This window comes from Sarcophilus harrisii, chromosome 4 (genome assembly GCF_902635505.1).
Source record: "Sarcophilus harrisii chromosome 4, mSarHar1.11, whole genome shotgun sequence".
NCBI classification, from domain to species: Eukaryota; Metazoa; Chordata; class Mammalia; order Dasyuromorphia; family Dasyuridae; genus Sarcophilus; species Sarcophilus harrisii.
The window spans coordinates 306,866,406-307,010,584 of record NC_045429.1 but is presented as its reverse complement, the minus strand read 5'-3'; the positions used below and the strand labels follow the sequence as shown (position 1 = coordinate 307,010,584).

General features: G+C 37.1%; 1 protein-coding gene across 5 annotated transcripts; it reads left to right on the top strand.

The window, feature by feature from the left end:
- The first annotated feature begins 74,091 nt into the window (after positions 1-74,091).
- On the top strand, positions 74,092-143,951 carry SLC38A10 (solute carrier family 38 member 10). Of its 5 annotated transcripts, XM_031965623.1 has the most exons (18): positions 74,692-74,773; positions 80,115-80,222; positions 81,133-81,250; positions 87,657-87,702; positions 88,617-88,710; positions 91,263-91,406; positions 93,365-93,489; positions 101,760-101,862; positions 104,810-104,992; positions 109,226-109,337; positions 110,977-111,083; positions 120,652-120,808; positions 132,449-132,616; positions 132,990-133,445; positions 134,063-134,182; positions 137,251-137,274; positions 139,443-139,619; positions 139,979-143,951. In XM_031965623.1, exons 2-18 carry the CDS (start codon positions 80,220-80,222, stop codon positions 141,064-141,066), a joined length of 3,225 nt encoding a protein of 1,074 aa, XP_031821483.1. In that variant the 5' UTR covers positions 74,692-74,773; positions 80,115-80,219; the 3' UTR covers positions 141,067-143,951. The 5 variants fall into 5 exon arrangements, with proteins under 5 accessions (XP_031821482.1, XP_012404055.2, XP_031821483.1 ...); XM_031965622.1 differs by lacking the exon at positions 80,115-80,222 and having other exon boundaries at positions 74,092-74,773; XM_031965621.1 differs by lacking the exons at positions 74,692-74,773; positions 80,115-80,222 and adding an exon at positions 79,694-79,801.
- The last annotated feature ends 228 nt before the right edge of the window (positions 143,952-144,179 follow it).

Sequence of the window (144,179 nt, the reverse complement as noted above, 5' to 3'; positions counted from 1 at the left end):
AAAAAGAATTATGAGTAGCAATATCATCAATATCATACATTTTAAGAATAAGCATCCTGATTACATCAATAATATTGTGGTTATTATTTTTATAAATGAAAAATATGGAAATAAAGATTTTTCAGTAAAAACCTGTTGTTTTCAAATGTTAAAATGTGTGCTGTAAAATTGTAATAAAGCATTAATTTTCTTTGGATACATTTGAGCTAGGAAAATTGTTTGCTTAAATTATTTTGTGAAGTATAAAAAGGGGAGGCATTACTTCATAAAATTTGGAAACCAGTGCTCGGAGTCCTTGTCAAGGTACTGGATCTATTCATTCTTCCTTTTTTTTTTTTTTACCAATAAGAAATTTAATTAACTTTAGGGAAAATTTATTTTAAAGATTATTTCCAAATCATGAACACCAAATTATCTACAATTTTTAAAAATGTATCTTTTAGTTTTAACAAAATAATAACAAAACCCCTTTCGATTCCTCTGTTTCCTCTTGATCTCTTTCTCCTCCTCTTTTCTTTGTACTTTTTTGGTGCTTTGTGCCTTTTCCGTTGTGATTTTGTTGGCTGTCGTCTGTTTTACCAGTTGAATTAGGTATGCACATTGACATTCTGTTCCTTTCTTCGGACTGTATTACTTTATATAAGTCAGGGAAAAAAAAAAAAAAAACTTTTTCATGAGGTTTCACAAAGGACAATGTACAATTTTGTCTGATGGTGTGTCCTGATCTGGGGTTCAAAATACTGGGTTCCTGTGGCGATCTGGGTGAAAAGAAGCCCTGTTTTAGAAGCAGATCTTGTCCAGTTCTAACAGCACTTTAGACCTCATGGATTAAGGAGACAATTCTGCCTGAAGTTCAAGGACTGCCCTTGGCTCCCTGCTCTCCCGGCCTGCCGAAGGAGGGTAGGATGGGACAGACACATAGCAAAAGCAGCCTCGGCCCTGGGGAGCAGCTGCCAAACTGCAGAGCTGAAGGCTGAAGCCAACAGCTTCTGTCTGCTGTTCTCCCTCCCTGGGGCGGGCGAGCTGCAGCTGCTCAGACCTTGGCTGGGTCAGGACAACCCCTGAGGCTCCGAGAAGCCTTCAAGCGGACCCCCTCCCCCAGGCTGTTGGCAGGACTCACTGAGCAGCATTCAAGGCCAAACCTCCCGAGTACCTAAAGCTGGATGCCTGACGAGGCTGGCCAATTAAAGTTAAGATATATAAACGCATTTAAGATTTACAAAGGAAACCTCAAGGTGGACACCTCTCCCACCTTTACGCTAACCCCTACTCGGGGATCACCCACGTGCAGCTCTGCAGATATTTAAACGGGCTCACAGGACAGAGAGCCGGTTCTTCAAAGGTTTTTCCTAGATTCATAGGATGGAAGGGACCTTGGAGATGAGTCAGTTTACAGAGGAGACAGTTTCAGGCTGCAAGGAGACCCAGCTGGTGAGTCACAGATGTAGAATCACAACTCTAGGTTTCCTGACACAGTTATGGCTTTTCCCATTTCTGTTTGTTTCAACACAGTTATCCTTTCCACATCCAAAGGCCCCTTTCCCTTCTTTGCCATGATCTCCAGAGCTTCGAGTCAATTTTTTGGGTCCTCCCTTCATACCAGAGAAAAAGTCTGAATTATTATAATATTAAAAGATCAAATATTTCAATATTGTACAATACTGTGCATATATTTTATGCATTTCTGTTGGTCTTCCAGTGTCATCTCTGGCTTCTGGAAAATCTCCTCTCAAATTCCCATTCAATTTCTTATGTCTGACCTGGATGGGGAAATGAGCGATGTGTACTTAAGAGACTTGACACCAGGGTGACTAAATTGGCAAAAAGGAGTAAAGAGTCTTTGCTGTCCTAAAATGCATTTGGGGATGCTGGGTAAAAGCCTCTGGTGATGGGGTTATTGCTGCTCTAAACAGGGCATATCTGCCAAACCTCTCCTTTTCCCCTTTTTCCCAGCATAAAGAAGACTATTTAAAAGGCACAGTAAGCGCCTCTCCCTCCCCTTCCTAGTCCAGCTGGTCTTGGTCACAGTCCTGGTGACCAATAGAAAATGCAGGAGTTTGGCTGGTGCTGGACAAGAATAAAGTCATAGGATTTACAGCTCAAAGGAACCTCAGAAACCATCAAGGACAAATGCTTGTTGACTTGAATTGAATTGAACCCCCTTTATTTTTCAGACCCGTTACACTGAAGCTCTCTCTTTGAAATAGCGGTTCAGTGTTTGAGAAGCTCCCTGTGGGAGGACTTTTACCAATGGGGCCAATCTACCAGGGCTCAGCGTTTCCAGGGTCTTGGGGCTTCCTCTCTTCTGCTTGACTGTGGGAAAGCACAAAAAGTAACTAAACCAGGAAAAGTAAAGTAAAGGTTGTTGTCGATTTGTTGTCCATTTTCTCCATCAACACATACCCTAAGATATCCTTTGAGAAAATCCCTGCTTACTTAGCTTCAAGAAGCCTTCCCTGAATTCTTCCTCCTTTCCATTCCTGACTCAGAGCACACGTAGCACTCTTGAGGTTTGCCCTTTGGAAGCAACAGAATTTGACACTGAAAAGATCCACACTTAAGGAACTGATAATGATAAGGGTTTTAAACACTAAGTTTACTTAAGGCTATAACAAATATAGAAAAATGTGATTCCTTGGCAAAGCAAATGGGAAAGTCCCATTAAGGGAGCTCTGTTCACCACCTACCTGGAAGTTCTGTCCCCACAAACCTATATACTGATTACTGAAGTGCCTACATTGTAAGAGAAAGTTGTAAAAAAGAAAATGAATTGTTGCTCATTCATTCATTCTTTCAGTTATGTTTAACCCATTTCTCAGAAATGAAGTTCTGGAAGTTCAGTCTTGGCTGCATCTTTACCTAATGAAATGATACTTGTAATGTGTTTTATGAACTTTAAAGCATAAATACATGTTGTTATTATTATTTACCAAAGGGGCAGCTAGATGGTACAGTGGCTAGAGCACCAGCCCTGGAGTTAGGAGGACCTGAGTTCAAATTCAGCCTCAGTTAATACTAGCTGTGTGACCCTAGTCAAGTCATTTAACCCAATTGCCTGCAAAAAAATTTGTTATTTACCAGAATTTGTTTTACTTCTAGTTCTCTGTACAAAGACACACACACACACACACACACACACACAAAGGAAAAGAGCCCTCAGTTCTTATCTAAACATTCAGGCTAACAAAATATTAAATATAGGATTGTCTTGATTTAGCCCAACCAAAAAAAATAAAGGTTTGACATCTGAGCCCCTAAATAATCACAAAAAATTTTCTTTCTCTCTCCAGTACCTGCCCAAGGACTTATACTGTCTCATAATCTTCAAGACCTATAGTCTTATGCTTGGTTTGAGGACCTTCATTTTATGAAAGCACTCAGGATAGCTAAGTTCAAGGGTGTATCACAAGGTATATGAACTGACCATGAATCAGTGAATAATCTTCAATGTGTAGTTGAGGGAGAAACTCAGGACAGGTTGTCAATTCCTATTAAGCTAAAGGAAATTCACACCTTGTCAAGGGGACATCATCAATACACTTGCAGGGTATGCTATAGTGGGGAAACTTTTCTTGTTTTTCATGGATGGATTAGATGGATGGTCACTGAGGTCCTTCTAACTCTCACATTTTGTGATGTTGTAATTCTATTATTCCATGCCAAAAGAAGGAACTCATTAATAGGGGCAAAGAGGACCTGGGACAATACTTGGGTATTCTCACTGCACGTGCATGTAACCAACATTTAATTTATATATCGTGTGTATAGAGAGGCCAAGGGAGGAAGGGGGGAGAATAAGAAGGGAATTAAAAATTTTGGAAAAGATGCTTATAGAGCTTGCAATGTAAAAGTGAGGGATTGCACATATATGAATAAGTATAATACAAAATAAAATACCATTTGTTGTAGTAGGCATGTGCCCATAGAGGTCAAGACAAATTCTTCCCCCTGCTTTGAACAAAGAAGTGAAGGGATGTATAAACAAGAGCAAGAGTTTCTTAGTCAGTAACCATTCAGGAGCATATAAAGGAAGGAAACAGGCTCCCAGTGCTATGCCAAGAAAATGGCAAAAATAAGGCTTCAGTCTGCCAATGCCATGGAAAAAACCTAGGGAATAGCTAAAGTTTGCAGTCCCCATGCCTAGAATGCTCTCCTCTCTCTATCTCTGTTTGTCTCTGTGTTTCTCTCTCTCTCTCTCTGTATCTCTCTGTCCTTGTCTCTCTCTCTGTATGTGTGTGTCTCTCTGTCTCTGTCTCTTCCCCCCTTTTCTCTCTACCATTCTTTCTCTCAAAAAAACTGTTTATTTAATAGTCAGATAGGTAATACAATAAATTGATGTTCTGGCCCTGGAGTTAGGAAGCCCTGAGTTCAAATCTGGCCTTACATACTTACTGTGTGACTGTGGACATCACCTAACTTCTGTCTGCCTCAGTTTATCCATTTTTGAAATGGGGTTAATGATAGCACCTACCTCTCCAGGTCAATCTCTTTTGAGGATAAAATGAAAGAATATTTGTAAAGAGCTTTGCAAACCTTGAAGTGCTATATAAATTATAGTTATTATAATTTATTTCATACCTGGTCACTGTTGAGGTAAGGGTTAAGCTCTCTACTTTCTTCAGGATGAACACCCTTTATGAAAATCCTCCTTTTCAAATTTTAGATAGAACTCTGTTTACTTTGCACTGGAGCAGTGCAAAATAGCAGTGGGAATTATGGAAATGGTTGTATTTTCTTTTTTTTTTTTTTTTTTTATTTAATAGCCTTTAATTTACAGGATATATACATGGGTAACTTTACAGCATTAACAATTGCCAAACCTCTTGTTCCAATTTTTCACCTCTTACTCCACCCTCCCTAAATGGCAGGATGACCTAGTAGATGTTAAATATATTAAATATAACTTAGATACACAATAAGTATACATGACCAAAACATTATTTTGCTGTACAAAAAGAATCAGACTCTGAATTATTGTACAATTAGCTTGTGAAGGAAATCAAAGATGCAGGTGTGCATAAATATAGGGACTGGGAATTCAATGTAATGGTTTTTAGTCATCTCCCAGAGTTCTTTTTCTGGGTATAGCTAGTTCAGTTCATTACTGCTCCATTAGAAATGATTTGGTTGATCTCGTTGCTGAGGATGGCCTGATCCATCAGGACTGGTCATCATCTAGTATTGTTGTTGAAGTATATAATGATCTCCTGGTCCTGCTCATTTCACTTAGCATCAGTTCGTGTAAGTCTCTCCAGGCCTTTCTGAAATCATCCTGTTGGTCATTTCTTACAGAACAGTAATATTCCATAATTTCATATACCACAATTTATTCAGCCATTCTCCAACTGATGGACATCCATTCAGTTTCCAGTTTCTAGCCACTACAAAAAGGGCTGCCACAAACATTCGTGCACATACAGGTCCCTTTCCCTTCTTTATAATCTCTTTGGGATATAATCCCAGTAGTAACACTGCTGGATCAAAGGGTATGCACAGTTTGATAACTTTTTGAGCATAGTTCCAAACTACTCTCCAAAATGGTTGGATTCGTTCACAACTCCACCAACAATGAATCAATGTCCCAGTTTTCCCACATCCCCTCCAACAATCATCATTATTTTTTCCTGTCATCTTAGCCAATCTGACAGGTGTGTAGTGGTATCTTAGAGTTGTCTTAATTTGCATTTCTCTGATTAATAATGACTTGGAGCATCTTTTCATATGACTAGAAATAGTTTCAATTTCTTCATCTGAGAATTTTCTGTTCATATCCTTTGAGAAATGGTTGTATTTTCAAAGAGAAAAAGAAACCAGGAGCAGAAAGCAAAATTATTTGTTAAAATTTGCTAAAATTATTTTTGCACAAATTTATTTGATGCAGGTTGGAGAAACTATAGGATTTGCGAGAAAGGACCAGATGACCAGAATCAAGTAAGTTTGAAAGAGAGGTTTAATTATGGGAAAACTATCAGAAGGCTATCACTCAGGAAATAGAGTTCAGGGAGAGTTTAAGTGTAAGAGAGAGAAGGGGGGCATTATTGTTCAGAACCCAAGATAGGGACTTAAAACTTGGGTGGTTTTGCTGACAAAGTAGGCTCTGGCTTGAATTCGGGGCAAAAACAAGGGTGGAATTAGACAAAGTAGCTAATACCAGTTGATAAAGCCTCTTCAGTGTGTAGAGACTATAAAATGTTTATAATTTATCTTTACCTATTGTGTCCTGAGAATTCCTCATACCATATTGGTTGGTTGTTGTCCTTTGTTTTCCAAAAGGACTAAAATGCCATCACTATGTCAGGGTCAAAGTATAATGTACTTTGAGCACTCTGGTGCAAAGCCCCATTTGTCCCATCCCAGTTACAACATGGGCTGATCAGACCAATATGAACTCAGAAGGTTCTGCCTACAGCTTGGGGAAAAATAGTCCATGTGAACATTTAGAATGGAGATATCTCTAAATTTGCACATTTTATACCAACACCATAGTAAACAAATGAGAGTCTCTCTAGTGTGGTGGACTTTAGTTTAGGACACTGGGCTCAAATCAAATTAAATCAAATTTGTGTGATCTTGGACAAATGGAGAATTTGCACATCTTCTGGAAGTGGTAGGTGAAAAGCTTTTATTAAGTATCAAGCACTTTGTTACATTCTTTATAAACATTATCTTTTTTGATCCTCCCAACAACCCTATGAGGTGGATGCTATTGTTATTCCCATTTTACAGTTGAGGAAACTGAGGGAAATGGAGAATGACTTGCCCAACATCATACTGTTTGTAAGTGTCTGAAGCCAAATTTGAATTTCCTGACTGCAGGATTGAAGATCTCTTCACTCCACCATCTAGTTAGGTTGCCTCTTTGGTAGGAGTTTCCATACTAAGAGAGCACAAGTCTTAGTAAAGAACTAGACAGCTGGATAATAAAGTATGCACTAATCTTAAAACCCACTCTGAAAGAATTTGAGGGAGAAAAAGACATAACAAGGGTCCTCAAACTACAGCCGCGGGCCAGATGCAGCAGCTGAGGACATTTATCCCCCTCATCCAAGGCTATGAAGTTTTTGTTTTTACTATAGTCCGGCCCTCCAACAGTCTGAGGGACAGTGAACTGGCCCCCTATTTAAAAAGTTTGAGGACCCCTGGGACTGTGCTCCCTACAGTTTATTATAGGAAAGAGGAGAAACCCTTGATACTTTGAATTGGTGGTAGCAGCAGAACACTGAACAACTTCTGTTTAGGGGTGCTCTGGGCTTATTTCATTATAAACTCATTCAATTTCCTTTCCCTTGTAGGTAAGTGCAGTTTATGCTTAAGCTCACACCAAAAATAAAGATCTTTCTGTCTCTGTTTCTCTTATTCTCTTTCTTTCCTTCATCTCACTTTCTCTTCTCTACCTTGTCTTCTTCTTTCTCTCCCCCTTCTTTCCTTTCTCCTTCTTTTCCTTCTGTCTTCCCCTGTGCTCTCTCCTCCTCTCCCCTTTATCTCACCTTCTCCCTGTCTCTTTGATTCTCCCTCTTTGTCCCTTTCTGGTTTTTCATTCTCCTCTTCCCATTCCTGGGTCACCTCTTTTGAACCAGAAAGAAATAGTAGACCAGTTGCCTAGTCTTAACTAAAATAAAGCCTGCCTGGGATTTTTAAGCAAATTGAGTGGTTGAAAACAGTGTGCCTCACTAATTTTCTGTCTTAATGAGAGTGAAAATGGCATTTTATTCATCATTGGGGCTTTAAAAATTGCTTTAAAGTGGCCCATTTTATAAAGAAAAATCAATAACAAAAAGAAAACAGAACTATGTAAATGGACAGAGTGACAAAAAGCACACCAATTACAAAAAAAAAAAAAAAAAAAAAAAGAGCAGTTATGGCTCCATTAACTCAATTATATTTTCAAAAGGTTTTCTTTCCCACCCACCCCCAAAACCTACTACTGCCACCACACTAACTTATGTAATTTTTACATCAACTTCATGCCATTAATTTGCATAAAATTATTTTGGGGGAGGAGAGAGATGAAGTTTGAGGATAGAGAGAAATAGCTGGGCCTGTGCTAGGTTTGGTGGGAAAGGTGGGTCAGGCATGTAAGTAGAAGGGAAAGGAAGATTTGGGTCAGTTTGTGAAAGGCTCATTTTGGTCTCTCTTTTTCAATGGTTGAAGAGGTTTTTTTCTTTCAGAAATCTTTGTGTATTGATTGGGAATTTGTCATCTTTTCTGACATCGATAGGGCAGCTAGGTGGTACAGTAGATAGAGTTCCAGGCCTGGACTCAGGAAGACTCATTTTTGTCAATTCAAATATGGCCTCAGATCACTAGCTTTGTGATCCTGGGCAAGTCACTTAACCCTCCTTGCCTCAGTTTCCTCACATGTAAAATGAGCTGAAGAAGGAAATGGCAAACCACTCCAGTATCTTTGCAAAGAAAAACACCAAATGGAGCAACAAAGAATCATAAATCACTGAAACGACTCAACAACAGACCACATCAAAATTTCCATTTAAATATTCTACATTTATCATAGCTCCCCCACAAAAATACACTTAGATATTTCTCCTTGACATGATGAAGTTACTCTGTAGCTTAACATAATTTTTTAAATTTTCCACAGTGTAGTGAAGTACAAGGTAAAGAGTGCTAGACTTAGGACCTCAGACTGGGGTTTCTAATCCTAGTTTGCAAACTTAATAATAAGTAACACTAGGGAAATCACTTAGCTTTTCTGAGCTTCCATTTCAATATTGTAACTGGGATGGGACAAATAGGGCTTTGCACCAGAGTGCTCAAATTTAAAACGTACTGACAGTACTTAGAGTCCTCTAGCAGCATAGAAAGAACACCTTAACAACTAATAAGAAAAATAATTAGTGAAAATAGAAAAGTGCTAGATAATGATGTTTCTTCTTCATTAACACTCTTTTCTCCCCTTGCCTACCTCATTAAGGTTCTTCCCAGACTTTTTTTTAAAAATGACCCACTGAAATTTGATAGAAAATTAAAATGCAAGTGATACAACTCTTTTTGAAGAAATCCCTTTATATACCGTTAGCTTAGGGACATTGACATATATTATGCATATGTTAATAAAATTATTATGTGAGATATACTTCAGGAAGTGAAGGCCTGGGAAAAACCAGTAAAGGTTTAATGAAAATCCCCCTTTCCCCCACGTATATCCACTCTCACCCTTATTTTTGGATTACATAAAGAAGCTAAAAAAATCTTCCAAAATAAATTTTTCCCTATATGTTTTTCTAATCTCTTTCTCCCCAGTGCCTTCCATCCCTAAAGGTCTTTACTGCATCTCACAATGCTTTACCTAATTTCCCATGTCACTGAATCCCTAGAGAGCAGTGACTTGTTCTATATATTTCTCTTTGTGTAGTGTTCAGCATGGCACCACACATGATTAAACTCACAATAATCATGGATTTCAGATGATGATGAGGAGAGAGGTTTATTCCCAAAGCTGGGAATGAATGAGCCATGCAAAATACCTCATTATCTGGCTTTCCTTGCCATAGATGTAGGCAGAAGGAAGATGGGTAGGCAGAACTTTAACTAAGACAGGGCTATCTGGGCTTTGACCCAGGTTGGAAATTAAAAGATAACCTCTCTCTGCCTGCTTCTAAACAACAGTGATCTCATTCTGGAGTACTTCTCTAAAAGGGATTTGAAATGCTGTCCCAGAATACCTTATTGCCTGAGATAAAGGGTACTGAACTTTTTTTTCAAATTATTTTAAAATTTTTAACCTTGAGCCATAAACACAGAGATATAATTATAAATTTTTTGTGCCTGAGGCAAGATTTGTTGGGGGGTGGGGAGAGAGAGATTTTAATATGATGCTGTAGCTGGGGAGGCTAATTAAAGATCTTGCCCAGTGGAATGAAGCTCACACCAGGATACCATAAGGTTTCTGGGCTGTTGGGTTGGGGAGCAGGCAGAGAAAGTAAAAACAGGTCCCAGAAGGTAGTCATTCTTTGAAGGAAGTATGCCCTGGACACTATAAAAGGCTAAGGATAGAATAATGAGTTAAAATTTTAGCTATGTTTTAAAGGCAGACAGGGTCTTTCTTAGTGAACAGGAAGACTGAGGAAGGAAGTAAGGGTGATATTTGTGCATTCTAACTCATTCTCCAAGCAATTCAAATTATTGTACTGCTCACAGCCCATCATAACATATCTAATATTGGAAATAGGCAAGGGCATATCACTATTTCATAGATTGAGAGACTGAGACACAGGGACAGGAGAAGTATTCAACTAGGAAAAATTCATAGGTGAGTTGGGGGAAAAGGAAAACATTGGTGTTAGGGATAGGAAATATTTGAAAGAAAAAGAGAGAGACTGAGAGAATTAAAGAGAGAAATATGGGCTGGATGTGGCAAAGAAAGAGAAGGTAAAAGAATCAGGTTGGGATAGTGTCTAAGCAAGGAGTCATCAGTCTTGGAGACCCACTGCAGCTTAAGTTCAAACATCATGAAGTAGCTAGTTATACCAATGAGTTTGCTTAATACCTCCCTTCTGATGTATACTTAATTCTTCGTCCTTGGGCCCTGAGATCTAAATGAGTCCTTTTAGCCATTCACTGGGTAAGCAGAACTCACTGCCCAATGGACCTAAAATGATCGAAATTGTCTTTGTTGTAAAATAAGTCCCCAAAAGATTTTCACACAAAACATTTTTAGTCCTCTCTTCCTCTGAACTGCTTGTTTTGGTGTCTGGAAGTTTCTGTTCCTAACTCAAATCAGAGAGTTCCTTGACCTTAAAATGTGATGGGAAATAATCAATATTATAATAAAACTCAACAATAATTGACTCCTACTCTTTGCAAAGCCTTATGTTAAGCATCAGGGATTCAAAGAGAAAAATGAAAGTTCTTTTTCTAAGGGACCTAAAATTCTAAGGGAAAGATAAAACATATCCATGTATTTGGCATAATCTGGGATGACCCCCCCCATCTGTTTTGGCTAGGACACTTGTCATGCAGCTATGTGCCCAGATCCTTTCCTGTCTCACATGTATTTTGGTCAGGAGATTTCCCAAGGAGTGCTGAGCTTGTGTCCTGAAGAGTTTCAGAGTTTGATGTCTTATGGCCATATTTACCAGGTGGTAACTGGGAGGTTGAAAGTTTGTATTCTTCCCCAGAGCCCCAAATTTTGGAGTTGATTGCAAAAATCATCAAGAGTATGTTGGAAATTTGCAAGCACACAGCACAGTCTTGGTAGGAGTAATATCTCCTGGAGTCTCTGCCATAAAAGTTAGTCTATTATTTGACTTTCACTGCCCTAGATGTAAGCAAAAAGAAGATGGATAGAAAAAACTATGGTTTTTCCTCAATAGTCAGGAAAGCCGTTGCTCATACATAATTGCTTCAAGGGACAAGAATTTAACACATCAAAGTGGCTTGCCAGTTGCTAAGGCTCTGCTATATAGATTGGGCTAGTTTCCCTGCTAAAATCCAGAGAAGTTGTACTAGGGCTCAGGCTTCCCAGTTGTCAAGAACATAAAAAGGGCCTCCCACCGGGAGTCAGTGCCCCTCAGACTTAACAGATTTCCTACTGCTGTGTAAGTCATCATACTCATCTGACCCACCATGGCATGCTGACAAGTTTCATTTCCATATGGCGACAAGGGGACTACATCTACTGAAACCAGTTGTGTCCTTGCTGAGTAGTCTTTCTACAGTTAAGTAAACTTTTTAAAGTATTGGATTGTCTACAAAAGTCTCGTTTTGTTCCACTCCCAAGCCTGAGTCAGGCCTGGCTCTCAAAAGACATCAAAAGAAACATCAGTATTTTAAAATAATAGGGATGGTTATCCTAGCAACCCAGGTAATCATTCTCCAGTGTCATTCACAGCAAATACACATTGACAAATGCCTAAGCCATGACAGTAGCCCATCACATATTACCCTCTTTTTGGATGTTGTTACTTCAAACATTAGAACACAAAACATTCTGTGAGGCTGCTAATCAGGTATTTCACCTTCACCTTTGTTCAATACTAACTGAGAAACTCATTCACAGTTGATGTCTTCTGAAAAGATGGCTTGGGCTTCTCCTAGCAATGGTTATTTTCAGAAGTCACTCCCTGCCCTTAGGAGGACCTGGTCTCTTGCATTCATAAAGTTGCCGGCAAAAACAGAAATCACCCATTTCAGGATTGCTATTTTTCTTAAGTAAAGAAATACACAGTAGAAATGGCAGCTAATGATTGGAGGTTCCATTTCAGGATTGCCAACGTAGTCTTGCTTTCCTGTATGAGCAGCTCCCATAGCTGCTCAGAAAAGGGAAGAAATATCCTTTCTTCCTACCTTCATGGAAATCCAAGGGAGAGTCCTGAAAAATCCTAACATGCTTGAAAAAGGGGAAAGAAAAAGTGGATACTTTTCAACATCCACTAAGTAGGAGGATCTTCCTACTAAATAGTCGATTCTTTCTGGCATGGTTATATAATAATGGAAGAGAAGAAGAGCACATAGGGACCAATCAGAAGCCTCTGATGCACATCAATCAATAAAAAAGTCAAAAAGTATTTATTCAACCCTTACTATGTGTTAGGCACTATGCTAAGGTTTGTGGTTACAAAAGAAAGGCAAAAACATAAAAACAGCTCTTTTCCTCAAGGAGCTTACATAGTGATAGGGGAGACAATATATAAATATTAGTTATGTAAAAAAAACACATAGAATTGTTAGAAGGAGGAGCTGGAGGAATTCTGCATCTTCTGCAGAAGGTGAAGTTTGAGTTGAATCTTGAAATAAGCCAAGAATGAAAAGAGGGACCAGTGAGGAGGAAATGGTCATGGTGAATGGCCGGTAGAAAAGGCACAGAGACAGGAGATGGAGGGTTCATGTGTGAGAAACAGTATGTAGGCCAGTATCACTATATTGTAGAGTATGTGAAGGGGAGAAAAGCATGAGAAGGTAGGAAAGGGCCAAATTGTGAAGAGACTTAAATGCCAAATGAAGAACTTTTAATATTTGATCCACGAGGTACGGGACAACCAATGGAATTTATTTGAGTTTGGAGGGAGCGGGGATTAATAGGATAACATGATAGGAAAATCATTTTGGCAGCTTTGTGAAAGGGAAGAGGAGTGAAGAAGAGAAAGAATAGAAGGAATATGCAAGAGATGATAGGGCTGAATTATAGTGCTTGCTGTGTGGGTGGAAAGACTTATTATACATACGAGGGTGTGGTGAAGGTAGATATGACAAGATTTGGCAACTGATTGGGTATATTGGGTGAATGAGAGTGAAAAGTCTGGGAGGATGCCAGTATTGCAAATCTGAGAGACTAGAAGGTGAGTAGAATCCTCAACAGCTCAGAGAAATTTGGTAGAAGGGAAGGTTTCAGGGTGTTCTGTTTTAGATGTGTCGAGTTTGAGATATCTTCAGAAGATCTAGTTCAAAATGGAGCTGTGGGATTGGAGCTCAGAAAAGAGATTATGGTTGGACATAGACCTAGGAATTATCTGCATAAAAATAAAAACAAATCATCTCAAAACTGATAAAATCAAGGGAGAGAATATGGAGAGAAGACATCAAAGCATGTGTTTTGTGGAAGTGAAGAGGGTGTAGATTCCATGTTTCTGGGAAGTGTCCCAGACAGAAAATACGAGTAACTGGAAATAGCCATTAACATTTCTCTGTAGGAAATGCCCCAAACAGAGAAGATCAGTGGTGGCTCCATAGATTTCCTTCATTACATAGGAAAGTAAGTAAATGCAAAGTGTATTCAACTATTCGATGGATCTGTGAACCCAACAATGTTGTGTTCCTTCTTCCTCCAGTGATGTATATCTCAACTCATCATTCTTCACTACTTTTTATTATCATAATTTCTTATAAGTTCATCACAAAGTAGAATAAATACTATTGTGCTTTAAGAAATGATGAGCAGGATGCTTTTAGAAAAACTTGCAAAGACTTAGAACTGATGCAAAATGAATTGAACAGAATCAGGACATTGTACAAAGTAACACCCATGAATGATTTAGCTATTCTCAGCAATACAATGATCCAATCATTGTACACAGCAGTCAGGTCAAATTCCTGTGAGTGATTCTGGACCTCACTCAGGAGGCTCTGCAGTGTTCCAAGTCTTGACACAACCAATATAATATCATTTACCAACAACAATCTCTAAAGAACTTCACTATCCATATAAGTCCCTGTTAGATGCCCTTTATGACATGAATACCTTTGGCAAGCCAATGTCTCCCTATTTGATGCTTCTTGTAACACAAAGAGAAAGTGTTAATTGCTGGGGAAACCAGGTAATCTGGAGCAGTGGAAAGAATGTTGAATTGGGAGCTGGAGAACCTTTCCCTTTCACTCACTAGTTGTGTGATTGTGGGAAAGTCATTTTGTCCCTATTGGAAGAGAGGGATGGAATATATGTTTTTTAAGGTTCCTTCTGATTCTAATTTTATGATCCTATGAAATGGGTTCAAACCTGAGTTCTGCAATTTACTACCTGTGCAATCTTAAGCATATGAGAGACTAGTAAGTGGACTTACCCTAAGGCACTCATTAATCTTTCAAGAATCAGTTGAAATGACAAATAAGATATGAGGCTGCTAGATGGCTTATTAGATAGAATATTGGGCTTAGAGTCAGGATAGACCTGAGTTCAAATCCAGCCTCATACTTACTTAGCTGTATGATCTCAGACAAAATGTTTAACTTTGGTGTGCCTCAGTTTCCTCAACAGTAAAAGAGGGATAATAATACCTACCTTGCATAATTGTTGTGAGGATCAAATGAAATAATATTTGTAAAGTACATAGTAAGTGCTCTGTAAATACTTATTTATTTCTTCTTCTTCCTCTTCCCCTAGAAGAATCACAACCTTTCTGGGCCTCTTTGTAAAATGAAGAGGTTAGACTAGATGATATCTCTAGTTCCTTCCAACTCCTATGAGAGGCCATATAAAGAAGGGGGTATGTTTTAAAGGAAACTAAGCATTCTAGGAGGCACATAGTACATTTTATTTATGTTGTTGTTCAATCATTTTTCAGTTGTGTCTTACTTTTCATGCCCCCCTTGGAGTTTTCTTGACAAAGATACTGGAGTAATTTGCCATTTCCTTCTCCAGATCATTTTACAGATGAGGAAATGGAACTAAGTGACTTCTCCTGGGATACACAGATAGTTAAGTGTCTGAGGCTGGATTTGAACTTGGGAAGATGAGTCTTCTTGACTTTAGTCTGGACATTCTACCTACTGCACTATGAGCTACTATCCCAATTGTGAGGGTCCATCTATTCAAAGACCTGAAGGCAGGATATAGAACATCATATGTAGATAACAGTTATCAGGTCAATCTGATGGGAATGGAAAGTATAAGGAGAATAATATGAAATAAGATTGAAAAGGAGCAAAATGGTAGAGGGCTTTAAATACCAGGGTGAGAAGTTTGTATATTCTCCTCGAGGCCATTATTACCAGGTAGAAGATATACAATTCAGTCTATTCTGATAAATAAAACCATACCTTAGCCTAGTATTTTACAACTTATGGAACATTTACCCATATATGAAAAATGAAATGAGAATAATCAGATAAAAAGTGAACAATTCACTCTTTTCTGATGACTGCTTTCAAAGGAGGAGTATAGCTAGGAGTTTGCTAGAGACTCAAGTAAGCATTCATACTTTGGAAATCAGTAAATGCAATTAAGTCAGGCCTTGATATATTGTTTTGTCAATTGTCTAGACTTAAGGAAATGATGCAGAAAATATTCAGATTAAATTTAAGAGTATGTGTATATACTCGAGTGTTTTTCCTGGAAAACTGATTGTAAAACATTTACCAAACTACCTCTGAGCATAGTTGATGTAACAAGAGACTAGAATTGGCCAATGAAAGCTTATCCTTATGAAATTTTATGTAGCATTCTTTGCTTAAATATGATAGGAGCAATATTCTAATTCCTCCCCACATGCAAGTTGGGCTAATGTTTCCTTTTGCTGTTGTTCACTTGTGTCTGGCTCTTTGTGATCCCATTTCTTTTCCTAGATCATTTTACAGATGAAGAAACCAAGGTAAACAGGGTTAAGTGATATGCCCTGGAACACACAGCTAGTAAGTGTTTTAGATCACATTTGAACTCAAGTCCTCCTGACTCCAGGACTGATGCTTTATCTACTGTGCCACCTGCTTGCTCTGATGTTTTATTAAAAGGCATTAAAATCATCCTTGAAACCTGTTGGCTCATGAGATACAAGTCTTCGATGGGGCTGTTGCCATTACTTTCTGGTCACCTGACTACAAAATAGCCACCAAGAGATCCAAGTACACTCAAATATTTTTCAGGTGGAAAATGATGGATAAATCAGGTTGATGTATCCTCAATGTCTATCCTTATTGAATATCCAGTTGGATAAGTAAATTGTCTTTTGTTAATCATTTAATTCTCTCCCAGTATTACCATTTTTTTTGCAATACTGAACAATATTGAAGTTACTAAGGGGTTGCCCTATCAAGCCCAGACTAGAACCCCTGAAATCCTCAAGGGAGCTTCAGATTACACACAAGTATTGTTTCTGATCCATTTACCATGCAAAGAAAAGGAGGCTTTCAGTTGGTTGCTGAGCTGGAATTGAGAATTTTTTTTCAACGGCACAAATCAGATGATTCAGTGTTTGCATCCTGGTTGCATTTGATTGAATAATAATGCAAGCCTCTAGGTTGAAAGAGGGAACTAGAGACAGAAACACAGAGAAAAAGCCAGACAGACAGACAGACACAGATATAGAAACAGAGAGAGAGTCAGAGAGAGAAAAAGGGAGGGAGGAAAAAGAGAGGATGAGGTGCCTTGAACCTTTAGTACTAGGGCTAAATACCTCCCTGTAGCCATGAACATGGTACATTTTTTTTAGGGGAGGGTGTTTTGTCTATGTTGTATCTTATCCTTTATACTCTTTAGTATATATATATATATATATATATATATATATATATATATATATATATATATATGTGTGTGTGTGTGTGTGTGTATAAATAAAGCTATAGATATAGGATATAGAAAAACTAGTTTGCAACCTTCTTCGGCTCAAAAAGTCGCAGAACTGGAGTCTCCAGAGAAGATGTAGCATAGCTCAGGGGGACCCAATTTGTCTTGTCAGCGTTAGTGCAAATTGAGACAAGGACCCTTAGGGTTCATATGGGCGCCATCAAAATTTTGGGATGCCTCCTGAGCAAACAACTCAGACAAAACCCCCCCAATAGTCTTGTGAGATAGGATAGGACAAACATCATCATCCCCATTTTATAGGTAAGAAAACTGCGTAGTTTTTCCAGTGATCATACAGCTCAAGCTTGGATCTTTTGAAAGATGAGGATTTATCTTGATTTGATGGCAAGGAAAATGCTAGAGTAGGGCTTCTTAAATTTTTTCTAACTAAGTAACTAACTAACTAATAACTAAATAACTAAGTTATTAGTGACTCCTTTTATCCAAGAAATTTTTACATGACCCTGGGTATATAGGGATATAAAATAGGTATACAAATCAACCATTTACTGATAATAAATCATAATTTTTTGACTTCCACATTCAGTTTCAAGATCCCATAATGGGTCAGGAACCATATTTAAGAAGCTGGGAAGAAGCCATAGACTAATAATTTAATGAAAGGCTGTTGCACCTAATCCTGACTCTGCTCTTGTCTTTCTCTGTCACCCTGGATAAGTATCTTAACTTCTCTGTGTCTCATAAGCAAAGTCAAATATTTTAGCTGTCTTTGGAATATTAGTTTGGATCAGAGAAAGAAGGAAACCTGGGAGATAGCTGTACCTGGGAACAAAATTACATCTTCCTTCCCCCAGACTTCATCCCTGAACCCAGGAAGCCACTCACTTAAACAAGGAGTATGTCATTCCCAGGTATTCATCAAAGTCCAAGGTTGCCATCTCCTCTGCACAGCTAGCAAGAAGCAATGAACTGTAATATAGATTGGGGGTTCAAACTCTCTCTCTCTCTCTCTCTGTGTTCATCCTCTGCTCCCCAGGCCATCAGTACGACATGCTGGCTGGCTGGCTTCACTGCTCCCGTTCCATTCATCTTCGATGAAGAGGCGGGAAGAATGGACAATAGCTCATTTATCACGTGGGCAGAAGGCCATGCAGCTGGCATGATCTGTGGCTGGACATCAGCCCTGCCCAGACACAGCACTGACACTAAGCAGGCAGATGACTGATAGGATGGGGGCCAGGAATAAGGAGAGACCTGGGTTGGGAGGCTTCCAGTACTTGAGAGGGTGGAGGATAGATGGGATGATTGGTAGAAAACTACTTCCCACTGGGCTTCAATTGCCAAATATATGCTTTTTAAAATGAATATGTGGCTGGGTATCTGCAATGTTGGAGGAACATCTTGGTTAGATTATGATCAGGTAGGTCTTTACCCATTTGGCAAGCCACAGGCAGGGTGGTATCTAGAATTTAGAAGATGTGTGAGAGAAATAAGGAATTCAGGGAAATATGGAAAAGACTTATATGATCTGATATAAAGTGAATTGAGCAGAACTAGGAAAACGAGGAACACAATGACTACAATTCTTTCAGGGAAAATAATATTAAAACACAGTTGAACTTATTGATTATAATGATTAATCTTGGTCGTGGCGAATTAATAACAAAATTATATCTATGTATTTATGTATACACACATATGTAATGATTAATCTTGGTCATAGTGAATTAATGATGAAATAAATATACCTCGCTCCTTTCACCAGAGAGGTGAGGGCTGCTGATTCAGAATGTTGTATACCTTGTCAGACTCATTGCCGTATCTGTTGTTTTGGCTTAATCATTCAGGGCTGGTAAATTTAGAGCTAGAAAGGGCCAATAGTTTCATTTTACAGATGAAGAAGTCAAAGCTGAAGTTGAAGATGAAGAGTGAGTGATTTGCCTAAGATTACACAGCTAGTTAGTGCCTGAGATGAGATTCAAGCCCAGGTTTTGCTGACTCCAAATCAAGTGCTTGATTAGGATGGTGCTCACTGGTGGGAGAAAGGCTATAGTAGGGAGGCATTTACCCATTTACCAATAGGATAATATCTATGCTTAGCCTGGCATTCAAAGTTAATTAACAATGCAATCTCATCCCCAACTGACTCAATTTCTCTATTAAAACCTTTGCTTTAAGTCATCCTGTTCTATTCATTTTCCTGAATAAATTTTGTGCCTACCTGAGTCCATCTTCCCATTCATGGTATCACAGAATTTTAGAGTTGCAAAGACCTTAGAGAACATTGAGTAATGGCTTTATCTTCATTTTCATTTATTCAAATCCTATTCTTTAAACTCCACTTCAAGTCTACCCTTTCTTTTACCATTCCAACCTCCCTTTACTCCTTTCTCCTCTGAACTAAAAGCACTTCTGAACCTATTTATTCAGCAGCTCATCTTGTAATATTTCTTGGGTTGTTATTTCATTTTTCATTGTCATTTAGACAGGACCATGATTTGTATTTCTTAGATATATAGAGCTGTATGATCCTGAGCAAGTCATTTAATCCTGTTTGCCTCAGTTTCCACATCTTATAAATGAATTGGAGAAGGAAATGACAAACCACTCCAGTAACTTTGCCAAGAAAACCTCAAATGGAATCACAAGTCAGACATGACTGAACAACCACAACCACCACAACAATGTCAGTATAGTATACATGGGGCAGTGGCATCAAATTTAAATAGACACAGATCCCTTCTGGCAACATATTGACTTAGAAATTCACAAATTTGTGGTATTGCATTTTTATTTATTTTGTTAAAACATTTCCCAATAACATTTTACTCTGATTGGAGCTGCACAGGGGTTTTGGGGGAAGACTTGAGGCCATTGGATGTGAGTTTGACATCTCTGGTAGACTGGAAAGAGCATTAGATCTGTAATGGGAAGACCTGGACATGAGTCTTATCCATGTAACCTGTAGCTGTGAGCTTTAATTTCCCAAACTACAAAATGTGAATAAGAGCATCTTTCCTGCATATCTCACAGGGGATTATACATATCAAATGGAACAGTATGAAAGTGCTTTTAAACTCTAAAGCAATGCATAAGTTCACTCTTTCTGTTTATTTTTTTTTTTTAATTCTAGTCCATTTCTTGTGACTCCATTTGGGATTTTTTTTGGCAAAGATACTGGAGTAATTTACCTTTTCTTTCTCCAATTTATCATATATATAGATGAGGAAACTGAGGCAAACAGGATGAAATGATTTTCCCAGAGTCACACAGCTAGGAAATGTCTGACACTGGATATGAATTCAGTGAGGCTTCCTGACTCCAGGCCCAGCTCTGTAGTGGCTTTGCTACCTAGAAGCATCAGTATCAGCTAGTATCACTGCAGTCGGCCTCAGTGCCAAGTGTACCACAAAGGCTGCATTGAGTAAGTCTCTGTTGAATGAATGTGGGACAAGAGTGACCTGTGAGTGTTTGTGTTTTGGGGAGGGAAGGGATGAAGGGGACTGGGGCAGGATGCTGAGCCTCTGCCTACTCTGCCAAGCCAGGAATCTGGCTCTTGGAGATGCGCTTGCCCACTTAGCGGAAGTCATCCCGTCCTGTTCTCAGTCCTAATCAGTATCTCTAGACAAAAGCTGCTGGTGTGGCAGGGAGGGGGGGCAGATGTCACCTCCATCCTAATGAGAACAGCCTTCAAGGACTGTAGCCTCCAAGGAAGCACACAGCCAGGCTTATTTCCCTCTTCCCTCCCCCTTCCTCCAGTCATTGTCCTTCTCTCTCTCCAGAAGCCAAGAGCTATTCAAGGTGAAGGTTAATGCCCTTGAAAGCTCCATGCTGCACCAGGCCAAGTTTCTGAGCTCCAAGGCCTCAGATCACCCAGAGCCCATTTTATAAGAAGAAGGGAAGGGGTTATGGGGAGGTTAGTTATTTGGGAGGGGGAGGAAGGGAAAGAAAGGAAAATAAAAAGAGATTAAATTTTTTTTTAAAAGGTACTCTGTCTGCTGACACCATCACTGGTCTCCATCCATTTTATTGCCTGATTTGTTCAGGCAGCTGTGCCCCCCGGCAGTGGGGAGGAGGGGGACAAAGGGGGTGGGGCCAGAGCCCAGATCCTTCATAGGCAGAGGCCTGTTAAATGCATCACCACCTTCACTGCCTAACCCTCCTCCTTCTTTTCCTCCTCCTCCTTCTCCTCTTCCTTTTTCTCTTCCTTTATCTCTTCCTTTTTCTCTTTCTGCTTCCCCATTCTGAGAAACAAGGCAGGTCACTGGCGGAGGAGGGCCTTGAGAATAGCAGTGGCTTTTTGCTGGTGGCAGTGAGGCAGGGCTGGAGGACGTGGCCCACGGCGGGGGCCAGGTCGGAAAGGGGGCTAGTTTGCTATCACTGCCTATCTATTTCCTTGACAGGTCAATTTTCTCTTGTGTTTTACAGGGCCTTTCTGAGCACAGGAAATTTGATGGGGAAGCTGATTTATCTCCTTACCTGGTCTTTGTTTAAGAGTCTTCAGTATGATCCCCTTCCTCAGCACATGTGCCTTATCACATGTCTTGTACTGGGTGTCCCCAGGACTAGAAGAAGGTTTCAGGGAGCGTTTGATTTCCCTCAGACCAGTTCACTTTCTGAAGCCTGGAATCCTCATCACTTTTCTTTCTGCCTTTTTTTTTTTTTTTTTTTTTTTTTTTTTTGCTAGGGTCAATATCCCTACACCTCTAGGATCAATCGGCATTCACGGAATCATAGGACTTAGAGCAAGACAAGACTATAGATGTGATCTAGACCAACCCTTTTGTTTTATAATTGGGCCTCAGAAGGCTTAAATGATTTGCTTAAGATCAAATAAATAGGTGCCAAAATCAAAACTTGAACCCTGCACCTGGGATTCCAAATAAATTCTTCTTTCTGATATCCCTTAAATGGCATAATACAGTGGTAAGGGCACTGCTCTGTAATCAGAAGAATCTTGATTTGTTCAAGGTCACATAAATAGAAGGTGCTAAAATCAAGATTTAAACACTTCCCCTCTGTCTTCTTTCTATTATTCCCTAAATGGAATGATACAATGGAAAGGGAACTGCCTCCAGAATCAGAGGACTTGAGTTCAAATCTCTTCTCTGATACTATGTGACCCTGACCAAGTCATATGAATGCGCAAGTTCTCAAATTCCTCATATATAGAGTGTGATTACTGGATGAGATAGTCTCTGAAATCTTTCCAGCCCAAGGTCTAAATTCTCTTATAGATCTCTATTTCCATAAGGGAGATAACCTAAAGAAAGCCCTTGTCTTATGTTTAATCTGTGACATCATGATTAAAATTAAGAGTGATAGCATGATTAAAATTAACAGTATTCTGTGCTCATATAATACTTTAAAGTTTCCTCAGTGCTTTTTTCAAGGTAGCCTCTGAAGTATAACATTTTTCTTTTTTCTTTTTTTGCAGGCAATTGGGGTTAAGCGATTTGACTAGAGTCACCTAGCTAGTGTTAAGTGTCTGAGGCCACATGTGAACCCATGTTCTTCTGGGTTCTTTTGATTCCTTCTGATTCCAGGGCCAGCTCTCTACCACTGTCTCTATCTAGCTGTCTCATGAGGTGTAACATTTATTTCAAGGATAACATGAGGAATCACTGCTGAGGCTTTAGAGGCTGAGCTACTGAGCCTTCTCAGTCTCTCCCTAAGGGGTCCCTCTGCTCTGGAACCAAGCATGCAGTCAGCCTGAGTTAAGTCCTGGGGGAATATTGCCTCTAATGAGAGGAATTGGACTCTCTTTTCTCACATTCTTTAAACCCCAACCCTGTCTTGTCAACCCTGGGATGACTTACCAGTTCCTTGGTTTTTTTTGTTTTGTTTTGTTTTGTTTTGTTTTGTTTTGTTTTGTTTTGTTTTGTTTTTTTCACATCTAAGTTACCAAGGAACTGCCTAAGTTATCTCTAAAAAACTGGAATAGTAAGAAATACTCAATACACAATCTGAATAAGTATAGGACAGGTATTTATTTCCTACACACAGAAGAAATGCTAAAACACAAAAGACTCTCCGAAGAGCACATTGACAACAGCACTTAAACAAGTGAATGTGCCTGGAGGTGGTTAATTAAAACCATCTGTAATGGAAGATTGGCCACTGAGCCCATTTCTTAGGAGCATGTGCAAAATGCAGCTGAGGCAGTTCCCCATGTGGCCATGACAAGGGAGCCTGCTTCTTCAAGATGTATAACAGAGAAAGTGTCTTGGATAGATTTGGAACACGAGCCTACCTTCTTTAACTAGTTCTGGTCTGCTGACCATGTAGCAGTGGTTCTCAAACTTTTGTTTTCAGTATCTTTATCCTATTAAAAATTATTGAGGATCTCTCCAAAGCGTTTTTGTTTATCTGGATTATATATAGATATTTACCATATTGGAAATAAAAACTATTTTTGAATTTGTAGAAATCTAAAAGAGTTTCAGAGATCCCCAGGATTCTCTAGATCATACTTTAAGAACTGAGAGGCATTTTTAAAGGTACCTTTCAGCCTCATCCTTTGTTTTTTTGCTGCCTCTTGGTTCAACTTTTCATTTGGTTTAACTCTTTTCTGGCTGATGGCATATGCTGGAGGAAAATGCTATGAGGTTCTCCCTTTACTTCTTCCTTCAGTGATGACTTGTGACCCGAAAATAGGGGCTTGTGTTCTTTACCTCTGCATTTACTCTCATTTTAGGTGAAGAAGATTGAAGGTTGGAGCCCTTGACCTCATGAGATTTGAAAGGTCACTTGAATGAAGCACCCAAGGTCCAGGAGTCCTACTGGGTTTGGAAGCCAGCCCATCATTGATGGATGCCTCAAGGAACAAGAAACCTTTTTGACCCAGCCTGGGTAGTAGCTAAGACAAGAACTCAGATGGTAGTGATGTCACATTGGAATATGATCTTGGCAGGACCAATGCTGTATAGAAAACACATTAAATCTGAGCCTCCTTTCTCTAGAGAGCATGGTGGTAAAAGGGAGAATGTGTCCAGAGGTGTTGGGAGGGAGATGTTTTTATTCCTGTGCTTGCTATATCTTTGAAGTAAAGAGCTCTTTGACAAAGATAATTGATGTTATACCCATTATAAGATCCCCATTTTCCTTTATAGAAAGAATAACTCTCTCCCTTAGGAATGTTTAGTAATGGTACCTCCTCCCACTACTGAAACAAAATCTCTCTCCCTCTCTCTCCTTCCTTCCCTCTCTTCTTTCTTTTCCTCCCTTCTTTCTTTCCCTCCCTCCCTTCCTTATTTTCTCCCTCCTTCCTTCCTTCCTTCCTTCCTTCCTTCCTTCCTTCCTTCCTTCCTTCCTTCCTTCCTTCCTTCCTTCCTTCTTTCCTTCCTTCCTTTCTTCCTTCCTTTCTTCCTTTTTTCTTCCTTTATTTCCCAATCCCTCCTTTAGTCTCCTTACATAGGAGCTGTAGGTTCTCTTGTTCCTAAAAAAAAATAATAAACAAACAAAACTATAGGAGTTTTTTCTTTCACTGTTAGCCTTTGACTTGATTAGGGGGTATTATATATTCCCTTCTATCTTCTTCCTCTTCTCCCATGTATGTAATTTCTTTCCTGTAATTTAGTGCCACCAAAAAATTATTGATTCATCTATAGGTCAGTATTATGAGGTTTAGTTCATGATGTTTCAGGACTGTTTCTCTACCACCACTTTTTTTTGTTTCCTACTTTCACCCTTGTCTTCTTTTATGCTTTTAGAAAGAAATCTCTCAGTGCTTTCTCTGTTGTTTATTACTGTTATCTTTGGTTGCCATATTTGTTTACCTTTCTTGTACATCATTATCTGAGATATTTGAGAAGAAAAATTATTTCTTCCATTCTTTTCTTTTTATGAACACTTCAAATGAATTCTTTTAATTGAATAAACATCTTTTTTATTAAAGCTTTTAATTTTCAAAATATATGCATGGATAATTTTTCAACACTGACCCTTGCAAAATGGTGCATTTCAATTCCCTCCCTTCTCCTTACCCACTCCCCTAGATGGCAAGTAATTCAATACATGTTAAACATGGTAAAAATATATGTTAAATCCAGTATATGCATATATATTTATACAATTAACTTGGTTAAAGAAATAAGAAAAATCAGATCAAAAAGAAAAAAATTAGAAAGACAATAAAATACAAGCAACAACAAAAAGCGTGAGAAAGTTATGTTGTGATCCATACTCAGTTCCCATAGTCCTCTCTCTGGATGTAGATGGCTCCCTTCATCACAAGATCATTGGAATTGGCCTAAATCATTTCATTATTGAAGAGAAACATGTCCATCAGAATTGATCATCATATAATCTTGTTGTTTTCTTGCATAATAATCTCGTGGTTCTGTTCATTTCACTTAGCATCACTTCATGTAAGTCTCTAGACTTTTCTGAAATCATCCTGCTGATTATTTCTTAAAGAGCAATAATATTCTATAACATTCATATACCATAACTTATTCGGCCGTTCTCCAACTGATGGGCATCCATTCAGTTTCCAGTTTCTTGCCACTACAAAGAGGGCTGCCACAAACATTTTTGCACATGTGGGTCCCTTCCCCTCCTTTAAGATCTCTTTGAGATATAAGCCCAGTAGAAACACTGCTGGATCAAAGGATCTGCACATTTTGATAGCCCTTTGGGCATAGTTCCAAATTGCTCTCCAGAAGGGTTGGATCAGTTCATAACTTCATCAACAATGTATTTTTGTCTCATTTTTCCCACATCTCCTCCAACATTCATCATTATCTTTTCCTGTCATCTTAGATAAACTAAGAGACGTATAGTGGAATACCCATCTTTCTTAAAATTGATGGCTAGGTTCAGGTTTATAGAGCATGTCACCTTGGGTGTATCTTGAATTACTTTGTTCCTTGGAATACATTATTCCATTTCCTTTTATAGTTTCTTAGGGGTACAGAATAGTTTTATCATTTAAATTTCCTCTCCTTTATATTGGATGATCTTTTTCCTGGTTGCTTACAGAATTTGTTATTGGTGGAATTGTTAAATTTAATCAGTATGTATCTTGGAGTTTCTTCCGGAAACAATCTGTAGATTCTCTTAGGTACTTTAGTTTTTTTGTGTTCGGAAGTTCTGAGCAGTCTTTTTGCATTATTTCTGGCATTATGATGTTCAGGTTTTCTTGACTTGTATTCTTGGAGATCTATAATCCATAAATTGTCTCTATATAATCTGTCTTTGAGATCAATATATTTTATTGGAGACCGTGTTTTCTTTTAATGTTATTGCTTTTTGTTTTTCTTCGTCCAGATTGTTCTTCACTTTCTATGTACTTAACTTCCCATTCAGTTACTTTCTTTTTTTTTTTTTTTTTTTTTTTTTTGGTAAGACTTGTCAACATGAATTCAGGATTTCCTATTATATAAAGTATTTCTGCTTGCTTAATTCTTAATTTCTCTTTTAAGCTATTCAGGAACATCTATACTCTCTTGGTAATCTACAAAATCTTTTAGGCCTCACCAGGTCTTGATCAATTTTTCTTCATATTTATTTATAGATTGCTGGAATCTTTTATTTAATCTGTATGCTATATTAATTTCTGTTATTAATGTTTACACTTTTAGTTTATATACTCACATACAAGGTTTTTAATTGAGTTTTCTTCCTTGTGAGATCTTTGGTAGTTCCAGTCTTTTTCCTCTTGTATTCCCGTATTGATCACGTTCAAACTCCCCCTTCTTTAATGGCAGCTTCCCTGGGAACTGGACCTCAAAGTCCTCCCAGCCTCCTTCAATGTTGAGTAATTAATATTTCATTGCCCTCAATCTCTGCTCCAAGTGATTTATGGGAGGACATATTTAATCCCAGTTGGATGCTAAGCTTTTCCCCTCAGGCTTAGTGTAATGCCATACAACCACCATACAAATGCCATACAACTGAGTTCCCTATTTCTCAGTTCTTTGGTGGGGCTCTTACATGAACACTGACATGCTATTGCCCTAGCCTGAGCAAGTTTCTGACTTTTAGTTTTCCCTGTCACTGGGAAGAAGGGACAAGGGATAGAGTTGAGTTCTGTTGCTAGTTTGTGAATCAGTTTGTGCAGTCCTAGTACATGGAGCATAGTGAGTGATGGAGGAAGGGGGTACTGCATATTAGGGGTTAGAAATTAGTCTTTTCTGCTGTTAGTTCATTGCATTGTAATTTGGTTTAGATTTTTGGTGTCTTAAATCATAAATACAACTTAAATTGATTTATCTCATACATAATTTCTGTTTGGGAGAACTTTGAGAAGTTGTAAGGATCAAAGAAAATGTCTAGTCCTCCATCTTATTGGATTTGTGACCAAGGTGTCTGCTAATTGATGTCAACTGGTTAAATGGAATTTTTTGGAGTTAATATAGAAGGGAGACAAATCCAGAATGGGGATTTAAGCTGATAACCTTAGAGAAAAGATACTTCATCCCCCTTAAAGAATATAAGTAGATTCCTGGTCAGCTTCTCTCTGAGAGATACTCATAACAGATTGAAACATAAAGCAGTTTGTGGGATCATTAATTAAGTATTTTTCATTTTACCACAACTTTGAATTGTTCAAACAACTCCTAGTTCTTGTCTTTTGGTAAAATGAGATAGGCTTCATTCCTGACTTCTTGACATACTGAAATGTGAATTCATTGGGTAGCATAACAGGAAATCCCATATTTGGGACTCTACATTCTACCCATAAACATGTGCTAACAAATATAGCTGGATCTTAGAGTCATGAGATTACATAGGCAGCAATGACCAGGGTTTGAATCTTATAGAATCACAGAATATTAAAGATTAAAAGGGATATTGGAACTCATTTAGTGCAACTCTTCCCCCTCTCCCATTTTACAAAGGGAAAATTTGAGATCTAGCTTTGCAATAATATGAATTATATGCTCGGGAATCTACAGATAAGTGATACTTGGGTTAGCTTAGAGAAACTAGTATCTGAAATTTTTCCCTTCCCCCAACTACCTCTCTTGAATTTGAAATCCAAATTCTAAAATAGCTCATTCATCTGCCCAGCTGCAATATCACTAGTGGCCTTGTGACTCTCAGGGGGAAGGCTGTTCTTAGCTACTGGAGGAGGAGCTATCAATCACAAAGGTCCCTTTTCAAGGCAAGAGCATCAGACAAAGAGAGAGAGATACAGAGAGATACCCCCCAAGTGGGGGATAACACCAGATGACTTGTTCCAAGGAGTCTGTCCAAGATTCCTTCTTAGATATGAGGAATTTAGATGGGCAAGACAGGGATATCTTCCTCAAATGCCCTCTTTCTTTGGCCATTCCCCTTGCCATTTCCCCCCTATTTTTCTTATTCTAATCTTGCCCTGACTAAGAGCTCTCAGGGAGCTCTGATTCTACCTCTTTTCTAAGATGCTGAGCTAATGTTCATCTCTCTTGAATTCTGGGATGGACAAAGGTTGGGGAAGAGGGAGAAGGGATGGAGGCAGGACTTGAAGGGAGAGAAGAAGCAAAACATGGAAGAGTTGGTGAAACATTTTAGTGAGAGAAAAGAGGGAAGAGAACAAGCATTTATTAAGTACCTACCACATGCCAGGCTAAGTGCTTTATAAGTAATATCTAATTTGATGAAAAGAATATGGAAGTAGCACAGTAGATTTGTAGTCTCTACCTGTTTAAATGTGGCTGTCTCCTAGCCCACTGTTTTGCAATTGGCAAAGGAAAAAGGCACTCTCACTTCCTATCTGTCCTTTGTTGCCAATGATGTAAATGGAGCAACCTTGAGACTTCCATGACTGTTTAACAAGAAGAGAGGAGCAGGATGGATGGTGTCCTCAGAGACCCCTTGTTTGTCAGTATTGTGTTCTTCATTTCCTGTCAGTTATTTCCCTCCTTAGCTCCAGTTTTCAGATTGTCCCTCTCTTAGGTATTTTAATAACTCTTATCATTACCTTATTTCCAGAGTTCTTTATCCAGTCCTTATTCCTTTGCCAAGCTCTCTGCTAAGGTGGAATAACCTTTCCAAAGCAGGGCAGGCAATACCCAGAATGATAGTTCACTAGGAATGATTTTTAGGAGGGAGAGCTGAAACTAATGAGTGGGCAGCTGGCACTTTACCCAAGATACCAACAATCAGAGTACTCTTACTTTCTTTTCTTCAAATAGAAATGTGCCTCCCAGCTCGGAGGCTACAAACATCCCCCTAAAATCTAGTATTTTGGTACACTGAGGTTTACAAAGTGTTTCACATATTGTATCATATGATTCTCACAACAGCCCTATAAGTTTAGTGCTATATCTATTTTACAGATGAGAAAACTGAGGCTAAATGAGGTTAAAGCAATCATTATTGTTTGTTTTGTTTTGGAAGAGGACCAGTGATGTTACAGGGTGATGTCCTGACTCGTCTGTGAATTGGGTAAGTGGGGCAAAGTTGCACAAAGTCAGCACTCTCACTGACTTTCTTCAAGAATTCTCAAAGCCCATTGGCCAGAAAAATATCCACTATACTATCTAGCTGTATCTCATGAATATTAAGCACTGAATAAATGTATTTCCATTCCATTCCATTTTATTTGATGATATCTCTATATAGTAACAGTTGTATTATAGTTATTTATTGGTTATTTGCAAGTAAATAACTCATACCCTCACCATCCCTCCCTGCATATAGCTTATAGTCATATATATGATCACATATACACATATACATACAATACCTATGTATATATTTATGCTTAATTCACATATCTATCCTTATAGTTCAGACTTTCATTACCTCTTGTCTCTACTATTCCAGTAAATTTCTAACAGGTCTCTGCACCTAGTTTTCCTTACTACAATCTTCTCCACACAACTGCCATAGTGATTTTTGTAAAGCTGATTTGACCATGTCACTCCCCTGTACAGCAGATTCCACTGGCTCCCTATTATCTCTAGGACCGACTATAAATGACCTTGTTTGACTTTTAAACTTTTCACAATATTGTGCCTTTTTTCTCTTCAAGTCTTCTCAATCATACTTTCCTTCACTCACTCTACGGTCTAGCCATGTGATGACAATCTGTCTTCCACATTCCATCTTTATACGTTTGTTTGCCCGTGTTTTCTCCCATTCATTTAATCCTCTTCTTCTTCAACTCTGCTTCTTAGAATCCCCCGTTTCCTTTGAGACATAGAGCAAACACTACTTTTTTTAGGAGCCCTTTCCTAATCCTCCCCCACTGCTACTGCTTTCTCTTATAAGGTTATTCTATCTACACTGTATCTCTCTTGTATGTACCTGCTTATTATGTTTATATGTTGTCGAATCCAGTCATTTCTGGATGTGTTATGTCGTGATCACAAGGTCTGGATGCATTAGTCAGGATCAGGATTTCATGAGTATGATGGGATATCCAAAGTGGGGGATCTCTTGTTTCTGCTACCAAGAAGCCCAAACTCAAGTCTCTCTCTGGCAGTCAACAACAAGATTGTCACCCCAGCTTTCAGTCTCTCCTCTCTCCAGCCTATCCTCCACACAGCTACCAAAATAATCTGCCTAAGGCACCGGTCTGATTATGTTACTTCCTTGCTCAGGAGTGATCTGTCATCCCCTCCTGCCTCTGGGATGAAATATACTCACTTCAGCTGGACGTTGAAAGTTTTCTGTAATCTTCGGTGCCTTATATAGTACTCTTCACACAGTAGGTGCTTAATGCCTGACTTCAGTTAAAATTTACTTACCTGACATAGTAACTAAGGCTGTTCTGGGTTCCAGTCTGGTTTCTGATATACATACTGATTATGTGATCATGATCACAATCATTTAACTTGCTAAAATGTCAGTTTCCCAAACAGTAGCCTATCTACATTAGTGAGAAGTTTCCTGACACTCCTAAACTCACAGCTCCAGACAAAAATAAAAAGTACTTATTTGTTTAATTGAGTATTTTATTTCCCCCAATTACATGTAAAACAATTTTAAAAGTACTTATTTTCAAAAATATTTAAAATGATAATGAGGTGCCAGATGCCACACAAATGGACAAATATGCTATAAGATAACTGTTTGATAGGGTTAAAAGAGACATCCAGAAGACAAAGCATCTTAGGAAAATGTTAAGAGCTGGGCTGAGGAAATTTCCTTATGGGAAATAGGGAGCCACTGATGGTTTCTGAGCCAGGGAGTGAGGTGGTCAAGGGAGAAACATTTTTTGAACAGAATTGAATCCCGAGGAGTTTCTAGAGGGAGGGCATCTCTCTTTTGGGGGTTTTCAGTCTCCCACACCACCTTGTTCTTGCTCCTTAAGCAGAGCGTGGCTGGTGCAGCCACAGAACTTGGCAGACTTTTCTTCCCTGCCCTGAGGATAAATGGTTTCCTCCCCATTGGCTGAGCCCTCCTAGACTCCGTCACTGTCATTTGTCAGCATTTCTGTTATCTTGGCTCCATCTGCCTCTGTCCGCTTGGTATCTGGGTAATCTCACAGGAGCTCCTGTCTCTGTGTCTCATCCCCTCCCAGCACAATGTCAAGGCATGTCCAGCACTTGTTCTTGTGGGCCTCCCTCTGCCCCGGCTGCAGGGCCTGAGAGGGGCCAACACGCTGGTACCCAAAGGGAGAGCCGAAGCAGCCCCAGAGTGGTAACTGGGCGCCAGGGCCCTGGGGGGCTCTGGCCACTCTCGGGGGCAGCTTTTCCTTCCCTCCCCCATCCAGCAATCACGGCGCAGTGTCTCTGCTTAATTTAATAAAAAGCAATAGGTACTTCCTCACTGTGGGACACAGGCCGCCCTGTGTGGGCCCACATGCCCCTGGCTTAATTGCATTGTGTGTGCTTCTGGGTAGATGGACGTTTGAGTCTGGAGCAGTGGAATCGTGTTTCAGGGCTTTACTATGGATGTGGGTTGCAGGGATTACCTGGGGCAGATAGAGGCTTTCCACTAGTGCACCTATCCCTCACTGTGGAAGGTGTATGCACACACATATACACACAAATACGTATACATAGAGACACCTCATTGTGTAAGATGTGTGTATATATACACACATACCTGCATGTACATATATATATATATACTCCTCTGTGTGTGTGTGTGTCTCACACACATATACAGACACACACACACACACACACACACACACACACATATATATATATATACAGACACACACACATATATATGTACATATCTCATTGTGTAAGATATATATATATATGTACATACACACACACACACACACACACACACACTTTGGCAATAAGTTGAGAAAGAGATTAGAGGAATTAGCGTAGGGAATGAGGAAACCAAATTATCACTCTTTGCAGATGATATGATGGCATACTTAGAGAACTCCAGAAATTCTACTAAAAAGCTATTAGAAATAATTCATAACTTTAGCAAAGTTGCAGGATACAAAATTAATCCACATAAGTCATCAGCATTCTTATACATCACCAACAAAATCCAACAGCAAGAGCTACAAAGAGAAATTCCACTTAAAATAACTGTCAATAGCATAAACTATTTGGGAATCTATCTACCAAGGAAAAGTCAGGAATTATATGAGCCAAATTACAAAACACTTTCCACACAAATAAAGTCAGATCTAAACAACTGGAAAAATATTAAGTGCTCTTTGATAGGCCGAGCGAATATAATAAAGATGACAATACTCCCTAAACTAGTCTATTTATTTAGTGCTATACCAATCAGACTCCTAAGAAACTATTTTAATAACCTAGAAAAAATAACAACAAAATTCATCTGGAAGAACAAAAGGTCAAGAATTTCAAGGGAACTAATGAAAAAAAATCAAATGAAGGTGGCCTAGCTGTACCTGATCTAAAACTATAAAGCAGTGGTCATCAAAACCATTTGGTACTGACTAAGAAAAAGACTAGTTGATGGGACACTGATGCATTGTTGGTGGAGTTGTGAACGAATCCAACCATTCTGGAGAGTAGTTTGGAACTATGCTCAAAAAGTTATCAAACTGTACATACCCTTTGATCTAGCAGTGTTACTACTGGGCTTATATCCCAAAGAGATCATAAAGAAGGGAAAGGGACCTGTATGTGCACGAATGTTTGTGGCAGCCCTTTTTGTAGTGGCTAGAAACTGGAAACTGAATGGATGCCCATCAACTGGTGAATAGCTGAATAAATTATGGTATATGAATATTATGGAATATTATTGTTCTAAGAAATGACCACAGATGATTTCAGAAAGGACTGAGAGACTTACATGACTGAGTGATAATGAGCAGGACCAGGAGATCATTATATACTTCAACAACAATACTATATGATGACCAGTTCTGATGGACCTGGCCATTCTCAGCAATGAGATCAACCAAATCATTTCCAATGGAGCAGTAATGAACTGAACCAGCTACGCCCAGAGAAAGAATTCTGGGTGATGACTAAAAACCATTACATTGAATTCCCAATCCTTATATTTATGCCCACCTGCATTTTTGATTTCCTTCACAAGCTAATTGTACAATATTTCAGAGTCTGATTCTTTTTGTACAGCAAAATAACGGTTTGGTCATGTATACTTATTGTGTATCTAATTTATATTTTAATATATTTAACATCTACTGGTCATCCTGCCATCTGGGGGAGGGAGTGGGGGGTAAGAGGTGAAAAATTGGAACAAGAAGTTTGGCAATTGTTAATGCTGTACTGTAATTACAGTTACAATTACATTAATGCTGTAATGTAATTACATTACATGGGTAATGTAAAGTTACCCATACATATAACCTGTAAATAAAAGGCTATTAAATAAAGAAAAAAGAAAAAAAGAAAAAGACTAGTTGATCAGTGGAATAGGTTAGGTTCACAGGACAAAATAGCTAAAAACTATAGAAATCTAGTGTTTGACAAACCCAAATACCTCAACTTTTGGGATAAGAATTCATTATTTGACAAAAACTGCTGGGAAAATTGCAAATTATTATGGCAGAAACTAGGCATTGACCCACACTTAACACTGTACACCAAGATAAGATCAAAATGGGTTCATGATTTAGACATAAAGAATGAGATTATAAATAAATTAGAAGAACATATGATAGTTTAACTCTTAGAGCTATGGAGTGGGAAGGAATTTGTGACCAAAGAAGAACTAGAGATTATTATTGATCACAAAATAGAAAATGTTGATTATATAAAGTTAAAAAGCTTTTGTACAAACAAAACTAATGCAGACAAGATCAGAAGGGAAGCAATAAATTGGGAAAACCTTTTTACAGTTAAAGGTTTTGATAAAGGCCTCATTTCCAAAATATATAGAGAATTGACTCTAATTTATAAGAAATCAAGCCATTCTCCAATTGATAAATGGTCAAAGGATATGAACAGACAATTTTAGAATGATGAAATTGAAACTATTTCTACTCATATGAAAGTGTTCTAAATCACTCTTGATCAGAGAAATGCAAATTAAGACAACTCTGAGATACCACTACACACCTGTCAGATTGGCTAAGATGACAGGAAAAGATAATGACAAATTTTTTTTATTATTATAATAACTTTTTATTGACAGAACCCATGCCAGGATAATTTTTTACAACATTATCCCTTGCACTCACTTCTGTTCCGATTTTTCTTCTCTCTCCCTCCACCCCCTCCCCTAGATGGCAAGCAGTCCTATACATGTTGAATATGTAGCAGTATATCCTAGATACAATGTATGTGTGCAGAACCAAATGGTTTTCTTGTTGCACGGAGAGAATTGGATTCAGAAGGTAAAAATAACCCGGGAAGAAAAACAAAAATGCAAACAGTTCACACTCAATTTCCAGTGTTCCTTCTCTGGGTATAGCTGCTTCTGTCCATCATTGATCAATTGAAACTGAATTAGGTCTCTTTGTGAAAGAAATCCACTTCCATCAGAATACATCTGCATACAGTATCTTTGTTGAAGTATGTAATGATCTCCTGGTTCTGCTCATTTCACTCAGCATCAGTTCATGTAAGTCTTTCCAGGCCTCTCTGTATTCATCCTGCTGGTCATTTCTTTTTTTTTTTTTTAATTTATTTAATAGCCTTTTATTTACAGGATATATACATGGGTAACTTTACAGCATTAATAATTGCCATACCTCTTGTTCCAATTTTTCACCTCTTACCCCCACCCTACCCCTCCCTAGATGGCAGGATGACTAGTAGATGTTAAATATATTAAAATATAAATTAGATACACAATAAGTATACCTGACTAAAAGTTATTTTGCTGTACAAAAGAATCAGACTTGAAATATTGTACAATTAGCTTGTGAAGGAAATCAAAATGCAGGTGGGCATAAATATAGGGATTGGGAATTCAATGTAATGGTTTTTAGTCATCTCCCAGAGTTCTTTTTCTGGGCATAGCTAGTTCAGTTCATTACTGCTCCATTAGAAATGATTTGGTTGATCTCGTTGCTGAGGATGACCTGGTCCATCAGAACTGGTCATCATATAGTATTGTTGTTGAAGTATATAATGATCTCCTGGTCCTGCTCATTTCACTCAGCATCAGTTCGTGTAAGTCTCTCCAGGCCTTTCTGAAATTATCCTGTTGGTCATTTCTTACAGAACAGTAATATTCCATAATTTTCATATACCACAATTTACCCAATCATTCTCCAATTGATGGGCAGCCATGCATTTTCCAGTTTCTAGCCACCACAAAAAGGGCTGCCACAAACATCTTGCCACATACAGGTCCCTTTCCCTTCTTTAAGATCTCTTTGGGATATAAACACAGTAGAAACATTGCTGAATCTGATGCTGAGTGAAATGAGCAGGACCAAGAGATCATTATACACTTCAACAACAACACTATATGAGGATCAATTCTGATGGAAGTGTCTATCTTCAACAATGAGAGGATCCAAATTAGTTCCAATTGATCAGTGATGAATAGAACCAGCTACACTGAGCAAAGAACACTGGGAAATGAGTCTGGACCATAATATAGCATTTACATTCTTTCCGTTGTTGTTTGCTTGCATTTTTGTTTTTCTTCCCAGGTTATTTTTACCTTCTTTCTAAATCTGATTTTTCTTATGCAACAAGATAACTATATAAATATGTATACATATATTGTATTTAATATATACTTTAATATGTTTAACATGTATGGCACTGCCTGCCATCTAAGGGAAGGGATAGAGGGAAGGAGGGGAAAAGTTGGAACAGAAATTTTTACAAGGGTCAAAGTTGAAAAATTACCCATGCCTATGTTTTGTCAATAAAAAGCTATAATAATAAAAAGATATATATATATATAAACATATACATATATATATATATACACTTCATTATGTAAGATGTGCAAATGTATCTATATATACCTGTGTGTATATGTGTAATTATGTGTGTATATATTTAGAGGAAGAAAGAGAGAGAAAAAGAAAGCGACAGAGGTAGGGAGAGAAAGAGAGAAAGGGAGAGAGAGAAAAGAGAGGGGGGAAAAGAGAGATCGAAAGAAGAAGAGAGAGACAGAGACAGAGAGATGTGTATATTTCTCTATATATATACTTTTTGTTGTTGTTGTTGTTCAGTCATTTCAGTCCGTCTGACTGTTTGTAGACTTTCTTCAGCAGATACAGGAGTGGCTCATTTGTCAGATGATAAAACTGAGGCAAACAGGGTTAAATGCCTTGCCCAGGGTCATATAGCTAATAACTGTCTGAGGCTAGATTTGAACTCAATTCTTCCTGACTCCAGGTCTAATGCTCTATCCACTAAACCACCTAGCTGCAGGAGGTGTGTGTGTGTGTGTGTGTGTATGAAAGAGAGAAATATAGAAATCTCTCCTCCTGTCCATATTTTTTAAAGTGAAAAAAAAGATGATGAAAAGAGGTTTTCATTTTGTCTTATTTCTTCTCCTCCCTTCTTACTTAGTAGTATTTTTATTTTTTCCTCAATTACACATAAAGATAATTTTCAACATACATCTCTGCAAGATTCTGAGTTCTCCCTTCCTCCCACTTCAAGACAGCATACAATCTGATATACTCATGCAATCATGCTAAACATATTTCTGCATTAACTATGTTGTGAAAGAAGAATCAGAACAAAAGGGAAAAACTACAAGAAAGAAAAAACAAACCAAACAATTTTAAGTGAAAATAGTATGCTTCAGTCTCCATACTTCTTTCTCTGGATGTGGATGATATTTTCCATTACAAGTCTTTTGGAATGTTCTTCGATCACTGTATTGCTAAATCCATGTCAGAGGATCATCACAGAATATTACTGTTACTGTGTACAATGTTCTCCTGGTTCTGCTCACTTCACTCGGCAAAAGTTCATGTAAGTCTTTTTGGGTTTTTCTGAAATCTGCCTGCTCATATCTTAAAGAATAATAGTATTTCATTGCTTCATATGTCACAATTTATTCAGCCATTCCCCAATCAATAGTCATCTTCTTAAATTCCAATTCTTTGCCACCACACAAAGAGGTATTATGAATATTTTTGCACAAGTAGGTCCTTTTCCCTTTTTTTATGATCTCTTTGGGATACATAGCTAGTAGTAGTATTGCTGGATCAAAAGTATGCATAATTTTATAGTCTTTGGGGCATAGTTCCAAATTGCTCTCCAGAATGGTTGGATCAGTTCACAATTCCACCAACAGTGCATTAATGTCAAGTTTTCCCACATCCCTTCCAACACTTCTCATTATCTTTTCCTGTCTTCTTAGCCAATCTTTTAGGTGTGAAATGAATTTAGAGTGATTTAATTTGCATTTCTCCAAACAATAGTGATTGAGAACATTTTTATATGACTATAAGATTGCTTTAATTTCTTCATCTGAAAACTGCCTGTTCATACCCTTTGACCATTTTAGACTTTGTATTCTTATAAATTTACATCTTATTTAATTGTCAATCAGCCCTCTTAATTATGAGACTTATAGTAATTGATTTAGAATAAGTTTTGTCTTTGTATTCCCTCCAAGGCAGTAGATATCTAGCTCATAGTGAGAGATAAATAAATGCTTGTAGATTGATTGATCTATTGACTGATGGCTGAGATTAAAAACTGCTACTCTGGTCTGAGCCCTTAGGCTTCTTGTAGAAGTTTGCCTGTCTTTCCAGTTTGACTATTTTAGAAACCCCATAGGGAAAGGAGCTTCTGCTTTGTTGTCTAGGGTTGGACAGGGAAATATAAGAGCAGCAAATTGGAGTCTTATCCGGACCACTGGGGCAGCTAAGTGGCATTGTAGAGAGAGTGATGGAACTGGGATTCAAATCCAACCTCAGACTGGAGAGTAACTTGACTTCTGAGAGCGCCTCAGTTTCCTCATCTGCAAAATGGAGATTCATAATAGTACCTACCTCCCAGGGTTGTAGGAAGAACCAAGTGAAATGGCCTATGTGAAGTGCTTTATGGACCATAAAGCCCTATATAAATGCTAGCTATTATTATTATTCAGTTTGAGCATACCATGTGGGCCAGTGTATGTCCATTATTAAAGGAGGATAGAAAGAAGGCCTCAAGACTGAAAGCAGAGTCTGGATTTTTTTTTCACTGTCATGTAAAAGAAATTTAATTTTTTCTTCTTTTTTCTTTTCATTTTCTATTTATTCGGAATTTTAACAAATACCAAATAAAATTTTCATTTTTGTATGTTAAAGAGACTGCCGATATTATCAAATAGCATCCATGGAAATGTGGATTTATGACTAGAAGGAACCTTAGAGATCATCTATTCCTCTACCTTCTTATTACATATGAGGAAACTAAGTCCCAGAGGAAGGAAAGTGATTTGCTCAAGGTCATACAGCTAGCAAGTAGTAAAATTGACTTGAATTGATTCACCCATTCTAGAAAGTAATTTGGAATTATGCTTTTAAATAGTGACTTAAATGCCCTATTCCCAGGGATCCCACTGTCAGATATGACAGACACTATTGGACAAGGAAGTTGAAGTTAGACATATTCATGGCAGCACTTTTTGTGGGAGGAAAGAACTGGAAACAAAGTGGATAACCATTGAGTGAAAAATAATGAAGTAAATTGTGGTACATAAATGTAACAGAATATTTCTGTGCTGTAAGAGATGACTATGAAGAATTCATAAAAGCATGGAAAGACAAACTGCTATAGAATGAAAGAAGAAGAACCATAAAATAATATAAAACAACGATTACAACAAAGGAATTGGAAAGGAAAAGAAAAGAATTGCATGTAATTGCAATAAACAAACTTATTCAGACAAGAGATGAGAAACTTTTCCTTCCTCTCTTCTTTGCAGAAGTAGGGCCCTCAGAATATGGAACACAGCATATACTGACTGACTCGGTTAATATAGTAACATTACTACATTAATGTATTAGTTTTACTGAAGTGCTTTTATTATTCCTTTATTTTTTTACATGTTTTGTTATAAGGAATGATTACCAGGAAAGTAATAGGAAAGGGAGAAATATTTAGAAATGAGGGTGATATAAAAAAGAAAAGATTTCAGGAAAGATTTATTTTAGAAATGCAGGAGAGGGCATTAAAATCTGAGAAAGAACTGACTTTTGGAATCTAAGATCTCTGATTCCAGATCCTTAGCCTAATTTCACTGGTACTCTTCTAACATCATTCAGACCATGAGGATGATCATGAGACTTCAAAGATAATTTAATTTAAGCCCTTGCATTTCACAGATGAGATCATAGAGATCAAATGACTTAACCAAATTCATTCAGCTAGGAAGTGGGTGACTCAGGATTAGAACCAAGGGCCTCTACCTCCACATCAAGCACTCATTATTTCTACAATCCCAAATTGTCTCCCATTAGAATGACTCGAGTGTGTTTCTTTTTCCAACCCTTTGTGGCTACTGCCCCTTAGAGACAGGATAAGGAAATCTAAGAATCAAGTGTGTAATACAATTTTTTTAAAGCTTCTTTTTTGATTCTTCTTTTAAAATTATTTGCTAAATCACATAGATGTAGGTATCACACTTCATGAAGGTATGCACCTAGGGAATTTTATATTTTATTTTTTAAAGGTGAATATTTATTACATTCTTAATCTTAAAGGACATTGCTTTTGTTCTTCATACTAAAGTGAATTTTAAAATAAATTTTAACTAAAATAAATTTAAAGTAAACATTAACAACTAAATTTGGCTTTTAAAATACTAACAAAAAATAAGATATACCTTTATATAAATAGTCCATTCCATAGACCTCTATATAAAGTGAATTTTCCCCATTATTTAATATTTCATTTTTCCAGTTACATGTAAAACATTTTCTAACAATTGTGCTTTTAAAAAAACAAAAAAGACATAAAATGTATTGAGTTTTTTGAGACTGTGATATCTTCTATATTGATTAATGTGTTGGTTAAAATTGCTGAATTACTGTTTTCGTGAATTCTCAGTTTATAAAAGTTGGCTTTCTGTAAAGAAAGAGAAAGAGGTAAATTGATAGTTGAAGGTAATGTTAAAAATACTCCAATGCTCATTTTGAATCAAAAATAATTCTTAATAAAATATTAAATACACTCCCAAATAGTAGCAATATGCTTCCTTTAACTTTTTAAAAAATAAGATACAGGTGTCTTTCAAAATGCATTATATGACTTATTGTACTTTTTTCAGAGAACTCAATGTAGCCTCCTAATTTTGTTGTCCATATTGCATCAGGAGAGAAAGTTTATTTGTCCTAATGAATTCATGGGTCCAAATCAAAATAAATCAAATATAAATCAAATAAATAAATAAAATCAGAATCAAAAGGTAAAAATTTACATTAAATGAGTTTGTATTCTCAGAGACCACATTTTGAAAATGATTTTAGAGGGTAAAGAACATGGAGAATCATGAAAAATAATTGGAGAAAATTGTTTGACTAAAACATTGCTACTTCTGTTTCCAGTCCTAAACTGTAGCTCTGCCAAATCCTTATCCCTTTTTTAAAAATACCATCCTTATTGTCTTTATAGTTCCTTGTCAGGAACTGGGGGTCAGGGTATGGATGAAGAGGAGGCAAATAGTCCCCAGATTTGTCAGTCCTCAGGGAAATACAATGATTTATCCTATAGTGTGGACATTAGAGTGGCACAGTTTCCTCACAGAAGGCTGGTCACATTTCTGTGACACCAGATCATTAAAGGCTCAAACTACGGCTATCCCCCAGTGCTCTCTCCCTTCCTGTCAATATTTATGTACAGAGATCAGTTGTGAATTGTGTTAGGGAGGGAATGTAACAAAGGTCACCAGCATTTCAGTCTTTTCCAACTACTATAATCCTTATGATTTGTATGGAATAAAAGATCATGTAGGAAGGGAAGTTGAAATCATTTTTCTCACCAATTTCATTCATCTCTTTTTCCATTCTACAAAGTAGAGTAGTGGAGATCATTGTTTCTACATGGGGAGGTATAATAAGAACTAAGAAATAAAATCCATGAATCAATGAACAGGTATTTTATAAGAGCATTTATTCTTTGTCAAGTTCTGTGCTAGGCACTGGGTATATCAAGAAAAATCGAAAAAAGCTCCTACCCTCAAGGAACTTACATCTTAAGATGGAGACAGATGCAATTGAAAGCAACATTTAAGATAAAATAGAGAGAAGAGTAGATGATACTCTCAGATGAGGGAAAGAGAAGATGAAGACTAAGAAAGGGCTATTGCTGAAGGTGAAAGGAGGGAGTGGTGAGTGTGTGTGAGCGGACTGAAGACCTAGAAGTCAGGGTAATTGAAAGAACATCAACATGTATGTAGAAGTCATGATGGAGAGGGAGAGGGGTGAGCAAGGTACTAAATTCATTGAGTAAGGAGAGACAGCATCTTCAGGGTTGATCAATAATGACCATTACGATCTAGATTTGGATATTTGATTCTCTGTAGAGCGGTTATGGCAGAGGAAGAAATTAATTATGATACTGGGGAGAGAACAAGAATATTCTGGTTATTCACGCTTGACCAGTGAGTGTGGGAATGGAAGAACTAGAGAAAGTAAAGTCAATATTGGAAAGAGTGATTGATCAGGGGAACAGTGCCTTCCCTGCTAGAGAAGTCAGGTCTCAGAGAGTGCCAGTAGACAGAAGTGAAAGAAAGAAGTTTAAGATGAAATGTTTGTGAATCATTGAGTAAGCATTCTAGTGAGAGCAGAGGGAGATAGGATGATGTAGTCTGGGACATTGAAAGGAGAATAGGGTTAAAGTGGGAGCCGACGTCTGGGACTTAGTTGGGCAAGAGGGTTATTTCTTCACCAGTTGTGGGTTAAATATCACTGGCACAGGAAGAGCAAAAGAAAGAGGGAGGATGTTGACCAATGTGAAATGAGTTCTGGAAGAATTTCAGCTGTTAGGGAGAGGTCCACTGAGGAACACAGGAGGTTAGAAGGTTCAAGGTCAGTGCTCAAGCTTGAAACCATGTCTCAGACGGTATGGGACCGAGGAGGAAGGGGTATGTTCCAGGGAGTCTGGGACCCCTAGGAGAAAGCAGGAGACAGTGCTTCCCAGGCAGTGTTGGAGAGAAGGGGTGATCCCCTGAAAGCCCAGTCAGGAAGGATGAGAGTCTCTGAGCACAAGGGAGAAGAATGGAGAGCTGAGGAAGTCAGGGGAACAGTAGTGTGGTCTGAGCCAAGGCATCTCCTATCCCTCGGTATAGTCTCAGTAATCACAGCGTCCCCAGTGGAGAGTGGGCAGAGTATTATGAGGGCTATATATTCATGGGACTCATGTAGGGACAAATCCCTCTTGCCTCCAATGATACAGACTTCCAGTGGGCTGCTCCCTGCCAGACAGCAAGTCTTGGTCCCCAGTTATCTCGATATCTTTCTAACAGTTTTGTTCACCACTCACTGGTATATGCTGTGGTTCACTCACCATCCAGCTGTAACTGATCTCTGAAGCTGCCAGTTAAAAAACTACTAAACCCAATGGCCTTTTCTCTGTCTTCATTCTACCTGATAGCTTTTGACACAGCCAGTCACCCCCTTCTGGATAATCTCTCCTCCCTTGGCTTCCGAAACACTGCTTTCTTTTGGTTCTCTTCTTACCTGTCTGGTTGCTCTTTTTTTGGCCTTTTTTGTCAATTCTTTCAGTCTCCCGAGTCTCTGCTTCAACCTTCAGCTGTTGAAGCTGATGTTCTATTCAGGACCATATAATACTTTTGTCTACCATCCTCCAGTTTATGCTGTAGTCAGTAAGACTCCCCCCCCCCCCGTCACCTCCAGTGGGGGAGGAGATCTCTACCCACATTTATTCTCCCCACTGCAGTATGTATTTATGGGAGAGAGTGAGGTCAAAGTTTATGGGGAAATATTCTGTTATTGTTTTATTACTATGTTATTTCATTAAATGCCTTTGCTTTGAACTAAGTATGTCCTCTGGCTGACTAGTAAAAGTAAACACCTCAGTGTGTACTTGTGAGCTATGATTTGGAAAGGATTCTGATCCCCAAAGTATGTAGAACCTGGAATAATGTTCTGGGGATTCATGGGAGGAAAAAAAGTGGGAGCCTGGGTGCTATGTTTATTAAAAGCCTGTTATTATATGCAAGAGGATATGCTTAGAAATGAGGTACTCTCCTGTCATTCACAGACACATGCACCTACACAGCTGTCATATTTCCTAATACAGCTATAAAGGTGTTTGACAGAGGCTGGGGAGTGGTGGGGATAAAAAGACGGCAACATCTGGGGAAAAACTATGCCCCTCATGGTACCAGCTGTTGAAACCAGATCCAGGAGACAAGCATGAATGCACTGGTGCAGTGGAAGGGAGAAGTTGCTTAAGTTATGCCTTTGAAAAGATTCCTAAGAAGTTAAAGGTTCCTTTCTCTTTCTCAAGTCAGTAAACCATAACTAGCAAACACCTGGAAATAAAATAGATGCCCATCAATTGGAGAAAGGCTAAACAAATTGTGGTACATGAATACAATGAAATATTTAAGAAATGATTTGTATGATGAATACAGAAAAGCATGTTTAGACATATAAGAACTGATGACAAGTAAAATAATCAAAGTCAGGAAAACAATATATTTAGTGACTATAGCAACATTAATGGAAAGGACAACCAAAAGAGAAATGAAAAGACTCCTTTGCAGGAGGCAGGGCTGCTTATGAACAAGGAGCACTACATATATATATATTTTTGGTCTGTTGATTGGTTTTGATGAATGTTTTTTATTCTTTCTCCAAAGTTTTCTTTAATATAAGGGATGCCCCCTTTGGGATGTGGGGAAAAGAATAGAGGAGGAAATGTAGATAATATGCAAACAGAAGACTGCAATAAATCTTTAAAAGGATAATGATAACTAAGAGTGGAGATTGGTGATCAGACTTAATTTCTTGCCTCCACACTGCTAAGAAAATTATAATAGTGAAATATAGTAGAAATTCAAGAATGCCTGAAGGACCTATGCCTACAGAACTGGGTATCCCTTTCCCATCCGTTTCTGTAGATTCTGCCAGTGTAGGCAAATATTATATTTGGTTCCAGATGCTACATTTTAGGAAGGACATTGAGACAGGTGAGATCTCAAGAGGAAGATGACCAGAATGGTCAAGGATCTTAAGGATTTGTTGAAGGAAGTGGAGATATTTAGCAAGAGAGATCTTTAATCATCAAAGACTATATCTTTTGCCTTTCTTTTCATCCCCATCACTTAGCACCTGGCATGTGACATACACACACATACACATACACACATATGTGTGTGTGTGTGTGTATATATTATATATATATAATATATCTAGTCCTATCCTCTCTCCTGAGTTCCAAACTTTTATCCCCTAATATACTATATATATATAATATATCTAGTCCTATCCTCTCTCCTGAGTTCCAAACTTTTATCCCCTGTTTTACAAACAGCTCAAATTCAATATATTCAAAACAAAATTAATTATCTTTCTCCAAAAACATCCCTTTCTTAAACTTTCTATCACCCAAGGATCTATGATTGGTCTTCTTCCTAGCATTTTTCACATTCTCTCCCCTGCCAATCTTACTCATTTCTAAGGTTTCAACAACTACTTCTATGTAGATGATTCTCTATGTTTGGATCTGTTTTCCAAGGGGATATCTCAGTCTGGCTGTTCCACTAACATTAAAACTCTATAGAGGAAAAACTTGGTTTATTTTCTTTTTTTTCCTAAACCTATTCTTCCTTCTGAATTTTCTATTTGTATCTGTGGTACTACCATCTACCCATTCTCACAAGTGTTAAATCTTGATGTTTCTTTCATTGTTTCCTTTCTCTCACCTCTAATATACCAAGTTATATATATGTATGATCTATTGAGTTACCCTATTCTATCAGTCCCATTCTCATTGCTTTGTCAGTCTTCTGCTCAAGAATTATCCCTGGAAAGGAATTCAGACTCCTCTGCCTGACATTTAAATCCTTCCACAATTTGGTACCATCCTATCATTCCAGTCTCATCTCACATTATTATCTTCTACACTTGAGCCAAGTTAGTCTACTTTTTGTTCCTCCTACAAGCTTCAATAATGCTATTCTCCCTGTGCCAGTAATACAGTCCCTCCCTCTCTTTACTTGTAGAATTCCTACTTACTGATAAATTCCTTACCTTTTACTTGAAGTGTATTTGAATTGTCAGCTCCTACATGGAAACCTTTCTGATTTTTTCCTGTCAGTAATGATCTTCTCCACTGGACCTCACCTCACCCTTTGTTCCCCAACTTTCTAATAATATCCTTTACATGTTATGCCTTTTTATTATCTGTGTAAATATGTTAAACTTTATATCACTCAACATTTTGGATACAGTAGGCTTTTAAATAAATATTTGTTAAATAAAAAAATGGAAAGGATTTGGATAGATAAAGAAAAAGGGAGGGAATTCTTGTTGAGAGAAATAGGATATGAAAAGTCAGACAGGATGGAAAGCTGAAGGCTTGTTTCAATTTAGTGACCATTTTATTATGCACCTACTATGTGGCACTATGAAAAGTTATGAGGAAACAAGAATGAAAAAATTAAATAATCCCTACCCTGAAGGAGCTATCATTTAATAGAGAAGATATGATATGAGCAAGAAAAAAAAAGATGCAAGAAATAATGTGATCAGGAGAAAAAAAATAGGAGAATTCCAGTGCTCTAGAAAAATTTGGGAAGGAAGACAATCCTTTCAATTAGGGGTTCAGGAAAGCCTTCTAGAGGAGGTACCACCTACCTTGAAGGAAGAACAGGATTTCAACAGGCAGAGGCGAGGAGGGAATGTGTTCCAGGCAGGAGGCCAGCCAGTGTGAATGCACAGAATTGGCAGAGTGCAGAAAGAGAGTGAGAAACAGCTGGTAGAACTTTGAGGCTGGAATGTAGGGTGTGTGAAATAAGGCAGAAAAGATAGGTCGGAGCCAGATTGCAGAGGCCTTCGATGTGAGCATAAGGAGTTTGCATTTTACGCTGTAGGAAATGAGAAGCCACTAAAAGCCTTTGAACAGGGGAAGAACCCGGTCAGACCTGTGCATTAGGAAAATTGCTTTGAAAGTTGTGTCAAGAATAGAGGGGAGAAGGGAGAGGCTGGAGATGAGGTGGACAATTAGGAGGCAATTACAATAATCTGGGAGAGAAGCTATGAGGGAGAGCCTACAGGAATGTGAGTGGAGAGGAGGGAAGGGACAAAAGAAATATTTACTGGACTTGGCAATTGGTCCTGTGTAGGGGATGAAGGGAAGGAAAAATTCAAAGGTAAGTGACTCAAAGGACAGTAGTGCTATAAGCAGAACTAGGCAAGGAGGTAGGAGAATTTGAATCTGTGAGGAGAAGCCTTTGAAAATAAAGTTGAAAAGATATAGCAGGATCTAAATGTAGAAGACCCTGAATGCAGTTGCCAAGATATTTAGATTTATCCATTATACAAGGTGGGATGGGATGGCTAAAAATGAAAGCATTTTCATTTGTTTGGTTTTTGGAGAAGGGGAGTGATATACAAATCAGTGTTCTAGGAAGATTAATAGTCAATATTATTAAAAATGGATTAGAGAAAATTAGAATAATCAAGATCAGAGCCACAACTAGGAATTTTTATAGTTGGAACATAAACCATAAATGAGGCAAACAGCACAAACTGTATACTTAAGTGAGGAGGAGGAACAGGACATCTCCCTAAGGGTGTTAGAGGTGGGACACAGAGATATTGGTGTTAGGTTGTTGCTGGGAAGACTGCTCTGTGTGAAGTTGGGGAGGGCAGAGTGACTCAGGGAAGCTTATCCCAATTCAATTTAACCTACTTTTGTTGTTTTTGTTAATGGCTTTAGTCATGTATGAGTCTCCTTGGAGTTTTCTCGGCAAAGATGCTAGAGTGATTTGTCATTTCCTTCTCCAACTCATTTTACAGATGAGGAACTGAGGCAAATAGGGCCCCCCGGGGTCACACAGTTAGTATCCAAGACTGGATTTGAAGTTGGGTCCTCCCAATTCCAGACCCAGCATATAATCCACTGTATCATCTAGCTGATAAATGCTTACGTTTCTGGACTATTAGAGACTGCAAGTTCCATAAATGCCCTCTAACATGCCTTTGTGGTAAGCTCCAATCACTCCATTCAGTTACAACTGTGGTCCTTATAGGAAATCAAAAGTGATAGAATAAATGGAAAAGAAAGGAATATAAGAGACATACTGAAGGAAGAATGGAGAGGACTCAATCACTGACTGAATATCAGGATGAAGGAAAGAGTTGTAAATGAATGAAAGTTTTCAATCCTGTTTATTGAAGCCTAATAATCTAAATTTAAAATTTTTAATAGCTTTTTATTTTTCCAAATACATGCAAAAATAATTTTCAACATTCTCCTTTTTTATTGACAGAACATATGCATGGGTAATTTTTCAACATTATCCCTTGCACTCACTTCGGTTCCAACTTTTCTCTTCCCTCTCTCCATCCCCTCCCCTAGATGGCAGGCAGTCTCATACATGTTAAACATCAACATTCTCCTTTGCAAAACCTTGTGTTCCAAATTTTTCTCTCTCTTTTTCTCCTTCTCCCTTCTTCTACATAGCAAGTAATCTGACAAAAGTTCCATGAACTGATATGCAATTTTTCTAAAGTATAATCTTGAGGAAAGCATATATAGGACAAAAAGTACAGGATTTGGAGTCAGGACTTCTGAGTTCTCATTCCAACTCCATCACTTTTCAACTATGTGGTTTTGGCCAAGTTATTGACCCCTTTAAGCTTAGTGCTTCTCATCTCTAAAATGAGGATGATAATATGCTATTTACCACATAGGATTGTTGAGCTGCTTGAATGAGATAATCTATGTAAAGGGCTTTGTAATCACAAGCCACTAGAGAAATGTGGACTGTCTTTATTATTAATGGTATTGATACCATTAGCTGAAATAAAGTAGTCAGGAAGGAAAGCTAGTTTAAGGAGCCAGAAAAGAAATGAGTGTGGTTGAACCATATAATCTTTGATGTCCTTTTCTATTTTAAAATTCTTCATCTATCCATCAATCAACAAGGATTTATCAAGCACTCACTATTTGCCAAACAAAGACAAAAACAGAAATGAGACAGGCCATGCCCTCAATAAACTTATATTCTATCAATGGGAGAACACAGGAGATACTGGTGATAGGCTGTTTGGCAAGGAGGACACTACCAGGTGAGATAGTAATGATAGGTTTCAGGTAGAAGGTGGAACCAGACCTCAGTCTTGAAGGAAACTAGGGATTCTTAGAGCCAGAGATGAGTAAAGAGAGCATTCTAAACATGGGGGACAACCACTGCAAAGGCAGAGAGATAAGATGTGGAACAGGAACAGTAAGAAAGCCAGTTTTACTGAACTATAGGGAAAAGTTGAAATAGCTAAAGTGGTACAGATGATAAAGTTAAGAGTCAGGAAGATCTGAATTCAAATCCAGTCTCAGTTACTCTGTGATTTTGAGTGAGTCACTCACTTAATCCCTCAGTTCTTCATCTGTAAAATGAGGACACATTGGAGAAAGAAATGGCAAATCACTCCAGTATCTTTGCCAAAAAACCCTCCTGGACTTGTCTTCTATGGAATTATATAGAGTTAGACACAACTAAATGACTGAACCCCAAGGGAACACGAAAGAGAATAATTTGCAATAAGACTGGAAAAATAGATTGGGGCCAGAAAAAAGGACTCTAAATGGCAAAGAGGATTTTATATTTGCTTCCAAAGCTAATAGATAGCCATTGGAGTTTATCACATAGAGGAATGACATGGTCAGACGTGTACTTTAAGAAAATTACTTCAACATGTATAAAGGATGAATTAGAAAAAAGAGATTCTTGAGGTAGGGATACCATTTAGGAAGATACTACAATGGAACAGGCAAATAGTGATGAGGGCCTGAACTAGGCTCGTGGCTGTATAAGTAAAGAGAGGTGAGTCAGTAGGCATAAAGAAAGCTCATTTTCCTGCTTCAATTGGAGAAGAGCCCATAATCTTACCTCCTGGAAGGCCTGTTCATTTCATCTAGAGCCCCTTTAGTTTAAGCCATTCTGGTAAAAGAATACCCATCCTTCTTTTAAAGCTCTCTAGCTTGGGAGATGACTCAAGATCCCTAACTAATTCACTTCAATGTCTCCTACCAATCTTTAAAATAAGGAAATCTTCCTTAAGTCAACTTCAACCTCTCTTGCTGCTATCTAGAAGAAACAGGCTAAGGAATAGAATATGGAGAGAGATGTAAGCTTAATAAAGTAGAGTTTAATTCCTAATTTTTGCAGAGGAACTAATGACATACAGCTTTAAAAAGTTCTTAAGGAAAAATTCTCTAAAAAGAGGTTTCTTCTGCAGCCTGATTCATAGTGGAGAGAGGGATAGACACTGATGATTTTTCCCTTTCAGGCTTGTCATCGGTGATATTGCCGTGGAATGTTGGAAGGATGTGGGCAGCAGACAGACCATGTCATCCTCTTCCCTGGAACTATGCAGAAAATCAGGCAATATCAGGCTCCCAAGGCGAGCAGAAAAACCCAAAGGAGCTGTAGCTTTTAAATCTGAGTGGCGCCTGGAGGGAATTAGACAAGCATGTTCCATCTCTTTGCAAATCTTTATAAAGCGAATTTTTGTGGTTATCCAGTGAAAATGCTGCTGCTTATACAAGCACTGGGAACTTGGCTCCACTGGGTGATAGTGGGAGGAGAGCGTATAGAACTGTTGGGTAGGAGTCACAGGTGAGGGAGCAGTGTTGAATGAAGGTGACTAGGAGTCTTCCCTGAGAAGCTGGCTGCTTGGTGGGTAGGTAAGACTTTTGTGTCGTAGGAGCAGAGAGGGATAGGGTTGGGCTCCTAATGAACCTCCTCACCTGGAGTTTTTAGTATGGGAAGAGGTCTAATTGATTGCTTCTCTTTTTTTTTTTTAACTTCCTAACATCAAAAGGATTTCTGGGGCTAGACTCAGTGAAGAATAGGATTTGTCAACTGTAAATAAATGAAAAAAATTATTATTTATTGTTGGAATCTTTACAAAGTGTTAAGCCATTGGAGTTGATAGAGATAATAATTATCTAATTTGGCATGGTTCAATATGATTAATTTGATCTTAGAAGGAGATATTTTGGGCCAGAACTTGAAACAAGGTACTAAGTACAACTGATAGAAACAATGCTTGTGTTCACACCTTTAGAGAGCTCATAAGTATCTAAGTACTCATTGGAGTTCACATGTTTGGGAGATTTCAGAGAGCATGCTAGGAGATATCCCACAATTCCACTCTTGGAGAAGTAGCATAAATACAGCTCCAGTGAGCCACTCGAAGGAGTTTACTTGGGAACATTGACTGGGGTCGGAGAGGAGCACTCTGGGAGGAAGCCCACAAGCCCTATCTTCGAGGCAAAAGAGAAATTCCTCGTATCTTCTACCTTGGTGCTGGCTGGAGTTAGAAGGACAAACCTTTAGATTTGGAGACATCTGGGCGGAGCTCTTGGAACCAAGCAGAGAGATAGGCCTGAGCTAACTGGGCTATATTGAAGGACACAATAAAAGATCTGAACTCTTTTATCACCTGGCTGTTTTGGAAAAAGAACACCACAATGTATTTACTATATGCAAAATACTGATAGTTTACAAGAAAATCAGAGATGGTCCCTGATTTCAAGGAGCTCATATTCTAATGGAGGAGACAACATACAGAGGAAGTTTCAGCTGCAAGTCCCCTTGAAAATTCTGGTGGATCTTAAGATGCTTTTGGTAACATTTATTCTTTAATGTCATTTCTGCTGACAAAATTTCTAACCATTTAACAATACCAAGGATCTTGGTGATGAGATTTTTTTCTAGATCTTTAGTAGCTAGGTTGGTAGCATCTCATGAGAACAGTTCCTGGCCCACATCTCCACAAGGCTTTCTTTTCAGATTGATGGCTATTAGTTTTGACACAGAAGTAAGACCCACTGTGGTCTTAGAGGTTCTGTCACTCACTTCTGTCACCAACATCTTTGGTGTTGGAGCTGGCAATGAAGATGGCTCCTTTCTAGTGACTGCTCCACAAATTGGTAACTACAGGACCAGAGCTAGCAGCAAGGTAAAATATAATGGGTGGGGGGAGAGGGAGAGTCATGACTATTCCCAAAGCTCTTGGCTTCAGGGTGCTGGACCATTTTCAGATGGTAGTTGATGTAGTTCCTGACTCTCCCTCAAGATATCTTGCTGTTTCAACTTCACTATCCCTCTCTCTCTACTATATTAATAATTTACATTACAAAACTTCCATTCTCCCAAATATGAGACAGAGACTGTACTTATGACTTCATTTATGGAGTGAACATGGAGGTGAAGAAACTCCATGTACTATATTTCAAGTAAGCATCTTCTTGAGAGTTGTCCAAAGTACTGAGAGGTTAAATATCTTGTCCAGGGTCACATAAAGCCAGTAGGCTTTTAAAATAATGAAATAAAGATGTGCTTGGGACTCACTTTTCCAGAGTGAGACTTGAACTATCTTCTCCTTAGAATTTCAGAAGCACTCTTTAGAGAATGAAGTATATTTCTCTGCTGCTATTAGTTTGAACCCCTGTTCGTGTGTGTTCTCTTCACTGTGCTCCAGTTCTATTTAATCAATTAACATTAATTTTACAAAGGGATATTTATTGAGGAGATAGAGTGAGAAATACAAATATTTCCCAATTCTTGGGAGCACAATCTCCCATAAATCAATCACCTTGGTCCCTAGGAAGAATGGGTTCAGATTTCATGCAGTTTCAAAATACTGTTTACCCAAAATGTTCACTTCTAATGCTGGTATAGATGGTAGATGAGAACTCATACTCTCAGCAATTACTAGGCGAGGTCCCTTATGTCATTCTGCTGAAGCTTAGTGCTAAACTGAGTTTTCATAGTCATCTTGAACGGTCTTAATGCTGGGTTGGCTAGTCACAAAACAGCATGGACCCCATTCTTGGATTTCCCAGTGCCTCACTCTCCTGATCTTTTAAAGCTTTACAGCATTGTTCAGTCATTTCAGCCGTGTGCAATTCTTCATGATCCTTTTGGGGTTTTCTTAGCAAAGATACTGGAGTAGTTTGCCATTTCCTTCTCTGGCTCATTTTATAGAAGAAAAAACTAAGGCAAAAAGGTCAGTGACTTGCTCACACAGTCAATAAGTATCTGAGGCTGGATTTGAACTCATGAAGATAATTGCTTCTAGTACTCTTATCCACTGGGTCACCTAGCTGTAGCCTTCTTCAGTAGACACAAGGGGACAGAACTGAAAGCAAGGTTATATATTCTTGCCCTCTTTGTGTGAGAGAGGCTCCAAGGCCTTCAGTAACTCATCCTATTTCTCTACTGCCAGCTGGTTCAGAAAACAAGAGCCAAGATCTTTGCCCGACTAAGTGCTTTTGAATGCACCCCAGTTCTGACTACTCTGCCAATCAACGATATCATCACATGATTAATAGGTTGGAACCAGCAGCAGAAGGTATCTGCATGCTCTAAATCAGGAGTAGGGGCATTTCCATTACCTGTCCATATGGCTTTCCACAAGCACGTTCCCTACCCTTTTGCAATGGGAGATGGGCAGATGAAATAATGTTTGATCCTAGAGTCATTATGGAATCACTGGAGTTTATTGAATGGAAGATGACATTGTCAGACTTGCATTTTGGAAAAATCACTTCAGCAATTAATGACTAAAGATGGGGAAGACTTGAGGTAGACAGACCAGTTAAGAGGTTATTGCAGTGATTCGGGAAGGATGTGATAAAACCTTGAACTAGAGTGATACCAATCAAGAAATTTGAACCAATCAGAAATTTGTCATTCCAACTCTACCAGAGTTAACCTTTCTGTGTAAAAGTTCCAAATCATCTTACTGATGCTTATTTCAAGAAGAGATTCAGAAACCTCAGCCAGCACCAAGAAGGAGAGATTTTTGACACACAAAAAGAGCAATATGAGATTATAAAGCAAAGCAAGAGTGATCAATAAGTAGCCTCTCAGATCCTGTCACAAATTCTTCAGCTCTGTGGCTACTTATATTCTGTATTCTCTCTTTCCAATGGAGTTTATCCTCACAACTGGTGTTTTAAATACCTTGCAGAGAACTTTTATTAAAATATTTGGAACAACTTTTAAAAAAGACATACTTTGTTCTATGTAAAACACGTAGGGTATGGGGTGAGCCCCTTCCACCAGACTCTAGCTCCATCAGAGCACAGGTCTTATGTAAGCTTCTGTAATTGTAGTTTTAGTATAAATCACCCGAGCCATTAATAGACTTTTCCAATGCTATATAAATTTGCATTCATATCCTTTCATCCTTGGTTCCTGGACAGTGAGAGAAATGCAAAGGAAAGCAAAAGTAGGTGGAGGATGCTGATACTTGGGGATTTCTATTTGGTTGGACATGTTGTATCCTTCAGGCTAGAAGAAGATATTTACCTTTCCATTTGTAGCATGGACTTTTGATAATAAAAGCAGCAGTCCCTGTTGAACTATTCAGACCTGAATTTTGTTCCCATACTTAGGTTGGGAGTCGATGCAATCATGACTTTCTAGATAATAAGAAGACTTCATCTGCATAGTGAATAATGTTGACTAATCATATCCTGCTTCACTAAATATACTAAGAAGCTGGGATAAAGTGACAACCTTCTGTTCCAGAGAGATTGTGAAGAAACTGGTAATTGTGAAAAAACCGATAATCTTCTGTTGGCATATTGTCTTAGAATCCAGATCTTTCTGAGATAATCCTTCTTGGTGTTCACCATGATACAAGATCTTGTGAGCATTATTATGAATGTTATGATTACAAAACTACAAGGTTTTACCTGGAGGTAGCAGTTTGTGGCAATATTATATTTTTATTTTCCTTAGAACCTAGAACATTGTTCAACACACAATAGAGTCTTTGTAACTGTTTGTTTCATTTATTAATTTGAATCTCTTTTAAAGACCAACTTAAGTTCTTCCATGAAGCCTTTCCCGACTTCTTTATAACTCTCTCTACCCCATACAAAAATTATTTCTTTTAAGAGAACCAAGCTTACAATCTCATGGTCATTCTAGATTTTCCCCATTTCCTCATTCTCCCCTCCTATTTCCAATCATTTACTAGGTCCTGTTGTTTCTATGTTCACATCTCTCCTATTCATCTACTTCTTTTGACTCTCATGGCCACCACACTTAAGTTCAGATCTTTTATACCTGGGGTACTGCCACAACTTTACATTTGTCTTCCCACCTCAAGTATTTCCTCTTTCCATTCTATCTTCCACATAGAATGCCGAATTGATATTCTTAAAGCATAGTTCTGATAAGGTCAATTCCCCTGCTCAAAAAACATTGGTTACTCCCTGTTATTCTAGGACAATGATTCTTAATCTGGAGCCTATGAACTTTTTTATTTATTATTTTGATAAGTTACTAAGGACAGGTAGATAGTCCAGTGTATAGGATTCTGGGCCTGGAATCAGGAAGATTCGTTTTTCTGAATTTAAATTTGGTCTCAGAAACTTAATAGTCAAGTAATCCTGGGCAAATTGTTCAATCCTATTTGCCTCAGTTTCCTTATCTGTAATATGAGTTGAAAAGGAAATAATAAACCACTTCAGTTTTTTTTTTTTTTTTTTTTGCCAAGAAATCCCCAATGGGGTCACAAGGACCGAAAACAAAAATGACTGAAAAAACGACTGAAAAAAAACCAGTGAAAGTAATACTATTTGATATTTGTATATTAATATAATTGATTTCCTTTGTAATAATATATTTCATTTATTTAAAATTATTCTTTTGAGAAGGAATCCATAGGCTTTATAAAACTACCAAAACTCAAAAACTGTGAAAGCCTCTTCTCTAGGCTGTAGACTTTTATGATCTGGCTCTGGTATCTTTTCAGACTTATTTCACATTATGCCCTTTCATGCAATTTACATTCCAAGCTGGCTTTCTTACTGTTCTACCTCCTTCTTCAAACCTTTACAAGGGTTATTCCTGTCCTGGGTGGCCTTTCTTTTCATCAACCATGATTAAAAACTTCATGGTTTGAGGGGCTACTGATTTATGAATTTCCAGTATTCTTCTTGTTGTTATTACTTACCACATACTGAAATGAAAAGGGCAACTCCTATTTGGGGAAACATCTTTCTCAAACAAAAGAAACTTTTATATTAAATATGGTTTATTATAATCCCTTTTGCTTACATGTTAAGAGTTAATGTTTTGCTTTGTTTTTTGAAACTTAACTACTTGGAACTTCATAAATTTGTTTGTCAAAAGTTCAAAAACTTAACAAATTTTTTTGTGAAAGATTTTACTTGTACCCCTCTCACTGTAAGATAATAATAACTTTTGTGGGAGAGTATTATCAGGGTATTTATTAGCATCAAGGTTGATCTGAATTATCATCTTGAGATAATTGCCACCTCCCAAAGTATATCATCCCTCGGTCAATTAGAGGAACAGTTCATCATAGGTTTCCCCCAAGTAACTGGAAACTATATCTGAGGCCACTTAAAGTCAAAGATTACTCATGAGTTTGGAAAAGATTATGTACAAACTAGATTTATGGGTCCAGATCAACTAACATTTTCATAGAGATCATAGATTTGTTTTTGTTGTTGTTCAGTCTTCTCAGCCCCGACTCTTCAAAATCCCAAAGACATTGGAGTAGTTTGCCATTTCCTTCTCCAGCTCCTTTTATAGATGAGAAACTGAGACAGACTGAGTTAAATGACCTGTTCAGGGTCATGTAGCTAATGAAATGTCTGAATCTGCATTTGAACTTAGGAAAATGAGTCACAGATTTAGAACGAGAAAAAAATAACGGTTGAGACCATTGAATCCAATGTGCTTTTTTTATTACAAAAATGAAACTCATAGAAGTTATCACTGGTCCATGAACACAGGAACTAGAAAATGTCTGATCTATCCTGGTTCCAAGTCCAGTACCCTGTCCTCCATCTCCCTCAGAAATATCTATTCATGAATATTTGCTGCCTGACCCAGTCCTTCTTAATCTTAGGGCCTTCCTTCTACCCTCAATTTATCCTGACTATATCCTGTTTCCACACAGCTTAGCACAGTGCCTGGCACACAGGACATGTTAAATAAATGCTAGTTGACTGACTGAGGGACCAATTCAATCTTCTGGAATGCTTGAAAAGTTTCATGCTTTACTGATGAGGGCTAAGAACAGAAGAGAAGCCTGTTTACTATATAAGTACAAGCTAAAGACTCATCCTCCAATCTTATTATGGCAACTTGGTTCTTGAATTCTTTAAAGAATGACAGGACAGAAATTCCTACAGGCCTGGAGGAGTGGGGCCTTCATTTGGAAGTACCAGAGGGGGGATTAGCAGCTTTCACTCTCCCTGAACTTGCTATCTAGCTGAGATTCATCCAGCTATAATTCACTTCTCCAATAACTCATATCCTCTAATAAATTCCACTAAAATATATGTGAATTGTGGGTTGGGCCCTGCTTTCCCCCTCGGTGGGGGTGAGGTAGTTATGTTTAGCTAAGTTGATTTAGAGAGCATTGATTGCTAAATGTTAGAGAAGAATCAGGAGAAACTTAATCCCTCTTTAACCCTTTGATTTTGACTCACAAGTCTAAAACGCGCTTGGTGGGAATAATATTCTGTCCCTACCCCCATGCATTTTAGGTTAGTTTTTCCTTTAAAGGTATTGAAATCATCCCCGAGACTTAATTGGCTCAGAGAACTAAAGGCTCAGGCTCCTGACGTCATTTCCTGTTGCCTTAGAACAAAACAGCCACAAGATGCTTCAGGCTTGCTCTGACGTTTGACCAAGATGAGCAATTCAAAAAGTAGAGAAACTTCACTCAACTAAATAGACTTGGGGTGTTCTCAGTGACTACTTTCTTTGAATATTCTTCTTCCTGAGAGTTCAGTAAACTCTCTTGATACATTAGAATGACCTAGGAAATGTTTCATTTTGTTCCAATGTTTTAGCAGAAAGTACCAGGACAACTATGAGGCTGCCTGAGTCATGGTGAGGGTTTAGCCCAGAATACCTAGAATGCTTTCTCTCTTCCCCTTTCCTCTTAGAATCCCTACCCCCCTTCAAGAGTGAGGACTGGTGCCTTCTTTTCCATGAGGCCTTTTCCAATCTTACTTGTTAGTGTTCTCCTTCCATGATCCCAAATTACTTTCTTTTTTTTTTTTTTAATTTTTTTATTATAGCTTTTTATTTAGAAATTATATGCATGGGTAATTTTATAGCATTGACAATTGCCAAACCTTTTGTTCCAATTTTTCCCCTCCTTCAGAGGGCAGGTTGACCAACACATGTTAAATATGTTAAAGTATAAATACAAAATAAGTATACATGTCCAAACAGTTATATCCCAAATTACTTTCAATTATTTTGTAGATACTTTGATTATTGTTTTCTGTGTATATTACCCACCATCCCACTGGCTAACAATATAAGTTACTAGGGCAGGGAATGTTTTGTATCATCAGTACTAAAATAATGCCTTTTTAACATGTAAAAGCTACTTTTTAAATGTCCAGAAGCATTTCAATTGCAATCAATTAAAAAGGGGTGGTGTAAATTGGTGAGAAGAATTCGAAGTAGGAGACACTGTCCAAGGGAGGAAAAAGATGAACTATTATATACTTACATGTTGTGTAAAATTGAAGATTGTGTGGCCATATATGTGAAAGGGCACTGCCACACATGTGGAAGTATGTATTAGAGCTCACAGAAGTGTATGGATAAGGAAAGCAATAATTTTTGAAAATAAAATTTTTTAAATGTTGTTTAAGTCATGTCCAACTTTCTGTGATCCTATTTGGGGCCATTTCCTTCTCCAGATCATTTTACAAATGAGGAACTGAGGCAAACAGCATTAAGTGACTTGTCCAGATTTAACCTCAGGAAGATGAGTCATTCTGACTTCAAGCCTAAGTGCTCTATCCACTGCATCACCTAGCTTGTCCCCAAATATATTTATAATAACTTGCATTTCCATAACACTTTTAAGGTTTGCAAAATACTTTACAAATCTCACTTGATCCTTACTACAACCCAAGTGATGGGTACTATTATCATCCCCACTTTACAGATGGAGAAATTGAGATAAATAGATGATAAGAGATTTGTCCAATAAGTGTTTTAGGCAGAATTTAAACTCACATCTTCCTCACTCTAAGTCCAGAGCCCTATTGACTGAAATGCCTAATTAATTTATCTGACAGTGTTTCAAATCTGCTTGTATGTGTGATGGGGTTTGTATAGGAATCTCTTTCCATTGGTTCTAGGTGGGGCCAGAGTAATGATCTGGAGGGAAATCAAGCCTGAGTCCCAGTCTGGCTGGTGTTTCCAGTAAAGTGAAGGCAGGATAAGCATGGCGGTAATGGAAAGGAAAGAAGGGGACGGGCTTGGAACAGTAGGCCTGTTCATTCTAGTCTGAGGGATCCATGGGCAATGTGGGAGGACTGCCCTGAATTCCATTTCCCAATTCCTTCTGAAAGATCTCCCTCCCTCCTCTTCCCCCAGCTACATTCCAAGGATAAGGATTCATCAGCTTCTGATTAGGTTTCCACAAGGAAAGGAGGGGGGAAGAGGAGAAAAGATTGCAAAATTTGAGGAGTCTCAGTCTCCCCAGACTCTCCAAGGCCCCGATGAGGCGTGATTCTGCTCAGTGAGAGCAAAGAGCTTAGTGGAGCTGCCTCAGCAAACAGCTAACTTCATCAATCTAATGATAACCTGGGGAAAGGGAGGCGGAACACAGAGTCCTCGGGGCAAGGCAGGCTTATTTGGTTTCCATGGTGAGGTCAATCCGGTCAAAAAGGGATTGGTCTCTTGTCTTGCCAACTACTTCTATCCCTCCCAGTGGAAAGTAGAGTCTCTAAGCTAGTCATGCAGAAGCGGGGAAAGGGAGAGGAAGGTATAAGGAGGAGAGCCTTGCAAAGTCTTTCACTTTGTCAGAGTCCAGGAATGAAATTGTATTACATGTGAACTCTTTAAGGATGGGATCTGTCTCCAACCCCAGCCCGTAGCATGGTGCCCAACTGTTACAAAATGCTCATTGGGTTGGTTCAACTTTGTGACAGCAGAGGGTGGGGAATGAAGGGAAGGACAAATGATTTTTTGGGAAAAAAAAGAGATTTGTTTTCTAATGGAATGAATGAAAAAAGCATGCATTGGAAAGAGCATAGAGCATAGACACACAACAGGATTCATTGCATTCTTCTGAGAGTCACTCCACCTTGGAATACTTTCTTGTCCTGAAGGATCAGGATCCAAAACAAATACTCGATATCTCTGGAGAACTGAAGTCCTTTGAAAAACTCTCTTAAGAGAGAATATGTTCCAGGAATCCTATCACATTCTCTGATTTTTCTTAGGTTGTGAAAATCCTCTGTCCCTCTGCTCAGGGCTCAATTTTGTCTAGAGACCAAGATGCTGCTGATGCATCTATGTGGCCCATCCAAATCCCCATCTAAAAGGTGAATATTGTAGAATTACACACCACACACACAAAAAGTATGACTCCAAAGAAGAGATATAAGAAAATATTGCCTTGCATTCTTTTTCAGAGATGGGAGGTCCATGAATATGCAATTTTGCATATGTTTTGTTTTTCTTTCATTTATTTATCGATTTTACTAAGTTTTCCTTTTCTTCCTCTTTTTTTTTCCTTTAAAAATAGGCATTTACTATGTACCAAGCTGAGGGGTAGTTGGTCCAGTGTAGACAGAATACTCTGTCTAGGGCTCAAAAGGAAAGGGGACAGTTTTTGCTTCTCAAGAAACTTATATTCTGGAGATCCAGTGGGGAGGCTGCTATTCCAAGTGGAAGATGAGGCGGGAAGGCAGATGGCAAGATAGCTTGGGTCTGTGGATAGAAGGAATCCTGTCTAAAATGTAGGTCCCCGGTCAGCCCCAAATCTGAACATCCCTCCATCAAAATCTATGTTTTGTTTCTCTTCTCAATTCATTGAATCCATAGAACATTCCTTTCTAGTTCTTTGCTTTCCTCATATCCTCTTAAAAAAACCTTATCTTCAACTCATATCTATACTGTCCACTAAATTTCCTGAAGTCAACAGTCATCCAGAGTGATTTTACCTTCTTCTTATACTTCTCCCAATTACTTTTTTCGCTATTCTATGGGATTTTAAAATGACTAACGTATGAGAACAAATCTTTAGTCTATATTAAAAAGCTCCAGAGATCTGGTCTCAGCTCACATTTAGCTTATGACCCTAACACACCTACCTCACCTTCAACACAATAGTCTTGTTCAGGTTTTACTCTGCAACATCTGGAAGTCTCTTGGCTGGTTCATTTCTAGACCCTTAAAGAACCAGAACCAGATCAACTGTGAAAAATAATAATGCAAGACACCTAGGTGATCATCTTATTTCTACTCTGAAATTGCTATAGGATTTTGGGTAAACTATTAACTCTTTCTCTGACTCTGTGTCTCTCTGTCATTTGTAAAATAGCTTTCTTTCATATGATATCTTTCCTTCATATGATCATGGAGACCATTTGTACCATCCCCTCCTCATTTTACAGATTAGGAAACTGAGGTTTAAGGAGCTTCAGGGGCTTGTCTAAGGTCACATGTGTGATAATCATCAGAGGTAGGACCAGAAGTTATGTCCTCTGACTCAAGGATCAGTGCTCTCTGCATGTACAAATTGTCTATTCACTTCATAGCATTATGAGGTGAAAACACCTCCAAATGCCTGGTTTTTTGTTTTGTTTTGTTTTTTTATCCTTAAGACTTCTCTTTTTCATATAGACTGTCTCTACTTTACAGATATCCCTTTCTCTTAGCTGGTATTCCAAACCTGTTTATAGGAGCCGGAACTAGAAATTGTGGCCCCTGGGGCAAATTCATTATTTCGGGGATGTAAGAGAAAATAGAACCACTTCTCGGTCTGCTGCTTCTGACCCCTCTGGGGTTGCTGGGTAATGCTGAGAAATCTCTGAAGTACCCCTTGCCATGGAGAAATCCTATGTCTAGAGAAACATTCATTGCCTTCTGCTGAGAGCTGCTCCACCTTGAAGTGCCTTCTCAACCCTGAAGGAGCAAGGTCCAAAGAAATACACCATATTTCTAGAGAACTGAAGCCCCTAAAAAAACTCTCCTAAGAAAGAACGTGATTTAGGGACCACATCCCCACCCTCTGATTTTTCTTAGGTTGTGTAAAAACCTTTCTGCCCCTCTGCTAAGGACTGAAGTATAGAGACCAAGATGTTGTTGATGTTGGGCATCTGTGCAGCATGCCCCATGCCCACCTGCTTTTGTATCTTAGGCTGACTTGTTTGAGGGTGTGGAATCTTTTTGCTTTCCTCTCTTTTACCTGATAGGAAAATCAGCCTAGGAGGGGAAATGTATTTGGTAGCCCTACTCTTGTTAAATAACTTACTTTGATGCCCTTTTTTTTTCTGAAATTCCTCTATATCTGGCATCTCCTAGAAATATCTAGATTTACTCTCCAATTAATCAGAAGTTTCCTGTCTGTAACATCAGAAGTGAGAAACTAATAAAATGTGTCTGAGTGAGACCATTTTCATCCTTTGTCCAAGTTTGCTGCATCAAAGAACTGAAAGATTGACCAAGAACTTGATATAATTTGAGCATTGGGAAGTAGAGGGCTTCTAGTTTGGATCTGTTTTCTTCTTTTGATAGGCCTGAAGATCTTAACATCCAAAATCTAACTTTTGGAACCCAGAACTCTGGATTTGAAATGGTTGCCCTTTTCATACCCTTACCCAGATGATGAAAGTTAAGCACCTTCCCTTGTGTGAAGTAAAAAAGGTCTATTGCTTTTGGCATTATTAGCTGTTGTTATTGTTTTTGCTTCTGTGCAAAGCTTCATGTCCCCCAAAAGTGAGGTACAATGGAGTTTAGGACAAGATCAAATAAGATTATACATAAGAAAATGTAGTTAAACAAAAACGTTGTATGAATATAAGATATATCTGGAGCTAGCTTAAACCTGTTCTGGAGAACTGAATGTTAAATTTTCAGTCTGAACATTTTACACTTCAGAAACTGACAAACACTGGAGTTTGATTTATTGTTTTGCTGATTGACTAGACTTAAGAAAATGATGGCAGAAATGTTAATAATACAAATTAAAAGTATGTTAGGCACACAGAGAATCAATTGTTAAACATTTACCACATTTATTACTAGGTATACTTTTCTTTTTTCTGCTACCACTGTGTTTGGGTTATGGTTTCTCCCCATTTACATTCTCTCTTCCCAAGCCCAGGAAGTCCAAAAAGCAATGTCAAACTCTTTAGAGGAAATGAAACCCTGAGAATTTGTAACAACTGGACTCCACATTGGCCATCTTCTTAAAAAGTCCTTTGGTGCAAGGGGGTTTCAGAGTAACTTTTCAGATGTGACTCTAAGAAATTTAGGTTTGTTAGGTTCAGCTCCATTCTTCAGTGTGTGGGACAATATTCATGGAATTCCACTAGCCTATAATCTAATAGTAGAGATTCTGCATGCAGCCTTCCAGCCCATCTGTGGTTTTAATAGGAGCTGTTGATGGTAAATTAGATCCACTCCTTTCTGCTGGATGTGTTGTCATTTTTATAGCTTTGGGGTTATATAAACAGGAGAGTGAGAGAGAAACTAAGTGGAGAAAGGAAGCCTACGAGTTTGAAATTGCTTAACAAGCTTTTTGAGTTTTTTTCTCTCTCTGTCTCTCTGGGTCTCTCTCTATGTCTCTGCCTCTGCCTCTCTCCCCCTCTATCTGTCTCGGTCTCTTTCTCTTCCTCCCTCCCTCTTTCTTTCTCTCTCCTTCCCCTCTCACTCTCTCCCTTTTTTTCCCCTCTCTTTCCCTCCCTCCCCCTCCTCTCCCTCTCTTTTCCCCTCCTTTCTCCCTTCCTCTGTCTGTCTATCTGTATCTCTCTCTCTCTCTCGTCATTCTCTGTCTTTGCCTCTTATTTAGTGTCTCTCTCTTTTTTATTTTTAGCTTCTACTGGACTTTGAAGAGCAAGCTAGTACTAGACTGTTGCGTGAGTAGTCTTATTGTCTTTGCATAGAGCAAAGCAAATAAGAATTGGGAGGGAATGGGGAAAACTTGGGCTCCTAGGCAATATAATTACTGCGATAAAGAGAAAGGGATTTGAATTTTTTAACCCCTCTCCTGCCACAGCTAAAAGCTTAGTCATGCTTACTAGACAAGCATTCTTGTCAGGTGTCATATAAGTTTGAATTAGCAGGTCTGGAATCAAAACCCAGCTATTCTGATTCTCAACCCAGGCAATGACAATAACCATAGCCTCTTTGCTTCTTAATTACTCAAATGTAATAAGTTTTTTGAACTTATTTTGATTCCTTCCCAGCTGATCCAGGGAAACAAACTATATTTCACTGATGGAAGAGCTAATGCATAATTAAGAAAGGTATCTCAGGGAGACTAGGACCAGCAGACATCTGAACTCAGCATTGTTCTGAGTCTATTTTCTCTGAGTTGTATAGGTAGTTTTCTCTGGGTTGTACATGTGGAGTCCATGTAGGCTTTGGAGTTATTCTTCCAGTCTCCATTCTGACCAGCAATACTGATCCTTACAGCCAGGCTACTGTTTCCTTCAAAGTTCTAGGGATAACTTTAAGGATCTAGAGTATATTTCTAATACCATTACTCCCAAACTATAGATCAGCATATTCTCCCCAGTCTCAGTCACCTAGTTACTATCTTCTCAATACCATCTATCTAATGAGTAATTATTATCTCATATCACTTTACTGCTGATTTCCCCCAAAATCAATTAACTAACACTAATTAGTTTTTAATAAGGGATATTTACTAAGAAGGTATAACCGAACTTGAAGTGCAAACTACCCTTACCCAATTCCCTACCCTCAATCATGTAGAAAAGAGTAAGTGTATCTCTTCTACCACCTGGATGCTTGGGGAGAGTCAACTCAAATTTCCATTCCTCCCCCCACCTGCCTCATCATGTTCATTTCTAGGTATGGGACTCCTAACAGATCAGTCACTCCCTTGCAGGATGGAGTATTTCAGCTGCTGGGTCAATTCACTGATGGACTGGGTCAAGTAGGTTGCTCCCCACCTGCCTTAGTAGCTGTACCTGTAGCAGACTGAGCTATGAACTGCCCTTGCTGAATCTCTGGTGGTTTTTCTGACTTTTTATAATTCAAGGTCTTAACGTGGTCTGTCCATTTCTTATACTTATTCATGTAAAATCAGGAAAAATTAGAAAAGAGAGAGGGGGGGAGAAAAGAAGGGAGGGAGAGAAAGGGAGGGAGAGAGACAGAGAAAGACAGAGAGAGAGAGAAAGGGGGGAGAGAGGAAGGGAGGGAGAGAAAGGGAGAGACAGTGAGAAAGACAAAGACAGAGACAGAGGGAGAAAGATACAGAGAGAGAGAGAGACAAAGAGAGAGACAGAGAGAGAGAGAGAAACAGAGAGAGAGAGAGAGAGAGAGAGAGAGAGAGAGACAGAGAGAGAAAGAGAGACAGAGAGAGGGAGGGACAGAGAGAAAGACATGGCCAATGTATTTTTGGCCATATGAGAAATAGGGCAGCTAACTACACTAGCAACTGGCACTGTTGATACTAACTCTCTTCCCATCCAGAGATCCACAGCAGTGGTATCAAACATGCAGTCCAGAGCATCTGCAGTTTACAACACTCCCAGGGGTTGAGTGAACTAGATTAAAATGTGATTGGATAATATTTAACAAAATAAATACAAATAAAATAAAGCATAGATAATTTAACATGTAGTTTTCTAAGTCAGTATGCAGTCCATAGGGATCTTTATTATGGTTTAGTGGTCCCTGTTTCTAGTTGAGTTTAATGCCATTTCTTCTTCACTAAAAAATCACCAGGGAGAGTAAGAGAGACAGAAAGTGAGCCCTTTTGTATATATATATTCAGTTCTGGCTCAATAGCCAATTAAAATGATTTTCTTTACTGGGCAGGAATGTCACAGAATCCCTATACATGCACTGAATTGGGATAAGGTTGCTCCAACACATTATCAATTGCTCCCCAAAGCAGACTTCCCAAGCTTCCACATGGATCTATAGAGACAAAGAACACTGTACATGCTTCAGGCACTGAACTCCCTGAATCAGCGAGTCATTCCTCCTTCTTGTTATTCAGTCATACATTCGTGTCCAACTCTTTGTGATTCCATGAATCATAGCATGGCCAGGCTCTTCTATCCTTCATTATCTCTCAAAGTCTGTCCAAGTTCATGCATGTTGTTTTCATGATACTACAGATCCATCTCATCCTATGCCAAATTATTTTCCTTTTGCCTTCAATCTTTCCCAACATCAGAGCCTTTTCCAATGAATCCTGTCTTCTCATTATGTGGTCAAATTTCAGCTTCACTATTTGACCTTCCAGTGAATGACCTAATTTCTTTTAGTATTACCGGATTTGTTCTCCTTGCTGTCCAAAGGAATCTCAAAAGCCTTCTCTAACTCAATTCAAAAGCATCAGTACTATGGCACTCAGGTTTTTTTTTCTTTGTTGGCTGTCTTTATTTCAGACATTTTAGGCGAAAAAAAATCTTTGTATAACTGAAGAAAACAGCAAATGCCACTTGCAACACACTCTCTGCCTTTCATCTGCTCAACCTACAAAAATGTGCAAGATACATATATGTATATATATATATATGTTTATGTTTATGTATATATAAACATATATATGGAGCAAAGACAATATACCTCATACCATGCCTAAATAGAGACTGAAGCTATGGCTTTTTATAGACTGACCAAGGAAGAAAGATATCTAATGTATAGAAAGGAATGTAGAGAGTCTGAATGAGATTTGTAGGTAGCCAGTCAAAGTAGATTTTCCAGTAGTCATGTCATGATCATAGCTATGGGTTGGATAAAGCTTCCAAGAAACTGCATTCAGGTCTCAGAAGACAGTATTAGAAATGAAGTCACTACAAAAATTTCTGGGAAAATTGGAAATTGGTATGGCAGAAACTAGACATTGACCCACATCTAATACCCTCTACCAAGATAAGCTCAAAATGGGTTTGTGGATTTAAATTTAAAGAGTGATCCTATAAGCAAATTAGAAGGAAAAAAAAATGATAATCTACCTCTCAGATCTGTGGAGAAGGAAGAATTTCTGGCCAAAGAAGAAGTAGAGTACATTATAGAATACAAAATGAATAATTTTGATTATATTAAGTTTTGTACAAAAAAATCCAATGCAGACAAAATTAGAAGGGAAGCAGTAAACTGAGAAAAAATTTTACATCCAAAGATTCTGCTAAAGACGTCATTTCTAAAATATGTAGAGAATTGACTCAAATTTATAAGACAAGACATTTTCCAATTGATGAATGGACAAAGGATATGAACAATTTTCAGATGAATAAAACCATTTCTAGTCATGTGAAAAAATGCTTTAAATCACTATTGATCAGAGAAATGCAAATTAAGATCACTCTGAGGTACCACTATACACCTCTCAGATTGTCTAAGATGACAGGAAAAGAAAATGATGAATGTTGGAGGGGATGTGGGAAAACTGGGACACTGATACATTGTTGGTGGAATTGTGAACTGATCTAACCATTCTGGAGAGCAATCTGGAACTATGCTTAAAGGGCTATCAAACTGTGCATATCCTTTGATCTAGCAGTGTCTCTACTGGGCTTATATCCCAAAGAGATCATAAAAAAGGGAAAAGGACCCATGTATGCAAAAATTTTGTAGCAGCTCTTTTTGTAGTGGGAAGGAACTTGAAAGTGAGTAGATGCCCATCAGTTGGAGAATGGCTGAATAAGTTGTATATGTGAATGTGATGGAATATTATTGTTCAATAAGAAATGATGAGTAGATGAATTTCAGCAAAGGCTGGAAAGACTTGTATGAACTAACGATGAGTGAAGTGAGCAGAACCAGGAGAATGGTGTATACAGTATAGCAACATCATGAGATGATCAATTATGATAGTCTTAGCTCTTCTCAACAACATGCAATGATCCAAGACAATCCCAAGGGACAGAAAATGCTGACCACATCTAGATAACTAACTTTGGAATCTGAATGCATATTGAAACATACTATTTTCATCTTTTTTGATTTTTTCTTTCTCATGGTTTTTCCCTTTTGTTCTGATTAGTCTTTCATAATATGACTAATGTGGAAATGTTTCACATGATTGTACATGTATTGAAACTCAAAATCTTACAAAGATGAAAGTTGAAAACTATCTTAATATGTGATTGGGGGAAAATGTTTAAAAAAGAAAGAAAGAAAACCAGTGTACCCTTCTGATAGCTCTTGGTTCCCATATTGCTGAAGTCCAGCTTGCAAAATCTTAAGCATAACCTTGCTGGCATGTGAAATGAGTGCAATTGTTTGGTAATTTGAATATTCTTTAGCATTTCCATTCTTTAGGAATGAGATCTAAAGTAATTTTTTTTCCAATCCAGCAGCCACTGTCAAGTTTTCCTAATTTGCAGGCATATTCAAAGTAGCTTTAACAGCAGTATCTTTTACGTCATCCCTCTATCTCCTTCTATATGTATTGCTTAACAAGAGGCTAAATTTCCTGAAGGATTCTGGAATTACCAATTTAAGTAGCTGGGGGAATCACAGAATACAATTCTGTGTCATCATTAAAAATAATGACTAGATTTGGAATCTGAAGACCTGGATTCATATGTGACAGTATTATTTAACCAAGCATTTATTTACCACTTACTGTGTACAGGCATTCTGCTAAGCTCTGAGGATACAAAGAAATATAAAAGACATTCCATATTCTCAGGGAGCTTACACTTTAATGGGGAAGATAACATAAAGAACAATTAAGTGTAAACAAGTAAACAAGATATACAAATATTCAGTTCTGACTCAATATATCTCAAAGATATACCAGATATACAAAGATATACAAGATATACAAATCACCTACATATACATATAAGATATAGCAAAGAAGGACCTAGCAATTAAGAGAGACTGGGAAAGTCTCTCTGTAAAAAGTGAAATTTTTGCTGGGACTTAATGAAAGTCTAGGAGTCCTGATTACAGAGATGATGAAGTAGAAAATTCCTAATGAAGGGACAACCAATAAAAATGTTCAGAGTAGGGAGATAAAGTACGGGAGGAATATTAAGGAGGCCACTGATTCTGGATGGGTATGAGAACAGAAGAATAAAGTGTAAAAAGACTAGAAAATAGGAGGCAGCTAGGTTATGAGAGTCTTTGAATGCTAAATGGAAGATTTTATATTTTGTCCTTATGACAGGAACCACTAGAATTTATTGAATATGACATGGATAACATGGGTAGACCTGTATTTTAGCTCAGTTTGTGAGGGAAGGTTAGATTAGAGTGGGGAAAGATTTGGAGATAGGAAACCAACAGGAAGGCTATTGTAATAATCCAAGTGTGAAGTAATAGGGGCCTGAACAAGGGTGATGGCAGTGTCAGAGGAGAAAAAAGGGGTATTTAAAAAAATTTTAGTAATAGCTTTTTATTTTCAGAATACATTAAAAATAGTTTTCAGCATTTACCCTTGCTTGTGTCCCAAATTTATCTCTCTCCCTTCTCCTTTCCTCCTTCCCCTAGACAGCAAATAATGCAATACAGATTAAACATGTACAATTCTTCTAAACACATTTCCTCATTTATCATGCTGCACAAAAAAAATCAGATCAAAAAGGAAAAGAAATAAGAAAAAAAGCAAGCAAACAATAACAAAAAAGATGAAAATACTGTGTTATGACCCACATTCAGTCCCTATGGTCCTCTTTCTGGATGCAGAAGGCTCTCTCCATCACAAGTTTATTGGAATTGGCCTGAATCATGTCACTGTTGAAAAGAGCCAAGTCCATCAGAGTTGATTATCACATAATTTTGTTGCCACTGTGGACAATGTTCTCTTGGTTCTATTCACTTCACTTAGCATCAGGTCATGTAAATCTCTCCAGGCCTTTCTGAAATCAGTCTGATGATCATTTCTCACAAAACAATATTATTCCATTACATTCATATACTCAGCCATTCTCCAACTGATGGGCATCCATTCAGTTTCCAGGTCCTTGCCACTACAAAAATGGGCTGCTACCAACATTTTTGCACATATGAGTCCTTTTCCCTAAAAAGGGGGTATTCTCAAGAAATTATGAAGGTAGAATTGATAGAATTTGGTAATACATTGGCTATGGGGATAAGAGAAAGTAAGGATTTGAGAATGACAACTAGGTTTTGAGCCTGAGTTAGAGGAGGTTGGAAGTATCCTTGACAATAATACAAGAATAAAGAAGGGAAATTTTGAGGGGAAAGATAGTGAATTCAGTTTCAGAAATATTTATTTTGAGATGTCTATTAGAGAATTCAGTCTAATAGGCCATTGGAGATCCTTGAAAGTAGAGGTCAGGAAAGAGCTGAATAAGTGGATCTGAAAATCATCAGTATAGAGATGATAATCAAATTCACAGAAACCAATGAAATCACTAAGCAAAATAATCTTGAGGAAGAAGAAAAGAAGGCCCAGGACAGACCCAAAATTAGTAGATTTGACCTGGCTTAAGATGCAGTAAAGGACGCTAAGAAGGAACAGTCAGAGAAGTAAGAAGAATGTCATAGAAACCTACTGAGAAGAGAATATCCATAAGAAGAAGATTATTGAGTGCAAAGGAGATCAAAAAGGGTAAGATGAACCCTAACTTGGAGAGAACAATTTCAGTGGAACGGTTAGAGAAAGTAAAGGGATTGATGATAGACGAACTTCTCTACAAAAAAGGAAGAGAGAAAAGGGTAGAGAGGAAATGGACGGATCAAGTGAAGATTGTTGTTGTTTTGTTTGTTTTGTTTTATTTTTGAGAATGGGAGAGGCATGAGTGGGTCTCTACAAAATAGGGAAGTAACCAGTAGGCAAGGAGAATATGAAGCTTAGTGAGGTAGTAGGAATGATAGAGGGACAATCTGCTGGAAATGATCAGAAGGAATAGGTCTACTTGTACAGAGAGCAGTTAGAGGAGGACAAAGGCCATCTTTTCATGTAATACTGATGGTGGCAGAAGTCATTTGAGAAATATGAAATAAGGAAAAGGGGAGAAGAGAGCACTCTCTGTGAATGGTCTAGATTCAGTAAGAAGCAAGGTTGTGAGATGAAGAGGGGTTGTCAGAAAGGGAGAGGTGAGGAGGAATGAAAATGTTTGGCAGAAACATTGTACTGAGTGGGATACAGAATTAATTAAGGATAGTTAAAAATATTGCCTAGTTGCAGTGAGGGCTCAGTTGAGATTACGTAACATAACTTTGTAGCAAATTCTGATTTTTTGATGATTTTTTTCCTGTTTCATTCAATAGCATGCAAAAACAAAAACAGGGAATTTATGTAAGTGATCTGGACAAGTCACCTCACTTTTCTATATTCGCTTTTCTCCTTTATAAAATGAAAAGATTGGACTAAATCATGGAGATCATTTTGGCAGCCTGCTAAAGCCTGTGGAACTTTTAAAAATAATAACAGGAAAGGCTAAATTTTATTTATAAGTTGGTGATTTTAAAAAATTTCCCCTGAACTTTCAGACTTGCTGAAATCTATTTTAAAGACCAAGGTTTAAACTCTACTGTACTAGTATATGTGTGGATTTTTACCCCTTTGGCAAGGCTTGGGGTAATCTAAATCTAAAGATTAGAGAATCAAATCTAAAATCTAAATCTAAGAATTCTAAAATTCTAAAATAGAGTTAAGAAATAGGCGCTTTTCTGGGATGAGGCTTTGGGAGTGGGGAGAAGAAACAGGGCACTGGATATTGAGGCATAGCTCAATCCTCCTGAAGAGAGCGCTACTGTTGAAAAGGTGACTAGAGAAGAGTACTAGCAATTCCCTCTAAATTTCAGGGCTGTGGGACAGGGCTCCAGTCACCTTTACCTAGTTATAGCTCTGTTTTAAATTCTGAGTCAGGCATAGGAATTGCCTGAGGCTCAGATGATGCCAAAAAATAGCACTTACAATAACTTAATCATAAGAACACTCATTTTCATTTTAATGCCGATGTTTCAAGAAAATCTCTAATATTTTAGAGACCAAGAAAAGAAATGAATTCAAGACAACTCCCCTCACTTCTCCCTGTTTTTCAGCATTACTAAATTAGCTCAGATTATGAAAAGAATATTTCTGAGAAGCCATCCAAATGTCTAGGTGACATATATAGGAGGTGGTGCAACTGTCCTTGAGCCAAAACTGACCTCATTCTAGGGAGGGAAAGGGGTCCCTTAAGAGATGATGTAAAATTAGAGTCCCAGTCTTAGAAAGATGTACATCAAGTATGTTTCCTCCCTCCACCCCAGCACCTTAGTCCAATGGCAAAGAATGGAAACTAGTTGTCTCATTACCTTTTAGCCTCTTAAGACATATTAAAGAAAGGGAAAGAGCATTGGATTCTGTAAGCATATTTACACTTTCCTCATCTGTAAAATGAGGGGATTGGACTCAGATGACCTATAAGGTCCTTTCTAGTTCTAAATCTATGTACATTTTATTACCTTATCCTTTCTCCTCATAGGAGAGAAGAAAATTTTTATTATAATGACTAAGTAACTAGGCTGACAACCTCAGAAACTACTGCCTTCCAATGGTATGTCAGTTATACAAGTGTGGCAAAGACCTCTGCCCTAGTTCTGGAACAGTTTCAAGTAACTAGGAAAACTTTCATTCAATCCAATATTTTTTTTTTCTTTTTTAAAGGAGGCAATTGTGGTTAAGTGACTTGCTCAGGATCACACAATTAGTAAGTGTTAAATGTGTGAGGTCGAATTTGAACTCAGGTCCTCAGCTCTATCCACTGCACCATCTAGTGGCTCCCCAATAAGGACTTTATGAAATCATAGAGTTAAAAGGAACCTCAGAAATCTACCAATTTAAACCTATTTCATAGATGACAAACTGAGTCTCAGGAAGTCCTAGTAACCTCAGGACGTTGTACTTACTCTAACAGGACTTCTTAACCTTTTTGTATGTGTTATTGACAATCCAGTGAAATCTGTGGAACCCTTCTCTGAAAACTTTTAAAATGAATAAAATAAAAAACTTTGTATTATTACAAAAGAAACCAATTATATCAAAAGTTATTTAAATATATATTTGTAAAAGATCTCAGATTCATAACTACTAGATGGTTAAATAATTTTTGAAAAGTTATTGAAATCAGCACATGCTGATCAAAATCATAGTTAATGGCAAAGCAGGGGACTAGAGCCCTTGGTCTTCTGACTCTTTCTTGAAATTACCTTGTACTTATTTTGAATATATTTTTAAATTTCCATGCTGTCTCCCCAGATTGAAAGTAAACTCCTTCAGGTCAAGGGCTGTTTTCATTTTTGCCTTTGTAGGAGCAAAGGGAAGCACATTGTCTGGCACATTATGAGTGGTTTATATAATCTTTATTGATGAGTCCATAGAACTGATTTCTCTGGCTATAAGGCAGCCCTAGTTTATAAGCAGCAAACTGACCGTAAAGGATTTCAAATTGGGGGAGAGGGGGAAAGGGTTCTTCTTTGCCCTTTCCTTCGCTCCACTGTTGATCTTGCTTCTGTGCTTGTTGCCATAGAGAGAAGTTTGGTTTCCATCCATCAAGACAGCACCCCTGCCTAGCTGGCACTAGTACGTGTACAAGTGTTGTTGGGACTTATTAAATTTCCGGTCTCTACCAAGCCAGATCCACGTGGATGCAAAAGACCACTAGAGATGGTTCCCGGACAGAAAGCGAGGAGAGGGACGCTGGATATGCTGGGGGAAAGACCACTGGAGATGGTTCCCGGACAGAAAGCGAGGAGAGGGACGCTGGATATGCTGGGGGAAAGACCACTGGAGATGGTTCCCGGACAGAAAGCGAGGAGAGGGACGCTGGATATGCTGGGGGAAAGACCACTGGAGATGGTTCCGGACAGAAAGCGAGAGAGGGCGCTGGATATGCTGGGGGAAAGACCACTGGAGATGGTTCCCGGACAGAAAGCGAGGAGAGGGACGCTGGATATGCTGGGGGAAAGACCACTAGAGATGGTTCCCGGACAGAAAGCGAGGAGAGGGACGCTGGATATGCTGGGAAATATTAAACGTGCAGAGGTCTGGGTGGGAGGGAGGTGAGGATGTGCATGGCACAAACTGCTTCATTAACAATTTCTTCTTCGTTTTCTTAGGACTGCACAATCCCCCCGGCAGCTAGGTGGCGCAGCAGATAGTGCCCAGCCCTAGGCAAGAAGACTCGCTTTCCTGAGTTCACAGCCTACTAGCTGTGTGACGCTGCGTAAGTGCCTCAGTTTCCTCATCTGTAAAATGTGCAAGACAAGGAAATAATACACCACTCCGGTGTCCTTGCCAAGAAGAACCCAAAGGGGCTCCCGGGGAGTCAGACCTTCAAGACTTAACACTAAAGATGTCAATCCATAAAACAGCCCATCAAGCACGGGTTTGGAGCCAATTTGCGAAGAGCAAACGTCCACATGGAAAATGTTACAACAGGCTCTCCAGAGCTAGCGCTAGCCGCCTCCAGCTTCGGCAAGCTCAACCGCCACGTGTAGAAGCTGATCTCCAACCCCCAGCAAACCCTCCTACTTCTGCTCTAGACGGGGCCATTGTAACTGCGCCCTCCCATTGGTCCGCACAGCCATCCTCCCTCTCCGCTCCGCCTCTCTCTTCTCCTTCCGCCCTTTCATTGGTTCACACAGCTTTCCCTCCAGCTCCCCCCCGCCCCCGCCTCTCTCTTCCCCGCCCCCCAACCCGGGGCAGGGCCTGCTGCTTCGTCACTTCCTGGAAGATAGCGCAGGAAGGCGGAAGTTTGTGTGGGTGAGGCGGAGAGGGAGTCTGGGCTGAGGTGTCCCTGTGGTGTTTTCCTGGGTCCTACGCTGGGGCTGCGGAAGAGGCCGAGGTTTCCTCAGTAGCGGGGAAGGGGGAAAACAAGGTTGCCAATATAGGAGGAAGAGGGGAAAGGACATGAAGCAATCGCGCAACCTGCAGGACTCGGGAGGCTGAAGCTCTATCCTCCTGTTTTCTTCTCATCCCCTGCCCCCGATCTCCCCCCTCCCCCGCTTCCCAGATTCCCCCTCTTTCCTTTTTGATCTCCTCTCCCCTTCCCGCTGTTTTTCCTCCACCTGCCCCCCTCCCCCTGCTCCTTCTCGGCTTTGACAACCCCTCCCCCCTATCTTGGACTAACTAACCCTGAGCAAGTTACTCCATGGGAGCCGGTGGGAAGAGAACCGTGTGACCCCTGACCCCTTAATCTAGTGACCCAGCCCCGCTTCCTCGCCATCCCGAGCCCCCAACCCCTCTTTACCCCGGGGCTAGAAGAAAGGGGTCATTGACCCTGACCCTTTCAAGCAATGGCCGCGGTGGCAGCGTCTAACTGGGGTCTGATCATGAACATTGTGAACAGCATTGTGGGGGTCAGTGTGCTCACCATGCCCTTCTGCTTTAAACAGGTGAGTCTGCCACCCCGCACCTGGCTCCTGCCCACGGAGGGACTCTAGAAAAATGGGTAGTAAAAGAGATTTTTCTAGGGTCCCTTTTTTTTTTTTGTTTGTTTGTCGGGGTTGGTAGGAATTGGCACGGGGAAGAAGAAGTTAATTGGGTGTTTGACCCAAAGCTTAGGAGACCTATGTGTTTGCCCTCAAGCTAGAAAATAAACATATTTCCTTTATGTGTATTCGCGTGGACTGATTAGTAACAAGATTTATTTATTTTTTAAACTTGTGAACAAAAGAGCCTTTTGTACCCAGATTACTGAGTGGAACTAAACAGGAAGAATATTTAGAGTTGAAGAAACTTCTCTGGTCTTCTAGGCCAAATCGTACCATTAACCAAGTTAATGAAGAATGCATTTTTAACGTGTAAATAGAAGAGTATCAGGACAATTAATATGCACTTCTCATGTAATTAAGACTCCTAATATAGTAAGTACTATTATATATGTGCACCTGATAAATTTTTATTTGATTTTCAACTCTGGAGAGACCTGTGGAGCCAAGCATTTGTCAAAGTTGTTCCAGCTATCAATACATCAAAAAGAAAAAGTTTGGTAGCATCAGTTTTTGGCCTCAAGCCTAAAAGTTCCTAAGAAAGAGACTTGTCTAGGCTATTGGTGCCTTATAAAATTTTGTAAATAAGGCCAAATATAATTAAAACGTGAACTTTTTTTCTGAAATAAAGTGTTCATAAAAAACAATTTTATTGCTTTGTATCAAACTTCAGATTATATTGTTCATGTAATCTATAGACACAAAATCTTTGCCTGCTAGGCCTGTGATGAAAAGTACCCATATAATGCTTTTCAGCGATTAAAGTGGTTGTGTCTGAGTTAACAATTTCTTTCATACTTGTGAAAATGTGAACTTTTCAGAAAAGGTTGACTGAAATGTTTTCTATGAAAGACACCCCTACTTTGAGCTTAATTGGAACATTTCATTAAAGTGCCTATTATTGACAGATTTTTCTGTAAGCCACATGAAGGATTCATGTTTTCACCATTTTAAATCTTTGATCCAATTTTCAGTTCCTTATGCTCACATTCAGTTTACCATTTATTCTCATCAACTTGAGACATTGTTGTTCAATTTAAGTTTCGGTTAAAGCAAAAGGAAAAAAAATACAGGGATTTTTCTTTTTTCTAACTATGACAGAAAGTATTCTTTTCAAAGTTACCAAATGATCTCAATCCCCAGACTTGTGATAGTCTTTAAACCCTCATCAGCCATTCCATTCCATTCCATACTTGGGACCACCCTTTCCTCCTAGATAACTCTTTCATCTCGACTTTTGTGGCTCTATTCTTTCTAATCCTTTTCATTCTTCTTTGCTTGTTCATCATTCAGATCCTTTAACTGTTGAGTTTCCCTAAATCTCTTCTCTCTCTATATTCTCTCTTGGTGACCTCATTGGTGACCAAGAATTTAATTATCTGCTGATGATCATCTCTACTCTCTCCTCTGAGCATCAGTTATACATCACCTGTTGCCTTTTGGATATTTTAACCAAATGTCCCAGAGATATCTCAAAGTCAACATGTCTAAAACCTAACTCATTATTTTTCTCCCCAAACTCCAAAATTCCCTATTTTTGATGAAGACATCAAAGACATTGGCATTAGTCTCCTTAACTCCATATATCAGATCAGTTGCCAAATCTTGCCATTTCTATTTCCACAGCATCTCTCATTTCTGACTACTTTCTACTCACAACCATCCTCATCATCTCTTGACTTGATTATTGAAACAATCTCCAAATTGGTCTCTGCTTCAAATCTTTCTCACTTTAGTCCATGGGTCCACCCCCTGCCAAAGATTCCCTTTCAGCACAGAAAGGACCATTTCATTCTGTACTCAATAAACTAGTGATTTCCTATTGTCTCTAGAATCAAATAGAAATTCCATTTCCCATTTCTGTTTGTTTGCATTGTACATCAACCATACCTGGAATTCATTTCCTTATTTTTGCCTCATAGACTCCCTCTCCTTCAAGACTCTGTTAAGTACCATCTCCAAAATGAATCTTTTCCTGACACCTTCAACCGATAGTGTCCTCTTCAAGCTCTTTTCTTTTAAGTACTTTATATTTTTTGTATTTATGTGCTATGTACATGTACATCTAATATACTTGTCCTTGTTGTCCTTGTCTCCTGTGTGTAGAATGTAAGCTCTTTATTAGGGATTATTTCATTGTTATATTGGTATCCGCAGCACCTACCACAGTGACAGGCCCAGAGTAGGCATTTGTTGTTTGATTATATAATTCCTATTCTGGGCCCATCACAAATCCTTTTTCCTTCATAGCTACAGCCCACATTTATCTCTCCCATTCCTGAACTCTAGAGTCATATAATCTGTACTTCACTTTGACATTCATTCACACACAATATATTTAAAACACATGTGTACATGTGTGTTTACACACATATGTACAATATACACATATATACAAAGTATCGCTTGTATTGTAACTTAATTTTGTTTCATACTATGTCTTCAACTAGAATTCCTGGGGTATATATTTATATAACTGATTTTGGCACCTAATCACCTATGTATGTGTGTGTGTGTGTGTGTGATATATGTCATTTATATACCGTGTTTGTAGATAGCTAGTAATGCTTTGTATTTTAACTTAATTGTGCTTCATGTCACATCTCATAAACTGCAACTGGATTATAAATTTCCAAAGAAAAGGATAAACTGGGATAGGGGACATTTGTTTTCTTAAATACTTCCAAACTTATCAACATTAACTTTTAGTACCAATGTATTTAGTAGATGCATGGAAAAGTTAGTGAGTGAAAATCAGGCAGTAATTTAAGAATACAAAGCCGTTTTGTACTAGCTTATAGTCTATCAGAAAATATTGAATACTTACTATAAACAGGATATGTAATTGGGGAGGTAATAGTTTCTATAAAAGCCTGTATATATAAGGATGTAAAGATCCAAAAAAAAGTGAAAAAACCAACATACTTCCAAATTTATGTTCTTTATGCTTGTGCTAATATTGGAAAGACAGAATTCCTGTTTTATATCTTGATACCTTTCTAAAAGCAAAATGAACATTTTGGGGACAGGACTGCTTCCTCATGAAAAAAAGAGAATGGTCATGATAGGAAGCAGTCAATGAAGTATCACACAGAAAAGGAACTGCTCCTGTTAACCAGTAAATCTCATATAGCTTAGTGAATAAAATCTGAGACCTGGGTTGGGGATAGAATATATGGCATAGAATTTTGAGTTGAAAATGAACATTTTGGAGAAGGGTTTCATATAAAAAATATTACATGGAAAAAATTCATATTTTCCTGTGAAAGATGAAGTTTTTAAAAATAGAAAGTGGTCCCCAATGTCCTTCTTCCTGCCCTCTCTTCTGAGAATAAGGTAGAAATAAATTAAACTTAATTTTTCTGCTCAAAACATGTTTGTATTTCTGGTGCAATAATTAATGGCAGTTGGGGGTAGCTAGGTGTTGCAGTGGATAGAGTACTAGCCCTGAAGTCAGGAGGACCTGAGTTCAAATCTGGTCTTACTCATTTAACACTTCTTAACTATGTGACCCTGGACAAGTCACTTAACCCCAATTGCCTCAGCAAAATAATAATAATAATAATAATAATTAATGGCAGCTGGAACTTAAGTAGCACTTTAAGTTTTTACAAAATCAGTCAGTCAACCAGCATTTATTTAGCATCTATGTGTCAGATGTTATGCTTGTCTTTGAAGATACAAAAAATAAAATCATCCCTACTCTCGAGGATTTTACATTCTAACAGGGAGACAAGTACACAGGTAAGTATATTCACAATAAGTATAAACAGAATAAATAGAAAGTATTTAAATGCAAGGTAGTTTGTGAAAAAAGGAGCTAGTACCTGTACTGGAGAAAGGAGGAGTACAGCTGAAGGTGTGCTTGAAGTAAGAGAAGGAGCTCATTTGAGCATCTGCAACAACCCTATGCCTTAAAACCTAGAAGTCTTATTTTTCCGAAGATTAATAAACTGTTTTGTAAACTTTTTGCCACCTTTTTAGGCTATCACCTTTTCACCTCTCTCCAGTCCTTATTATTGAAAAAATAATCTTGTCTGTGGATCTGGTTATGTCTGTTAAAAAAAAAATCTCGAATGCACTTTTACCATTTTATTGGGCATTAAAACCATATGCTGCCACTCTACCTTTCCAGCCTGATTTCATTTCACTTTTCTCACACCATGTCCTAGCCAAACTTTATGATCTCTTCTTATGCTTAACATTGGTCCCTATAGTGGGATGACCTCCTTCCTACTCTTTGTCTGCTGAATGCTGAATCTTACCTTTACAACCTGTGTGACTTTGTACAAATTACATTGCCTTTTTTAGGTCTCAGGTATGAACAGATAATTATATCTATGACAGTCGTATTAAAATAAAACAGTTATTATCTGTAATAATATGAAGCCTGCCCACATCCCTCATGAAACCAAAAAATGTTCACAACTTTCAAGCAGTTAAACCTTGATAGAATGCTCACCAACAATCAAGACTTCACTTATTTTTTCATGAAGAGTAACTGTGGATAGAATGCTTTAGCTAGAGTCAAAACGATCCTACCCCTGACACTTTCTATCAATGTGACCATGTATTCATGACTTTGATCTTTTAGGGCCCCAACTTCTATAAAGTAGGGATGAAAAGCCATGGTTTTTACCTCAAAGGGTTCTTGTAAGAATCAAATGAGCTATTATTTTCAAGAGTATTTGGGAAATTTCAAAGTTCTGTGTTAATGTTAGTCTTTCTCCTTCCCCCCCTAGCTTTCCCCCTCAGATCTCATGTTCTTTTATACTTCTCTATTGTATTTTTAATTTTACATTTATGTCTGATTTGTTCCTCTTCTAGATGATTAGCTCTATGAAGGCTGTGAACTCATCTAAATCAGGTGTTACTCCCAAGACTTTCCATTGTGCTTTACTCACTAGATCATCATCAGTATTTATTGAATGGGTTAGTGAATGACTATCAATGGCTTCATTTTACTTAAAAGTTAGAAAAACTGAAATTTTCTTCTTTGGAAAAGGAGCCAAAAGTTTAAAACAAAATTAATGAAAGGTTTTCAGTCTTAGAAATGACCCAACTTTTTGTGATGGGAGAGCTTCTAGAGTTATTAGCAAGTTGGACTTATGGATTGTTTAGCAAACACAAAATAAGTGATTCTTTACTTTGCCTAGGGCAAAAGTGGCTGTAGGCCAGACTGGCAGCTTGCTAGTCCCCTGGGGCTACATGATTACACTTTTTTTTTTTTTTTTTTTTTTTCCAGATCCCAGTTTCTGTCAGAAGGGATTCACTAACTACTACTGTATGCACTGCAGCTTTATTCTTCCCCTCCTCTTAAAAACATTTTATCCTGGGATTTGTAGTTTCAATGGTGTGTACTTCTGAAAATCATAGCGCTTGAAGGACTGCTAGAGATTGTCTCTTGCAGAAGAATATTTCCCTCATAAATGAATAAGTAAAAGCTCAAGAGATGTTGCCCAAGCTCACAGGTGGTGAAGTCTGTTCAGTTAACTACCAATTCCCTGTACTTTCCACTATATTATATTTTAGCGCTGTGAATGTAGTTTTTTCATCATTCCTGCCTATTTTTTGAGTATCACTATTTGCATATAATTCTTTTGCTTTTATTTCTATGTATTTCAAGGTTATGTTTTAGCTATTCTTTTAAAATACAGGTATTTTTCTATGATTTCTACAGCCAGATTAAATAGTATGAGTGATCTGGGTTATTTTAATAATGTTGAACTGTATTCAGTTCATAGATTTTTGTTTTGTTTGAGCCCCTTTCTTTCAAAATAATCACTTAACACTATTGTTAATATTTAAGATAGCTAATAAAAAAGTGACTGGATTATAAATAAATTTGCAAAGAACCAGAGAACTGCTAGATTGATACATAAACAGAGACAGTCCACTAGAATGATTAATTTTTTTTTGGGGGGGGGATTAGGAGAGGGAGCGAGTTTTCCTTTGAGAGGTGACCCTGATTTGATGCTTCTGTCCAAAAATTACAACAAATTAATTTGGGAAGCAATTCTTTTGGCAAGGGACTTTTTTTTTTTTTTTTTTTTTTTAATAGTCAATGGTTGGCACATATAGGGGTTTAATAAATGCTTGTATGGGCAGGTGAGTAAAATTGAACAAATTTTGTATTTTTGCATTTATGATAGCTCTGAGCTAAATAAGTAGATGAAATCAATATGTGTATTGTGTGAGAAATCTGAGAATGTTTTATATATCATTTTGTGATGGTATCTCTCTTTTCTTTTTGAACCCTCTAGTGTGGCATTATCCTGGGAGCCCTACTGTTGATTTTCTGTTCCTGGATGACACATCAGTCCTGCATGTTCTTAGTGAAGTCAGCCAGCCTTAGCAAACGCAGGACCTATGCAGGCCTAGGTGAGAATTTCAGACCTTGAAATCATTCAGCAGATATTTATTGAGTGAGTACAATGTACAAAGGCACTGTGAAATGTAAAATGTATTACAATCTAAAGATCAAAATTATCCTTTGGACTTAGTAAAGTTCTTTTTCCATGGATATCGGTGCTTACATTTTTCTTGGTAGAGTACAATGCATAGGGCATGGAATTGGAATTGAGAAAACCTGGTTGAAACTCCACCTCACATACTTAGTTACTATATGATCCTGAATAAGTTACTTTTTCTATTTCTCAGTTTGCTTTTCTATAGAATATGCGGGTTAGATTTAGTTATCTCAGAGGGCCTTTCTAGCTCAAAAGCTATGATCTGATAAGCTGTAGCATTTAATATTGTTGAAGTTTTTGAGTAGTTTATAATCTATTTGCTTTTCTTCTTTCTTTGAGGAGGTGGTGAATTTCATATACTTGATAAAGTAACCTCATTATCCCAGTAGTTGAAACTTTCCTTGATATTCTTAGTTCTGTTTTTCATCCCTTTAATTCTTTTGTCTTGCAATTCTCTTTTCATCAAAAGAAACAAAAACATTTATCTTTTTTGGTTTCTGAAAGACATTTCAGTTTGTAATATTTTATCACTTGTATGATTTAACCGAACTGTTAATCTTGTCTTCTTGCTTTTTCCTTCATTCTAGCATATGAAAACTTCTGTCTTTTCAAAGGGATAGACTCAGAATTGTTTTGATTGCATTTCAGTTCAGAGTAGGTGTTGAAATGTCAAAATACAAATTCTCAGAGGTTGGCATTGTGGGTGTCTGGTGAAAGTTATTGGTCTCCAAATGAAAGCCACTAGTTTCTCTACCCCATGTGTTTCTGAGGACATTAGGTTCTGCCAGCAGAGTGCCTGGCAGGGGGTGTCAACTTTCTGGATTGCAGCTATATAAGTACCCATGGCAAAATGAGGAGGAGAAGGTAAGAGGAAATAGTGTACAAAGTTCCAAGTAGCTGACAAAATAAAAACATCTGCAAGATCCACGTGTGAGTTTTTGGCAAATTTGCTCATTGTTCTTTTCCTTTCACTGTGACGATTTGACTTTGGCACCAATATGTTAACATTTAGCTAAAATTCTCAAGGGAAAATTTTGCATCCTCTCTCCTTCCCTTTTCTTTTGCTGATGAGGATGAGTATGTTAGATAAAGTCATACAAGTAACATTTACCTCTGACCAGATGAGCTTGACCCTTAGTGCAAAAACACCAAGCCAAAATTTGTGTTGAAACATAGCTCCTCACCAGAAACAAAATAGGAGACATTTCTACATTTCTTCAGAATCTGTGCTGCTATGCTACATTTAGAAATTTCCCTCACACTGTTCCTTTTTCAGACATGTTTAATTGGCTTCAGGTACCACACTAATCCTCTCTCTCAAGATTATCTTGTGGATCTCCTAATTTTCTATTGCTTACTGTTCTGAGGATGTTAGTACAAAGTGGTGTGGTTTTTGTCATATGCAAAAGACATAAAGAAAATGTTTATTATGTTCAGTGACCATGCTGTTGACAGATGGATACTTCCATTGCATTGGCTGCCCGGGGCTTAGCATTTAATTGCACAGTGTGACTCTGCCTAAATGTACCTACTAGAAGCAAAAAGGAAAAAAAAAAAGAAAGAGAAGAAAAAAGGAAGCAGAAGAAGAAAACCTTCAGAGTATCAATAAAGTTATCCCTTATACCAACCAAACAAAATTATCTGATCATTCTGGGCTCCCAGAAATTTTCCTGAGGTCTAGTCTGATATAGTAATTAGCTGTCCTTTCACCTATTCTCTTCCATTGCCATTATCACTTCACAGAAATGAAGAGCTCTAGCTTCTATAAAAGGAGATGAGAATCTCCTTCATCATTTTTGAAACCAAGAAACTCCAATATAGAGGGATTAACAATACTTCCAAATTTCTTGGTATTTTGGGAATTACTGGACCATTTTTTTTTCTTATACACAGAGAAAAATTATTCTTTTCTTCATCTTCCTGGGTGAAAGCCCAAAAAGTTTACACTGCAGCAAGATGGATATGATTGAAAGGAAAGATGTTCTTGGTAGTCTTCTTATACTGTTTCCTAATATATCAGTTCAGTATTGTTGAACAGCTAGTCTTTGTCATTAATTACTTGTATACTAATACAATCTGCAGGAGATCCTTTCAGTCTTGTAGCTGATTCTGTGGGAGTATCTGGCAATTTGGAAAGGTCCAAGGCAACTTGAGAAATTGTTCTGAGCTGTTAAATTTGAGTAGATTTAATATAGCTTGCATTGTTCCAGAAATGTACCATCCTATAGATTTTACTATATCACTCTCCCACAGTTACCTCTGCCGCAGTGATACAGCATTTGATTGGCAGTGAACTTTGCCAACCTAAAGTTTTTTGGTGCTTTTTCAGTTTTTTTCAGGTTATGGGTCATCATATTTTATATTTTGATTAAAATTCATATCTGTTCATCCTAATTTTGTGTAGACTTTTCATTTTTCCCCACAGAAAATGATCATATACAACCTAGTTTAGGTGTGGAATGATCCAAATGAAATTGTTCTGAGTTTCACAATCCTACGATATTCATTGACCATGACCCAGAACTATGTGAAGTGGGCTCTTCATGCAACCATGCAAAATTTATACTTCACATTTAATGTATGTAATCATTATATTACATAATAGGGATAGAAATTAGTCCTTTAATTTCATTAGCATAACCCACCAAATGAGAACTTCCTGTCCCTCTACAGCTCAACCCCCTTTTAATCACCCTTCCCTTAGAGAGTCACCTGGAATAGTTAGAAGTCAAGTCATTTATACAGGGTCTTATAGGGATCTGGCTTAGGGCCTTCCAGGTAGATTCTCATCCACAAGACTGTGTGTTGCCTTTCAGATTTCATAGTAATTAGTCAAAAATAGTGGAAGGGATTAACTTTCACTTAGTGAAACAGAATCCTGGTCTTAGTATAATCAGATGATCTAGATTTGGGCCTCAGCTCTGAACCTGGTCAAATCATGTCACTTTGAGCCTCAATTTCCTCATCTCTAAATGTGGGATAATGGTATTTTTCATTGCAAAGAGAGACATTGCCCAAATGTGCTAACTAGAAGTTAAACACCTGCCTTAGGTAATGTCTGATACCTTGCAAGATAAGTTTCAATTCTGAGATGCCAGAAAGTTTTGTTAGGTCCTACAGTATTGGCCTGTTAGGAGGACTGGGATAATTTGATTACCTTAGTCCTTTGTAATTTATAAAGTGCTATATAGCTGTAAACTCTGATTAGCCTATTAACATTTCCATTTATATAGCACTTTTAAGTTTTGAAAAGCATTTTATTTATTTTCAGCTTTGATCTTCATAGTAACCCTATGAAGTAGATGCTGTTAACCTTGTTTTACAGATGAAGAAACTGAGGCTGAGGGATTATGTTTGCTAGGCCAGGTTTACACAGCTGGTAAGCATCAGAGGCCTGATTTGAATCAAGTCAAATATCCTACCATGCTGCCTCTGTTGAGAATTTTCAGTTATAGTTTAATCTTTCTCATACTTGTTGATGTTCCCGTAAGTTAAATAATAAAGAATTGGGATTCAACTTTCTAATAGGCAGAGTTTCTATAATCTTTTTCCCCTTTTCCCCACAGCAGTTTAGGGTTGAGGCTTCCTGCAGTCTCTTAGGGCTGATGTCTCTCTGGGAGATCAGTAGTTCCTGGAGTTCTCCATTACCTACCTACTATGTGTCCTGAGTGTTACAGAGGGACTGGTGAGAGCCAGTAAATACTGACTCACAGGGCCATGTAGAGTAGATGATTTCTTGGAGGAAGGAGACAGAGCAATGATCTTGTCATGACCAGGAGAAGGAAAGGGGGAGATAAGAGAAGACATGGGATAAATAGGCCCAAATCTGTTGTTTGGGGCCTGGTTATCCTTCATGCTAGAAGACAACCAATATGACATCACTGTGTTGGGGTCAAGGTATGGTATATCTGACTGTTGGCTGATCATAAGCTCCACCACAGGTCAGGCACAAGTAGTCCATATGAACATTTGGAGTGAAGAGGTCTCTAATTTGTGCATTTCATTCCTTTGGAGCCCCTGCACTTCTGCTTTCCTCACAGAACAACAGTGCCTTCTTTGACCCGGGCACACGATCTGTGTAGTCCTTTGCCAGTGTCTCCCAAGCAACTCCAAAATTCTTCAGAGAGAGCTTGAGAATGAGCTTGGAGACAGGCTCAAAAGAATTACAGGCACTGAGGCAATGAGAGACTAACAACTATGTGTACATCTTCCATCATCTTCCCCTATTCTCCCGCCATGTTTGCTTTTAGGATCAACATTGAAAGTATTATTGAAGGCATAGTTTTCCTGTCCCCCAAAATATATCTTGGATATATAAGATTGATATAATTGATTATTTTATAGTTAGGGAAAAGGTTAAAGAGCAGGGAGAGTTATCAGATGACTGATAGAGTGAAGGGTAGGAGCAGGGAATGGCAGTTGAGATAAAAAGGGTACAGAAAAAGGAGGTTGTGGAAACCTGAGACAAATTTCTCTCTTTTCACAATTTTGCCCAGGGTCCACCCTGTTTCCCTTCAGCCTTTTGCCTATGCTAGGGTACTTGTCTGGTTAATGAGAAAAAAAGAGACACCTACTGATTCCAGAAAGACTTCCTGGGAAAAAACTACTTTGGGGATTTTCTTATTTTTCTCCATAAACTATTCTTGACTTTTCTTAGGCCTTCTAGATTTGTACTGCAGAATCTCAACTAGAGAATTGCTCTCCTGACTTCTAGAAAGGAAAAAAAAAAAAAGAAAGAAATGCCTAGGGCCTTGAGAACAACTTGGTTTGATGCATTGAAGCTTGTATTCAGAAAATTTGCTGATTTATTTGTTATGATTGTGAGTTCTTTAATTTAGGACTAATTTTCCTCTTTGGCAGTAAACTTGACCATTGGGTGTTGAGTAATATGGCTGTGTCCTAGCAGATTTGGATTAAAAAAATAAAGGCCCCTTGGTTAACATTAGCATAATAATTCATTGTTTCATTGTATTTAGATTTCTACTTAATACACAAAAGCTTTATCAGCTAGTGCTAAGGTGGTAAAAGTCTTGGAAAACAATTTCTTGAGTATAGTTCTGAAAAGTTTTTTTTCTTAAGGCCTAAGTAAAAACTTTTGCTCAATCCTGGTCTTTTCTCCCTTTTAGCCAACACCTTAGAAACAAGATACCAAAGGTCTTATTTTCTAAATAGTTACTCAAAAAGAAGAGGACTGTTTTTCAAGCCCCTTCACAGGAAATAAGCGTGTTCATTTCCTGCTTTCTTTTCAAGAGGCCTGCCTTTTCTAGTAAGGGAGGAAAAAGAGGATCAGGAAATCTGGGAAGCTGACTGGGGCTGTTTCCTTTCTTTTTCATTCACAAACATTTTTCTTTTGGTTTCTTCCTCAGAGACCTTGACTCTTCCCTCTTTTAAAGACTGAGCATTAAGGAATACTGGGATTGTAATAGAGCTGTTAAGGTTATAGGAGATACTTGCTGAAGTGAACAATTTTAAATTTCCCAGCTACTTGAACACATACCATCATCAAGAAGGCTAGCCAAGCTCTTTTTAAACCATGTGATTTGTACTAAGATAAATGACAGAGATGCTAGAATGATATATGTTAATAAAACACATAGAAATGGAATGTATTGCCTATTTCTTCAGGAGCCTATCTTTAAAAATGCAAACATGAGCTTTCTGAGTCTTTTCCCTTCTCCAAATGAAGTAATGGAAAGGATACTCTTCATTTTCTGCTACAAACTCTGACCAAAGGATTAAAAATAAAAGCATTGGAATAAAAATTACTTTTGGTGTGGGCTGTGAAAGCTGGGGATTCTGGTGATGGGACCGAACATTCTGGGCACTGTCTCAGTTTTGCTAAACAACATCAGGCGGTTCAGTTTATAATAGGCTACAAGGGGAAAAAAAAAAAGAAATCTGATTGAAATTTTGCACTACAGTGCTTTTTTTTTTTTTTTTTTTTGCCACACAGCATCTATACATGCATATTTTCTATTCCAAGCAGACTTTCTTTTAATGGTTGCCATGTGTGGGAAACTGCTACTTTGCAATGACTTCTTTTTTTTTGGAGTGGAAAAAAATAACCTGCTTTGTGTCTAACCATTACTTTGTTCTTTTTTTTTTTTTTTTAATGTGGTTTTGATTTGTGAATGGTATGTCCAAAAAAGAAAGAAAAAGAAACAAAACCCCTCAGACACCTAGAAATGCCAGACTAGTTTGTTTCTGTAAGATTGAAAATTGCCCTATATGTTATCAATATTTTCTCATTGATATATGTGGCATCATCCAAGTCATGTTTCACTTACAAGATTTTGTTTTTTTTTTTTTAATCCAAGCATTTCATGCCTATGGAAAAGCAGGAAAAATGTTGGTGGAGACCAGGTAACCTGTATACTTTACTTTTTGATTCTCATATCCTTCCTTTCTTCCCCAACCTCTCGTCATCCTTAAAAGCAAAAATAGACTGAAAAATTGTTACAGAATGAATAATATTTTTGGTTTGTGGAATTTGCACCGTTTTTATAAATTTTTTATAAATACAAATCCAAGAAGTTTCTACTAAGATGAAAGCTGAGCTTATATTTTTTAAAATGCTTAGAATCAACTTTGGAAGTATTTGTTTTATTAATAAAAATGGAAGAAAAGAAATGGAAAAGTTTTTTTAATGCCACAAAATGGAACTTCCTCAACTAGAGTTATAGCCATGGAGTGCTATTCTCTAAAAGGTAAATTACCAAATGTGCGACTTCTTAAAAAGGTATTAAATAGAAAAGGCTATGTTTTTCTTTTGTTCCTTTGGAATACAATTTTGTCAGATGATAAAATTTTTGAGGAAAAATGCATTCAGGATTCTTAATTAGGAAATTGCAAATTACAAAGAGCAGTCCTTTTGAGAAAGTAGTTGATAATTCTTTTAACTTGTCTAATATTGCAATGCATTTTTATAGTACCTGAAAGAACTTTTAGAGATTCCTGTGGAGAGAAAAATATAATACTACATAAAGGAAAAGTTTAGTGTTGTTCAATATTCAGGCTTAGTACAATGGTGAACCATACAAAACATCTCCATATCCTGTAAACTGTTGGACTTTCTAAATTGCATCTTTCATTAAATCTAAGTTTGACTAAAGTCACATGTCAGTAGTACTGTGTATACAGAGTTCATAGCACACTATTCTTTCATAGAAATATGAGCTCGATCTGATCTTCTGCTAGGGTGATATGGCTTTGATTGTGATGAGACAATGGAATCTTTTAAAAACATAATTTAAAACCCCCACTTTCTTTCTTTATAGTATGATTGGGTTGATGTTGGGAACCTGCATTGCCTTCTATGTTGTCATTGGTGATTTGGGATCAAACTTCTTTGCACGGTTGCTTGGATTTGAGGTAAATTTATTTTCATACATTTCAGTTTACTTTAATTCAAACTTACTCATATTGCAGTTAATTTAATTCATTTTGGAAAATTTGTGTCTTATAAAACTAGGATAGCAATGCTTGAAACTAGGTATAAAGTCCTTATTATGCCTTGCTACTAGTGTGACCTTGGATGAATTAATTCATTTGTGCATCACCCTGTTTCCTTACCTATATAATCAGTGCTTTATCCCTGTTCTGCTATTAGATAGATTTAAGGATCTGATGAGCTCTGTGACTGAAATGATCTTAAAAACTGCTCTGGTTCTGGAATAATTCTTTAAGTATTAACCAACAATTTGCTTCAGATTGTTTTTAATATCTTGAATTGCGATTACCAAGTGGTCTACTATACTTTGAGTATGTAACAATGAAAATAATAATAAAATGATACAATTAGAGATTACCTCACACCAGAGATGTCAATCATATGGAACCATATTAAATTGTAATTGGAAAATATTTAACAAAATAACTAAATAGTAAAACATAGTTAATATATTTACAAACTAAGTTAATATGCATCCTGTAGGTATCCTTATGTATGGATTGGTGGCCCTGTTTCTTTGATATCATTGCCTTACATGGAGGGGAATAATTATTGTAATTTTAATGCTGAATTTGTATACTTTAAGAGAAACTTCTGGTATGGTTCTATTGTTAAGGATGGTCCTTGTTCTTGAATTTTTAGTTTGGTTTTCTACAATTTGAAAACAATTTCAAAATCAAAACATTTTTATTTCACTGTAAAAATCTAAGAGCAGATTAATTTTACCTCCAAAGAATTCGCTCCCTATCCTTCATCTGCTTCATCTTTGACTTCTCATTCTCCCTTGTTCCACATCTCCATTCAGTGGCTGATCATTGTTTCTACCTCTCCAGTAACTCTCAAACCCATCCCCTTCTTTCTACTCTTATGACCATAGTCTAGTTCATCTCTCTTTTCTGAAGTTACTTTAAGAGCTTCTTGTCTCTGCCTTAAGTCTCTTTCCTCTGCAATACATTTTCCCACATAGCTGACAAGCTGATTTTCTTAAAGTAAACATCTGACTATATCACTTCCCTACTCAATAAAACTCCAGTGGCTCCCTATTGTCTCCAGATTGCCTGCTTCACTTTTAAAGTCCTTTACATGCTGACCCTAATCTGCCTTTCCAACCTTATTGGACATTATTCCTCTTCCATCACTCTATAACCAAACTTTCTTTCTGGCTTTTCCTCACATATGATACCCCATTTCTTATCTCTTCACTTTTGTACTAACTGCTTCCCTTTACTGAAATGCTCTCACACTCACTTTTATCTTTTTCCTTCAAAATTCTGCTTGTGACACTTTTCTACGTGATGCTTTTCTTGATTCCCCTAGCTGCCAGTGACCTTTCTCCAAATTTACATTCTACTTATTTATAAAATTACATATACTTAAGTATATACACATTGCTTCCTCCAATATATTGTGAGCTCCCTGAGAACAGGGACTGTTTGTTTTTGTATCTTCAGTATCCAGCATAATATCTGGCATATAGTAGGCATTTAAATAATGCTTGTCTAATGTTTATTATTATATATTTATTTATATTTACATACTTATTATATATCTGTTATGTATAAGTATATATTCATTATTAATTAGTGCTTGTTTGCTAAGGTTTCCTGTTTTTTTGGGGAATTAGCAGAGTGGAAATTCTAGGCGATCACAATTTTCTTTTAATTTCTACTACATATCCTTATTATACAAAAGAAAATATTTATGAGACAATGAATGATCCCATTTTCCTAATTTTTGTTTTGTAGATGTTATAATTTTACATTAGAATGTTCAGGTTTTCTATATGAAGCATGTGATTTTTTCTCCTGCCACTTATGCTTTAAGTCCAGAAGTAAATATGCAGATATTTGGGATTGAGAAAAGACATTTTAGAGGATCTGGTTCATATCTATGACACCTTGATGCTATTCTTATTCTTATTCTTATTCTTATTATTTTGACCTAGCATGTAGTCAGTGCTTAATAAATTCTTATTGAATGATTAAGGAATTGTGAAGTTAGAAAAAAATATCTTCTGGTTTTAGCCAAATTAGATATGTATTTCTGGGCCCTTTGAGATTTTTGTTATAAATAGTAATCTTGAAGGTTTTGATTAATTTTCTAGATCAGAATTTGGAGACTTCTATCTTTTCTGAACCATGGTAGCTTTAATATCCTAAAAATCATTCAGATATTCTCAGTTTGTATTAGCTTGTCCTCTTCTCCTCCCATTATTAAATTTTAGCTTTTAGTATCCTTGGCAGTCACTCCATAGAGCAACAGTGGCACCCAGTGACTAGATAGGTTCATCACAGAAATAGCCTTCCCTCTATGCTATTATTACATGGTAGTCGAAAAATTGTCTTTTTGCTTTGGGCCATTCCCTTAAACTGCTTTACTGTGTCCCCAGATATACTAGATTTCTTTAGTTTATCAAGACCCCTTGAAGTCCAAGTTGATGAAATCAATATTTCTAATTTCCGTGTATTCTCAGATGACTGGTAGCTTCCGGATATTCCTACTCTTTGTTGTCTCCTTGTGCATTGTCCTTCCACTGAGCCTCCAGAGGAACATGATGGCTTCCATACAGTCTTTCAGTGCCATGGCTCTCATCTTTTACACAGTGTTCATGTTTGTGGTGAGTATTTGTAACACCTGGATGGTTTTGTTAATATGCCATTGGTAGTGAGGAAAGGAGTTGTAATAAATAGTTACTTAGTTAAGAGTATTTTCTAAATAAATCAATGGTTTCAAATCGACTTTTTAAGAATGCCATAGTGACTGCTTTGGTCTCTGACTAGTTGATACTCAGTAATATATCGTAGCTTAATATATCATTGTCAGAAAGCAGGAATGGATCATTTTCAAGGCAAGTTCTTGCCACCAGCTATTTATTGTGTAGAACCCTTGCTGAAATTAAGGATAAAAATAAGCTATGTTGTGCTTCTTCCACTTTCTCATGATAAATAAAATGAAGACCTTCAGGGTTTCTCTCAGAAGCACTGTACCTTGTGCTTACTAGCAAAAACAGGTGTGATTAGTTTGGAATGGGGTACCAGAGGAAGAAGTCATCAATGATTTGGATATGTGCATATAACTTTGATTTGATTATATTTTATCTTTAAAGAACAAAAGGTGCATCTTAATTTATATTTTGGACATGAGGTTTTATTTTCTGCTTGCCAGTCAACTTCCATTCAACTGACAAGTAGCTACTAATTAGAAGGTCTTAGATTGTTTTAGAGCAGAAGTTCTTAATCTAGGGATCACAAAATTCTAAGGGATCTATAGATCTCTTCAGATTTCAGGGAACCCATGAATTTAGATGTAAAATAATTGCATATGTATTTCAATAGAGTTGGCTTCTTTTATAATTCTGTGAATTTTACTTTATGCATTTAATAAAGTTATCTGAAAAGAAACGCATAGGTTTTAACAGACTGCCTAAGGGCCCATAATACCAAATAGTTAAGAATCTCTGCTTTAGAGCTTCAGAGAGTTCTGTGTTCTGGATGTACCCAGATATTCTGGCAGCATCATAGTGAACCAACCTTAAATGTTTTAAAGAACAAACCATCTTCCATATACCACTATATCCTCCCTTTTGCATAAGGCATTCAATAAGTCCCCTTATGTAGTGAGCAAAGCCTGAGGATTGAGTCAAACTTCTTACTTGGCCTGCCTCATTCAATCCTCAGAGGTTACGTAGGGATGCCAGGTGTAGCCTCTACATCACAGAGTGGCATCTGCCATATTAAATATTGAAACTTGCCTAAAAATTTAGGAAAAGGCACTTTATAAATGAGTAGAGCTCCTCATGTCTTTTTTACATTGGTTTTTCACTTACTACATATAACCCTTTTGTGTATAATTAATACATAAGACATAAGAGTTGTGTTTTTTTTAAACAGTGGAAGAAAAGGCCATTGTCCCTTAACTCAACTGTTTGACAGACCAGTTCCAGTAACCCTGTTTGTCATTTCTAATTACTCCTTAACTTTAAATAGCCTTGTTTTTGGTGGCTTTTCATTTTTTAAATGGTACTTGATTGTCTGTAGTACATTTTTGGCAGGGTGTAGAATCATTCAAGAATCTGCCAATATTTGGGAACATCTTTCTCTGCCATCCCTGTAAGTAAAGTGATACCATGGATTGGGCAGGGAATCCATTTCTGTCTGCTTTAAGTGACCCCTTATGTGGACAGCTGTTTGGATATATTAAGGAAAACCTAGCACCTGAGTACAATTCTGGTAAAAACATTCTAATGCTGTGGTATAGATGTATGTAAAGATTTGTGGTAATACTGAACAAGTAAAAATGCATCCTACCTTCCAGAAGGCCTTTACTGCCTATTTGATTACCTATTGAAATATTATTAGATTGGGTCAAAGATGCAAGAGGAAATCTGACATCTGAAATTCATTGAGAAATCTAGATTTTAATAAATATTTGCACTAGTCTGAGAGCTGCTGCATTCTTCTTCCTGTATCACAGCATTACCAATATTAGCATCCTGCCATAAATTCACTGGGCATTTGTTTTTGAGATTTTGTTTTTGTTTCAATCTTAATGCTTCTTACTTTTCCTTGGCTGCAGATAGTACTGTCCTCTCTCAAACATGGCCTTTTCGGTGGGCAGTGGCTGGAACGAGTTAGTTACACCCGTTGGGAGGGCATTTTTCGTTGCATTCCTATCTTTGGCATGTCTTTTGCCTGTCAGTCGTAAGTACTTCCTGTTCTCTGATTTTCATGGCGGTGATATGAAATGTATTTTGTAATAATAAAGGGTCATAATTTACTGGGTTAAATGGGAATTCTCTTTTACCCCCCTTCCCCCTTTAATTGTATGTTACAAGCTACTGAAGAATAATGTCTACTTTGGTTTTGACCCTTTCTCCATTACTGTTAAGTTGAAGGAATTGTATTTCGGTCACGAGTTAAATTGAAACATGTTTTTAGAATAACTAGTTAGATTGCCTAGTTTGCCAGACTCTCAACAAAAAAGAGAGTTGGCAGTATGGATTTTAGCAACAACCAAAAACCATCTGAATAGGCAGCTTTCTTAATCTTTTGCCAGAACTTAACTGTTTGGGAATATTTAAAAGGAAATTGCACAAACATTGACTTCAGATTGTTGCTGATATGCTTACAGAGACTCACATTGTGTGTGTGTGTGTGTGTGTGTGTGTGTGTGTGTGTGTGTGTGTGTGTGTTTGGCACATAGCACTATGTAAATGCAGATCAGGTTATTTCCATAATTCCAGCAGCATTACCTTCTCTACCAAAATGACAGGAGCAAGTGATTCATGCTCGGTTGGAATAGTAACCGGCTCAAAATAGAGGCGTAAATCCAAATGTGGACAGGGAAAAGACCATCAACGTTAGGGAGGCTGGCAGAACTGGGCTTCCCCCCTCCTGTAGTTTTAGTGAACATGTATTGTGCCAATCGTAAACTAATGTGACAGATAAAATTTGTTCATGCTGCTGTGTTTACACCCACATGCGAGATCCAAATCATCATTTCCCACTTATCGTCTCTCTCTTGGCAGCTCAGTTTCTACCAGAACATGCTCCAGTCTTGCTGTTTAATGTCTCCATTATAATTGGTGACAGAAGTTATATTCTTTTACAGCTTACCTAGTTACCAGTTGTCTTGTGTTTTTTTTTTTAAATGCCCAATTGCTCTCTTGTGGTCGCCACGTAGTTACTAGCACACATTTGTTGGACTTGGAAACTTGGGCAAAATTATATGGTCTGGAATAGTATGTGCACATGTCTCTCTAAATATAGATTTTGTTATACCAGTTAAGTAGCAATCTAAACCTAAAGATAAAAACCTATGTTTTCTCTGAATGTAAAAATAACATGTTCTCTGGACATTTGTAATGTCACAAGTTTGTTATTCTCAGACTTGGTGCATTCAATTTTGCTGACCTCTTCATCCCCTTCTTAAAAATATATATTTAACACATGTAGAAACATAATAGTTCTACTCTCCAGTAGCATATGTGTATGTGTAAATATCAGTGAAGAGAAAGATTATGCTGTTTATACTTGTGGGAATGAATGAGTGATAGAACTTGGTTTCCTTTGTGTCTTCATAGTCCTTTGTGATTTATTTGCTCATTATTAGACCTAAAATACGATGTCGTCTTCTTTGCTCCCTTTGGTCTTGTTTCCTAAGATATTAAATACTCACTTATTTGAAAAAACAATTCTTGGATCAAGGTTAAAATTAAAAGTTAATACTGAAGATTGAAATAACATATTACCTTGAATGCTTGAACTTTGTCACTTACCATGTCGATTTTAGAGAAGTCATTTCTTTTTTTATGGACCTCAGTTTCCTCAATAATAAAATGAGGACTAGGCTATATCACTTCTAAGGTGCTATCCAACTCTGCATACATGATCCTAATCATGAGTAAATTTTGAGATTCTGAGTTTGAGAATCTAACCAGAAATCCTGGATTTGGCCAGATACAATACAATATATTCTCAAAAGTAGTCAGAAGGATAAAGAAGCCATTTAACTTAGACGTTAATCTTTAACAAGACTGCTTTGGCATATATATATATTAATATTATTTTTGTTGTTGTTGTTGTTGTTGTTGTTATATCTTTTTTTTTGAATTTTTTGTTGTTATATCTTATCCTTTTGCTTCATGAAGGATTGTTCTTGTCTGACAGGGAGCTTGTGGTCAAGCGTTGATAGTATGTGTAGCTAAACATCAAAGGGCAAAATAAATATGTAGGCTTGGTTCTCTGACCACAGAAAGCCTAGACCCTTGAAAATAGTTTGACTTTTAGGGTACAAGTTCTTCTTTTCCAATCATGGCCTCAGGGGAATTGATGTCATTGCAGCATTTCTTCTCTGGTTTTCTTTAACCTGGAGCATTAGAGTTTATACTGGATATGGAGTCAGATGACCCGAGTTCAAATTCCAGCTTTGTCTCTTGGAGTCATGTGGTCTTTTTATTTTTTTTATTTTTTTTTATTTTTTTATTTTTTATTTTTTTGGAGTCATGTGGTCTTGAGTAAGTTCCTTATTTTCTTTGCATCTCAGTTTAAGAGGCCCTTTTTAAGGCCCCTTCCAGTTCTTAGTCTTGATCCTCTGAGTTTTCCTGCTTTGTATATTTATATTGTCTTTTAATAGAATAAGTGAGGAAGGGAGAGACTTCTAGTGGTGGTCAAGTCTCTCATTGAGATTCACCCCACTGAACTCTTATCACAATAGCTGTGGTTAGGCAGCACATTACACTGTGCCAGGTTAGGGATTAAAAAATTTACTATTCAAATTTTTTGAATTTAAGACTTTTTTTGCTTGTGAGAACTTAGATTTCCTCTTTTGGCAGTATGGCTTGCTAATAGGTACACCTATTAGTATTGTCTTTATTTTGTTTGATGGTCTATCTGCATGTTGGGATAGATTTACTGACACACTCCTTTCTAACAGATGTGTTTGGAATAAGATAGGAAAACAGAATTAGCATGCCCTCTCCTGGTTGAAGAGAAAGAAAATGAAGCCTTCATGCCTACCCTTAGCATCATCCCAACCCTACAAAGAACTGACAAAATAAGACTTGAAGAATTTTGAGTCTAGAGTATAATTATCATAAGGTGTCTCTGACTCTTCTTCTGACACTGCCAAAAAAAAAATTGTTGGCCATCACATTAAATGACTCTTTATAATAAATAAGCAAAATTTAAAAACCAAATAAATTATATTCCCTGCACATATGTATATTACTATTTTTCAAGTGTTTCAGTGTAGAGAGCCAGCTTTGAAATCATAAAAACTTGGGCTAAAGCCCCATCTCAGAGTATGACAGAGTAGATAGCCACATAGAAGCTTGTCTCCTACTTTATTCTAGCAATGATCTAGAAAGAATAGTGACCAGGAAATTCAAAGAATAATAGCAGTTAGTTCTGTTATCCAGCCTAGAATCACAAAAAAGATAGCCAGATATTGAGATTAAAAGAGGGATCCTGTCAGAGAAGCTAGTGTGAGCCTGAGTAAATGGACCAGAAGCCCATAGCTAACCTCTCTTGAGGAAACTCCAGACAGGACACAAGGCCACTCAGTATCCTGGCTATGAAAACATTAGGTGAAATAAAAAACTGTAGCAGGGTCTTTTTAGGGACAACCAAATACAAATAGAACTGCTAGTGTTCTGAGTCTCTGAGTACAGAAATATCAAAGGAAGTGAAAGCCAGCATCAGGAACTCGAGCAAGATAGGTCAGAACCAAACAGAACTTGATTACACTGTCTAGTGCAGAATTCAGTGGAAGTGAAGTGGAACCTGGCCTTGGCACAGAGTCTCAAAATTAGAAACTGAGACTGAAAATAGGAGTAAACAGAAGAAGATATTGAATACCTTGATAGAATATTGTAGCTTATAAGTTGCCTAAGAGGAAAACCTCAGAGGAAAAGTAATTCTACAAAAACTACAGAGTCTCTAAGGGGAAAAAAAGCTTTAGAACAAGGCTTTGAGGAATCTCTGGAAGAAATGAGACAAAAGATTTTTTTAAAATGGAATTTTAAATGAAATAAAGAGTTCTGAAGGAAAGAACTGGGGAATCAGTAGCTTGGAACACAGGGTGTAAAGATACGTAACAGATACTTTAGCAAATTACAATTATTTCAAATAAAATAAATTCAATGATTTCATGAAACTGAGAAGTACTCAAAATGAAAAGATTAGAAAAAAGACAACAATATATCTACTATCAAAAACTATCAGAAAAACAGGCTAAATGGGGACTATTTAAAGATCATTGAATTTCCTGAAAATTATGAACCCCTCCCCTGAAAAAAAAATCTGGATAACATCTTTCAAGAAATCATAAATGAAAACTGCCCAAATTTATTAGCATCAGAGGTCAAAGTGAAATAGACTGCACTGGTAAGTTCCTGAAAGAAATCACAAATGAAAATTCCCAGAAATGTCATAACCAAAATTGCAGAACTTCCAGGTCAAAAAAAAAAAAAAAGTACTATAGGCAACCAGAAGGACCAAGAAACAAGTCTGTATCATATTGAGTCTACAGCTACTACTTTAAAGAAGCATTCTATAAGGCAATATATATATATATATATATATATATATATATATACAGAGAGAGAGAGAGAGAGAGAGAGAGAGAGAGAGAGAGAGAGAGAGAAAATGCTTCTTTAAAGTCTCTCTCTCTATATATAAATATATATAACTTATCTTGCATGACTGAGTAACAGTTTTTCAAGGGGAATAATGGATTTTTAATGGACTAGAATTTTTTCAAGCATTCCTGGTGAAAAGACCAGATCTCAATAGAAATTCTAGAATGCAAACACAAAAATCAAAAGAAGCCAAAAAAGGGAAAATATATTTGAACAATTTTAAGGGGCTAAAAGAAAGATGAAGGGATTTCATTGTAATAGGGGAGAAGAGGCAAGTATATTTTCAGAATCCTAACGACTTCAAGAGTGACATTGAGAATTAAATAGGATAAACAGGAATTGAGTGGTTTTTCTCTCTTTTGATAATTTTAAGAGAAGAAAGCAAGAAAAAAATCAAAGAAATAAGGAAGAAGGGGCCACTTAGAATTTTTATTAATGAGAAGAAAAGTATTAAAATATGGAGGAAGGGGGTGGGACAAGCACTCTCATCTGAACTGGACAGAGGAGAGTTGAACATAAACATATAGAGAGAGAGTTTGGTGTGTAGATCTAGATAGAAAGAGGAGAAAAGAGTTCAAGAATAAGGGTAAATTTGGAGACACAAAGATAGCAAATGGTGGGTTATAAAGGGAGGATTATGAACGAAAGTATAAAACCTAGTGATTGGGTCTGGCTGAGGGGAAGAGAGGAAGGTCAATAAAATGGAAACATCTTGATTCAATTGATCACATTCTTTTTTCATTCACCTTTGTAAAGTGAGTGTAAAGAGGGGGATGGGAAGCCAAGAGAAGACATAATGAAGGGAAATACAAAATTAGCAGTCATGACTATGAACATGAATGGAATGAACTTACCTATAAAATGGAAGAGGATAATAGAATGAACTGCAAAGCAAAATCCAACAATATGTTACTTTCATGAAACCCATTTGAAACATAAAGAGCCACAAATAATTAAAATGAGCGACTGAAGCAGAATGTATTTTACTTCAATTGAATCTTAAAAAGCAGGTATAGCCATCATCATCTGAGAAAAGGTGGCAGTAAAAATATACATAGTTAAACTTGAGTGAAGATATATAAACTGATACAGAATGAAATGACTAGAACCAGAAGAATGATTTATAGAATCTTTACAACCTGAAATAAAACAACTTGGAAAGATTTAAGAACTCTGATACATGCAGTGAACTACCAACATTCCATTGGCCTAAGTGATGAAATAAATACGCTTTCTACCTCTTGACATTGGCAATGGATTAGAAGTGAAAAATGAGACATAAATGTTTAGACTTGCCTATGTGTAGATTTGTTTTACTTGACTATGTTTATTGATTACAAGGGAGAATTAATTTTTTTGTGGGAGAGAAGTCGGGGAGAGGTGAAAATCATTAAATAATGAGTGTTAATAGAGCATTTTTTAAAATGTGCAGAAGAGAACAAGTAATGATTCAGAAGGAAAAAAGTGGGACATCTTTGGACCTAATGTACTGAATGTATTATATATTCAAAGAAACCAAAATAGTATAATAGAGATTTGTAGTTTTATATACAGTCTGTGGTGTTCTTCTTTTTCTATAATATATGATCATTCTCTGTGGGAGAGCAGGTTTCTTGGGGAGGTTTTTGGGGGCAGCCTTAGTTTCAGTTCAAAGTAATAATCACTTCAAATACAGCCAGCTGTTAAAATCCAAACGTTTATTTTCTCCTTCCAAGTCTTATCTCTTTCCTTGGGTCCAGGTAGCTTTCTTAGAGGCCTATCTCACTCCGTGGTTCCAAGAGCTCTTGCAGCTTGTCTGCCAGCTTCTGCCTCCAGCTCTCTCTGAATCTTCTCAACTGATGCCTCCATTCACTCCTGACTTTCAATCTCCCAGAGTGCTCTTTGGCCCTGAGAGCTGCTTGCTTATATGCTGTACACTGAGTACACACCAATCATTATATCACTGGGAAACCATTATTTGTTGTAGGATTAAATCAATTCTAAACTAGATTTAAACATTATCTCCTCAATTCCACTTAGTACCTTGCAAGTTCTGGCCTATAACATCTGCTTGTAGGATCAGATCAATCAAACTGAACCATGCTAAATTAGATAATTATTGTCTCTATCAATTCTAATGACTTAACACTTTGTAAGGATTCCAACAACAGTACTCTTTTTCTGTTATGGAAAAACTTATTTTTGCTTGTATTGTTTAGACTAACAGAAATATAAAATGTACACATAAATTTTTAAAAATAAAGTCCCATCTCTGTCAGTATGTTGACTTTTGTCTCTAGGCAAGTTATTTAGGTCCTCAGTGCCCCTTGGAAACTCTGAAAGAATAGTTACTGCTTGTTGTAGATGCTTCATTACCCCAGATTTCAGACACTAGTCTCAATTTCAGATGCTTCCCCCATGCTCTCGTAATTAATAAACAACAAATGCACTTAAAGGTGAATTCACATTCACGTTGCTGTGTATTTTCTGAATCATTAGGTAGCAGAAATACAACTATTATGTGAAAATGCATGAAATGTTTCATAAAAAGGATCTGTTCTTGAAAAGATTGGTCTAGAGCTAGAGTTTTTAACCTGGCAGGGTCCATAAACTTAAAAGAATTAGTAACTGTTTCAGTGTATTTTACTTTATATATGTATTTATGCATGTACTTACTTATTTTATGTTTTATTTTATGCATTTAAAATATTTCTCAGAAAAGGTTTATCCATAGATGTTACCAGACTGTCAAAGGAATCTATGACATAAAAAAAGATGAAGAACTGCTGATCTGAAACTGATTAGGAAGTGATTACTGAACTTTACATTGTATTTTCCCTGTCAACTTTCCCTCAAAGTTAAATTCAAATCATTATTATCTACCACTCTTCCTCATTTCCCTCTACCAAAGTTAGGATTTTTTGCCTAAAGTCAACTTCACCTTAACCTTTTTCCACCCTGTATTTGCGGATACATGCCTACTCGTATCCAATTCTATTTCTCCAGTTAAACTTTTCCTCTATTATCCTATTATTAGAAACTTTTATGCCTCTATCAATATACCATTAGATACTTGATGTACCCTACACATGCATACACCATATTCTTTTAGTCTTTATGTATTCAGTTCCCCTAAAAAGGGGGTCAAAGATTTATGGACCACAAAAATATATGTCAAGGAAACATGCTTCCTCAAGTCCTGTATCCATCATATTTCCCAACTAGTGTCTCCTGGTTAAACCAGCAATCTCTTATAATTGAACCAGACTTGAAGTATATCCAATAATAGGATAAGAAAAAGATAAGTTGCTAAAAATGTGTTCTCTCCCTTCCCCTGTTATAGTTAAAGAATGTTACAAGCCTCAAAAATATTTGTCAGAGTTCCTTAGGTTTTTATGAATTGGGCAACAATATGACAATAGACTTATATTTTGAGTTTTAACTTTACTTTTTTTCCCAACAATATCCTGCTTTCACTCTGTAAACAAAGCATTACTTTAATTATCAGTATGGAAGGCTCCAAGAAAAGTCATTTCCCCAATGCATATTAGAGCAGCTCCATTAGTCTTTCAGTGAAACAAATGGCCTATCATTTTTCAGCACTTTTGAAATGTTTATATTATGTATGTTATTCAGGAGGAGAAAGGGTTTTAAAGCGATATGTTTACTTCACTTAAAGTGATAGCATTATGAAATCTCTTGGCATTTATCCTATAAATACTGGTACAGTGATTTTTTTTTTTTAAGGAGGAGAAAGTATTTCTCCTAGATTGGTGGCATCTAGGTTGGCAGCATGTTTTTATTTGGAACTTTACTTTCTAAAATACATTGTCTTTGCATATTTTTATGTAGCCAGGTTTTGCCTACCTATGACAGCCTAGATGAACCTTCAGTTAAAATAATGAGCTCCATATTTGCTTCATCGCTTAATGTGGTCACCACCTTTTACATTACGGTAAGGTGCTTCTTTTTTTTTTTTTTTTTTTTTAATCTCTTTCCCTAAAACCTTTCTCTGTAAAGAATATTGAAGAAGTTCAGACATATAAAAGTAATTATAATTATTTCCTAAAAAATAATTTTAAATTGTTATTTTTTTATCACCTGTATCTCCCACTGTGTCTTCACCTATACCCTCCCAGAGTTATGTTATAATAAAAAATTTTAAAAGAGGAAGAAAAAAATTCAGCAAAACTAATGATATATAATGTTCTATACTCATTGTTTCTTACATTTGCAAAGATAAGGGAAAAGGTATTTTCTTATATCTCCTCTTTATGAGTCATGATGGTTCATAATTTTGCAGCATACAATTTTGATTATTTTATTCTTTTGATTTATGTTGCCATTGAGCATATTGTTTTCTTTGTTCTGCTTACTTTGCATTGTATTAGTTTATATAATTCTTTCTATGCTTCTCTGTATTTGTCATAGGCATCAGTAATATTCCATTACATTTATGAACCATAGTTTGTTTAGCCATTTTCCAGTCAATGGCCATCTACTTCAGAGGTGTCAGACTCCTGGTTACAAAACTCCTTAGTACTTTTGTTGTTTTGTTATTTCAGTTGTGACCCCATTTAAGGTTAGGTAGTTTGTTTGTTTGTTTTTGGCAAAGATACAGGAGTGGTTTGCCATTTTTTTCTCTAGCTCATTTATAGGTAAAGAAATTGAGGCAAACAGAGTGAAGTGACTTGTCAAAGTTCACATAGCTAATAAGTGTCTGAAATTGGATTTGAAGTCAGGAAGATGAGTTCCTGACTTAAGGTCCAACACTATATACTGTACCACCCAGTTGACCTACAAAAGTGCTATCTAATCCAGATTAAAATATAATTGGGAAATATATAAAAAAAAAAAAGATGCAACATAGGTAAGGTTAATTTGTATTTTTCTAAGTTACATGGGTTCACAGAGATTATTTCTATTTGAGTTTGGCAACATTGATTTACTTTGCTTCCTTTTTTATTATTACAAAAAGTGCTGTTATATGTACTTTGGTGTATGTAAGGCTTTTCTTTTTCTCATTGACCTTTTAGGGTACATGTCTAATGCTAGAATTTCTGAGTCAGAGAGCATCATTGATTTTTAATTATTCCAGAGGAAAGTGTTGTCATCTTAAAAATATTGAGACTGCTTTTTAAAAAGCATTTTGATCTTTTTTGAGTCATGGACCCCTTCCATCCCATTGTGACAGACTGATAAAGCCAATGAATCCTTTCTTAGAAGATTGTTTTTAAACACATAAAATAGATTTTATAGATTACAAAGGAAACCATTTATATTGAAATAGTTATCAGAATAGTAAAAAAAACAAACAAAAGTTTATAGACCCCATGTTTTGATAATCCCTGCTTTAATAAAGATCTTTATTTTAAAAAGGATTGCTAAATATTCAAACTCAGAGTTTGGTATTTTTGAACTTAGTGGCTAGAACTCCTTTTCAGGCCTTATTACTGGAATTGATGCTGTCCAATGAATTGAGAGCTTTTGAGTTTAAAAAAAAATTTTTTTAAGATTTTTTATTTTAAAAATGTTTTATTGACGTCTTTTTTTTTTTTTTTTAAACAACAATCTCTTCCAAACCTATCTTTTAACTAAAATAAAAGCATGTAGGAAACTTCTTCATGGTAAAGTTTTTAGATCACGTCCCAGAGAAATTGTAGAACTAAAGAGGAGAAAAAGAGACATCTGAGAAATTATGAAAGGTTTTCAACAATCTCATAAATGTTCTATGGCACAAAACCTTATTTTTAAAAAAATAACAGTTTTCTTCTAGTATTGCTAATTGGTTACAAATCATAGAACTATCACTGTTTCCAAAGAAACAAAATTATGGGTGATCCAAAGAGCAATATGTGATGAGTGTTACTAGGTTGTGACATAATTACATATTGTGTATAGTAAGTGACATGAAATTTGCCATATAGGAAATATATGATCAGAAAAAGAGAGGTGGGTCATTTTGGGGGAAATGAAGAACTTTGGACAAAGTGCTTTACTGGTTCCATAGAATTAATTTTTTTTTCCTTTTTAACTTTCATGAACATTGATTAAGATTAACATTTCTCATATATGAAGATAAAGATAACTGCATATGAATCTATGAATTTTCACTTTGTAGCTTAGTGTTTTTTTGCATATTTCATGTTAAATATGGTAATTCTGTATAACCCTACTCATGTGTCTTCTTCTGAACTTCTTTCTGTTCCCCTCTGTTTATTTTTAAATAATTCATTTTATTATTTTTAGATAATTCATATCACACTGTCCCTGCACTTAGAAGTTTCCTTCTAATCCCCTCTTAGCTCTCCTCCTCCCCCAAGATAAGCCTTCCTTTGTAACAAATAAAATCACAAAAAAAAAGTGATCCACATATTGTGCCATGTTTCAACATCCATGGATCATTCTGTATCTCTAGTATATCACCTCTGTTAAAAGAATGCATGGTCATCATTCTTATGCTGGTATTTTTCTTCATGTTTTAGTCATTGTATAATTCTTGTATAGTTCTCGTGATCACTTCATTCTGCATTATTTCATACAAGTCCTCCTAAAGTGGGAGCTTTAGACATTTTTTGCCCTATTGTATTTGGAAGTTATATAGCCCATAAAATTTCATTTCATTTCAGTTTTTTTTAGTATTTTAATTTATATCATTGTAGCCATTGTGCATTTTGTTCTACTGTCTTTGGATTTTTATCAGCTCATTTTCTCTCCTTAGAGAAAGTTCACTAAAATATAAAAGTGAATAATGGCTTAGTATAATACTTCTTGCCTTAAGGAGTTTAGTACATTGAAAGCCTTTTTGATACTGTCCTTGCTATTCTTATTTGCTTTCTACATGAGGATACATATTGATCAGAACTATCTTCCTACCTATCATTTCTCTTCTGTTTGAACAGGTAGGATTTTTTGGCTATGTCAGCTTCACAGAAGCTATTGCTGGCAATGTGTTAATGAACTTCCCTTCAAATCTGGTGACTGAAATGATTCGAGTGGGATTCATGATGTCAGTAGCTGTTGGGTTTCCCATGATGATTCTGCCTTGCAGACAAGCATTGAACACTCTTCTTTTTGAGCAGCAGGTAAGATTCTTTTGTAACTAGTTCTAGGAAAAAAAAAAGTTGGAGTTATTTTTGTGGTATAATATTGGTCTCTTTCAGCCTTTTAAAGTTGTTTTTTTTTTTTCCCTTTGGATGAGGCAATTGGGGTCAAATGACTTGCTTAGGGTCACACAGCTAACAAGTGTTAAGGGTGAGAGACTGGATTTGAGTTCATGTCCTCCTCATTTCAGGGCCAGTGCTCTATCCATTGTGCCATCTCACAGTGCCTAAAGTTCTTTGTTCTGCTGTTAAATAGAACTTTTGTTAATATAGTTCATCCTATGCTAAGTTGACATTTGTACCTTTAACAGGAATTTGTTGCATTTAACTTGGTGAAAAGGATATATATAAATAATAATATTCAAATGTTTGAATGGCAGTCATATGGAATTCATTTCAACAAGTTTTAAGTGCCTAATATGTGCAGAACACTATGCTAGGTATTAGTGGAGATGCAAAATTTAGATGCCTTGGGTGGCCTTCATGACCTTATAATCTTGTAGAAATCTAGCTTTGTTTTGCTTGGTTCTAAGGGTACAACTAGAATTAATTGCTTAGAGTTATAGTAAAACAAATTTTAACCCAGAATGAGGAAAAAACTTCCTAGCAATTTGAATTGCACCAACTACCTCAAAAAAAAGGGTTACCTTTGGGGACAATGAGTGTGGTTTTACCAGAAGTCTTTAAATTGGGGTTAGATTATCGGTTACTAGTGTGGAGGGGATTTATGATTTGAGTAGAGGGTGAATTAAATGACCTGTTAGGTCTTTTCCATTTCTATGATTCTACCTTTTGTCCTACATTTGATTTTTATTTTATTTTTTTTAATTTCTTTTTTTTTTAATAGCCTTTTATTTACTACATTTGATTTTTAGAAGGAGACAAATGACATTTTTTGAAAAGCTAATATTAGTAATATGTTGGGGAAAAAAGCAACTTATAAAATAATGTCTTTGGGGCAGGAGAGAGTCAACCTATTCTCCAATATCTTTTACATCTTTAGTACTATTCAACTGATGCGCCAGAAGGAGAAGCTTAAGACAATGTAAGATCCTGAACCATCAAAGAAAGGTTAAAATTATGTTTAGTATTTACTAAGGCAAGAAAAGGAGTGGGAACATTTTAGAGAGATTTTCAGTAATGGGTTGAAATTCAAAAGGTCTATCAATTGTGTGACCCTGAGTTATATGGAAAATGTATTTAATTGGAAATTTCCATTCTGCAAGCACTTTGATTAATTGAGCTTTTACCATATGATGTTGTAGTATTATTGCCCCAATCTGCAAAGAGCATTGCTCTGGAAATATCCTACCATCAATCCTTGTGGAAGCATTCTGCAGTACCTATTGGAAAGTGATTCAGTATAGCTTTGTAGAACCATATAAACATTAAGCAGCCTTTTTGCATGCTTTAATTGCCTAAAGAATATGGATCAACAGCAGTGTTACTACTGGGCTTATATCCCAAAGAGATACTAAAGAAGGGAAAGGAACCTGTATGTGCCAAAATGTGGCAGCCCTGTTTGTAATGGCTAGAAACTGGAAAATGAATGGATACCCATCAATTGGAGAATGATTGGGTAAATTGTGGTATATGAATGTTAGGGAATATTATTGTTCTGTAAGAAATGACCAGCAGGATGAATACAGAGAGGCTTGGAGAGACTTACATGAACTGATGCTAAGTGAAATGAGCAGAACCAGGAGATCATTATATACTTCAACAACGATACTGTATGAGGATATATCCTGATGGAAGTAGATTTCTTCGACAAAGAGATCTAACTCATTTTCAATTGATCAATGATGGATAGAAGCAACTACACCCAAAGAAAGAACACTGGGAAATGAATGTAAACTGCTTGCATTTTTGGTTTTTTCCTGGGTTATTTTTACTTCTAAATCCAATTCTTCCTGTGCAACCAGAAAACTGTTCGGTTCTACACACATATATTGTATCTAGGATATACTGTAACATATTTAACAGATATAGGACTGCTCGCCATCTGGGAGAGGGGGTGGATGGAGGGAGGGGAAAAGTTGGAACATAAGTAAGTGCAAGGGATAATGTTGTAAAAAATTACCCAGGCATGGATTCTATCAATAAAAAGTTATAATTATTAAAAAAAAAAAAAGAATATGGATCAAATTTTGGTTTTTGTCTTACATTGTTTTTGGCCCAGAGGCAGCTTTCTTTTTTCTTCTCCTCCCCTCTTTCCCCCTCCTTCCCCACTCCCTCATCACCCTCAGACCTAGCTGATTTTACCAAAGCCTGGGATACTTGTTAGTTTGCATAGATGTTTTGGCTGATGGAGAAGAGTTGTGAAGTTAAGCTGTAACCAGCAGTAATTGTTCTTCCATTTTTGTGGGAAGGAAGTCATAGAGCATTTCTGTGACCCTTTGATATGGCCCTTCTATCTTCTCAAGATCTTCCTTATTACTATTCTCATCCCTGACATACCCTGATCATGTCATCCTGGGCAAGTCACTTAACCTTGCATTGCTCTAAACAACTCTCTAATTCTCTTAAATTAGAGAGAAGTTGCTCACCTGCAATGGTCCAAGAACATTTTCTTACCTGGGAATTTGCTATTATTAATGAAATCATAGATCCAATCCCTGTCCCCATTTTAACTGCTATTAAATTGAATTTTTCCTATATCTTAGTTTAAGTTACAAGTCCATAGGGTTATGATTGTAGTCTATTACTTTGTGGCACTCATTAAATATTTGGGAATAACAACAATAGCTTTAATATGATTTTGAGTTTATAAAAGTGTATAGGTGGTTCCAAGTATAAATGGTTTAAGTCTACACTTTAATTTAATTGCTTAAGTTTAATTGCTTAAGAGTCCTTATAGAGCATAAAAGAATTCCAGAGGTTGCTCTGCTGGGATTCAAAGTAATGCTTTAAACTCCTCTTTTTTTCCTACATGCTAAACCTGATGCTTATTGGATGAGTTACTTCTCTTCCCATTAGCTATTCAAGCACTAATTTAAAAGTGATACATGATTAAGGTCATTGGGGGAGAAGAAACTTCTTATCTAGAAGAAAGGCAAGACCAATGTCATGGTGCAGTAAAGACTTTCCCACAATCAAAAGCCTGGCTAGATGTTTTCATTCCTTTGAGTTTATAGCTTTTTTACTATTCCACGTGAAATTTTTTTTTTTTAAACTGTAGTTCTATTTACCAAAAAAAAAAAAAAGTCACCATTTGAAATGAAAATGTTATGAAGTCATTAGTGATTTGAAATTAGTGATATGAAAATTACTATTTTGGGGTAATGTATAAATTCTGGGGTTTGAGCTTTGTCCTTTTTTTGGCATGTGCCAAAGGCTTATTTTCCTAAATTTGGGATAATTTAGAATTCTGGGAATTTTCTCCAGCTTTTTTGTAGGGTGGTCAGTAGAACAAGTACTCCTTGCAAGGAAAATTTCACACATGAGTAGTTTAAAGTTCCCTGCCTTATGCCTGTAAGTACTTTCAGTGGATTAACATTTCTTATTTGTTTAAACGCTTAGAAAGAAGACAAATTCCATGTATTCCATGGAAGTGATACTAAGAGGATTTTAGTTTGGATATGCTACCTGTTGCACTTCCTGCCTTTGATTTGCCCTGTTGCTTATTATTCAGTGTTTTCTATCAGTCTTTTGTTAAGAGGCTAAATAGATGTTTAGTGTGAGTGATATTTTACCTGCTAACTTTAACCTGGCCAACTCAGCATGAGGTATAAGGGATACTCCTTTGGAATTGCGCTACTCCCTGTCCAACATAGAGCCTTTCTGCTCTACTCTCTTATTTCTTTTTCCTTGTCATGGTCCTGCAAACAAAAAAACAAAACAAAACCAAAAAAAAAAAAAAAAGGCAAAAATAAGGATTTGCCCTTAATATTTCTAGAAGAATTTTTAAAGTTCATGATTCATTAGAGAATGTGAAATATCAGCTTTTTTTTCCATTTTGCAAGTTCAAATTGCAATTTCACATTAAGATTGCTCAACCAAATCTAATTGAGCTGTTAACGTTTTGCCTATGTAGACCATTGAATTGGCTCTTTACAGATTGGTGAATTGGCAAGTGAAATCACTATTTTAGCCCCACTTTGAGTCCTGTCTGATGTGTGGAACAGGACACTTTGAGTAATTGCTTTACAGTAGAGTCTTAGGGGAAAGCAGCAATTTCAGAACTTACTGTGTTTTTGATTTTCTTTCTTGCAGCAAAAAGATGGTACCTTTGCAGCTGGAGGTTATATGCCCCCTCTTCGGTTTAAAGCTTTAACTCTTGGAATTGTGTTTGGAACCATGGTTGGTGGAATCATGATCCCAAATGGTAAGATGGGAAGGCCACTTGAGATGGCATCCTTCTAGTTTTTTCTCCTCTTTTCCATTATTCTTTAGATCTTTCCCAAGCCTTCATGATGGAAAGGTTCAAAGGTCCACCTTGATAAGGTGGATAAATATTGTCCACAGCCCTCTGTTATGATTATGATGTTTAACAACAAACATCATTTCAACCATTCTTTGACCTTTTCTGAAGCCACAAGCTTAGGTAGCTTGGGTAGGAAGCTTAAGTAGATTACCATCTTCCAGGTGAAGAATAAGCTTATGAGAGATAATTCTAGTAAGCATCTTACCAGCAATAACTAAGAGAGAGCCCCCCTGTGATTGTCAAAGGACAACTCATTTCCTCTTCCTTAATATAAATGAATAAAGGAGGCTTCCGGTTTTGGACACCAACTCCTGCTTTGTGTGACCTGCTGCACAAAAGTTTTAGAGTTTCTTACCAAACATACCTAATTTTTCATTACCTTTCTCTTTAATTTCTTATAATAGAAAGTGGTTCAAAGTCCCCTAAGTTCACTTTAATGAACAAGGAAAGATAAAAATTTAGCATATTCATAAACAACAATAAACAATATGGACTTATGATTACAGAGGCAGGGACTCCCAGTGAAAAAAATTTATCCTTGAAAGTTGTTTTAAGATGAATTGCTATAAATTGATATAAAGTGGATCACTCCTTTTAATATTATTTCAAAAGTATGCTTCTTGAACATTAGGTAAAGTATAATACTCGTTGCCTAGATCCTGATAAGCAACAACAACCAAAAAATCTTTTTGCTTATCAGACCCTGGGAAAATATCCAATATACGCAAAAGACTAAAAGTTGGATATTTAACCCTGACCCTAAGCACCAATACAAAGGATCTACTCTTGTGTAGACTCTGGGCTTAGAAAATAAGTCCTTGCTCCATGCTGCTATATGAAAACAAGTATTGTTTTTGGTTTTATTTGTCACTTAATAAATAACAAATTGGAGGAGATTTCTAATCCATTAGATGTCAGGAATCACATATAATTAGAGATTCCACAGTCCATTCTTCAAAGATTAATAAATTGGGAAATCTCCTCATCTTGGAGCAGGAACAATGTTCTTGTAGTCAGATATATATACATATATATATATATATTTGGGTCCTAACTCAGTTTCTCATTTGTGTGACTTCAAATCACTTAACTTTTCTGTGTCTCATTTTCCATATTTTTAAGATGGGAATAATAATTTTTAAACACTATTCATTCCTGTGGATTGTCATGAGCAAAGTGCTTTGCAAAAGTGCTCTATAAATGTCATTTACTCCTGCTGCTGCTACTAGCATTCTGGATGCTTGATTAAGCTCTCCAGTGGTTATAAAACACTTTCTGCACATTCTTCATATGAGCATTTCCACCACTTGTAGATCTGGAAGCTGGAGTTTCAAGAGGTAATGTAACTTGCTGGTAGTAAGGATTAAAGTGGGAATTAAAACCTTGACCTTCTTGATAATGTTTAGCACTTTAGCATGCTGCCATTACATAAATAATGATCTGAGCACTTAGTAAAATATTTCTTTCACTTCCTCAAAGATTGTCTTCATGCTTTTATTCTCTTTCCCATCCATTCATTGCTTTTCTTTCTTGTTTCTAGTGGAGACGATCCTAGGCCTTACTGGTGCTACAATGGGAAGTCTCATCTGCTTCATCTGTCCTGCTCTTATTTATAAGAAAATCCATAAGAATGCCCTTTCCTCACAGGTCAGTAGTGTTAATTGGCTAATTTTTCTGCAATACTGGAAGAATAATGGATTTATCTTCATCAGGGACACAAGACCTAGAATCCATGTATATGTTACAACAGGAAATGTCTTAGTTGAAGAGGTAGCAATGATCTCTCTGTTTCATGATTATGACCAAGTACCTTAATATGCTTTTGAAAAGCTTTACTTCTCATCTCCCTAACAGAAAATGGAGTGTTGGTGTTACCTGGAGAGTATTTCCCAACAGTTCATTCCATTTCAGTGAGCTCAGATTCTGTTGCCACAGAATGGGAAACAGAGACCTGTTGGTACAAATCCAGGCAACCTATTAACTTCAACCTGTATGAACTGCACAAGAAAAACCATACTTTTTAGCCATGCAAAATTGCTATTCCTAAGAATAGCCAAAATTTTATAATCCCCACACATCCAGTCTCTTATAAAAAAAATACTTTTAAACACAGAATAGTGCCTGACACATGATAAAGATTATCTAACTGTTGTTATTATTATTGTTATATTATTGTTATTGCCATTTCTACCCCTACAGCATCTCTTTCATTTCACCTCTTTTTTCTCTGCCTCACTTTTTTTTCAGGTCCTCATCACTTCTCACCTCTATTATTGCAGTGGCCTTCTAATTTTTCTTCCAGCTCCAATTCCCAATTTTAAATATAAATATATATATATATATATATATATATATGTACATAACTGGAGGAAAGGTGGTGCTACCTTAATATTTGGTTAAGATTTTTATTCTTGAGAAAGATTAAAGAGATGGTTAGGTCTTACTTTGTTGTCTTTTGATAGAGAATTTAGTGATTTCGATACATATCTTTGATCTTTTTCATTGGATTACACATATTATCTTGGGTTTTGACTGAAGACGACAGTATACTGTCTTCAGCCTCTTACTTCCATTTATATTGTATTTGTCTCACAGTGGTGAGCTGTGGCTCTTAACATTATTTTTAACTACTGCTATTGTGAAACCAGCCGGTCTGGAGTGTAAGAGATTTTTAATAGGAAAAATTTAAAAAATTAAAAAAAAAATTTTTTTTTTAAAAAAAGGTACGTTTACCTTTTAAAAAGGTTTAAAAAAAACCTGTTTAAAAAACAGGTTTAAAAAACCTGTTTAAAAAAAAAAAAGGTACGTACTCTTTTTACATTTTTGGTACTATATGTGATAAATTGCATAAGAAATAAATATCATCATTTTCACAAATCAGTCTGTATTACCCATCATTGGTCCATGTTCCATCAGTCCAGTGCTTTCACCCAGGTTTTTGACACAGCCTTGAGTATTAATCTAGACTTTCATTAGAAACAAATAACACCCATTAAAAAAATTTTCAGGCTCAGCAGAAGCATTCTTTGTGATAAAGTTAAATTACCCTCCCAGCAAGATGAACCAGCAAGCTATTGGCTTGCAGGTAGTTGTCAGTTGTCATCACAGATTTCTATGTGACCTGAAAAGTTGGTCGCAAGGCCAACAAAGTAAACAATGCATGTAATTTTAAAAAGAAAAAAAATTTTATATGCATTTAAAAATCTGTCTCTCTCGCTATTCCCTTTCACATTGAATTAGAAAAGAAATAGAGAAAATCCTTATCATAAGCAAACATTGTCCAACAAAACAAATTCCTATGCCATTTGTACCCCCAAATCACTATATTTTAAGTTTATCTTTTGTCTGGCAGGAGGCAAGTGGGGTGTAAGAAAAACATTTTTAACAGTATGATGACTCATGTGGAAAAAGTAGGCAATTTGGTTTCTTGATAGTTCTATAGTGTTTCCAACAAAAGGATGGTTATATTGATTATCTAATCAATATTAATTGAATGTACCTATGGCACCATATTTTTGAAAAATTTATGCTTTTGATGAGCCAATGTCCATTTTTTCTCACTCTCCTTTCCCCCATCATCACTGAAAGCATAAGGAAAACAAAATCCATTACAAATGCATATAGTCAGTCCAAGAAATGTCCCCATTGAGTCTGTTCAAAAAGATGTTTGTCTCATTATGAACTCTGAGTCCTTCACTGACCTCTATCTGGAGGTGGCATCTTGTTTCCTCATTAGTCCCCTGAAATTCTGGTTGGTCATTACGCTGAGGAGAGTTCAGCACAATAATATTCTATTACATTTATATACCATAACTTGTTCATCCATTCTCCCAATCTATAGTACTTCCTCAGATTCCATTCTTTGCTACCTAAAAAAAAATGTTCTAAATGTTTTTATATATGGAATTTATTTTGCTTAGGCTAATCCATCCCTTAATCTGTCTTCTCTCTAATTTCATTTTTTCTCCTTCACCCATTTTCCTCCTACACCCATTTTCCTCCTATTTCCTGTTTAATGAAATATATTTCTGTATTCAGCTGGGTGTGTATATATGTATTCTTCCTTCTTTCAACCAGTTCAGATGAAAATAAGGTTCAAGTGTCTGCTGTTCATCATACTTCCTCCTTGTTTGTATAGATATCTATTTAATCACCCTGATTAAGTGAGATAATTTTCCTTAGCCATCCTTTCCCTTCTCCTCCCTCATCCCTCCTTCCATTGTATTTCTCTTTCTCTTTTTATTCTTCTCTTAAGATTATCAAGACATAATAGAACCACTCCTGGACCTTGTCTAATTGTACTTCCTTTATGAATCCTGATAATGATAGGGTTCAGAGGGGGCATACATCTCCCTATATTTGAATATAAACAGTCTATCTTTGTTTAGTCCTTTATCATTTTCCATTGATGTTTACCTTTTTATGTTTCACTTCACTCCTATGTTTGACCTTCATAGTTTCTTCACAACTCTGGTTTGGTCTTTATATGCTTAAAAAGCCTCTATTTCATTAAAGATCTGTTTTTTCCCCTCTGTATCATTATACTTAGTTTTGCTGGATTCTTTGCTTTATGTAATATCGTATTTCAGGTTCTCTACTCCTTTATAGGAGTGCCTGCCCAATTGTGTGTGATCCTGACTATGGCTTCTAGGTATTTGAATTCATTCTTTCTAGCTGTTGGGAATATTTTTTCTTGACTTGAAAGCTTTGATATTTTGACTCTAAATTTTGACTCTGGGAGTTTTTGTTTGGATTTGTTTTAGAAGCTGACTGATAAGAGTCTTTTTGTTTCCAGTTTGGCTGCTGGTTCCAAGAGATGTGAGCAATTTTCTTTAAGATTTCTTGAAATATAATATCTAGGTCCTTTTTTTGGTCATAACATTCAAATAATCTATTGATTCTTAACTTTTTCCCTCCTTAATCTGTTTCCAGGCCAGTTGTTATGAGATACTTTACATTTTCTTCTTCTTTTTTTAACCTTTTAACTTTGTTTTAATAGTGCTTGTTACCTCTTGAAGTCATGCCTGGAATGCATTCCTTTTCCACAGCTTTTGCCTCATTTCAAGATGTAGCTTTGCCACTACTTTCTACATGAAGCTTTTTCTGATCCTTCCCAACTTCCTTGGTGTCCTCTCTTCCTAATTTCCTTGAATTTATTTGTATTTATTACCTTTATATTTATTCTACATAAACTTGCATGTTCAATAAAAGTAGGAATTATTTCATTTTTTATATTTGTATCTTTAATTCCCATTATAGCTCCTGGCTCAGAGAAGGTGTTTAAATCCTTAATGATTGATTGTGAACTTGACACCAAAATATCATATTTCTGATCTTTTATTAGTTAATAGCATAGATGATTTGAACATCATAACCATGGGGTATAGGTTGATTATATGATGGTTATATGTGAAAGTTATATTTCTGATGCAAAGCTTATACTAAGAGATCCTTAAAGTCTTGACTTTTGTCAAAGCTAACAGCTTACCTCTCCGTTGAGTCTTCTTTTTACCTTCATGATATTCCTTTTCCCCTGCTCTCTTCCAATCAGGAAAGATTAAATATTAAATCTCAAAATCTGTTGCAAAACCTAGTATTACAACCAGTTTGTGATGGCCAAGCCTAGTTTCAGTTCAGTCGAATGCTAATTTGACTCATTCTTCTCATTTGTTATTGTTTTCTGAGGAGTATTGAAAATTTCATGTTGATGCTTAGTAATTTAAAATTGTGTGCATTTATAGTAGGCTCAAAGGACCATTTGATCACCTCTTAACCCTTCCTCCATTCCTGAAATATAAACACTAACTTAAATATCATCTAACTTTTTGGAAAGATATTAGGAACTATCTATTCCAATCCTATTTCCTGAATTCTTTCCCAAGCATAATGAAACATGAAATAGGAAGTTGAATTAAAAGCAGAATTCTTTTATTATATGATTCATTATTGCATGAATTGAGGTACCCTGTAAGTAAAAAGTAAGTATGACTCAAAATTTTATCTAAAATTACTACCAAAAACTTATATAACATATAATTGTGTTAGTTTTATCTCCTAATTCTAGTTCTATAGATTCTCATGCATTTTTTTTTTCTGCAGGAAAGAAAAAAATAGAGAATTGAGGCTGTAACACATCCCCAGATGTTTTAATTAGTCAGTAAAGTATGCAGGTGGATTCTGCAGGTGAAATGTTCGTTATTAAGACAATGAATCAATGACTGGCATCAAGCCAAAACCTAGGAATTGTAGCTTGAAGAAGGGTGAAATAGGGATGCCCATTATCACCACTATTATTCAGTATTATACTAGAAATGTTGGCTTTAGCAATAAGAAAAGAAAAAGAAATTAAAGAAGTTTGAATAGGCAGTGAGGAGATAAAACTATCTCTCTTTGCAGATGATATGCTGGTATACTTAGTCTTAGAAAATCATCCAAAAACCCACTTGAAATAATTAACAGCTTTAGCAAAGTTTCGGGATATAAGATAAAGCCATACAAATCACCAGAATTTCTATATATTACTGACAAAGCCCAGCAGCAAAAGATAGAAAGAGAAATTCCATTTAAAATAACTGTAGACAAAATAAAATACTTGGGTGTCTACTTACCAAGATAAACCCAGGAACTATATGAACGCAATTACAAAACATTTCTCACACAAATAAAGTCAGGTCTAAACAGTTAGAAAAATATCAGTTGCTCATGGGTAGGCCAAGATAATATAATAAAAATGACAATTCTGCTTAAATTGGTCTTACTTATTCAGTGCCATATCAAACTAAAATATTATTTTACAGAGCTAGGGAAAAAAATAACAGAATTCATCTGAAAGAACAAAAGGTCAAGAATATCAAGAGAATTCATGAAAAAAAATCCAAAGGATAGTGGTCTAGCAGTACCAGACCTAAAACTATATTATAAAGCAGCAATCATCAAAACTATTTGGTAGCTTGAAGAAAGCAAAGAGGGTGGTTTAGTTAAAACTTGATTTGTTGGAAAGATGATCAGGTAACTAGGAAGGGATGTTTAAGAGTTTCAAACCAGACTGGTAGAGTTGTGAATGATTTCAGAAGGTATCATTATTGTTGGTCAGCATTTGGTATCATTTTTGAGGCTTTTGTAAAGCCAACTTTATCTCCTACTTATTTTTGTTGGCCAACATTTTGCCAGCGATATATTAAGCTGCCTGTGGGGAATACTGAACTAAGGAACATATGTGAGTTCATATTGAATACAAATATGTTTGGTTTGGTAAACAAAATATGTAGCCCTTTTATGGAGGTGGAGGTGAAGGTAGCCTTATATGTTGTTCTTAAGCTAAGGGCTCATGTCCACGTTAGAGCTTGATTTCTGCAATCAGCTTTGTAATCCTTAGTCTTGCCTTTTGGTGCAAGTCCAGATATTTCTCTGATAAAGGATCATTTTAGAGTAGTTTGCTTTTAAGGGAAAAAAAAAACAAATTAACTTATTTTAAGTGAAGATGCTTGGCTTTGTACTTATCTTTTGATTTGTGAGATGAAATTGTGATGATGAAATGTTATGAATCCCATAAGTAAGTAATACATCTGATCTCACTAATGTATTTCAAATCTTTTTCAATTTGAAGGTGAAGCACTTCTTCCCTAGAAAGTAAATGGATCTAGGTAGGGTGTTTTAGCTTCATTCTTTGTCATTATTTCTTTTTTCTTGTTGCTGTTGTTTTCAGGGCATTTGGGGTTAAGTGATTTTCCCAGGGTCATACACAGCTCGTATGTGAGGCCATATTTATACTCAGAGCCTCATGACTGCAGAGCCAGTAATCTATATTCACTGTGCCTATCATTATTTCTTATTTATAATTTTTCTATGGTTACATTGGTTCTTAGGAACTGCAGAACACTTGTCTTGGTGTATTAGAAAGATTTCCTTAGACACTAAAATAGTTAACTTTTATTTTGATGTGCAGTTTTCCTTTTTTTTTTTAAGATCTAAAAGTTGAGGGTTGAAATACTTCATTCAGCAATATAGGTGAAGTGTTGCTTTTGACTTGTTAGTCTTCAATCAAAACATTAAATGATGTCCATATTAAAATAGGGCAACATAAAATCCCCAACCAGATAACTTTATCATTGTGTCAGAAGCATTTTAGAGATTGTGGTAATAAGATAGATTGGAGTTGAGGAGACTTAGAGAGTAATTATATTTAGACTGTCCCATGGAAGTGATGGAAAACTTATACGTTGCACATGGGTGATTATGAACACATCGAAAAATCACAGTGATGTAAAGATGCTGAAGCTAGGCAGCATCTCTTCCTTGTCATTTTAGAATACACTTCCTCCATGACTTGCTGATGATGAGGGAGCAGGAATTCTTCCTTCTCATTTAAGTGCTCATACTAAGATCTTGTTATTATCCTGTTGGCATTATGGGAAGCCCATTGTGGAAGATAAATTTTTTTTTGCTTTCCAGCGAGGTCATTTCTGCTATGGACTAGATGAATCCTAAATGCATACTGATTCCATTATGCTGATGGTTAGTCACCTGCACATGTAGAGAAGTTTTAAAATAGATTAACCCTTTGATGATGCCATTACTTTTTTTGAATCTATAAAATAATGACCTCCTCCTGGGTCCTTAATGAAAGGATTTCCAAGGCAGCTCAACTGAAAACTCTTTATCAAGCAACTATAACTCCAAGTCTTCCAAGTTAAGCCTCCAGTTCTTCCATTTACAACTTTTTCTGTCCTATTTTATTCTTTCCCTCTTCTGCTTTGAAGCCCGGAGCACAGAGCAACTTAGACCTAAAAGGAAAGTGGCCAGTGGTAAATGACTATAATGCAAGATAAATAATTGTAATTAGGGGAATTTTTTGTGGCATCCAAATTAGATGATGTTGGCCATTGACATTCTGATAATTTCTTTGTTGTATAGGTTTTCCCTAGTCATGGCTTCACTAGGAATTTAGGTGTTCTTTTATGACTTTTACTATTTGTTCCATGAATTTTAAGAAAATCAAAGTGCTTTTTGGGGTTAAGAAGGTTCCAACCCTCATTGAAGCCTTTTTGGCAGATTTGGCTTAGACTTTCTGTGCTACAAAGTGGGCAGCTTCATATAGATTCACTTTAGGAAATTGTTCTGTCACTTGAAGTTTTCAGGGCCAAAAGATGGTCACTGCCTAAGGCGCCAAGCTGGGCTTGCTGTGTGTGCTGCAAGTCAGCATTGCTCGGCATAGGCAGAGTGGCTGGGAGAAAGAGCCTGCCCTGCATTCTCCTAGACTCTGGGGAGCATTATCAGCTCTTTGCTTCCATGAGCTTGCCATTTCTGGAAGGGGAAGGGAGAGGGGAAAAACCTCCAAGTAGGCTTGTTCTAGAGCTTTTAAAAATTGATAAGCATAAAATTTGAGATATAGCTAGTGCTTTTTTTCCCTATGAAAATCCAATTCTGGGATTGTTTGGGATCCTGGAAGTATTCATTTGTTCTTTCTGAGTCATTGTTTTCAAAGAATCAACTAATTCAACCTTTAAGAAATAGACTGAAGTCTGCCACTCCTAAATTAGTGTAAAAATTTAGTAAGGATGAAGATACTGAGCTCCTTTGATTCTGTGGGAGAAAAGCACCGACCATTCATTTGCAAAATTCTCTGATGAAAGGGAACCAGATGTGATCTAGATCTTTAAGTGCAGAGGCAGTATACTGTAGCATTATTACTACTATAATATTAACAATATGAGGAAGATAGGAATTCTTTATGTGAATATATGAAGAAGTCTCAAAGTGATTGAATAGCTTTGTTTACCAAGTTAAAGTGGGTAGTCTTAATGTCCAATTTTATAAATAGGAATAATGAATCAGAACAGGTTAACAATTAATTATAGTTATATGTCAACATGCTCAGGGAAGTGAGTTAAAAAAAAACATTGGCACCTCAGCTGTGCCTTCAACAGAGATTGGTACAACCTGATACAGTAGTTTAAGGCATAGATACTGGTTAAAAAAAAAAAAAAAAGCGAGTCTGGGACTGGGAGAGATTTGTTGAAAGGGACTTCCACCCAACACAGTTATCTTCTGATGGTTGTTCTATTCATTTTCTTTTATTAGGCAGCTTTCTATGTCAGTCTGTAATTTTTGTTTGTTGGTTTTGTTTTTGTTCTATTGTTGGGCATATTGCCTCTGTAGCAGTTCTTAACTTTTTCTAACTCTAGAATGGTGTTAAAAAAACAAGGCTGGATTTTAGAATTGGATTAATTCGGTTAAATCTCATCATTTATTATTCCTAGACAGGTTGCATCCCAGTCTTAATACTTTTACTCAGATGACTTGCACCAGAATAGTTCTCTATGATGTTTTGTATATGTAAGCCTATAGTGTTTGGGGATTGATAGGATATAGTGAGAATGAAGGAGATATGTGAATTTGGGATTGACCTTGAGAATCTTACTTCTAGCTAAAGGAGTTAAGAGGTACTGGATTTCTCAAATGATGTTGGAAGGTTGACCAAGTAATTCTGAAAGTCCTCTCTTTACATGAGTCTTGGCAGATTTCTATTGATCTCTAGAAGTCAGTGAGGCATTTTCCATTTCATACACCACTGCCCTGCTGTTTTTAGTCTTTTCTTTGTACCTGTTCCCAATACCTACCCTCTACTCCCATCTCTGAGAGGAGTAAGGAGAGGAGGCTCTGGCCAACCTTTCAGTCTTATTCTTCCTTCTCCTTTTTCCTCCAATCTCTAAATCTGGCTTTGATAAATTCTGTTGATGATTCCCAACTGAATAGCATCGTTGACATGCAGACCAGGTTTAGCAAGAGACTCTGCTAGTGACAGTTATGATGATTAGGTAAAAAATAATACATCAGTATTTAATTAAATCTCCTTAACTGTCAGTGTTGTTAGCCAACAATCTCTCTCTCTGGTCTCTCTCTGCAGATCATTTTCTGTTTGGAGCAGCAGCTAGTCATTTGGCTGTTTTGCTACTTAGGGGAGGCAGATAGGTCCCTGTACACACATCCCTTTCCTCTCTCTGTTTTTAGGAATATGTTACTTTTTTTTAAACACCCTTTCCCCTTATTTAAAATACATACACATATGCACAATCCAAATCTAACCTTTTTTCCTCATCACACAGAAAGATTCCCTAGAGCTCAAGAGATCTCAAGCTGTCAAAAGTAAAGATGTTGGCTTTTGACCTTTTAGAGCATTTGTTCATTGGCTCTCATTGTTCTTTGTATCCTATAGTTCATTCTGTGGATAAGCTTGGGGATTCTGTTGATTAGTACATATACTACCCTGTCTGTGAGTGAGGAGCCCCCTGTGAAAGTTGAAAAGATAGAAGCTGCTGGTCATCTTGGAGAAGTAAAAAATCTCATGGATCCAGATTCTGCCAAAATATCAGGTATGTACAACTCAGTTTTTTCCCCACCCCCAAATTATTCTTGTTGAACTTTGGGTGGAAGTTCTGTAGTATTGGCCTTCACTATATCTTGGGAGCAATTCTGCTATCTTTGTAAGTATGGGTATCACTTTCGGAGATGGACGTCCTGGGGTTTGTCCCAAGGAGTTCGTTCGCTTTGCCTGCTGCCATTGGTTTTGTGGGAAAAAGAGGGAAGGCTTCAAAGCCTTGATTGCTTCCAGTGGAAGAGTTTGGTATGAGTACAATTCTTGCTAATAAAGGAAGCTTTATAAGTCTGAGACTAGAGATAGCACTGTTCTGGCCACCTGTATGAAGAATGTAAAGAGCCAAAATAGAGCTGCTTTTAGCATTTCTGCCAGCATATTGGACAAGATTTCAATAACAAGCCATTCAGTGCACTAAAAGGTATGTAAATTTATGGTTGCAGCTTTTTTTTTTTTTTTTTTTTTTTTTAATTTTCAGGATATAAATTTTGAGCCAGTTTTAGTCTTGACAAAGCTTGTGACTATGTTTCTTCTCTGCTTACTGTTTCATATTATTTATTGTTTGTTTACTAGGACTCTTGATAGAATTATAACCCCCTTACATGGCTGAAGGCCTGCTTCACAAGGCCATTTCTGGCAGGTGCTATCTGACCCCTTTTCTGGCTCCATCTGTGGTTGTGTCCTGGGGTTGAGGGGGAGGAGTTTAAAAATCTGATTTTCCATGTGTAGTAGTGGCTTAAACTGAGCGTGTTTATAGGTTTATTTATTTGGAGGGTTCTTTTAGGCCTTGGAATATTTATCATAGATTGGAGGAGAGAATAAAAAGAAAGGTTTTATGCAAGAGATTATACTCTCAGTCCCTGGACACATTCCTGCAGAACTGCTTTGAGTGGCTGTCAGGAGCAATAGCTGGTAGGTCGGTGCTGTCTGCGATAACATTCATTTCTGGGATCTTCTGTCCCTGACAATAATAGGGTTTTATAAATTCACATTAATGGTGCACCCATGCATGTCCAGCTCACACCTCCCCTGCAAAGAGACACAACAGCTCTGATTTAAATTCACTCAGCTCTCAATCCCTTAATCACACTCTCTGTGTGGCTGGCCTGGGAGGAGGAATGTAATCCATTGCTCTTGAATATTAGTTCACTTTTGAGTGGTAATGGCTAAATAACATCTGTTCCTGGTAGGAACTTGAATCTCCCCACCTTCTGTAATTGACAAAATAAAAAGTCTTGTCAAAGATGGTAGGCAAGAGAGTTAGCAAATACTGTCTTGAAGACTAGGCAGAAGTGTATATGGTTATTTTAACTTGGTTGAGATGCTGAGGAAAGCACTTGATTAAAACATATACATAATTAAGAGTACAGAAAATCCTTGGATTTGTTGTCCTCTTTCTCTCCCCTAATTAACATCCCTGTATTTGAAAAGTGTACTCTCACCAGTATTAACACCTCATAAAAATTCCATATGAGAAAACAGTCTCCCATAAGGGAAGCTCCCTCCTTTGGGAGCCACTGTGAAACTATTAGAAATGCCTAAAGATGCTTCATTTTGCTTCATTTAGTTGCACTACCCAAGTCAGCATGGCTTCCCAGTCTAATGCCTCATTTTTGTTATTCCTATCTAGTAGAGGGGTAAGAGTGGCTCTATTTAACCACTTAGAGGTGCTAGATCTGTTTGGGTCTCAGGGGACCAAAACAGGTGCCAGCTCTGATTGTAGAAGAATCAGCAGGAAGAATAATATGGACTAAGGGAAAGAGAAATATAAGTAATGACTGTGAAACCCAAGCCCAGTCTTCACAGCTTTGCCAGCTACAAAAGGGCTACTTTGTATTATGTGAAACCCTGTAAGCTGGGTCCCCTCTAGTCTATTTGATGAAGTAACCTGGGTTCATTCCTATGCAGTGTGGGCAGAACTTTGGCATTTCCCCATTCCTTCCATCTCAGCATGTGACAGGCCTTCCCAGTAATGAATTACCCTACATTAATCAACACCCCCTTGTCCCTGCATTCCCCTCATTTTGTGAAAGACTACTGCTTGTGGTTCGCTGCGCTCATCAGCAGCTGCATCCTGTCATTCAAAGCATACGCAGGACATGAGCCTGCCCTGTGCTCACCTGGGTGTCCTCCACTGGCCAACATCTGGTTTTGATTTCTTGCAGGAGGCTTTAACAAAAACACATGGCTCTTCTCTGAGCCACATGCAGTTTGTTTTTAGCATGTTCTCAATTTTTCTTCCCCTTTTCCCCCTTTTAATTGATGGGTTGCCTTGTTGAAGCAAATCCTGGAACTGTGCTGGGCCCTTAACTGTTCTGTGTTCACCATCTGACTTTTGCCTGTCAGCATGTGAGAGGAGTTTTATTGGTCTCTTTGATGTTGCAGGGGCCAAAACTGTACAGACTTTCATTAAAACCCTGCCCTCTGGGCTCTGGGATTATGAATATTAGAACATTGCCCTTTTATGTGAACACGTATTGACCAGCAAACTCTGAATAGTGTTTTCACTAATGACACCCAAGTGCACATTATGGACCCTGACTGTATTGCAGGAGGTTTACTATCAGTGGCTCTTCGGGAGGGTATAAAATCCCTTTCAGAAATGTTCTGGTGTAACATACAGTGAGAATGTATGTTAAAAGGTTGCTAAGCCTCCTGTGAAAGCTCATGAAAGCAATTACCCATTTTTTAAAAAAAGCTAATTAGGCAATTTATCTTGGTGTTTGATAGCACCCTTGAGGGTCTCATGGGTAGGATTAAGATTTTGTAATATTTTTTAGCTCTTTACTTGAATGTTACTACCTTTTCTCCACCCCTTCCCTCTTTAATTGTGCAATATTGTGTAATGAACTTTATTTGTGCCCTTGTGCAACTAGTCCCCTTTCTTCCAATAGAATTGGAAAACAGTTGTTCTTAGTAAGCAGGAAAGATGAGCAAGGAATAGCCTTTTTTGTTGCCCATCTGGATTGGTTGACAGATTTTTTGAAATTAGGTGATGGAAAGACTTGCCGGGGCTGTTTTTTCCTACATTCAGGGATACAGGTGATGTTATTTACAGCCATAATCTCTTTAGTCTTCTGAATTTTGCTTTACACATATCCAAATTTGGTGGCCATGACAGCTATTTTCATCACATTAGCATGGCTTCCAATTGATTTGTATTTTCTCAGCCCTATCTTAATTTCGCTTTCTCCAAAAAATGAATTCTTTCTTGATTCTTTCTTCTGCCTTCTACCAGCTGCTTAGCAAGAAGAGGTGGTAAAGTTTTAGAACTCTTTTGACAAAGTGACAAAACGTGTGAGAGTGGGAAGAGACATTGACTCCACACGCTTAATCCCTTCTCTCCTAAACTGTTAGAACAGCTTGATCTTGCTACAGCTCTCCCTTGCGCTTTGTGAGAAGTCTTTTAATAGTTCCTTTTCTGTGTCACAGGCACTTTCCTCCTGATGTAATTTTTGTTCATTTTTACTGCTTGTGTGTCAGGAGACAACAGTGAACTAATTTCACTGATACAATATGATAACCTTGCTGAGCATCATAACCAATGCATATATTGAGAGGCTGGCATCATTTTCTGGGTCAGAAGGGAAAGTTCTTTCCTTTGACTGCTGCTGGCATGGGGTGAGCATGACTCCTTTGCCAGGACTAGTGCTGATCATGCTAATCGATGGAGTTAAGTTGATATTTCTTACAGAGAACTGCCCCATTTATCTGGCTGTTCCCTATTTATGAAAAATCCTCAGTGAATCTAGAATTCTTTGTATTTTACTGATTTGAGGAGGAACAGAGAGTAGATTAGGGTGGTGCTAATTTATCAACTTATAATAAAAGAGTGATATATTTGATCTTCATTCAAATAGGACAAGAGGTGATACTCTTTGTCTGACTCAGTTTCCCCCCATTCTGTGCACCCCACTCAACATTTTGAGAAGACTAAAAAAAGTATTTCATTTATAAAAACAACCATAATATATACTGCTTTCTCTCTTCCTTCCTTCACCCCCACCCTATACTTTTTCTTATTCTTTTTAGTTTTAAAGGGCAAATGGAATGCAATTTGCCAACAATGGGTTAAATTCAATGAGCAGAAGATAGAATACTTAGGCCTATTCTCTCTTTGCCCTTTTACCCACCTTACATCTCCTTACTTCCTCTTCTGGAATGGTAATTTGGAATGTAGGGCAGTTAGGCCACCATTGTCAGTGTAGCTCTAACTCTGGGAACATGAGAACACTGATTTGGGGGTCCTTAATAGCTATTTGATTCTTCCCTCTGGACCACTGATAGAACTTGAAAGAAAATCCCAATGTAAACACTGCTTTTCATTCACTTGCAAATCATCTCCTTTTCTTTACCTCTTTCAAGAACACCTGGATTTCTGTAATCTTTAACTGTAAAGCAGTGAAGAATTTTTGAAAAGAAAGGGGAACTCTTGAGAGTTGTTGATTTTTCTTGCCTTTGCTACTGACCATTAGGTGATTGTTTAGTCATTTTTCAGTCATGTCTGACTCTTCATGATCCCAATCCTATTTAGGGTTTTCTTGGCTGAGATACTGGAGCGGTTTTGCCATTTCTCTTTCCAGTTCATTTTACAGCTAAGGAAACTGAGGCAAACAGGTTAAATGATTTGCTTTTATTAAGTATCTGAAGCTGGATTTGGACTCTACAAGATGAGTCTTTTTGATTCCAGGCTTGGCATTTTATCTATTGCTCCACCTAGTGGCTCCATTGGGCAAATACCTGCTCTTTACTAAATAGAGATTATGCTTTTTTAAAAAATTATGATTTTTTTGTTATTCTGAACTTAACAAACACAGCACATAATTCTTTCTATATACAAATAACAGTAAAAGATAATTGGATATGAAATTATAAATCTCTACTACATTAAATTTTTTTCTTTACAGTTTATTTGTCACTTTCAAAGCTGTCCAATGTGTTGCCAAGCTTTATTGTTTCCACCTTCATAATATCTCCCTGTATACAAGCCCTGCTGTCCATTAATATAGCCAGTATATTTATTAGACCCTTATCAGCTTTTTCCTGGGATATTGCAGTAGCCTTACAATCAGTCTCCCTCAAGTTTCTCCCCTCTGTGGTCTATCTTCTACTCAGCTGTCAAGATGATTCTTCTGAAGTTTAGATCATTCCTTCTTCATTTGTCTTCTAGTTGCTTCCTATTCTGGAATTCAACACAAAATTTTTTGTTTGACATTTAAGGCTTTTCCCAACTTTTTTGTTGTTCTCCAGTCATTTCAGTCATGTCAGACTCTTTGTTTCCCCATTTGGGGTTTTCTTGGCAAAGATACTAGAGTAGTTTGCCATTTCCTTTTCCAGTTCATTTTACAGATGAGGAAACAGGCAAACAGGGTGAAGTCACACAGCTAATAAGTGTATGAGGCCAGATTTGAACTCAAGGAAAATGAGACTTCCTGACTCTTTAAATGCTGTACTTTATCCTACTATATCCATATCCTAGTTGCCCTTTTATAACCTAGCCCCTTCCTAATTCTCCAATCTTCTTACACTTTACTCCCCTCCATGTAATCTGTGATCCAGCTATATTGATCTTTTTGCTGTTCTTCATAAACGACACTGTCTTTAGACTATGTACCTTTGTGCTAGCTGTCTCTATGCCTGGAATGCTCTCCCTCCTCATTGCCACCTCCTGGTTTCCTTCCTTTTCTTTAAGACTCAGCTTAAATTTTACCTTCTGCAGATCTTTCCCAGTCTTCCCGCCAGTGTCTACCACTTCCTTCTGTGATTACCTGCCATCTACTTTGTATATATTCTTTATATATGTAATTGTGTGCAAGTTACTTAGAATGTGAACTCCTTGAAGATAGATTCTGTATTTACTTTTCATTGTATCCTTGGTCTTTTAACATAGTTTTTGACACATAATAAGAATTTAATAAATGCTTATTGACTTACTGTCCTTCCTGTCTGGTATGATTCTCATACTTTTCTCATCTGTGCATTCTTTTAAATTCATCATTGATTACAGGTGTTCTTTTCTTTCTTTTCCTTTTGTTGGGAATCATTAGTACCCTCCATTCCCCAAGTTCTCTCTCTTAAAAATATTTTAAAAACTCTTATTTGTAACCAATAGGCATAGTCAAATAAAATAAATCCACATATTGTCTGTCTCTGAAGAGAGCTGTCTCATTCTGCACCTCTAGTCCATTACTTCTCTGTTAATAGGTGGGAAACATGCCTCATCATTTAGTTCTTTGGAGTCATGGTTAGTCATTGCATTGATCATAGATCTGAGACTTCTCAAAGTCGATTTCCTTTACAAAGCCATAGTCATTTTATAAATTGTTCTTCTGATTTATTTCACTTCATCCTGCATAAGTTCATAGAAATTTTCTTAGGTTTTTCTGAATCAATCCTTTTTGTCATTTCTTATTTCCATCACATTTATATATCATAATTTGTTCAGCTACTCGTGACTAATGGGCACTCATTATGTTTCTAGTTCTTTGCTACAACAAAAAGTGCAGCTATGACTATGTTTGTACATGAGTACTTTCTTCCTTTGATCTCTTTGGAGTTTATGCCTTGTAGTAGTATTGGTGGGTCAAAGTATATGCACAGTTTAGTGACTTTTGGGTGTAGTTCCAAATTGCTTTCCAGAATGGCAGAATTAATTCACTGCTTCACCAATAGTATGTTAGTGTGCTTGTCCTCCCACATCTCCAATAATTGTCATTTTCTTTTTTGGTCATCTCTGCCCATCTGTTGGAATGAGATAGAACCTGAGAGTTGTTTGGGGATAATGCTTTTAAAGATTAAAGACCCACATAGATGCTTAATTCTATTTCTCTCCCTTTTTATACTGAAAATATAAGGAGAAAGAAGGGAAATTAGGAGGTTGAATGATATCATGAATATCTTTGCAGTGAGTAGTTCCCCCTACTGGTAGTTTCAAGAAGTGGAATATTGATGATCTTTACTTTGAAAACAACTTGTCTCTCTCCAGAATTAAAAAAAAAAAAAGTATCTTCACATCTTCTAATTTAGCAATTATCCTCTTTGCTCCATATACTTTTTCTTTACAGAATTATCCTGGTTCATTTGTTCTACTGAGAGAAGAAATTCAATTACTAAATTTTTTCTTTTCCCAAGAAGTCCTTCTCTTTTACATAAGTTTTTGCCAGTAATTAAATTGGAGGACAGCATCACAATTAAAAGCATCAGGCTGTGATTTAAAATCTTTCTATAATCAGTGGTGGTATCCTAATAAGAAGCTGTAAGAAGGTTGAGGGTGGGAATGGGGAGGGTAGGAAATTAGGTTACTAATTTTGAAGTTTTTATGTTAGTTTTCCATAGCTTTGAGACATTACTGGCGCACTGTCTGGAAATGAAAAGTTTTGATATATTTTAGGAAGGTCTGGGTTTTAGGAAATACCTCTACTATATGTCATTGTCTTTGATAGTTTCTAAACAGGGTTGGTGAGGACAGGTTGATGTGGATTTGAGTGGGCATTCATAGAAAGGCCAGACTCCTTGGTCGGATCACAAGGTAAAGCCCCCTGTTCTCTTAACACTGTATTTTTTGTTATTGTTGTTGTAAACCAAGAAGCTTTTATCGCTTCTCAGCCTTTGCCTGTTAAATCCAATGCCACTCATAAAACATTCAGAGGCACAGCATTACTGTAACATTATCCAAAGGGACCTCAAGGGCGACTATACAGTTACAGTGATTATTACACATCCTGTGCAAAATTGTTCTCTGTAAACCATATATAGCTCCTTATAGATTTCTAAACAGCATGAGAGACCATTAATTCACACCCTGATGATGAACTTAATTTTGTTTCCTGCTGAGAAAATGACTGCTCAGAGGCAACTTTGTCTTTTTACAGAATGGAGATTTTCTTTTGTGTATGTGTTGTTTTTTCCCCTCTCCCCACTTCTCCCCCCATTCCCTTCTTAAATTTGTAACCCACTAGACATCTTTTGATTTATTGTTGAATCTTGTTAGAGCACAGGGGCTTCTATGAGTGGGCTAATTATATCATGGTGACTGGAACAGTTTCACCTGCTATGTTAGATGGCCATGTACTCATTTGAATAGGTCACTTGGCTAAACTACAGTCCTGCAGTGAAAAAGTCTAGGGCCAGGAGTGAGGGAGGGAAGAGACATTTTAGTTAATTGCCCATTGCTCCACAGTTAATATAGGAAATTTTAAACTATGAATAGTATGTCTTTCCACATGTATTTACCATTTTGTTTTCCTAAGATCTTGCAGTAGTCAGTTTTAAAACTTTTAATTTATTTTCTTGTTGGAGGAGAATACATCATTTTTCCAAGGATCATTTCTCTTTGTTGGAGAGAATACATCTTGAATCCTTAATCCCCAAATCCTTCACTTTAGATCTGTTTCTGGATACAGTACTTAAAACTCAGGTAATATTCAAATTGATTTATCTAACCTCTCTCCTGACCTCAGTTCTCACATATCCAACTGCCTTTTGAATGTCTTGAACTAGATATCCTATAGATTGCTTAAATTCAGCATGTCCAAAAGAGAACTCATTATCTTTTCCCCAAATTGTCCCCACTTCAGAACTTCCCTATTACTCTGAAGGGCACCACCCTTCTCCCAGTTATTCAAGCTCAAAACATGACTGTCAATTTTGACTGCACCCACTCGTGCCATATGTCCAATCTGTTGCCAAGTTTTGTTGTTTTTAATCTTCCCCAAATCTCTCCTGTCCTGTTATTTCTGTTCACCTTGCCACTCCCCCTTGTATGGCCTTCACCTCTTATAGTAGCCTCTGGTCTCTCCCCACTCTACTCCATTCTCCCCTCAGCTTGCCAGGTTAGATCACATCAGCCTTTCTCTTCCTTCCCTCTTCTCAGTGAGTTCAGAGTATTCTCTTTTAATTCCCAAATCCACTAGTCTTTTCTGATTCTTTATTCTTCTTAGCTTTTCTGCAGCCCTTGACACTGTTTTATCACCCTCATCTCTTTCATATTCTCTTTTTTCTAAGTTTTCGACATACTACGCTATCCCATTTCTCATTCTACTGCTCAGGGAGAAGAGACTCACCACTCTCTTTTGCTGGATTTCTATCCAGATCATGACCTCTAACCATAGGTGTCCCATGGGCTCCAAACCGGGTTCTTCTTCCCTTCTTTTCGCTCTCCATATTAATTCACTGTGTGATCTCATCAGCTTCCATGGACTTCATTACTATCTCTTTGCAATAATGATTCTCTAATTCACTTATCCTATCCTTCCCAGTCTGCAGATTTCCAATCCTCAATCTCTAGCTGCCTCTTAGACATTTGGAAATGGATGTCCAGTGGTATCTTAAACTCATCTTGTCTAACACTGAACGCATTACCTGTCCCTGAAATTCTCCCTCTGTTCCAAATTTGCCTATTACTGTCGAGAGCACTGCCATGTGTGTCAGCTTCAGCTCCTCCCCACCTTTCCCCCGCCCCTGCCCTGTATCTAACATGCTGCCAGAGCTTGTTGATTTCAGCTTTGTGGCATCTCTTGAGTATGTCCCATTTTCTGCTTTGGTGCTACCCTGCCCTTGTACATGACCTCGTCTCCTCTCACTTGAACTGATGCAGTAACCTGCTGGTTGGTCTGCTTGTCTTGTCTTTATTCCAATCCATTTTCCATTCAGTGACTAAAGTGATCTAAGGCACAGGTCCTTGTCATTCCTTTCCATACCCTAGCCCCTCCTCAATAAACTCTAGTGGCTCTCTGTTACCTGTCACGATCAAATGCAAAATCCCCTGTTTGGCATTTATAAGCCTTTCTCCCTCTGTCCTCTCTCTTTCCTCCCCACCCCAGTCTTCTTACATCTTACTTCCTGCCATGTACTCTTCACTCCAGTAACACTGGCCTTGTTCCACAAAAAAAGATATGCCATCTCTAAACTTTGGGTATTTTCTCTGACTGTCTCTCATGTCTGCAGTGTTCTTCCTTCTCATCTTTACCTACTGCCTTTCTTGGCTTCCTTCAAGTATCAACTTAGTATCTACTCTAAGAAGCTTTTTCAGACCAACCCCACTTAATTATTTTCTCAGTTATTTCCTGTCTATCCTGTTTATTTAACTTGCTTGTACATAATTTGTTTGCTTGTTGTCAGCCCCATTAGATCGTGAGCTCCTTGAGAGCAGGACCTGCATTTTGCCTCTTTTTATTTCTCTGTCTGGCCTGTAGAAGGCAATGGATAATCATTTATTGACTATATGTTTCCTGTTACCCCCAAGTCTTCTGGCATTTAAAACTTCATAAATCTTCCTGCCTTTCCAGCCTTCTTGCAGTTCTTCTGTCTCCAAGCTCACTTGCCTTTTCACTGGAGGACACTCATTCCTAGAATGTTTTCCTCACTCAACTTATGAGGTCTTTTGAGTTCCCTAGTTTCATTCAATATTCAATCAAATCCCGCCTTCTTCAGGAACCCATTCCCTGCTTCTTCCAGCTGCTAAATGCCTTCCTCTTTCAGATTATCTTTATTTACTTTGTATGTACAGAAGTATTTATACTTTGTATAAGGTATACATACTCTGTATGTACAGATCTTGTATGTACAACAGAGGTATTTACATGTTGTCTCCTCAATTAGAATGTATGCTTACTGAGGTCATGTCTTTGAATTCCTATCATTTAACACAGCTCCAGTCACTTGGGAAGTATTTAATATACGATGTTTGATTTAGTCATAGTTTACTCAAGGTGCTGTGCTTCCAAAATAGAAATGAATTTCCCTATCCTTCATTCTTTAGGTAAGCCATGTCTCTGAAATAGGGAACAGAAGAAATTATCCTGTTTTATTTTATTTAACTTTTTTCCTAATTACTTCTTTGGTCTGTATCTTACGGAATGGGTCCCCCACCAAGACCCCCAATATGAAGTAGTTTTCTAAGAAAATACATCATGGCACTATGTTGAAGGGTGACTGATTGCTATACCAGTGATGGCCATGTGAATCTTTTATTTATTTTGATAATAACATATATACTTTGTAACATGAAAGAAGACAGGGAAGGTTATAGTTTTGGCAGCGTATCTGCCTGTCTCCACCACACACACACACACTTTTTTTTTGTATCTTCTCTTTGGTAAATGAATGTTGTAAATTAGTGAGAGCAAAATTTTAAAAACTATTTCATTAGTTTCTTTCAACAATCTCTTCCTTAGTGTTTCTTCCTACCCCCTTTCTCCTGCTTGTAATTGAAAGTTTCCAGGATTTTGGTTTGATCCCCCAAAGTAGAAGGAATATAGAGAACATAAACCAATATGGAAATTTGTTCCAGTATTAATTCTGTAAAACTACTCAGAAAATTGGTAACCAGTTCAAGAATCAAAGATGGGTCTTTGCTGCCACTTGGTGGCTTGAGCTTGTTAGTGCTTTGCCCGGTCTACATCATGCTAGGTGTAAATTGCATTTTTGACATATTTCTTGTAAATATACAATGAAAAATGACAGTTTTCTTTACTTCATAGCTGCTAATGATTGAAGTAGGGTGGAGAGAAACTGCCTGGCCTCTGCTATTTTCTGGTGAAATATGATCACAGCCCAGAAAAATTGTCCCAATTCCTTCTGTTGATTGACAGTTCAGCCATGTGGAAACCATGTTCAATTAACTGTGCTATGCTTATAGTCCAGAACCCGATTGTTGAAGTGGCCAAGGACAACCGTGATAAGCCAAAACTGCCGAACAAGAAAGATGAAGTGGAGCCACCTCAGATCAAAGGTCCTATGAATGTGCCCCAAAGGGATGAGCACAAGGAGAAGCAGGAGGAGGTGCAGCTTGATCGTCCTGATCAAGGTAGTGTGCTATCAGGGGCCAGGTGGAAAGTGTGGGAACAAAGAGGGAGAAGTTTTATACACATTCAAGTAGGATTTTCAGTATTTTGTGATACTTTTCAGCTTAGTTAAAAATTCTAATCATTGCCATTCTTTTTATCTTTTAGGTATAGTTGACTCCCTTATAAACTGAAAGAGCTTCCTAGTAGCTGCTCTTTCTGTAGTCTGCTAAAAATAATGTCAGTCTTTGATTCATCAATAAGTCAAATTTATAAGAAGCAGTAGCATACATTGATTTGTATTCTTCTAGAGATTGATTCTAGGCCACATCCCATGCATTAGGTGGTCCCTGATATAAACCAGGTTCCAAAAATGTTTAACAAATATCATTTTAGGTATTGCTTTACCTGTGGGAGAGGCCCATCGCCATGAACCTCCAGTGCCACATGATGAAGTTGTGGTAGATGAGGGTCAAGATAGAGAAGAACCAGAGGAGGAGAAACTCCCATCCAAAAATGAAAATTCCCATGGGGCACAGAAGGACCAGGAAAATTCTGAACAAGAGGAAAATGAGCCACAGAGCAAAGAGAAAGAGGATCAAGCTTCAAAAAAATTGGACCATCCCCCTGATAATCTCCAAAAGATCCTAGAACCAAATGGCAAGCCAGTCATTCAGCCAGCATATGAAGACCTAGGACCAGGCAATAAAGATCTTCAGCCAGGGGCCCAAGTTGTAATTTCCAATGACCAGAAGAAAGTGAATCCTGTGGGTGAAAGGGAAAATGCAAATGATGTTCAATTGCCAGGAAAAGTAGAAGAGATTATTAAGTCCATGGAAAAGATTGATGCTGGTAGGTATCATCCTTTGTGACTCATCTTGGCTGATTCTCCTCCCCTTGTTCTATAATTCTCCAGGACTGGAGAAACTGGGTTGGGGAAATGTCCCCTATGTCCCAGTGTTTCTTTTTCATTTCACAAGATTAGCATGTGAATGTAGCAGCCCCTTCAGCAGCTGTTGGGGAAAACGAAGAATCTGGTGGCTTGACAGCTACTATAATATCTGTCAAACAATTGTTTGCTAGACTACTAAATGTCAGGTGCCATGCTGTTCTTGTGTGTCTGGGAGCACACTGGGGACAAAGAGCTGGGAGCATTTGACAGGTAACACATTGTTAAGTGCCCATCTAAAAGCTAGTTAGGACTGTTCTTGCATTTTAATTGGCTAAGGTAGTTAACATTGGCTTGCTGCCACAAGTCTATAAGATTGTTAAATATTTTTTTATTACTTCCCTGGTGATCATCAGGTTGAATATAAACTGTGCTGACGCAGAGGGGAGGAGGGGAGATATAGAGAGTAATTTTAGAAAACATCTGCCACCTTCTTTTGTTCCTCCTTCACCTTCTTTTCTTTGAAGAAAAAAAAAAAGAAACACAACAAAACAAATGAGCCCTTGCTCTACGTCTGCAGGTGGGAAGGCTCTTCTCCCCCCAGAGAAACCAGATCTGATCGTAGGACAAAAGCCTGAGCTGAGAGAGATAAGAAATGTTGAAGGACAACAGGAAGAAAACCCAGGCAGCAAGTTAGAAGGTAAGAAACTTTTTTTTAACATAAAATTTTTTTTATGAACTTTACAAACATGAATATTTGACTATATAAAGAACACTAGAAAGGATTGTAGTGAAACTCAACTTCTCTTACAACATTTCTTTTTTAAAACTGTAAAATTATCACTTTCTCAACTTATAAAACCTTCCTCTAAAATAAGTAGAATTGAACAAAACAAACTGACACATTGATTGTATCTAAAAATATCTCAATCTGTCCCACTAGCCCATCATTTCTCAGTCAATCAATTAAAAGGCAATTATTAAGTGTATTGTATATACTGAGCATGATGCTAAGCGCTGTTGGGGAACACACTTCATTAGTCGTCTGAAGTCATGATGTCTCACTGTATAAATCAGAGTTCTGAAATCCATCAAAGTTGTCTTTATTGTTAAAGTGATCACATAATTTGTACTCATCACTTCATCAGTTCATATAATTCTTCCCAGGTTTCCTGGAACCAATCCATTTTATTGTTTTCTTATAGTTGTTTACAGTGTAATATAGCTAACATTTATATAGCACTTCTTCAGTGCTAATTATTGTGCTAAATCTTTACAATTATCTCATTTGATCCTCACAACAATAGCAGGTGCTATTATCATGCCCTTTATACAGATGAGGAAAGTGCGGCAAACAGAGATTAAGTAACTTGCTATTCACTGATACTGAGGCCAGATTTTAATTTAGATTTTGAGTTTAGCTCTTTCTGACTCCAAACACTCTGTCTACTCCTCTACTTTATAGTTACATAATATTTGTTCAGCCATTATTAACCACTTGGTAGGCACCCATTTTGTTTCCTGATATTTATTACAACAAAAAGTGCCTTTATGAATATTTTTGTGCATGTGTATCTTTTTCATTTGTTTGACATCTTTGGGGGTGTATTCTTCAACTACAGTCTTTTTCTTTCTTTCTTTTTTTTTTTTTTTTTTTTTTTTTTTTTTTTTTTTTTTTTTTTTTGCTGAGGCGATTGGGGCTAAATGACTTGCCCAGGGTCACACAGCTAGGAAGTGTTAAGTGTCTGAGGCCAGATTTGAACTCTGGTGCTCTATTCACTGTGCCACCTAGCTGTCCCTTGGGAGTATGTTCTTAATAGTGATATTTCTGGGTCAAGGAATCTATATAACTTAGGGACTTTTTCCAGTAGTTTCAAATTGCTTTTGGGAATGGTTGGATCAGGCCACAACTCTATTAACAATGAATTGGTGTGCCTATCCTCTCAGTAACCTTCTAACAACTAATGCTTTCTTCTTATTATCCTTGCCAATCTGCTGTATTTGAGACTTTGAAGTTGTTTTAATTTGCATTTCTCTTATCATTAGTGATTTGGAACACTTTTGTATAGGGTTATTTTACAAAAAAAATTATTTATTTTAAACATTTTTTATATTAGGATTTTGGGTTCCCTGGTAATCCCGTAATGCCCAACAAATATCTATCTGTTTTATAGCCAGAGAGGAACAAATTATCATTATCTGTCTTTTTAGTTGAGTAAACATTAAATAGTGCACCTTGCCCTATTCTCATTGACAGTTTTTTTTCTCCAACACCTTCCTAAGATTTCTATAAGGGAAAAAAATCTTACTGTCACATGGCTTTTAATTACCATTTTTGTTTTATCTTAAATCAGATATGCTAATAATCCTCACACTCCTGGTATTTAAAGCAAACCAGGTGTGAGAGAATTAATACATCCAGATATAGGAGACTTATTTTAGGGAAGATAACTCCAGGTGACCCAACTTGTGAAACATTTTTTTTCTTCTTTTAATAAGTTACTTGATTGTCTGAACATAATTCTAGTTTCTGACATCTTCAGAGTCCAACTTACTGAGAGATTTGTACTCACTTGGGGTGAAAGAGCAGCAACTTGAGCCCAAATTCAAATTTAGGATGCTGCTGTTACTTTTTCTCCAAGTGAGCAACTTTTGTTTGAATCTGTTTTGTGTAATTTGATAATATTTTCCAGCATTAATTCTTGGAATCACTCTCTAATTCTTGCTTTAACCAAGAGTAACAGCTGTTCTTTTGGTTCTTTGATTTCTTTCCTTCCCACTTCTTCACTGTCAGACTAGACAGAACTCTTTAAACAAACTTTTATAAGGGAAAGAATTGCAGGTGAACTGGTTCCAGCACTGAAAAATATGCCCTTGTGGGATTTCCTTATACCATCTGGAGAGTAAGTAACTATATATCCATCAGTAGAGTATCTGGAGGGTTTTGGTAGTGCATTGGGTTTTTTTCATTTTCTTTCTTTCTTTCCCTTTTTTTCGTCTGTGACAATAGCCGAAAAGACATCTTTTTTTCTCAAGGTAATTTGGTTTCCACCTTCTATTGATAGGGAATAATATCTGTGTTCATTTGTCCTGGGCAGCATTTTGTGCCTTTGCTCTATCACTTGGCCTGTCTGCTTTGTTCTGGGTGAACAGCTGCAGTTTTCTGGCTCTTCTTGTGGGGTTTTTCTAGAGGCATACTTCATTGGCTCTTTGTAGAAGCTGCAACTATAATTCCAGAGGTGTTCAGTGCTGTAGCACCTAGGGAATTATAAATAACCCATATTTATCCTCTGGGCATTGTACCAATCACATATACCTTTACTTCCTCTGGAATATGCTCCTCAACATAATTCCAGAACTTTCAGATTTCCATAGAGCTCAGAAAAGATTTAATGAGTTAATTCTGGCCTACTTATAGTCAACAATATAGACACAAATACAGGCTCTTCAGAGAAACTGCATCCTATTGACTCTTAAATGATTACATGTTTCAAAGGTGTAGAAATTGTATGGATGTCTGGAATTGAACAGTAGTTTTTAAAAAGAAACATTTATACATACACACATATATACATTATGTACACTCACATATACATTTGTCTTCTATTTTAAATTTGGTATCTGGTTTTATGGATTGGTTCCAGTTCCTGTAACTAACCTCTTAAGCCTGTTTGATGCTTTTATTTTTACTTTATTAAAGAGGGAGAGACATTTCATGGTTTCCTAATCTGTTTCTCTTCCTTATGCCTTTCAATGGAACTGAAACAGCTGAGATTAAAAAGCTAGTAGCAGGTACGAATCAAAAGGACTGTGTTAAAATAGAAAGCATATTTATTCAGGATTTTAAAATCAAAGAACAACATCTTAAGTTACAAAGATGATAATGTGCACGATCTTGTAAGTATTCTGCATGAGCATGTATATCAGATCCTAATAAAGAGTAAAACATTAAACTAATTATTAACCACAGTCCTTTTCCCCAACACCCTATGCGCCTTTACCCTTAACAGACATTTGTATATCTGTAGATAAGTTTACCCCTTCTTAATGAATGAATGTACTCTTGCCACCATCTTGCACAGAACTGACCATTATAAAAGCTTGTAAGTGAAATTTGTTAAAACCAAGCCAGCCACATTATAAAAACAAACTTGCTTAAGACATGTTTCAGAGAGATTAAAGTTGGAGGAGATAGACAGGGATCCCTGATTGCAAATTCTGTTATGTCCCTGGAGCTATATTAATATATTCTGCTTATATATTAATATGCAGGAATGGCTTTCATTCCATCAGTAAAGCTTTGTTCTGTGGTCCTGCTTGGTTGAAATCTTGAGCTGCATGTTTCAGAGCCCTGGTTTTTAGAGAAAGCTTGTCATCTCTACCTTGCATTAAAGCTAGTCAAACTGTGGAATACATTGTTTGCCATCAGACAGGTAGCCCTTTGACTTCTGGCTTCTTAGTCTACCTCTGACTCAGAAGTTTTTGAAATGAGTTTAGGTTGTGAATCCTAGAATATTGGCTTTTATAAAAAGAAGGGTTAGATATATACATTTATGTTTGTACTTCTCTGCAAGAGACCTTTTTCTTATAATAGTTGACTGCGATAATAGCAGACAACTCTTTAAGAACTAAGAAAACGTTCATTAGACTTTGTTTTAAAACATACAAAGGAAGAGTTGTGCCTACTTGGGCATTCTTTGAAAAGAGTTTTTTTCCTGTGCTAGAGCCCCAAGGATTTTATATCCCCTATAATCTTTTCATGTAAGGTAGATTTTATTTAAATGAAAGTAGTACATTTGATCAGAGGATATTATTAATGAGGGCATAATTGTGGGTTTGGGCTTGTACAGAATTTGATTCTGTTACCCAGACACAGACTGTATTCATAACCCTGATCAATTTTCTTAGAAATATATGCCATTAGTAGAAAGGGCACTGTGTGAGAAACTGTGTATTCATCAATGCAAACCCATGCCTACTTTTAGAGGCAAAACAAAACTCAAAAAAAATTGTTTTATTACCATTGTCAACAATGTCATTTTGTGTAGGAGGGATCTCTTGTTCTCAATCATTATTTTACCTTCATTTTGGAGCTCACATTTCATTTATCTCTAGACTTCAATTGCAACTAGTCCTCATTCCAAGCCTCCTGACTAAAGCAGTTACAGTTTAGGAGCATAGTGGGCTAAAGTGAATCTATTCCTGAGAAATCAGTCTTTACCAATATTTTTGAGATCCTCAAGCCAAAAACACAAATAATATACTTAGGTGCCTCAAAGTTAGTAATGTAATTAACCTAGCATAGGTAAAGGCTAGCTGTTCACTCCTTTAAGAACTCTTGGGAAAAAATGTATTTTCTTTTGTCTTGAAGACTGTGCAGAGTCTCTGGAGAAGAAGACCCTGGTTTTCTCAGATTTATTCCTCTTTTTCCAGTAGTTCAAAGAAAAAAACTAGATGAAAAAAATTGTATATTATTCTTTTTCTAAAGGTTGAGCCAAAAGGATTGTTGAATATTATTGGGTCATTTAAAAAGTTCTGAATTTATTAGAATTCTTTATTCTAAGTTTTCGTTTTGGTTGAGGAACAACTGGATTTAATTTTGTTGTTTCTAAGGTACAAGTTGGTGTGCAAGAGACAAAAAACAACAACAGTTTGGTCACTTCGAGTTGGGTTTTTGCTCGGACCCATAGGAAGTGTAAATTAAACTGATGATCAGCTTGCCATGCCTTAGTGAGTAATACAGTATGCCAAATAAATGAAAAGCAACTTCTTTTGGTCTCACCTGGCATAAGTTATTAACTGTCAGTGAATGGGTTAGCAACAATTTGCACAACTGAGATATATAAGAAAATTGTTATCTATGGGATACCACTCAGAGAAAGGAAAGTTCTACAAATAACCTTTCTAAAAATGGTTCTCGTGTCTCCAGCAGTCTGTTTTTGTTTTTGTTTGAACGTCAGAAGCTGGCAAGGCAGAAATGCTTGATCATGCGGTCCTTTTGCAAGTAATTAAAGAACAGCAGGTGCAGCAAAAGCGACTGCTGGACCAGCAGGAGAAGCTGCTTGCTGTGATTGAAGAGCAACACAAGGAAATCCACCAGCAGAGGCAAGAAGAAGATGATGATAAGTCAATGCAAGGTAAGGATGTGGGTACAGATTTTGGTGCACTGTTGATCAGAATGCACGATCAAGGCCATCTAGCTTTTGCTGAAAAAATCACTAGAAAAATAATTTGGGTGATTAGCTTGTGAAATTGTACTTTATAGACTGATTTCCTCTTTACTCCCCTTTGTTTTTTAGTTCATATTTTTTGAATTTTAATTCTATTGGTATCACAATGATATATTTAACAATAGTGAGCCTCAATTGTCTGAAGTGCTACAGGGCATCTTTTATTTTCAGTTGACTCTTGTTATTTGCCTGGATTCTTTTCCCTTCTCCTTAGATTTATGTTTGTTTGTACTCACTGTTAACTTCTTTTATTTTTCTGCTATTAGAAATGCAGCCTGAAGCAGGGGGTGGCATTCCTATGAATATAGAAAAGGAAGATCAAGACTCAAAAGTTGGGGAATCAGTTAAAAACATTCTTAGACAAGGTTTGGAAGCACCAGCCCATCCCAGAGAACAGCAGCAGCAGCAGCAGCAGCAGCAGCATCCTGGTGAGGAACCTGATCAGACTGTTGTGAGGAATAGAGCTCCTTCTTCCAGCGTCCTCACTGACATAGAGCCCAAGGTTCCCAAGGCCAGGCCCCAGGACAGTAAGAAGAACGATGTCCAGCATGACATAGGCAAAGCAGGTAATGCTGAAGAGCATGTAGAAGACATCCTTCATAAGAACTTGGGACAGGCAGATATGAAGCATTTTGTTGGGCCTGAGAAGAAAATTGGAGCTCAGGAATTGCCTGGAAAAAGTCAAGAACAAATGAGAGGCTCCCAAGAAAGAAGGAAAACTGTGAAAGGAATAGTTGTACTTCCAACTGCAGTTATCCCCAAAGAGGACAGAGTTGAAATTGAAGACTCTGAAATGAAGATCCACAAAAAGAGCCTAGATGGAGAGTTTCTAGGTGGTTCTCCAAAAAAATCAAAAGAGACTATCCCTCAGCCCCAAGAATTACTGCATCAGCAGAAACACCAGGGCATTTCAGATACTGACAGAAACAATGGCCTTAGAGGCAAAGACCACCAGCTAAATCATGAAAATCATATGGAGGCAAGAAAAAATGCCCTTGCTCCTAATGGCAGTCCTGTTGTAGAGGATCAACAGAGACCAAAGGAGGAGACTATCCAGGATCCTGAGCATCCAGATCCTGAGCATGTGCCCAACCAAAAGTCTGATAATGGAAAACCCAATCGGGAACTAAAATCTCAAGTGGGATCTGACCTTCGGAGGAGACGGCGAGATTTGTCTCCTAATCCTGTGGAGGAGACAGCTCAGAAGGACGGTGTTCTCATCAGTTTTAACTCCTTGCCAGTTGTGAATATGGACAATCTGAGAAGTGCATTGGAGACTCAACTTCACCAAGCTTTGCAGGTGGTTCAGACCAGACAGATTAAACAGTTGCCAGTGTCTCAGAACGAGGTGTGATCTGTCCATGCTAATGACTAAAACTTGTTTACTAAGGTTAAGCTGATAGGCAATGGGCATTTTTAACATTCAGGAAACAAGCTGCTATACCTGCCCTATCCTTTATACTAGCTATGCTAAACTTGATAAGAAGAACATTTGGGGAGAATATTTGTGAATTCTGGGTATCATAATTGGAATGATTTCCTTCATTGATTTTTTTTTTTTTTTATACTCTAATTTTTGCTCAGTGCTTTCAGAGAAAAACTCTCTTGTTCTTTGACCCCAAAGATTGCTATGCTGTTCAAGCCTTAAGCTGCCATTTCTTAAGTATCTCATGGCATTGTTTCACAGAGAATTATTTCTTCTTAAAATTTTCCTTACTCTATCTGCCCTCTGTCAACTAAAAAAAATACTCATCTCTAAACTTTGTTTCCAAATCTGCAGCACTTTATTGAATTCATAACTCATGAGAGAAAACTTCTGTGTACATTAACCCACTTGAGATTTCACACAATCTTTAGATTTCTGAGGAGGACCTTCTCCTATTAAAGTCTTTAAAGTTAAATTAGTAATTAACCACCCCAGTTTCTGCTGATTTTTTTTCTTTGATTGTTTCAATGTCAGACCAATTCCTAAATATATAAGACAAAAAGACCCAAAGGTAATACATATATAGTACTTTATAAACCTTAAAGTACTATATACATGTCTGCTCAGATTATTATTAATTGCCTAATATAGTTATATGCCTTTAGTTGAAATTAGCTCCATTGCATTTGATACACTGAAATCCATCAGACTGATGAAATTTATAGTTAGAAGGAAGTTTCATTTCACATAGTTTTTTCTTCTTCTTGTTCATATTGTGAACATTGTGACTGGAAACACTTAAGTTCTGCACTTAAAAAATTTTTTTTAACCTGGCCTGTGATTTCATTGTGTTAGGGAGCTCCCTATGAGAATTTTCTCTACCAAGAGATTCCTACAATTTATAGTCGGAATTGCCTGTTACACTTAGAGGTTAAGTGACTTAGCCAGGGTTACACAAGTTATATATGCTAGAAGTGGGATGTGAACCCAGTTCTTCCTGACTTGAGACTAACACTCTGGCCTCATGCAAACCATTTGATTTTTGAGACTTGGGTAAGTTTGTGTTTGAAATACCAAGTAAAGATAAATGTCTGTAAGAAAGGCAACATGGCATAATGGATAGAAGGCCACGCTGAGTTAGGAAGACCTGGGTTCAAGTGTTGCCTCTGGCACATACTGGCTTTGTGACTCTAAGCAAGTCACTTAAATGTTCAATGACCCCAATAACTCCATAAGATCATAAGCTACAGGAACATTGCCAGTCTCCAACTATAGAGAGTGATTCCACTTTAGAAATTACACATACTTATGGAATCAGACATCTGAATTCCTTTCCTGTTCCTTATCCAATATAATTCATTTGTTTTTCAAAATCAATCTGAGCTCAGTTTTAAAAATATAAAAAACTACTCATATCAACTTAGATAAGTCATTTTAGTATTGAGGTGAAACATTTTTCTTTAAAAAAAAAAAAAAGTTCCACAATTCCAAGAGGGTTAAGAACAGAGATGATGGTATAATGAGACTTAAAAGTTGAAATGCATAGGGTTCATACTGTAAAGCCAAAAGGACTAAATTAAACTCTAGAAAATCTAGTGTTGTGATCCAAAGTCACTCTCCCTGTCAATGCTAGGACTTCATAAATAGGGATGGCCTCTTTGCTTCAGGAGAGAATGAAGACAATTTGGGGGAGATGGGGAGTGTTGCTGCTATTTAATCCATCCAGAAAAGAGGAACTGTAGAAAACTGTCTTCAACACTTGCTTGCTCTAATGTATATTTCCATTTCAAACTATAGTCATCCTTTTTACTTTTTTATATTTTTGCTATCTTGGCCTTGATCTTCTTCTAAAGTCAATCCAAGAGAGTCTGAATATGAGTTTTGTTATCAAAGAAGCACAGCTAATTTTGGAGATGACGATTTAAAAGAATTTTTCTTTTTCTATAGAGGCAAAAAAGCTTATAATGTTGAGAAGACCTCCTGTTCTTTGTGTCTCAAGAACAACACAGTTTAGTCATTTGATTTACCTGAGTCTCAATAGGGATATGATACACAGAAAAGGATATTTTGCTCTCCACTTTAAAAGCAGTGGGAGGAGGCGTTTGTTTATATTGCCACTACCCCTTTATGGTTCTCTATTGTTAATTAGTCAAGGTTCCTCTTTAAGAGGGGATATGACAGCATATGTTCAGATTTGTTGTGGGAAGCATTGAAAAAACCTGTGACAAAGGGTCTGTTCTGTTTTGTGCACTTTGGTTGATATGATGTTTATGATAGATAAAAGGACCAAAGACACTTAAAACATTCCTCAGAAAACTTAATGGCTTCACAAAGGGGAGCTCCTTTCTCTCCCTTTGCCCCATACTCTCCTACAGTTTTTTCATCAGTCTTTTTAAAAATATTTTTTCATTTAAACTTTTAAGGTTTTATTGATATTTTGTTTTTGCATCACCTTAATTTTCCATTGTATATTCCTATCCCTCCCCTTTTAACCAAAAAATAAAAAAAGAGACAGGAGACAATTCAGCAAAACTAAACATATCAACTAAGCCTGACATGTGGTGTTTTGCACCCATCATTTTCCCCCTTATTGTTTTTCACTTTCATTATAACTACTGAAACTCAAAGGGAAAAGCCAGATCTTCAAAAAGAACTGAGTATTAGGAAATGAATAGTGTAAAAAAAGGAGTGAAAGTATTTTAAGCTGAGCTACGGTTGTTGAACTACAATTTTCATACAGAATTTTCAACAGATCTTTTGGTTGTATGTTTGTATGTGTTTTAATAAATGCACCAAAGCAATGATATATTGTACAGTTCCTTATGTGTTCTTTTAAAATTATAACTTTGATCTTTGCAACATTTACAATGAGATTTTTTCATTCTGATATTTTCTTAAATAATTTAACCCTTTTGAAAACACATACACAGACACACACACACACACACACACACACATATACACATACATCAGTGTATAGTTTCCATAGTGAGAGCTGCTGATACTAATACTCATAGGTCTGTACTGGGAAAAAAAAAGAT

Coding starts and splice junctions, on each gene's coding strand:
- SLC38A10 (XM_031965621.1), top strand. CDS start 79,697: ATGATTAGCTCTATGAAGGCTGTGAACTCATCTAAATCAGGTGTTACT. Junction 79,802..81,132: donor CATCAGTATTTATTGAATGG/GTTAGTGAATGA, acceptor TGAACCCTCTAG/TGTGGCATTATCCTGGGAGC. Junction 111,084..120,651: donor AGAATGCCCTTTCCTCACAG/GTCAGTAGTGTT, acceptor TGTATCCTATAG/TTCATTCTGTGGATAAGCTT.